Source organism: Pinus tabuliformis, chromosome 9, assembly GCF_031772625.1.
Source record: "Pinus tabuliformis cultivar Carrire ecotype Pingquan chromosome 9, CPIR1, whole genome shotgun sequence".
Taxonomy (NCBI): domain Eukaryota; kingdom Viridiplantae; phylum Streptophyta; class Pinopsida; order Pinales; family Pinaceae; genus Pinus; species Pinus tabuliformis.
In genome coordinates this window covers 932,312,609-932,456,787 of record NC_142307.1, presented here as the reverse complement: position 1 = coordinate 932,456,787, position 144,179 = coordinate 932,312,609, and the positions used below count along the sequence as shown (strand labels likewise).

Here is a 144,179-nt window from a genome sequence, read left to right as displayed (position 1 = left end):
GAGCACACCTTGGCTCAAGAGTCCCCTCTCTAAATCCTCTACCTCACCAAACTCACTATAGCTTCGTAATCACTGCTCTGACAACATCTCATCCATCCAACAATAGGGTTCCCAAAAAAAGCCCTTTCTTCCATGGCTTGCCCCTTCTTTTATAGGAGTCCTCATAGGTGACACTTGTCATGTCATGCATAATTAATTATTTTTTTATAATTCAATAGCTTGATTATTCACCCACCCATGTGTCATTCTCACATCAAGGGTCTCCCAAAATTATTTACTTAAATTTCTACTTAAAACTAATATTTTCCTCACCTCAACAAGATTTCTATTTCTTCTCCTAGTTGTCTCTTTATTCCCCCCTTTTATTCCTTAATTTGTGTTCATTACTTGAAATCAATTAATGAGTCAAGATTTTATCCCCAATCTACTCCCTAATTTAACTCAGGTTATCTCCTAGATGGATATTCTTATGTTGGTTTTTGACACATGGAGCTTCTCTACATTTCTCTAAATTTAATTTATTATTCTCATTTTAATTCACCTTCCCCTTTTCTTAATTAGGTTTAAATTAGTTTAGGATTAATCTTTATCCTTACCATTATGTTTGTCTTTCCCCTTTTTCCTAATTAAACCACATAATCTTCCTAGTATTTTCCAAAATAGGAAGGGTAGAGTTTTTAAGGTACTCTATTTTAATTCTTCCTATGATCCTCCTTATTCCAAGTTTTATTTTTGATTTAATTACATTGGTTTCTAATCATCATTTACCCTTGATGTAAATTTACCTAGTTTTCATTCCTTGCTTATATTTATTTATTATTATTTATTTTTAATGATTCCAAGGATGCCAAGCTTTGGTTGTGCCCTTCAAGAACTTCCCTAGAAGTTCCAAGGGTGCCACACCTAATAGCTTATTTGTGATGTCAAGGGTGCCAGTTTGGTTGTGCCCTTCAAGAACTTCCCTAGAAGTTCCAAGGGTGCCACATCTAATAGTTTATTTGTGATGTCAAGGGTGCCAGTTTGGTTGTGCCCTTCAAGAAATTCCCTAGAAGTTCCAAGGGTGCCACACCTAATAGTTTATTTGTGATGCCAAGGGTGCCAAGTTTGTCGTGCCCTTCAAGAAATTCTCCTGAAGTTCCAAGGGTGCCACACCACTTGCCCTTCAAGCATCCAGTGATTACGAGGGGAAAGTATAATGCAACGTCATAGACCACTATCATCTCTTATGTTGCCTGCTATAGTGAGACTAATGGTGTTGGGGATCAAGGAATCTGCCTTGATGCGCGCCCCCCGGTAAAGTCCTCATGAGCGACCCAACTTTGGGACCTGCTCTCATGGCATCATGATCTTCAAGGCGAAGGTGCTTCAACCCTTCTAGCCCAAGTCACGGCGGGAGTGCTAGTGGGTGGGATCAGGGACTCTGTCCCACCCCTCCCATGTAGTTCCATCCACTTGTACAACCCCATCACCCATATGTGAGTCATTCGGTCAAGCAACTAATCTGTGCCTGCAACCATTAATATATCATCAGAATATAGTTAGACATATATGGCAGATTCTAAGATCGACTTAGACTTTCAAAGATAAAATAATATGAATTTTCGTCAAACCAGGTGTCATCAACTCGTCATATGCGAGTGCCTCTGATGGTTCCCTGCCATACTCAATAATCATCAGTAACACGGTTTCTGAATGTTAGTCAATTATCATAATAGCATCATTAACAATTCCTGGTCATTCACATCATTGTCCATTGTAAGTCTGAACTAAAGGAAGTAGGTAACATAGGGGACACATCCCTCATGGCTATCATCAATAATCATCAATGGAGACATACATATTCATTAAGCTATCAACATCATAACATCGTAGAAATATACCTATCCATAAAATTTATCCTCATTATGCTTTTAGTAGAGCGCATACATATTCTTTACTACCCTCGTCATAATTTCAAATAGAGACCAACTTAACTATTTAATATTGCAATCATCAGAATACTGATAGATAAGATACATAACCATTCATGCTACCATAATATCAATGGAAAGCATTCATAACATCACAACCATGAATATCTCAATCGCTAATAATAGTGTCATGGGTCCAGATCCTCAATCTGAGGTCCTCGAAGAATAGAGTGTCTAAGATAATGTCATATTAGGGTCAGGAGACTAGAGTGGGCACTACAATCACAAGCATGTCAGAGAGTTGGTCTCATCTCAACGGACCAAGTGTCAGTGATGTCTTGCATGGCTCACTCAAGCCATGTTGTCTCACATGAGTACATGTGCATTGTAATGTAACTCCATTTCAAGTGTAAGTCAAGTGTCAATAGCTGGATATAACATTCATAGAGTAGATGAAGAGTCATGAGGGTAGTTGAACTGTCACAAAGGGGAATGTCAAGGGTCACCTCACCCTTTGCTATAAATAGAACCTCATAAATCATTGTAAGGGCTTTTGGTCAGCCAAGCTTCTATTAAGACTATCTTTAAGAAGGTTTGGACAATATTGTAATGCGTCGTGGCTTCTCCACTGCACGAAGATAGTACATCTCTTTAGAGGAGTAGGCGGATGTGGCTATAGCGCTTCACTGTTGGGGCTAACAGGTTTACATGGATGTATTGTATGATTGGGACTTACACTTCTTTATATAATAAGAGCCAACACATTTTCATGCATATGTTGTTATTGTAGTTGGAATGCTCCGATTGCTTAGCAATATATGTTGTTTAACTCACTTATTTTTGTATGAACTGCTTCGTATGAGATTATATGAATCTTGTTGCAGATGTGCTGTTGGTTTAACCATCACTTTGGATTGTCGACTGATCTGATTTCCAGCTTGTAATTCATCCTCGCTCATGTATTCCCTTCTCACTTGAGTACTGCTACAGCTTGCTAAGGGGCGTAATCATCTCACCCACTATGTGTTAGAACCTCTCATTCACCTTCTTGACTCATTGCAATGGTCAAATCATTGATTTACGATCCACTTTTGGCGGGCCCAGTACCGTCAACATTTTGGCGCTAGAAGGAGAACCAGATGACAAGCTGAGTCCACACATCTGTTTTGAATCTATACACATCTATCATGAATAACTACCGAGTTGCTCTTCCGGAATGTATGTATTATGGAAACAATTTCATCATCTCGAAAAAGCTCTCGATTAACTTGTCTCAGAAAACATTTGATGGTGGAGGCTATGTAGCCTTGGTTAGGCACGCGGTTAGCGTTGTAGGCTCATGCAAAAGATATTGATTCTTTGAAGAATACATGAGCTACGCTCTATTTGTCTACACGCTTTGAGGGCACCCAATGCACTAGTGTGCCACGCTGCACAAACAATCTATTCATTCTCTTGCTCATCTGGTTGCTGAGATAGACCGTGTTTTCAATCACTTTGATCGTAAAGCACTCAACAAAGAATTATGGAATTACAAAAAACACCCGATGAATCTGTTGAACAGTTTCACGCACGCTTTTGTAATCTTGCATACCGATTCCTTGAAGATGACATTGATTGGGAATTTCTCGATGATAGATTTGAGTATCTTCTTTACATATCAAAAAATCCGCAATTCTTGAAATTAGTCGAAGCCCGCTCATACTCTGGTGATACGACTGTGCAATCACGAGTAGGCATAGTCGTTGTCACAAGTGACTTTTTGTCTTCACCTCATCAAGCAGCTCCACCATCGCAGAGTGATGTGGGAGATCATGCACGCAACACTGTTGAACTGTCACATCCTCCCACCCAACCTGCTCTTGAGATTTGCATAGATTTGGCTTGCAAGCTTGTTGGTTGTCACATGAAATCATTCCATCGATCTCCGTCCTGGCATTCTGTTGATCCTCCATATTGTACTATCTTGTGTTCTTCCATTCCGGACTCCTCACCTACTGTGAACAAGGATCAAGCTATCGACAGAGTTGGTGTTATGTATCCAACCTGCACCATCATTCATGATGAGTGTGTGTGGGAATATAAATAAGAGCCCATGGTGAAGGATGAATCCCTTCCAGCCGCGCCTCATACACTTCATCCTGACATCCCTTGTGATTCTGTCACTGCTGATTTCCCCTGTGAAAACCCATTTCTGAATGTTTCTACTTCCGATCATTCACAGGACACCTCGGATGTCAATTTGTCATTACAATGCTGAGAGGACACATCTTCCTCAGAAAATCCGTTCAATCTGTCATTTATCTTTCTTGAAAACATAGATGGTGAACATCTTTGCTTCTCATCTACCCCTCTACCCGATTCATCAAACCATGAGGATGCCGACGAAAATCTCGAATTTGCTGATCTTGGTTGTCGTGATCTATTTACTTCCTCATCCGATCACACGATGTTGATTTAATTTTTATTAATCTGTCCAAGACATTGGTCTACGATGATCTATCTGTCAACAAAGTCAAAACCCCCCAGACTGTTGAGGCACTTCAGCTCGAGCTGATGGTTATGTTAGGTCCTCGCTGTCCTAAGGTTGGTTTCACTTCTAGTTAGGAAATTGTTGAAACACTCAAGGCTCCTCATCACTCTTTGCTTTGCATTAAAGATCAACCAAGCACCCAAATTTCGCTTCCTCCACTCAAACTACACGATCACATCGCTCGAGCATTGGAGGAATCTTACACAACAAGCACACATGCACAACACAAGTGGTCTACCTTTCTCATGTTTTCCTGCATATCATAATCAATAGAATGCATACACTCAACATCTACACGCAGTGTAGAACAACATCATGGTAGTACCACAGAATGCATGTCATGCACTATCACTCATATTTGTTCTATGGTCACTTGTAAGCTCAGAGTGTGTTTGTTTTCGCTGTTACATCTTTCTTGTTTGCTGGTTCACACAGCTGTCTTGTTCGCGAACCTTGCCTTCACCAATATGGGTCAACCAATGCGCCGGTGGTTGCATTAGAAGTATCACTTCACGTGAGATGACCCATACATTGTTAGCTTAGGAGTAGAAGTAGTGTTTTATTTTGAGTTGTTTGTTTGCATGCTTGTTTGCTTACTTGCTTTGTTTGTTTGTTTGTCTGCTTGCTCGTTTTCTTACTTTCTTTGCTTTCACTTTTGCTTCTGCTATTGCTTTGCTTTGTTGTTTGTTAGTTCGATTGCTTCGTTTCGTAGGATAGTTTCGCATGAAACTATGTATGACTCTTGAAGAAATCTGGGTAAAGTACAAGAGGCCGTGTACTGCTATCACTACTTGGTTATCTGTCACCCTCCCTTTGTATGAAGAACTTGTTACTTTCAGTCCATGATACATCGATGGAAAATATGTACTGTTCGAAGTAAATCTTGGTGAAAACACAATGCTTGCACGCTAACTAGTGTCACCTACTCTAGTTAGTTGTTTTTGGGTTAACCCTTGTCAGCTCAGTCAAGTAGAGTAAGGTGAGGGGGAAAACCTTAACAGGCATGTCAGAGTTAGAATAAACTACTTCTCTGCAGGATCCCTCTTCTACCTCTGAAATGAATAAGTGTTATGCACATTTACGAAGATGAAAATGAAAAAAATGAAAAAGTGAAAAAAGTTTGAAAAAAATGAAAATGAATAAGGTGAAAGAAGAGAAAGGCTTCCTGCATAAAGAGGTGATGCAAGTATGTTAAGTTATGGTATGTTCTATGCTTATAACAATTTACTTCTTTTTCTTATTATATTCCACCGATTAGCAATCACATGTACATAAAGTAAAGTGCAGATAGAACATTAAACGATCGACAGAAAACAAGCCAAGACAAGAGACACAAGATGTGGCGGCTAGCCAGGGAAAAACCCCACAATGTGTGGGGAAACCCTTTGATCAAATCTTCTTTTATCTTCAATAATTCAGCAGAGAGAAATAGTACAATAAGCCTGATTCATATCAGCAGTAGCAAACCCTAGATCAGTAGCATCAGCATTAGCGGCTTCATTATCAAACTAGGGCAGACCATATCTCACAAACCGACAGTTGGATTGACTTCATTCCACCACCAAAAGTTTCGGCTTCTAGAGGAGGTTCAGATGAACCTACAACGCAGTTCAGATGAGGAGATCTTCTAGGCCACGCAAGTCAATCTTTACTTATGCAGTTGCAGCTTCAGTTACAACAGTTTCCGGCTTCAAACTAGGGCAGTCGATATCTTGCAAACTGTTCGTCGGATTGACTTCATTCCACCACCAAAAGTTGCGGCTTCCAGAAGAGGTTCAGATGAAACTACAGTGCAGTTCAGATGAGGAGATATTCTAGGCCACGCAAGTCAATCTTTACTTCTGCAGTTGCAGCTTCAGTTACAGCAGTTTCCGGCTTCAAGCTAGGGCAGTCGATATCTTGCAAACCGTTTGTCGGATTGACTTCATTCCACCACCAAAAGTTGCGGCTTTCAAAGGAGGTTCAGATGAACCTACAGCTCAGTTCCAAAGAGGAGATTTTCTAGGCCACGCAAGTCAATCTTTACTTCTGCAGTTGCAGCTTCAAATTCAACAGCTTCCGGCTTCACATGTGTGAGAGAGAGAGAGACCCATTTCAGCGCAGTAGAGAAGAGACTCATATCTGCACAGTAGAGAGAGAGATGTGATGAGATGAGTGAGCCCAAATGAGGAAAATTCCTCTTATATTTATACACAACATTGGTGGGTGAATAGATGCGACTGTTGGGCTTCTGAGCCTACATGAGTTGTAGGTCGGCTTGATAATAATTCCATAATCAAAATAAATTCATATCTCCATGAATACTTATCGGAATTGGATGATCTTTATATCAATCCTACACCTCTCGACGAGAGGAATCTAATAAAAATATTATTAGCCATGAATAATATGACCCACATGAAGTTTTGCCCTGGTTGCCAATTTTAACACTCCCTCTCAACCATGGAGAACTTCATCTGCAATCTGTCTATCGGTCGTTACTGTTCATCCATCAAATGCACTGCCTTGTACAACCTGACCCTTGCCCTGCTCTGCTCTATTTTGCCTGTTCTGCTTTGTCTTGTTCTGCCCTGCACTGATTTGTACTGTTTTGTTCTGTTCTGCTCTGCTCTTGCATTGTTCTGTTCTACTCTGCTTTTGTCCGAATTATGAAGAAGAAGAAATGATCGAGGATGTATCATACTGACTCAAAGTCAGTCTCAGAGTATGTACCATTGGTCCCAGACTAGTCTCAACCAACCCAAAGTCAGCGTCATAGTGAGTACAACTCCAATGGTCCCAGACCAATATCATCCTCCACTGACTCAAAGTCAGTCTCAGAGTATGTACCACTGATCCCAGACCAGTATCATTGATCCCAGATCAATGGAGGTCATCCTAGCGTAGGGAGTACGGTAGTTACAACGATGCGTCCATCGATACTACTATGGTCCCTAACTTCATTTCCTTGCTCATTGATCAGATGAGAGGTACTTCCCATGAGTCCCAGACTGCATGGGTAGGATGCCTCGACAGAAGAACTAATCAATCTTGTCCTCACAGGAGAACACATCAATCCTGCTACAATCGCCATGGAGAACACATCAATCCAGGCCGCCATGGAGAACACATCAATCCAGGCCTCACAGGAGAACACATCAATCCTTTTACAATCGCCATGGAGAACACATCAATCCAAGCCTCACAGGAGAACTAATCATCCTGCTACACAGGAGAGCGAATCATCCTGTTCCACAAGAGAGCGAATCATCTTGTCCCACAAGAGAGTGAATCATCTTGTTCCAGTGCGCACCACCAGGGGAGGGTGAGTCACCCTGTGGTCGTATGTTGCTCCAGTAAGAACCACAAGCCCTCAGAGCTCCCAGAGCTCAATGTATGCAACATGCAGGACCCTTGTACAAGGGTTTCTTGATGACTCCAAGTCGTTTGGGAAAATCACAAATTAGATCTTTCCTCAGGGCTTTGACAAGGTGTATCAACCTGTACATCATCTTAATGTGATGGAGCCTCCTTGCTCATCAACTTACCATATCCCAGATGATGTCTATCTGCTGGAGCAATCGACGAATACGGGATTCCTCAATAATCGAATCCCACCTCTGGTTGTTATAGAGAATCACAATGGTATCCAATGTAAATCCAAACAGCTCACTGAAGAGCTTTCACAACCAGACTGCCTCACACGAGGTCATGCTAGCAACAGTATATCCTGCTTCAGTGGTGCTCAAAGTCACCGACTTCTGCTTCCTGCTCATCTAGGATATCGAAGCAGATCCCAAGGTGAAACAGCACTCGGAAGTGCTCTTACGGTCCACCACACTGCCTGCCCAATCAACATCAGTATATCCAAGTAGTCTCACATCTTCGACAGTGTATCTTAACCCATTGTGCCACGAAGATATCTCAGAAGATTCTTGGCATCAATCTAGTGAGGCTCAACCAAATATGAGCTCACAATGCTAACTGCAAAACATATGTTCGAATGGAGGTTCACCAAAAACATCAATGCGAATGAGTTTATGAAACTCAGAGGCATTTCCAAAATCTGGTCCGACATCACTACCATATAACTTTTAAAAGTTAAGATCCTCGAGGTAGTCACAGGTTTGCAGTCCATCATACCAAATCTTTCCAATATCTTTACCACATATTTTCCTTGAGATAGGAAAATTTCCCTTGGCTTCTGCCACACTTCAAGTCCTTGATCCTTCATTTCAAATTTAGAAGCCATCTCCCTCTTACATTTGTGAATGAGAGGGTTTGCACCTGTAGAAAGAGGTCATCCACATGCAACACCAGTATGAGAGGCTTGTCATCTTCAACCTTAAAGTAAAGGTTAGGATCAGCTTCACTCCTAGTGAATCCCAGCTTCATCAAGTAGCTATTGATCCTCTCATACCATGCTCGGGGAGCTTGCTTCAGCCCATAGAGAGCTTTCTTCAACCTGCATACATGAGATTTTCGATCATAAATCTCAAATCCCTCGGGTTGCTCCACGTAGACCTCTTCTTTGATCGAGCCATGCAAGAACGCAGTCTTGACATCCATCTGATGTAGGTTCCATCCTTGTGAAGCGGCAAGGGCTATGATCGAGCGGATGGTCGTATATCTGGAAACAGGTGCAAATATCTCATCTATACCTTCCTTTTGGGAGAAACCTCGAGCAACAAAACGAGCCTTATACTTTTCCGTGCTTCCATCTGCTGCATGCTTTATCTTGTAAAGCCATTTGGAAGTAACAACAGTCTTGTCCTGGGGTCTGGGAACTACTTCCCAAACATCATTCTTTATGATAGACTCATATTCTTCGGTCATAGCATCCTTCCATACTTGATGCTTGACGGCATTTGAGAATGACGAAGGCTCATTTTGTATGATCGTGCTCATGATGGTCAGGTATCCTTGATACCTATTAGGTTTCTTACTTTCACGAAAGGTCCCTTGGGGTGCAGCATGTCCTTCAGCATCATCAAGCAACCCCTTAAGCCATGAAGGCCTCTTCCTAGAAGAGGAAGGCTCATATGGAGGAGGATCAATCAGATCCATGGGTTCTTCTACATCAGGCATTGATTCATCATCCTTTTCTTTCGGTTCCCTGGTGTCAGCTTCTTGAGAGCTCCTCAAAGTCGGAAGATTGATCACCTTGCTGAGAGCCATATCTTCGTCAAAGGTGACATCATGACTAATTATGACTTCCCTTTGACCGGCTACATAGATTCTATAGCCTTTAGTATTTTCACCATAGCCCACGAAAATTCCCTTCTTTCCAGATGCTCCCAATTTATTTCTTTTCTCTTTTGGCACATGAAAGTATACAGGGCTTCCAAAAATTTTAAAATGAGAAACATCAGGTTTCTTACTGGTGAATTTTTCTTCAGGAGTCTTGGAACCCAATGCTTGATGAGGGCATCGATTTTGTACATATACGACAGTGTTTGCAGCTTCAGCCCATAGAAACTTAGGAAGACTTTGATCATGTAGCATGGCCCGGACAGCTTCCATAATTGTGCGGTTCTTCCTTTCTGCCACACCATTTTGTTCAGGAGTATATGGTGTAGTAGTCTCCCTCTTAATGCCAACCTCAGGTATGCCTGAGTGAACCAACTGTAATATATCGGAGGTCTTGCTTTGGCTTGAGGGGAATGGTCCCCTTTTGAGCTTTGCTTCGGCACATCCCAGACATACACCTTCTTTCTCTACTTGGAATTCGGGCATCCCTGTTACCATCTGTCTTACATCGGGTAGAGCTTTGTAATGAAGGTGGGAAAACCTCCGATGCCAAAGTTCGGACTGAAGCGTTGTGTCACAAGACATGACACCTAGCGGACTTCCACCGACTTGATATAAAGAATCAACTCGAAACCCAAGAGTGAAAGCATCTTTAACATTATTTTTCCATATGCGTACCTTACCATCGCTGAAGGTTACCTTATAGCCTTTGTCTTCCATTGCCGAGATGGATACCAGGTTCTTTTTTAGATCAGGTACATATAATACATCTTGTAAGTGAATCGTATTACCTTGATTCAGTTTAAGAGAAACATTTCCTACACCTTTCACTGGGTATTTCATGTCATCTCCAAGGACAATTTCCAGGTTAGTTTCTTTCTCTACCAGATTATAGAGTACTTCTTTGTAACTAGTGAAGTGTCTTGAGGCACCACTATCAATGAGCCAAATTCCCATTGAGTCCCAAGGAGCGGAGGTAGATAGAGCAGCTGGTAGATAATATTCAGCCTGCTTATCGTCAACAGTGTTAGATTCATACCTGGAATTTCTAGCCTTCTTGAATGGTTGCCCTCTTCCTTGATTTCCCGCATTCCTTTTTCCTTTGTTGTTGAATTTACCATTCCTTCGATTACCATGAGAGGGATTTTGATCATCGTCACGGTGAGAGTCCTTTCTATCAGGGCATTCCCTTGCATAGTGACCTGCTTTATTGCAAATGAAACATCGTCCTTTTCTTCCACCCTTAAATCCAGCCTTTCTTTTCGATTTAGACCCAGAATTATTTCTTTTCTTAGCATTAGAAGGAAAAGCAGCAGGAGGACCTTTAGGCAAGGGCATTTCCTGCTCTTCTACCCTTGTTTGTTCTTGAATGCATCTAGCCATTAATTCCTCGAAACTAGGAATTACATTATTGTTCAGAAGAGTAGTCCTGAACACATACCATTCAGATGGTAATCCTCCGAGAGTTGTGAGTGCCATTTCTCTGTCAGTAATGGTTTCCCCAATAGATAGGAGATCGTTCTTTATCTCGGTGATTCTTAAGAAGTATGCTTGCATACTTTCATCTTTACCCTTCTTGATTTCCCTCAACTTATTTCTAAGAAACAAAACTTGATTTGCATCATTAACTTTAAATAAACTCACCAGTCTGTCGTAGATTTCCTTGGAGGTGTCTAGATCAAAGATGTAGGCCACCAAGCGCTTGTCGATAGTGTCCTGGATGATCTTCTTTGTTTTGACTTCTCCATTTTTCCATTTGTTCCAGGCAGCAGCAGATGCATTTGATGAAGGCTCAACAATATTGCCTCTTACATGGTCCATCACTCCTTGATCTTCAAGGGTTAGATCGATAGACATCTTCCATCCGTGATAGTCAGCTTTCTCACGGAGCTTGTCTTCGGCAGGAAAGAGCGTTGAGGACCCCATAGTTCTTTTAGGATAGCCTTGCCAATCTTCTTTTCAATGATTGCTCTTGCTCTTGCTCGGGCTTTGTCTTCACCTCAGCTCTGATACCATGTTAAGTTATGGTATGTTCTATGCTTATAACAATTTACTTATTTTTCTTATTATATTCCACCGATTAGCAATCACATGTACATAAAGTAAAGTGCAGATAGAACATTAAACGATCGACAGAAAACAAGCCAAGACAAGAGACACAAGATGTGGCGGCTAGCCAGGGAAAAACCCCACAATGTGTGGGGAAACCCTTTGATCAAATATTCTTTTATCTTCAATAATTCAGCAGAGAGAAATAGTACAATAAATCTGATTCATATCAGCAGTAGCAAACCCTAGATCAGTAGCATCAGCGTTAGCAGCTTCATTATCAAACTAGGGCAGACCATATCTCACAAACCGACAGTCGGATTGACTTCATTCCACCACCAAAAGTTTCGGCTTCCAGAGGAGGTTCGGATGAACCTACAGCGCAGTTCAGATGAGGAGATCTTCTAGGTCACGCAAGTCTATCTTTACTTCTGCAGTTGCAGCTTCAGTTACAGCAGTTTCCGGCTTCAAACTAGGGCAGTCGATATCTTGCAAACCGTTCGTTGGATTGACTTCATTCCACCACCAAAAGTTGCGGCTTTCAAAGGAGGTTCAGATGAAACTACAACGCAGTTCCAAAGAGGAGATCTTCTAGGCCACGCAAGTCAATCTTTACTTCTGCAGTTGCAGCTTCAAATTCAACAGCTTTCGGCTTCACATGTGTGAGAGAGAGAGACCCATTTCAGCGCAATAGAGAAGAGACTCATATCTGCGCAGTAGAGAGAGAGAGATGTGATGAGATGAGTGAGTCCAAATGAGGAAAAGTCCTCTTATATTTATCCATAGCTCTACGGGTACGGTAACGGTGATAGACTTCAGGTCTTGCTTACTTACTTGAATTAGCTTCAGTCTTACGAGTAAGGTCCATGCACTTTAGACTTACTTAAGGTGCTCCATCATGGGGGGTTTCGGAACAGCGAGTGAACTAGGTTTTGGCATCCCATCCTCGAGCTTCCATTTCTTCCGTTAAGGGAGATTCGGGAAAGGATGGAATAGGAAGACGTGTTTCCAAAACGAGCAAGATACAGGCCCCGTTCAAGAAGCTTTAAGGTAAGGGCTCCATTAAGGTAATAGCTAGAAGGTCTGGATGGAACTCCCTGAAGGAGGATCTCGGGCTGTTGTACCGTGATTTTAAAAAGAAAGAGAATCAGATACACAACATTGGTGGGTGAATAGATGCGACTGTTGGGCTTCTGAGCCTACATGAGTTGTAGGTCGGCTTGATAATAATTCCATAATCAAAATAAATTTATATCTCCATGAATACTTATCGGAATTGGATGATCTTTATATCAATCCTACACCTCTCGATGAGAGGAATCTAATAAAAATATTATTAGCCATGAATAAGATGACCCACATGAAGTTTTGCCCTGGTTGCCAATTTTAACAAAGTAACTCCACTAGGGTATTGACCAGGCTCACTGGCAGCGGAGCCATACTTGTGTTCCTATGTGACTCCGCCAGTGTACCATCCAGGCCTGATGGCAGCGGAGCAACACTAGAGATGAAACCAAGACTTTGACGACTGTAAGTCCCAATCGAAACAACTATGTTGACTTGGCTTGAAATGTGTGTCAATCGACCAAGAGTTTGGTAGATGATAAATCTTACAATCAATCTAGTGTGAAACCAAGAGGAGTTGAGAACTGAGCAATACTTCCAGAGGTGCTAGACTTTCTTTTTACGAACAAGGTCCATTCAGAGAGCTGGAGTTCTACCAGTGTGTTGCCAAGTGTTGTAGCAGATACAACCACCCTCCAAAATTTTGCCTTAGCTTCATTTTGGAGCCTCCCTTCCAACCTTCACAGCATCATGTCTTGCTTCATCAGGGTCACAAGCTTTAGCGTTTTTCTTGCACAAAGGTAGCCTGTTGATCACAACCCGATGCACTGCCCTCACAGGCTGATCACCCAGACTTGGTCCAGTTACAGGTTGAGCAACTCCCCCAATAAATTGGGGAATCTAGAGGGAAACCATCCTCCCCTCTAGAAATTCCGCAATCCCGTCTGGCAACCTGCTGGGCTCCAAGATTGCGCAATTCTGCCAGTCAACACTCCTAGCAGGAATTGCGCAATTTTCCCAAGTAGGCTTGCTCAACCTAGAATTTGTGAAAACCTAGGTAGTAGTCAGCTTCTCTGCCCAGAAATTGCGTAAATTTCCTAAGAAGTCAGCTCAACTCCCAGCCAGAAATGCACATTTCCTTCAAGCAGTCGAACAACCTTTTGCATGTGCAATTGAGTTGACCGGTTCCCTCCAGAACTGAGCAAAACTGACTTGCATGCATGGGATTCTTATCCTAAGGCAACATGCAAAGGCATCCATTATTTCAGGGATCTATGTTTAGCAGTTGGAGGTTACATGCAAGGATCATTTCAGAAACCTCTCACCAAGTATCACTTTGCCTAGATTTGTGGCATGCACATCACAACCTCGATGTTATTAAAACTCATCAACTGGGTGCTGCAGAGCTCATTCCCCACATCAACCTTGCAGCTCCGACATCCCACATCACATCTAGGAGTAGTCGACACATTCAGTGCAATTATTTTGGGGTAAGCCTGCTTTCCATGCCTTGTGTTGCATTTCTGCCACTTTTTGTGTTTTCGCTCATGTGTGTACTGCTTTCTTGATTTCTTTGAACACTTGCTATTATTTACATGTATACTAGCTTATACTAGCACTGTTTTAGTTTTCGTTGCTATCTGACTGGTGTCACATGCATGAAACTGCTTTTCACAAACAATCGCCGATTCAACGACTCGCCTCACCCATATGCATGTCGTTACATTTTCTGAATTTGTTATTCATCATTTGCATGTATGATCATTCACTTATGCTTACATTTAGTATTAGCATGCATTCACACTCACATTAACTTTCAGTTGCCCGTCGGCAAGTCTGGGCATCCTTGCACTGGACTCTGCCTCAGCAAGAGCCTCACCAAGCCAACATTGCGCTATCCTGAGAGGGAAGGCTCTATGTTCCTCTGAGGAAATGTGCATTTCTTCCCAGCAGCTATTCCCAGGAATGCTTTGCGCAATCCTGCGGGACAGTGACTGCTGGCCAAGAAAATTGCCTAATGCAATGACTAAGCCTGCAACCATTGCCCACTGAGATTGCGCATTGCACAATTCTAGCAATCAGAAGCCAGAATGGACGGTGCATTGCATAGTTCCAACAGTTAGTCAGTCTCCCAGCAGCCTAGACTGTGCCTTGCACAGTGTTGGAAGTCAGTCTCCCGGCCTCCTGACCGAAATTGCACAACCTTCATGATCTATCACACAAGTATGTTGCAAGTTAGTTCTCAAGTTCATTTTGGTTTTCGACTGATAGATTTCTTTCCATGAGTGTTGCCATGTCTCTAGGTATTGAAAGTGTTCATCTGCCTCTCAGCAGTGCAGGTACAATGGTTTTCAGGAGGGCAAAGTCGAAGAAACCGTTTAGAGCACACTTGGAGATGCAGTCGATCGAATGTCTATGAGCTTGCCTACTCACGAAGACATCAAGTTGTTCGTAAAAAGAACATCAAGATATCACATCGAGGAGCATCATGACAACAACTAAAGGAAATGCAACGAATGCAGCGAACACATCGAATTCAATGAATGAAAGAGGAAGGTTGTTGACAACACAGAGGTGGAACAAATTTGCAAGATGAAGCAGATCCACTAATTATGAAAGAAACTTTGGAGACTAAGGCTATGAGATGACGATGTGACATGAAGATCACGTGGAGTTGCATTTGATGAAGCAGAAACTCAAGGAAGAACATGACGCTGCACAGATAAATGAATGAGTTGCAGTAGGAACGAGAACAACAGTGGCCGCAACATGCACTCATGGATGAAACTGCGCCCGTACAAGTTAAAGATCCATCCTAGTAGCTAGCACAGAGCATACATGTTGATCAGTGTTGTTGATCGCATGCAAGGGATTCAACAACATGCATGTCATTGTGTGCATGCATGTGATCCAACCCACTCAAAACACTCACTAAGGCGAAGACAAGAAGCAAGTCTAACTGGAGCTGAACATGTACTTCGACAAGTTGATGCACATGACCACCAGCACACACTTGAAGATAAGCATGGACACTATGTATCAGTGTGTTTCCAGTTTAGCCGCACCCAAGAATACCATGTGCATGTTCGCAGACGAGTTGGATGAAGGAGCCGAACCAATGCACCGGTTGCAACGAAGGCAAGAGTTCTCTTCAACAAGATGTCACCATGAGGTGCATGTACACCATCATGGACGACCAATCTTGGCATCAACTCACCACCTTCACCATAACAAGCATGTCAAAGAGTTGGTCTCACCTCAATAGACCAAGTGTCAGTGATGACTTGCATGGCTCACTCAAGCCATGTTGTCTCATGAGTAAATGTGCATTGTAATGTAACGCCATGTCAAGTGTAAGTCAAGTGTCAATAGTTGGATGTAGCAGTCATAGAGTAGATGAAGAGTCATGAGGGTAGTTGAACTGTCACAAAGGGGAATGTCAAAGGTCACCCCACCCTTTGCTATAAATAGAACCTCATAACTCATTGTAAGGGTTTTTGGTCAGCCAAGCTTCCGTTAAGACTATCTTGAAGAAATCTTGGATAGTATTGTAACGCACCTTGGCTTCTCCACAGAGCTAGTACATCTCTTTAGAGGAGTAGGTGGATGTGGCTATAACACTTCACTGTTGGGGAGAGCACATTTACATGGATGTATTATATGATTGGGACTTAAACTTATATGTTGTTTAACTTACGCATTTGTGTATGAACTACTTCGTATGCGATTGTATGAATCTTGTTGCAGATGTGCTGTTGGTTTAACCATCAATTTGGATTGTCGACTGATTTTCTTTCCATCTTGTGATGCATATTCGCTCGTGTGTTCCCTTCTCAGCTGAATACTGCTACAGGTTGCTAAGGGGCACACTCATCTCACCCCCTATGTGTTAGAACCTCTCATTCACCTTCCTTGACTCACTGCAGCATTCACACCCTTACTACTGACAGAGTTATCCTACTTGCCTCTGTGTGACATCGCGGTCAAGGCATTGCTTTACGACCCACTGTTGGGACTCCTACACCAAACAGTCTGAGGTGTAATTGGGACTTATTACCTGGGAGATCCCCTTATATGTTGAAGGGTCCATCACCATCAACATGATGGTTTTTTTCCTTTTGATTTTTCTTTTTGGGGAAAAAGCTTTCATGCATGGATGAAGAGATTGCATAGTTCTGGGGAGAATCGGGAAACTCACTGGCCCATGCATTGGGAAACTTCTGATTGAATGCTTCTGCGCAATTCCTGGGCTGAGTGGAGCTTGCTACCTCTCATGATCTATGCAGGTTTCCAGCTGAAGGAAAGTTGTCAGCTCGCTCTTCGCAATTTGGAGTTGAAGCTCACTGTTGGCTTGAACTATGCATTTCCCAAGAGAAAGACTGGTTTCCCTCAAGGATTGCGCAGCTCACTAAGGCAAGTCTAGAACCGGATTAAAACCAAGTCAATATGTCAATTTGTGGTTAGCCAACAAAGCAAGTAAGAAAACACAAGATATAAAGCAAAATATAAATATCAATGAAAGCACAATTACCTCGGTCAGTGCGAGATAAGATATAGGGATTTTAGGAGGGAGGCTCCAAAATGAAGCATAGGCAAAATTTTGGAGGGTTGTTGTGGTCGCTACAACAAAACCATAGTTTCGTTCATAGTTCTAGCAATTGTAATTGAACTACTACATTTCACATATTTAGTCATAAATGAAATCATATATGCACTAGTCGACACTAGTTGTACTTGGAAGTGTTGTAAATTTGATATAGAAAACCGAGACTTAACAACTTGAAATCAAATGTCTTTCTATCCTTCTTTCTCTCTCTCTCTCTATATATATAAAATAATGTCTACTGTGCATATTCCACTCGTCGAAGAAAGCAATTTCTTAGGTTTTCGACTTTCTTTTCTGTTTTCAATGAACATATGAACGTGGATTTTGAAGCTTGGAAAACTCTTTCTTGTTTTCTAACTATATTTTTTAGCAAGATGAGTGGAAAACATTTTATTTCAATTGCCTTTGAATTGAAATATATGCTGAAAGAATTTTGTCGTGTACTTCAACCTATCACATATGCAATATTTGTAAAACAATAGATGTAAACCATATAAGAGATGAACAATAACTTTGTAGCATTGAGATATTCAAATAAATTAAAGCTTACTGTTGCCCTATCCTATTCTGCATTCCCATCTTTTATTTATAGTACACATTGTATTCATGTCTATGCTGTTGAAATTCCAATGGCACCGATTATGCTAACTAGAAACATATCTTGACTGCGAGACATATTTGCAATCACCATATTTTAAAAAGAATCAGTACTCTACGAAAATAGGACAAATTTTTTATACAATGCTAAATCTATTTAGACAAATAGTTTTCTCACAGTCACCATTATCGTATTTGTGCTTTGGAATTATTTTAAAATTTCTAATAGAAACACCAACATTTGCAATAAGTTTTGCCTTATTTTATTTGATAAACTATGTTGGCACAAGCACTGTTATTGTCATTTCAACCTTCTTATCTGTCAAATCTGCACGAAGTATTGCTTTTGTCTTATTTTCTTTGTCCAAAAAAGTTCAATATGTAACTAAGACAACACCATGTAAAATGATTCCTATTATGTTGTTACTGATATATTCGATCAATAATGGCATAGAATCAATTTGTTTTTGCCTATTCATGAGCATTGAATTGAAATTGATTCAAGAAAACAAAAAATAAATATGATATACAATTAACTAAACCTAAACAAAACTACCTTTTTTGCTTTTGTTTCTTGCCTGTTTTCTGTTCCTTTTTCTTGTCTCCTGCAATATCTGCTTCTGTAATAGTGCTCATCCCCATCTCTACTTCTTTGTCCATGTCTACTGTGACATCATTTAAATCCAATATTTTTTGTCTGTTCACAAATAATGGATTCAAACTGTTGTGTAAAAGGATATTATAATTGACACTAAGTAAGAACTGGCTCATAAAGATAGAAATAGACAATGTAAATTCATTGCTAATATATATTCTAATATCAGGTTCATAGTTACTAGATAGAATTTGATTTCTATGCATATAGGTGAAATACTAAATAAATTTTAGTTTCGACAACTTTTATCTTATAGTTCTTTGTTACATATATTAAACTGCAAAATTAACATATATGCAAATGCACAAATGTTTTGTAGAAATATTCAAAGTACCTTTTTCCTTGTAATTGTTATCCTAGTCACATATCTCTAAGTGTTATATGTTTCTTGAAAATTAAAAAAGCCTTGTTTTTAGTTAGAGTACATAAAAATTATAGCAAAAAAAACACATAGCTGCATAATGTAATAATAATCAAATGGCAATAAATAGAACAATAACACATCTCTTTGCAAAGTTATCATTGTCTTTCACTGTATATGTTCTACTTGTGTTCAATTTCCCTACTCCGATGGTATGAATTAAATTAAACATATAGAAATAAGAGGAAAAATAGGTTCTAATTTCATATCACGAAACCAATTTAGACGTAACAACTACACGACAATAACCTATATTGTATAAACATTTTTAGTACTCTCATATTATCCACTTTTTGAACTCCACACCTCATTACTATAGGATTGTAACATATATTGTATAAAATCTCTAAGTACTCACATATAGAAGAAAGCATGCATTATTTACCTGACAAAAATGCTACATGTTTTGCACTTTCATTTGAAATGAGCTTGCAAAAAAATTCCTGCACGCTATGCAACTACTAGAACGACCATTGTACAACCTAAACAAGAAATATATTTGTAACTATCACCCCTAAAAAGTAATTGAACATGCATTCACAACATGTATGCTAAAAAATTGCATGATAAACACCTGGCGAATGCTCCTACAAACAACATAACTAGAATTAGTGGTTATAATTGTCACATTACCTTTTAAATTTTCAACATACATATTAGATAGTAAGTAAAGACAAGCCTCGCTCAACCAATGGAACATTAGAAATATGATTTATATAAATTAGAAAATAATTTTTGAATTTATACGAAAATATGGATATTTAACATTTTCTCAAAACTATGGTTAAAATTGCAAAAAAATTGGAAAAATAATAGATAGTCAATTGACTTTGACTAATGCACTTGCTTATAGAAAAATTGTAATAATAAAAAACTCGGAATAAATAAGGGAGAGTCAACACACTTCGACCATGGAGCGAGTTATGTAGTCCCCGGTGAGGCAACAATTGATAATAATAATAATAATAATAATAATAATAATAATAAATAAAAGAATTAGTAATTAGAATTGTCATATTAGGTTTCAAAATTTCACGATATGTTTTAGATACCAAGTATTAATAATAATAATACTTAATAGCCAATGAACTTTGACCACGAGGCAAATGTTATAGTCCCTAGCGAGCCACAAACTAATAATGAGAATTTCACATTGCAATTTGTGGAGTGCAGGGGTGCAGAGAAAAAATAATGGCACTTTGGTCGTTGACATAAACTTGTAATTTAATTTAAATATCACACTTTAATTGTCATTTTACTTAATGTAAGCAATGATTTCCATAGTTTGAATGCACACAATAATTTATTTTGAAATTAAAAAAAATGTAGTATATACCATACACAAAACGTAAGGTTTCCATTTCAACATGAACACATCCTATTTGATATTGGGATGAAAAATCATTTTTGTCAGGTAAACAATGCATGCTTTCTTCTATATGCAAATAGTTAGAGCATTTATACAATATATGTTACAACCCTATAGGAATGAGATGCAAAGTTCAAAAAGTGGCTAATATGAGAGTGTTAAAAATGTTTATACAATATAAGTTACTATCATGTTATTGTTACGCCTGAATTATTTTCGTGATATGAAATTAGAACCTTTTTTAACTCTTATTTCTATGTATTTGATCTAACCCATATCATCTAAGTAGGGAGAATGAACACAAGAAGAACAAATACATTAAAGACAATGATAAATTTTCTAAGAGGTGTGTTTTTGTTCGATTTATTGTCATTTTATTATTATTACATTATATAGCTTTGTGTTTTTCTTTTCTATATTTTTTATGTACTCTGTGGTATGTAATGTTGTATAGAGGAAGGTATACAAAAACATATGCACACGTATGAAACATTGTGAAACAATGCTTCTGTTCCCTACTTCGCACTGTCAGTGTCAATCAGTTCAGCCTGTCACCAATGATCAAATATGCTCTTACAAGGTGTTGTTAGGGTGTTAGGTCAAATTTTTGTCATTTCAGTGAGTCTTCAAATAAAAATGTGGTCATTGGTTGTTGTGTCTAGGTCACTGCTTCTCCCTTCACTTACTCATGGTCTTCATCAATCATCATGGTCATTGTCTTCTTCGAGGTACCATATCTTCTTTTAAGTGTCTTGGGTCATGAAATGGTTAAATTCCTCATTTTAGGTCATGGTCTAGGGTTTCACTCCATGTGTCGTCATGATACCATATGTCAAAACAAAACATGTCTATCATGTAATTCAGTGGGTAAAGGGAGTTAGCAGCCTAGGGAAAAAAAAAACAAAGGTAAAGATAATGTTTTATTTCAAATTAGACAATGCTGCAATACACTACCTCGTTTCGTCATTCCTCATAGGGACATTTTTTCTTAAAAATATATTTCTGACCCAATGGAGAAGAATTTTACAAAAGTAAAAGAGGTTTTTCTCAATAATAGGCCAAGGAACAAAAACCTCTTTAATTTTATCCACAGGTATTACGATTTGAAATAAATTCCCAAACTACACTTGTTACAGGAGAGTTGCTGCACTTATGAATAGTTTGACTTCAAGACAATTTTTCAATGGTTTGGATCAGGTGTTGGTAGTGCATAAGGACTCTATTGTGTAGAAGACATCCTAATATTTCCAACGGTACCTTCAGATAATGATTTGGATTAGTGGAAGACATCCAAAAATTCTCTACAAGTTGGCACTACGCTTTTCTCAGAGACAACCTGGCTTTTTGGAATGACCTTGGGAAAATTGACTTTTCTCCTTGATGGAGTGTCCGAATTACATGCTTGAGGAGTCCATGTTATAGCAGAATTGAAGATATTTCCAACGAGATATCAAGTGCTCTCTTTGGAGCAGCTTAATACCTCCAAAAGTGGTTTGGAAGATGGCACTACGCTCAGAAACACTACACTGCGCTTAGGAACACTATGCTGCGCTTGGGCCAGAGTAGCTCAAATTTGCCCAAAACTCACCCAAATTGGATTTTTAAGCTTGCTTATCCTTTTTCTTGCAATCCTAAGCTCATATAAAAGTAATTACATCACCTTACTCACCTTTTTATTTTGCAAGATGAATTCAAGCCAAAGATTTCTAAGATGTAGGCACTCTGCTAGGGCAAAACCCCTATCTAGAGGAAAACTCAGGCAAAATTTCTTCCTTAAATAGTTTTCGTTGAGACTCTTAAATCTAGACAAAAACCTCTTCCACGCCAAGCCAACCTCTCCTTCTTCGATCCAACCTTCAACCTAGCAGCAGCAACACTTCGACCCCAACAAATCGACTTGGCAGCTTTTGGCATCAACAACAACTTCGACCTTGAATAGGAGACTTCGATCTCCTAAACTAGCCCACACGAGAGAGAGATAGAGGCACCAAAACTTCGATTTTGTTCTTCCCTTCTTGCTTGACCAAACTCGCACTCCTTTTAGCCTCTTCCTTCAACTTCACACTTTTCCCAGCTTCCAGCTTCTAGCTTCAGATATCGAAATATGTGTGAGAGATTGAGATACTCCAAATGAAGTCGAATCACCTTGTATATATAGCCTTCCAATGAATTTGAATTGCCTTCCTTGATCATCTTGAGGCTGACTTGGTGTGGAGGTTACATAATTCATTTTTCACTAAAAAATAATTCTTTTTACATCGTTCGAAAGCCCAAGAAGGGTCTCATAAAATATACAATGACTCTAATGACTCTTTATTAATCCTAGGAGTCCACAATTGGGACTTTGACTAATAAAATCATGACCTAAGCATGAAACTCATGCTTTAATAAGTCATTGTAACGATAATAAAAATTCTTTTGACAAAAACATTTTATGAAGACCAAACCTAAGTACATTTTTTAACATTCCCTCTTAACTAGGGAGGTATTTATACATAAGATCTCAAACTATATGAACTATGAAGAGTTTAGGCATCGTAATTCCATGGACTATATTCCTGACCAGGGAAATCTATCTAAGGTCTCTCAACAGTTTAGGCACTACAATGCCATGGACTAGATTCCTAACCAGGGAAATCTATCCATGTGGGACTAAGATGTGTTGAAGAATCTAGGGCAAAGTAGTGTAGTGTGATTCTTCATTACTTGATAACAATTTTGTGGAGTATTTTTACTTTTCCTTTTAGCTTAATCTTCTTCTTCTTATTATTAATGCATGTGTGTGTACTTCATCAAACTGCTAGCAAAACATAAGAACAAGAACACAAGATGTTGGTTCTCTGCCAGGGCCAAAACCTCTCCTCTTAAGAGGAAAACCCTTTAGTGAATTTCTATTATTGAAGCTTCTATTGATCAATCCCAAACCCTAGACCCCTGATAAGAGTATCCTCCAAGCACAAGTCAAGTCCGTCCTTCTTTCTAAACCTTATTTCCGGCACATCATTCTCTTACTATGATTTTTGTCTACAAATAGACCTTCCTTGAGTGAGTCTTCTAGATGAGGCGTTCCTCTTCTATGCCTTGCTCAAGTATACTTCAAATTTGACCAACCAAGATCCTTCTTGAGTATATGACTGATTTTCTATTATGTTTCCCTAGTTTTCCACGTGTGGAGAGAACCCTTACAGAATTAGGGTCTTTCTCCCTTCGCTAGAGAGAGGGACTTCTTTGCTTGACTTAGGAGGCCTTGTAGGCCTAGTAACTAGCCCAAATACCAACGAATCTTCCACCAAAATCTTGCTGCTATTAAAACTGCAGTCTGTCTTCCTTATCCTCGCACGTGTGACTGTTTCTAGCCCTAGAAACAGTCCTTTACATTCATTGTCCTTCCTTCTCACTTCACTGCACCTTGAAGACCCTTATATACTTGCTAACCTTTACTCTCTCTCGGCTACTTCCTTGACATATTTCAAAGATCATTGATTGTGTTATAGAGGAATGGACAACGTCTATATATAGAGGTTTGTCCCTCCATTTAGGCTAACTAGTCACCTTGTTTGTAGGTCAACTTGATGACTGCTAGGAGGTTGATTTGTTGAGCAGATTTTAGATAATTTCCATGGTGGTGTAACATGCTTGAAGGAGTTTCTTGAAGGTGCCATTGCATAGGAGTTGACTTGACTTTGCTTGGAGGTTTTCCCATTGACTTTAATATATATTTATACATGGTGTACCATGCCCTTAAGTCCTTCAACATTTCCTTTTGATTATTTGACTCACTTATAACACTTTATGTTAATTTTAGGTATGTTTTATGCTTACAACAATTTATTTCAATTTTCACAGTTAGTTCAATATCTTTTCCAGATTAGCAATCACATCAGCATTAAAGTAAACTACAGATAGAACATAAACATAAATTGCAGAAGACAAGCCAAGACAAGGGGACACAAGATGTGACGCTAGCCAGGGACAAACCCCAATGTGGGGAAACCCTTGATCAATTCTTCTTATATGTTCTTCAATACTTCAACATAGGGAGAGAGAGAGATAGTATGTTTACAACAGAAGTCAGCAATTTGACTTATCTAGATAAGAGCATAGATCATCTCTAAGAAAATGATACATGAGATCAATTGAAGACATGCTGCTTCAACTGATTCTCCAAGGTGACTCCTTCACCTATCGTTGTGCTGCATTTTGTCATCATGCTGCACCTCACCGCGCTGCACCATGCTGCACCCATCATCATTATGCTGCATCTCATCACGCTTCATTAATAATAACTGTCCCCATCACTGTACTACATTATGTGCCATTGCTACACCATGTTGTCATACTGACCTATGCTCTAGTTGCACCTTGCTTGCTTGTTGTCCCTAGCATGCTTGTTGTCCTTCGCATGCTTGTTGTCCTTCGCATGCTTGTTGTTGCATGCTAGTTGTAACATTGCATGTTTGGTGTATTCACTGCTAAGTACCATACAACTATCCCAATGTTAGTTAGTTGTCCCTTACACGCTGCTCTACTTCGGAGATAGATGCTCTGATAGTTCCCGACAGTTCCAACAGTTCGGCTGTTCCCGGTAGGGCAGTTCTGACTGTTCCAGCTATTCACGGTTGTTCCCGACAATTTTGGGCAATTCGGGCAGTTCCCAACAGTTCCCAGTAGTTCCAGCAGTTCCGGCAATTCTTGGCAGTTCAGTTCCGGCAGTTCTGGCTATTCGGCAGTTCCAGGCAGTCTCGACAGTTCTCGGCAGTTTCCGCCAACTCCCACAGTTCCCGGCAGTTCGGGCTGTTCCTGACAGTTCGGGCTGTTCCCGACAGTTCCGACAATTCCCGACAGTTCCAACAGTTCCTGGCAGTTCCAACTTCTGCCCTTTAGATTAGAGGCAACGTTATCCCTTAGGATTTCTCCTCCTACTAAAACCGAAAGACAAGTAGAGAGGAAGAGATCCCAAGTGTGTTGAAAATGACTTGAAGGCCACCTCTATTTATACTAAAACGTTGAGCACAAGTGGGGTTTATTTGGTTGCTGGCCAACCTTAACGAATTGTCCCATAACACAAATGAATTCATATCTCTATGAATACTTATTGAAATCGGATGATCTTTAGATCAATCCTACACCTCTTAATGAGAGGGATCCAAGAAAAATATCAGCTTCCATTAATAAGATGACCCACATGGAGTTTGGCCCTAGTTGCCAATTTTAACACTCCCTCTCAACTAGGGAGAACTCCATCCATTAATCCATAGGTCTGGTTGTACTATCTCTGCCATCAGTGCCCTGCACTACTCTGCTCTGATGAGCTTTGCTAAGCTCTGCTTTGCTCTACTCTGCTCTGTTGAACCATGAAGAAGAAGAATTGATCGAGAATGTCTCATACCATTCTCTACTGACCCGAAGTCAGTTTCATCTGAAGAGAGTGTGTCACATCACTCTTACTGACCCGAAGTCAGTTTTATTGATCCCAGATCAATATCACAAGAGGGTGTCTCAAATCGCTCATACTGATCCCATATCAGTTTCATTGATCCTAGATCAATGGAGGCCATCCTAGCATAGGGAGTACAGTACAACGATGCATCCATCGATAGTACTACTATGGTCCCTAACCCCATTTCCCTGCTCATTGATCAGATGAGACGTACTTCCCATGATTTCGAGACTGCATGGGTAAGATGCCTCGACAAGAGAACTAATCATCTTGTTCATAGGAGAACGAATCATCCTGCCCCATAGCCGCAACAGGAGAACTAATCATCCCGGCCCACAAGGGAACTAATCATCCTGTTTCACAGTTGCCATAGGAGAATTAATCATCCCGGCCCACAGCAGAACTAATCATCTTGTTTCACAGTTTCCATGGGAAAACTAATCATCCCAACCCATAAGAGAACTAATCATCCTGTTCCACAATTTCCATGGGAGAACTAATCATCCCGGCCCACAGGAGAACTAATCATCCTATTCCACAGTCACCACGGGGTATCACAGGGGAAGGTTGAACCTATCATCCTGTACATATCGCACCACTAGGGGAGGGTGAGTCGCCCTGTGGTCATATGTTGCTCCAGTGAGTACCCCAAGCCCCCCAGAGCTCCTAGAGCTCAATGCATGCAACATGCAGGACCCTTATAAGAAGGTCTCTCAACGACTCCAAGTTGTTTGGGAAAGTCACAGATTTGACCTTTCACGAGGCTTTGACAAAATCTCTATGACCTGTACATCAGTCTCAATGCGATGGAGCCTCCTCGCTCATCGACTTACCATATCCCAGATAAGGCAGTATCTGATGTCTATCTAGTGGAGCAATCATCGAATAATGGATTCCTAAATAATCGAATCCTCCCTCTGGTTATCATAGAGAATCACAGCGGTATTCATCATGTGTACAAACAGCGCACTGAAGAGCTTCCACAACTAGGCAGCTTCATACAAGATCATACTCATAGCTATGTATTCGGTCTCGACGGTGCTTATAGCTACCGACTTCTACTTCCTGCTCATCCATGATATTGAAGCAGAACCCAAAGAGAACTAGCGCTGAGAAGTGCTATAGTGATCCTCCACACTGCCTGCCCAATCAGCATTCGAATAATCATGCAGCTTCATATTTCTGGCAGTGTATCTCAATCCCTGAGAGATTGTGCCTCGAAGATATCTCAGAAGATTTTTGGCACCAATCCAATGAGGCTCAATCAAATATGAGCTCACCATGCTAACTGCAGAACATATGTCCGGACGGAAGTTCACCAAGAACATCAATGCAAATGAGTTTATGAAACTCAGCGACGTTTCCCAAATCTGGTTCGGCATCATCACCATATAACTTCTGAAAGTTAAGATCCTTGAGGTAGTCACGAGCTTGCAGTTTACCATTCCACATTCGGAATCCAACTCCCTCTTACTTCTGCAAGTGAGAGGGTCTGAACCTGTTCGAAACAAGTCATCCTCAGAAGGTGCTGGTATGAGAGGTCTATCATCCACAACCTTCAAACAATGGTTTGGATCGGCTTCACTCTTAGTGAATTTCAACTTCATTTGACAGCTATCAATCCTCTCATACTATGCCCAGGGAATTTTGCTTCAAGCCATAGAGGGATTTCTTTCACCTGCATACGTGAGATTCCTGATCATGAATCTCAAACCCCTTGGGTTGTTCCAAACCTGTGGACCTGCTACATGAGCGGAATGCTCCCCTTGTAAGATTTTCCTTCGGTACATCTCAAGCATGTACTTTCATGCTCTTTTTGAATTCAGGCATCCCTGTCACCATCTGACTCACAGACCTTCGGTGCTATGTGTCAATGGACATGGTCCCCAGTGAACTTCCTGCAACTTGATACAACCCTGAACTCAAAAACATCTTTGAAAATTCTATTTTCAAACACATACCTTTCCATCGATGAGTGCCACCCTGTAACCTTTGACTTCCATTACCGAAATGGACACCAAGTTCTTCTTGCGATCAGGTACATAAAAGAGATTCGGTAAATGAATCGAGTTACCCTCATTCAATTGAGGGGTAAAATTCCCTACACCCTTTCCGGGATAGGTGGCATCAGCTCCAAGTATAATTCCACGATTGTTTCCATCTCTACCAAATTAGAGAGTGCACCCTACTATTTGATGAAGTTCCTTGAAGCACTACAATCAATAAGACAGATTCCCAAAGAATTTGAAGGAGAGGGGCAATAAAAGATAACGCTTCTTTATCTTATCAAAAACAACATTTGATTCTTCATACCTGGGGTTCCTTGCTTTCTTTGAAGAGTCGGCCATTTCCTTGATGACCTGCATTACCTGTCATTCCTTTGATCATTGAACATGTCCCTGGAATGATTGTTATCTTCATCAAGAGATGTGTCTCTGCCATTCGAACACTCCTTCGCATAATGGCCGAACTTATTGCAACCAAGGCATCTGCCTTTCCTTCCACCCTTAGATCTGGACTTCCCAATGAAGTGATCTTTAGGTAGGCCATCAGAAACTTCCGCTGCGCCATTCTGATAATATTCTCTGCTTCAACTTCACCCTCGGTGAATTTAAAGAGGGATGAGGAATCCACTGATCCTTTTGTCCTTTCCCAACTGTCTTCGGTGATTGCTCTTTCACTCTTGCTTGGGCATTGTCTTCACCTCAGCTCTGATACCATGTTAATTTTAGGTATGTTCTATGCTTAGAGCAATTTATTTCAATTTTCACAGTTAGCTCAATATCTTTTCCAGATTAGCAATCACATCAGCATTAAAGTAAACTCTAGATAGAGCATAAACATAAATCGAAGAAGACAAGCCAAGACAAGAGGACACAAGATGTGGCGCTATCTGGGGCAAACCCCAATGTGGGGAAACCCTTGATCAATTCTTCTTATATGTTCTTCAATAGTTCAGCAAAGAGAGAGTGTTAGATTTTAGGTATGTTCTATGCTTAGAGCAATTTATTTCAATTTTCACAGTTAGTTCAATATCTTTTCTAGATTAGCAATCACATCAGCATTAAAGTAAACTGCAGATAGAACATAAACATAAATCACAGAAGACAAGCCAAGACAAGAGGACACAAGATGTGGCACTAGCTAGGGACAAACCCCAATGTGAGGAAACCCTTGATCAGTTCTTCTTATATGTTCTTCAATAGTTCAGCAGAGAGAGAGAGAGAGAGAGAGAGAGATAGTACATTTACAACAAAAGTCAACATTTTCACTTATCTAGATAAGAGCATAGATCATCTCTAAGAAGATGATACATGAGATCAGTTGAAGACATGATGCTTCAACTAATTCTCCAAGGTGAGTCCTTCACCTATCGTTGTGTTGCATTTTATCATCATGCTGCACCTCAACGTGTTGCACCATGTTGCACCCATCATCACTATGTTGCATCTCATCATGCTTCATTAATCATGACTGTACCCATCACTGTACAACATTATGTGCCATTGTTGCACCATGTTAACATACTGACCTATGTGCTGGCTGCATCTTGCTTGCTTGTTGTCCCTAGCATGCTTGTTCTCCTACGAATGCTTGTTGTTGCATGCTAGCTGTAACATTACATGCTTGGTGTATTTGTCGCTAAGTACCATACCACTGTCCCAAGGTTAGTTAGTTGTCCCTTGCATGCTGCTCTCCTTTGGAGACAAATGCTCTGGTTGTTCATGCAGTTCCCGACAGTTCCGGTAGTGCCGACAATTCCCACTGTTCCCGACAGTTTCGGCTTCTGCCCTCTGCGTCAACTTTCCCACTTGTTCCGGCAGTTCCGACAGTTTTGGCAATTCCAACTATTTCCGACAGTTTCGGCAATTCCAGCTATTCCGGCTATTCTGGCAGTTCCGACAGTTCCGACTTCTGCCCTCTGCATCAACTTTCCCAACTGTTCTGGCTGTTCCCGACAGTTCTAGGTATTCCCGGCAGTTCCGACAGTTCCGGCAATTCCAAAGATTTATGAGATATTTTTCGGTGTAAATCACAAGATCTATCATTTGTTGACGCATTTCAAACCAACTAGTGTGGTTTCCTGACGATGAACCACACTAGTTGGTTTGAAACGCGTCGACAAATGATAGATCTTATGATTTACGCCAAAAAATCTCTCATAAACTAGATATGGATCACAGAAGCCTCAACTCAATTTCAGAGATTCCTAGCAGTTCCGGCAGTTCTTGACAGTTTTGACTATTCCCGGCAGTTCCAGCATTCCCGGCAGTTCTGACAGTTCCGACTTTTCCCAACAGTTCCAGCTATTCCCGATAGTTCCAGTGGTTCCAGCAGTTCTGGCAGTTCCGGCAATTCCGGCTTTTCTCAGCAGTTCCTGCTTTTCCCAGCAATTCCAGCTTTCCTGGCAGTTCCAACTATTCCCGACAGTTCCAGCAGTTCCCGGCAGTTCCAGCAGTTCCAGCTTTTCCCGGTAGTTCCGGATTTTGCCCTCTAGATTAGGGCAACATTATCCCTTAGGATCTCTCTTCCTACTAAAACCCAAAGACAAGTAGAGAGGAAGAGATCCTAAGTGTGTTGAAATGACTTGAAGGCCACCTCTATTTATACTAAAATGTTGAGCACAAGTGGGGTTTATTTGGTTGCTGTCTGACCTTGACGAATTGTTCCATAACACAAATAAATTCATATCTCCATGAATACTTATCGGAATCAGATGATCTTTAGATCAATCCTACACCTCTTGATGAGAGGGATCCAAGAAAAATATCAACTTCCATTAATAAGATGACCCACATGGAGTTTGCCCCTAGTTCCCAATTTTAACACTCCCTCTCAACTAGGGAGAACTCCATCCGCTGATCCATATGTCCGATTGTACTATCTTTGCCATCAGTGCCCTGCACTGCTCTGCTTTGCTGGGCTCTTCTTTGCTCTACTCTGCTGGGCTCTGCTTTGCTCCGCTAAACCATGAAGAAGAAGAATTGATCAAGAATGTCTGATACCATTCTCTACTGACCCGAATTCAATTTCATCTAAAGAGAGTGTGTCACATCACTCTTATTAACCCGAATTCAGTTTTATTGATCCCATATCAATATCACAAGAGAGTGTCTCAAACCACTCATACTGATCCCAGATGAGTGTCATTGATCCTAGATCAATGGAGGTCATCCTAGCATAGGGAGTACGGTAGATACAACGATGCGTCCATCGATAGTACTATTATGGTCCCTAACCCCATTTCCCTGCTCATTGATCAGATGAGAGGTACTTCCCATGAGTCCCAGACTGCATGGGCAGGATGCCTCGATAAGAGAACTAATCATCCTGTCCACAGGGGAACGAATCATCCTACCCCACAGTCGCCACGAGAGAACTAATCATCATGTTTCACAATTGCCACGGGAGAACTAATCATCCTATTCCACAGTTGCCATAGGAGAACTAATCATCCCGGCCCATAGGAGAACTAATCATCCTGTTCCATAGTTGCCACGGGAGAACTAATCATCCCAGACCACAGGAGAACTAATCATCCTGTTCCACAGTCACCATGGGGTATCACAGGGGAAGGTTGAACATGTCATCTTGTACATAGCACACCACCAGGAAAGGGTGAGTCGCCCTGTGGTCGTATGTTGCTCCAGTAAGTACCCCAAGCCCCCCAGAGCTCCCAGAGCTCAATGCATGCAACATGCAAGACCCTTATAAGAAGGTCTCTTAACGACTCCAAGTCGTTCGGGAAAGTCACAGATTTGACCTTCCCCCAGGGCTTTGACAAAATGTCTATGACCTATACATCAGTCTCAATGCGATGGAGCCTCATTGCTCATCGACTTACCATATCCCAGATAGGGCAGTATCTGATGTCTATCTGCTGGAGAAATCATCAAATACGGGATTCCTCAATAATCGAATCCCCCCTCTGGTTGTCACAAAGAATCACAATGGTATTCATCATGTGTACAAACAACTCACTTAAGAGCTTCCGCAACCATGCAGCTTCACACGAGATTATACTCATAGTTATGTATTTGGTCTTTGTGGTGCTTATAGCAACCGACTTCTGCTTCCTGCTCATCCATGATATCGAAGCAGAATCCAAAGAAAACCAACACTAAAAAGTGCTCTACTGATCCTCCACATTGCCTGGCCAGTCAACATTTGAATAATCATGCAGTTTCATATTCCCGACAGTGTATCTCAATCCATGATAGATTGTGCCCCAAAGATATCTCAGGAGATTCTTGGCACCAATCCAGTGAGGCTCAACCAAATATGAGCTCCCCATGCTAACTGCAAAACATATATCCAGATGAAAGTTCACCAAGAACATCAACGTGAATGAGTTTATGAAACTCAGAGGCATTTCCCAAATCTGGTCCGACATCACTACCATATAACTTCTGAAAGTTAAGATCCTCGAGGTAGTCATAGGCTTGCAATTTATCATTCCACATCCGAAATCCAACTCCCTCTTACTTCTGCAAATGAGTGGGTCTGCACCTGTCAGAAATAGGTCGTCCTCATAAAGTGTTGGTATGAGAGGTCTATCATCCATAACCTTCAAACAATGGTTTGGATCGACTTCACTCTTAGTGAATCTCAACTTCATCTGACAATTATCAATCCTCTCATACTACGCCCGGGGAGTTTTTCTTCAAGCCATAGAGGGCTTTCTTCCACCTACATACGTGAGATTCCTGATCATCAATCTTAAACTCCTCGGGTTGTTCCAACCTGTGGACCTGCTACATGAGGGGAATGGTCCCCTTGTAAGATTTTCCTTCAGTACATCTTAGACATGTACTTTCATGCTCTTTTTGAATTCAGACATCCCTGTCACCATCTGACTCATAGACCTGTGGTGCTATGTGTCAATGGACATGGTCTCCAGTGGACTTCCTGCAACTTGATACAACCCTAAACTCAAAAACATATTTGAAAATTCTATTTTCAAACAAGTACCTTTCCATCGATGAGTGCCACCCTGTAACCTTTGACTTCCATTGCTGAAATGGACACCAGGTTCTTCTTGCGATTAGGTACATAAAAGAGATTTTGTAAATGAATCGAGTTACCCTTATTCAATTGAGGGGTAACATTCCCTACACCCTTTCCAGGATAGGTGGCATTGGCTCCAAGTATAATCCCACGATTATTTCCATCTCTACCAAATTAGAGAGTGCACCCTTCTATCCGATGAAGTGCCTTGAAGCATTATAATCAATAAGCCATATTCCGAAAGAATTTGAAGGAGAGGGCCAATACAAGATAACGCTTCTTTATCTTATCAAAAAGGAAATTTGATTCTTCATTCCTGGGGTTTCTTGCTTTCTTTGAAGAGTCGGTCATTTCCTTGATGACCTGCATTACCTGTCATTCCTTTGATCATTGAAGATGTCCCTGGAATGATTGTTATCTTCATCAAGAGATGTGTCTTTGCCATTTGGACACTCCTTCGCATAATGGCCGAACTTATTGCAACCAAGGCATCTGCCTTTCCTTCCACCCTTAGATCCAAATTTCCCAATGAAGTGATCTTTAGGTAGGCCATCAAAAACTTCTGCTGCGCTATTCTGATAATATTCTCTGCTTCGACTTCACCCTCGGTGAATTTGAAGAGGGATGAGGAATCCACTGATTCTTTTGTCCTTTCCCAACTATCTTTGGTGATTGCTCTTTCACTCTTGCTTGGGCATTGTCTTCACCTCCGCTCCGATACCATTTTAAATTTTAGGTATGTTCTATGCTTAGAGCAATTTATTTCAATTTTCACAGTTAGCTCAATATCTTTTCCAGATTAGCAATCACATCAGCATTAAAGTAAACTGCGGATAGAACATAAACATAAATCGCAGAAGACAAGCCAAGACAAGAGGACACAAGATGTGGCACTAGCGAGGGACAAACCCCATTGTGGGGAAACCCTTGACCATTTCTTCTTATATGTTCTTCAATAGTTCAGCAGAGAGATAGAGAGATAGTACGTTTACAACAGAAGTCAACACTTTGACTTATTTAGATAAGAGCATAGATCATCTCTAAGAAGATGATACATGAGATCAGTTGAAGACATGTTGCTTCAACTGATTCTTCAAAGTGAGTCCTTCACCTATCGTTGTGTTGCATTTCATCATCATGCTGCACCTCATCGTGCTGCACCATGCTGCACCCATCATCACTATGTTGCATCTCATCATGCTTCATTAATCATGACTATACCCATCACTCTATAGCATTATGTGCCATTGTTGCACCATGTTGCCATACTAGCCTATGTGCTGGCTGGATCTTGCTTGCTTGTTGTCCCTAACATGCTTGTTTTCCTTTGCATGTTTGTTGTTGGATGCTAGCTGTCCCTTGCATGCTAGTTGTAACATTGCATGCTTGGTGTATTTGTTGCTAAGTACCATACAACTTTCCCAATGTTAGTTAGTTGTCCCTTGCATGCTGCTCTCCTTCTGAGACATATGCTTTGGTTGTTCCTATAGTTCCCGGTGGTTCCGGTAATTTCGGCAATTCCGACTGTTCCCAGCAATTCTGGCTTCTGCCCTCTACATCAACTTTCTCGCTTGTTCGGGCAGTTGCCGGCAGTTTTCTGCAATTTCGACTGTTCCCGGCAATTCTGGCTATTCCGGCAGTTTTGGCAGTTCCGGCTTCTGTCCTCTGCGTCAACTTTCCCCGCTGTTCTCGCAGTTCCGACTATTCTCGACATTTCCTACAGTTTCGAAAATTCTAGCTATTCCCGGGAGTTTTGGCTTTTCCCGGAAGTTCCAACTATTCCCGATAGTTCCAGCAGTTCTAGGAAGTTCCCGCAGTTCAGGCTATTCCGGCAATTCCAGCTTTTCCCAACAGTTCCAGATTTTCTCGGAAGTTCCAGCTATTCATAGCTGTTCCAGCAGTTCCCGGCAGTTTTGGCAATTCCAGCGATTCCCAGCAGTTCCGGCTTTTCTCGGCAATTCCGGCTTTTTCCCTCTGGATTAGGGCAGCGTTATCCCTTAGGATCTATCCTCCTACTAAACCCAAAGACAAGTAGAGAGGAAGAGATCCCAAGTGTGTTGAAATGACTTGAAGGCCACCTCTATTTACACTAAAACGTTGAGCACAAGTGGGGTTTATTTGGTTGTTGGCCGACCTTGACGAATTGTCCTATAACACAAATAAATTCATATCTCCATGAATACTTATCGGAATCGGATGATCTTTAAATCAATCCTACACCTCTAGATGAGAGGGATCCAAGAAAAATATCAGATTCCGTTAATAAGATGACCCACATGGAGTTTGGCCCTAGTTGCCAATTTTAACAGAGAGAGATAGTACGTTTACAAGAAAAGTCAACACTTTGACTTATCTAGAGAAGAGCATAGATCATCTCTAAGAAGATGATACATGAGATCAGTTGAAGACATGTTGCCTCAACTGATTCTCCAAGGTGACTCCTTCACCTATCATTGTGTTGCATTTCATCATCATGCTGCACTTCAGCGCGCTGCACCATGTTGCACCCATCATCATTATGTTGCATCTCATCACGCTTCATTAATCATGACTGTCCCCATCATTGTACTGCGTTATGTGCCATTGCTACACCATGTTGTCGTACTGGCCTATGCTCTGGTTGCACCTTGCTTGCTTGTTGTCCCTAGCATGCTTGTTGTCCTTAGCATGCTTGTTGTTGCATGTTAGTTGTCCCTTGCATGCTAGCTGTAACATTGCATGTTTGGTGTATTTGCTGCTAAGTACCATACAACTGTCCCAATGTTAGTTAGCTATCCCTTGCATGCTACTCTTCTTCGGAGATAGATGCTCCAATAGTTCTCGACAGTTCAAACAGTTCCCAACTGTTTCGGCAATTCTTGGCTGTTCTCGGCAGTTTCCGGCTCTTCCTGGCAATTTTTGGCTCTTCTCGGCAATTCTCGGCAATTCCAGGCAGTTCCGGCAGTTCCAATAGTTCTGAAAGTTCCCGACAGTTCTGACAGTTCTCGGCACTTCCAGATGTTTTGGCTGTTCCAGCAGTTCCCAGCAGTCCAGACAGTTCCAGCAGTTCCAGCTGTTCCTAGTTGTTCTGGTTATTCCAGGCAATTCCGGTAGTTCCCAGCAGTTCCGACAGTTCCAACAGTGCCTGACAGTTCCCGGCAATTCCTGGTAGTTCCGGCAGTTCCTACAGTTCCCGGTAGTTCCCAACAGTGCCTGGCAGTTCCCGACGGTTTCGGCTTCTGCCCTCTAGATTAGGGCAATGTTATCCCTTAGGATCTCTCCTCCTACTAAAAACCAAAGACAAGTAGAGAGGAAGAGATCCTAAGTGTGTTGAAAATGACTTGAAGGCCACCTCTATTTATACTAAAACGTTGAGCACAAGTGGGGTTTATTTGGTTGTTGGCCGACCTTGACGAATTGTCCCATAAACAAATAAATTCATATCTCCATGAATACTTATCGAAATCGGATGATCTTTAGATCAATCCTACACCTCTTGATGAGAGGGATCCAAGAAAAATATTAGCTTCCATTAATAAGATGACCCACATCGAGTTTGACCCTAGTTGCCAATTTTAACACTTTGACATGTGCAAGACCTACTTCAATGAGCAAGAAACTCATTGACATATATTATAAAAATAATATTTCTTTTCTTGATCAAGTACAAATATCAAACGTACATTTATGAAGACCAAACCTAGTTACATTTCCTTCAACAAGATGGACTAAAGCTTTTATCCTCTCTAGGTACCATCATGCTTACTTGTTAATCATCAACCCAGGGATCTAGGTGCATATATGAAGTCAGAGCTCCATGACCAACACAACCTTCTCTACTTTCGGAACTAGACATCAACACATAGTGTCCGCTAGATGTCTTCCTAGGCAATGTGTCTCACACACAAGACCTCAACAAATTTCTTCCAAACTTTTATCATCAACAATATCAACTAAACCAAGCATGCTTCTAAGATATTCAAACTTATTATTAGGAAGAGACTTTGTTAGTATATCATTTACTTGATCATTTACTGGGTCATATTATAGCTTCACGATCCCATCCTACACCAAGTTCCTAATATAGTGGAACTTATTGTTGATATGCTTCGTCCTAGCATGAAACATGGGATCTCCAGACATCTTGATACAAATTTGATTATCATAATTAATCACATTAGGATCCAAAGGCTTCGCGAACAAATCTGTTAGAAGCTTCCTCAACCATACAACCTCCTTTCCCACTTCACATGCAACTATGTACTCTACTTCAATGATACTCAAAGCAACGAGATCTTTCTTTCTACTCATCCATGAGATCATGGCAGATCCCAAACTAAAGCATCCACCAGTAGTGCTTCTTCCATCGGTGTCACTGCCACCCCAATCAGAATATGTGAAGCCAATCAATTTGACTTCCTTGATATTGTACTTTAAGAAGTGATACGAAGATATCTCAATATATGCTTGGCAACTATCTAGTGATCATGACAAGCGTCGAACTGACATTGACTGAGGATGTTCATAGAAACGCATATATCGGGCCTAGTGTTTACCAAATACATCAGAGAACCTACCAACTGACGATAAGAGGTAGGATCCACGAGACTTGAGTCGGAGCTCCTCAACTTCTTGAGATTGGTGATCATTGGAGTAGTCACGGGCTTGGAATCCATCATCCAAAATTTCTGCAACAACTTGATGATGTACTTTCCTTGCCCCAAATATATCTCCCCAAGGCTTTTCCATACTTCCAGACCTAAGTAATAGTGCACCAGTCTTAGATCCTGTTGGAAAATGTAACAATGTTCGGTCTTCATTAATGTATTTGAGTCATCATGTAATGTACTTGTCAAAAGAATAAAGAAAAGAATTTTTATTATTATTATTGTGACTTCTTAAAGCATGGGTTTCATGCTCGGGTCACCATGTTTTAAGTCAAAGTCCCCATTGAGGACTTCTAGGATTTATTCTGAGTCAATAGAGACATTGTACTTTTAAAGAGGCCCTTCTTAGGCTTTTGAATCATGTAAAAAGGTTTATTATTGAGTCAAATATGATTAATGTATCCTCCACATCAAGTCGGCCTAAAGACCCTAATTCAACCCACAAGAAGCCTATAAATACAAGCTAGCCGAAGTCATGGAGTATCACGTCTCAAGCGAGTAGCTGGAGAAGTGTGAAGTTTGTTGCCGAGAAGTTGAAGGAAGTGCGAGTTTCGGGAAGTCTAAGGAGAGGACGAAAATCGAACTTTTGGTGCCTCTCTCTCTTTGTTTCGTGCTCTGCATTTGGAGATCTAGTCTTCCAAGTTTCGTTGTTGCCGGAAGATGTTGCCTAGTCAAAGTTGTTGGAAGGGGTCGAACATTTGGGACGCTAACTTGGTGTGGAGGAGAGTTTTTCCCTGGAATAGTGCCTTTATCTTGTGTCTCTTGTTTTGTGATCTTCATACACATAATATGGTAATTTCTTGATGAAAGATAAGGTAATAAGGAAGTAAAAGAAGCCAACACACTCACAAGTAATTATCAAGAAAAGAGAATCAAACGCTAATATGACTACTTTGATTTTCCAACATGGAATCACAACTATGGTCAGGTAGAGTTGAAGATCACTTTGTTGGCATGGATTCTCCCTCTATGACGAACTACATAAGAATGGGTTTCAACACTAATGGAAGCTAGATCAAGGTCATCTACTACTTGTTCAACAAGGTCAAAAGTCAAGGATTCTTGGTTGCTCTTACATGTTCTCTTACTGATAATAATGCATGGATCATTGATAGTGAAGCATCGAGACACATGACAGGTGAAAGTAAACAACCTCACACTATCAAAGGATCCATCTTCTCATGTAGTGGAATTGGGTGCCAAAATATATGATCTTAGAGGCCTAGGATCAAGCTCGTTGACGCTGGATAATGGATTGAAGTTGCATCTCAACAACATTCTATATGTTCCAGGTTTGAAAAAGAATTTGCTTTCTATTAGAAAATAAAGGGGAAAGAATTGCTTTTGTTGATGGGGAAAACACTCTAACATTGATAAAGCTAGGGTTATTGGAGTTCGTGAAGGAAGTCTTTATAGGGTCATTACACCGCCTCCTTAATCTTTGGTTCATATGGAAATAAGTGTTGTTGAGATAAGGCTTGGAGGTATGGTCATCTACATTATAAGGTCATCCCTACTCTTAGTCAACTGGTTCATGGTATTGCTAATATGAAGTTGGATCATGAAGGTGTGTGCAAAGGATGCTCTTTGGGAAAACATACAAGAAAGCCATTTCACAATAGTGAAACTAGGTCTACAAAGATTTTAGACCTCATCCATTCTGATGTGTGTGGGCCTATGTCTGACAAATCACTTGGAGGTCATCTCTACTATGTGACATTTATTGATGACCATTCTAGAAAGACATGGCTCTACCTTCTCAAAAGAAAAGATGAAGTATTTGATAAGTTTAAAGAGTTTAGGACTAAAGTGGAAACCCTAACCAAAAGAAAGATAAAAACTCTGAGGTTTGACAACGGTGGGGAATACACTTCTAAGGAATTGATTGCATATTGTAAGGAAGCAGGTATTAAGAGGGAAATAAACATTCCCTATTATCCCAAACAAAATGGATTGGCCAAAAGGAAGAATAGGTCAATTGATGAAGGCATTCACACTATGCTCCTTGATCAAGATCTACCAAATTTCTTATGGGGAGAAGCAACGATGACAACCGTATACATTCAAAATAGAAGTCCTCATAAGAGTCTTGATAATACAACACCTGAAGAAGTATTCACAGGAAAGAAGTCGAGTATGGATTGCCTCTGAATCTTTGGAAGTCCAACATATATTCATGTTTGAAAGACATCTACTATATTCTCAAGGAGCATGAAAGAGGACCTCTCAAGACAAGGTTTGTCACAGAACAAAGGTATGCTTTAAAACATTGATTTTTTTTGTTTATTCATTTGACAATCTATTACTAACATTGTTGTTTCTAGCTATATTGAATCATAGTGATCTTGTTTTGGGTGATTCATTACTTGATAAATCTACCCACCCCCACTCATATTCTTAACTGATTTTGTAGAACCCTAGATAAGTTTTGGAAAACCCTAATCTAAGGGTATGCTAATGTGAATGATTGAAACCCTAAACTGCTTTGGGTTATTGAGAAATGTTATTTGAAGTTTTCGTTGATAATGTCATGTTTGGGCTTTTGGTAGGAAAACCTAACTTGTTAGGATTTAATGATAAAGTCTAAAATCCTGAACCTTTGAAATATTGGTAATGTTGGGTTTGTTATGTTTGTACTTTGAAACCTTAATTCATTAGGGTTTGGTGGAATGTGCACGCAAGACCCTTCTAATGTCTTAGAAATGGTTTCCTTGATATAAGTGTGTTTGTCTAATTAAACCCTAGTCTAATCCAGTGTGTTGTGAAGTTGGGTTTGACTAACACATGATATGAAATGCTAGTGCATGATGATGAAGTCCTAGATGTATGAGTTGACCTGTTTGTCAGTGATCATGAATCCTAGGGTTTGGAAACAAGCCCTAGTCAAAGTTTGTCTTTCTAGGATGATAATATTTGTGAAATTCTAAGTTTTTGGAGTTAAAGCTTAGTAGAAGTGAAAATCTCTGATGAATGATGACAATATGATAATTTGAGATTTGTGTAAGATTATTGAAATCTGAGTTTTAGTTGGGATTAATGTTTGGTTGAAAATCTAGGGTTTGCAACTAACCCCAGTGGAAGCTGGTCATGTTAATGACTAAGTTGTGATTTGTTTTGATTGATTCTTTTGTATGAAATCTAGGATTTGTATAAAACCATAGTAAGAAGTCTAACATATGAATTTTGAAAAATTGTTAGATGCTTTGTAGATCTATATTTGAATTGTTTCTAGCGTTTTCTATATGTTGTAGTAAGGTATGTCATACCTTTGGAAGAAACATTGAAACCCTAGATGCAATGAAAGTTGTTAGGATGTAGTCTAAGGTTTATTACAAAGTCACTAGCAAGACATTGAAGAGTATATGTCTCTTGTTTGTAATTAACTCTGGGTATCTAATATGTATAAAGTTGAAATGCTTTTGTGATTCTGATATAGCTAAATGCTTCTATAGATTTGGTTGTACTTGCTATCTAAGTTGTGCAGGTATACAATCTTTAGTTTAGTGAATATGCTCATTGATAAGCATGATGAGGATGATAATAACTTTGATGAAATGGTTGGAAGCCACGAAAGATTATCCAATGACGAAAAGAAGAAGTAGAACTCCCTCAGTTAATATGGAGTTTGGATGGAATCTCCCTAAGATAAGAGGATGGTTGAGAATATTCCTTGTATAGGAATGATTAGATCCTCTCTGTTTAAGAGGGAGTAACAAATATGGTTCTCTGCCTCATGTGTCATGCACTAGACCAAGACTAACAGTTGTAAGTTTTAGTGAAGGCCATGAATAGGAGAATGCATTTTGAGGTGTTGTTGAAAGAAGGAAAGTAGGATCCGATTGAAGAACATGTTGATGCATATGAAGTAGGAATGAAAAATGTATGATTGAGGAATCTTCTCTCAAAGATTCAGTTGATAGCCCTACTATGGAAAGTTGAGAAGCAACGTCAAGTTTAATGAAAGACCCCAGAGGTTTGTATTTGATTATGTACAAGTGAAATTATATTATTGATTGGGGTTGTGTTTGTACATGTGAATCTCTCGAAGGTTTTGATAGCATGTTGGTTACCAATAAGTTTGATTGGGAGAGACTGATTATCCTTGATCTGTTGGATCAAGGAGTGTTGAGGCTTTCTGACTGAAGCATTGCCTGGGAGGACATATGGCTGACACTTTGTGTTGATGTCTTGAAGTTGGAAAGGTGTTGTTGGTTATTGAACTTTGTTTTTGGATACACACCTGGATCCTTAGGTTTGTGGTTAGAAAGTAAGCCTGATGGTACCTAGAGGGGATGAAAGCTTCATTCCACCTTATTCTCTCTTGGATAGATTGCCTTGGTCAGGAATCTTGTTCATGGCATTACGGTGCCTAAATTGTTGAGAGACCAATGGATAGATTGCCCTGGTTAGGAATCTAGTCCATGGCATTGCAGTGCCTAAAGTTCTTCATGGTTCATATTGTTTGAGATCTTCCATTGTATTTGTACATTATGAATACCTCCCTAGTTAAGAGGGAGTGTTGGAAAATGTAACTATGTTCGGTCTTCATTAATGTACTTTAGTCATCATGTAATGTACTTGTCAAAATAATAAAGAAAAAAAAAATTATTATTATTACTGTGACTTATTAAAGCATGGATTTCATGCCTAGGTCACCATGTTTTAGGTCAAAGTTCCTATTGAGGACTTCTAGGATTTATTTTGAATCAATAGAGTCATTGTACTTTTAAAGAAACCCTTTTTGGAATTTTGAATCATGTTAAAAAGGTTTAGTATTAAGTCAAATATGATTTATTATCCTCCACATCAAGTCAGCCTAAAGACCCTAATTCGACTGACAATAAGCCTATAAATACAAGCTAGTCGAAGTCATTTGGAGTATCACATCTCAAGCTAGTTCGATACCTCAAGAGTAGTTGGAGAAGTGCGAAGTCTATTGTCGGCAAGCCAAAGGAAGTGCGAGTTTGGGGAAGTTTAAGGAGAGGAAGAAAATCGAACTTTTTGTGCCTCTCTCTCTGTTTCGTGCTTTGGATTGGGAGATCGTAGTCTTCCAAGTTTCGTTGTTGCATGGTCAAAGTTGCTAGAAGGGGTCGAAGATTTGGGAGGCTGACTTGGTGTGAAGAGAAGGTTCGGCCTTGTCTAGGGTGAAGAGTCTCAAAGAATATTATTGAAAGGAATAATTATCTTGATTGTGTTTTCCCCTCGAGGGGGGTTTTGCCTTGGCATAATGCCTATATCTTCTGTCTCTTGTTTTGTGATCTTCAAACACACATAATATGGTAATTGTTTTATGAAAGATAAGATAATGAGGAAGTAAAAGAAGCCAACACACTCACAGGTAATTATTAAGAAAGGAGAATCAAACGCTAATATAACTACTTTGATTTTCCAACAGATCCTGTAGGAATTTACAGGGTAAGTTCCTTAGATAGAACACCAAAGGATACCGCTCACAAACAAATCACAAATCGCTACACCAGTATTCTTGACGTGGTTAAAACCCTCAAAGAGGGAAACAGTCCATGGCCTTAGCCAACACGGCCACTTCAAGCAATTTATTAATGTAAAAGAAATTTACACAAGCTTCTCTCATGAACGGTCACCTAACAAATGACCCTCCATGCTCTTTAGTTAGAGATCATGGACCAATCGGGTGTTAAGCCATAGATCAAGTGTTGGTAATACCGAGGAGAGAATGAACCGTTGGATCACTTCATGTCTAGAACATATCGTGATCGTCCGATTGTAAGTTACAAAAAGTACATACTAAAGAAACACAATTTACCTAACTAGACCAAGTTGTACTTAATTATTTCCTATGTGTCAGAATATCCTAACATCCCCCCTTAAGAAAAACTTGGGATAGGATTGAAGGATGTACAAAAAAGACACAATAGGAGAAGGAAGGAGGCATTAGAGCCTATCCCCCCCCTAGTGACAACTTCCTGAACTCCAACCATAAATCGAAGTTTAGTAAACTTTGCCTCTGTGAGAGCTTTTGTAAAGATGTATGCAACTTGATCATCGGTTGAACAATATTCCACTTCAAAAACATGGTCATGAATGAGCTTTCCGATGAAGTGCATGTGTAGTTCAATGTGTTTGTTGGGTTGATGTTGGACTGGATCTTTGCATAGTTGAATGGCACTTTGATTATCACACCAAAGTGTAGTCAAATGTTGCTGCTGAAAACCAAACTCTGACAGGATCTGACGAACCCACATGGCTTCCTTACTAGCTTCAACAGTGCCACGATCCTCTACTTCTGCTGAAGAAAGAGAAATGGCACTTTGTTTCTTGCAAGCCCATGTAATAGGTCCAGAACCAAGAGTGAAGACATAACCTGCAATAGACTTTCGATTATCAGGGTCACCAACCCAATCAGAATCAGTGAAACCAACCAATAGAGGAGATGCTTCTACACTGTAATGAATCCAAAATTGAATTGTACCTCGAACATAACGAAGTATTCTTTTAGCTTCTTTCCAATGACTTTCATGTGGGTTTTGCATAAACCGAGCAATAAGGCCAACAACAAAGGAAAGGTCAGGACGAGTATGGGTCAGATACAAAAGTTTTCCAACAAGTTGATGGTACAAGGTAGCATCAACTTCAAGGGAAGTACAAGTGACTAAAAGTTTGGCTCTAGAATGAAAGGGAGAAGGGCTTGGCTTACAGTCTTCCATGTGAGTGGCGTAGAAGATCACAGGCATACTTGGACTGGGAAAGGGAAATACCTTCTTTGGATTGCAAGACTTGAAGACCAAAAAAATAATGCAAGTGTCCTAAGTCTGTCATTTTTAACTGCTTTTTAAGGTTGGACTTCACATGGTTTATAAGGTTGGGATCACTACCAGTAAGGATAAGATCATCAACATAAAGAACAAGAATGATAAGAGACTTACCCACTTTCTTGGTGTAGGCAGTATTGTCAGAATCACACCTAGAAAAGCCAGTATATAAAAGAAAGCTATCCATTTTGGCATACCAAGCCCAAGGTGTTTGCTTGAGACCATAAAGGGATTTCTTAAGCTGACATACAAGGCTGGAATCTAATTATATAAATCCAGGAGGTTGTTCCATATAGATTTCTTCATGCAAGAAGGCAGATTTAACATCCATCTGATGGACTTCCCATTTGAAAGAGGCAGCAAGGGAAAGAACAACGCAGATAGAGTTCATTCCGGCAACAGGGGAGAAGGTTTCAGTAGAGTCAATGCCTTCAACTTGTGAAAAACCCTTAGCAACAAGACGAACTTTATGTTTATCAACTTTTCCATCTGGTCCAAACTTGGTTTTGTAAACCCATTTGCATCTAACAAGTTTTTGTCCCTTTGGAAGAGGAACAAGATCCCATGTATCATTTGCCAAAAATGAACGATATTCTTCATTCATAGTTGCGTCCCAATCTGGATGGCCTGAAGCTTTTGCAAAAGTGTTAGGATCATAATTCGTTGAAGCTCGAGAAAGTAAAGAAGAGGCTCTATCAAACTGAGAACGTGTACAACGTTGATCTGTAGCATCACCTGCAAGAGCACCTACTGCATCCCGAGTAGCGCGGACCCATTTTGGAAGTTGAGGAGCTAAAGGAGGATCCCGAGAAGGTGGGGGAGGATTGTCATCCTCGCTGTCATCATTTGAAGAAGGAATATTTTCAGAAGTAGAAGGGATAGAGAGAGGTGGCACATCTATTGAACTAGACTCGTAGGCTAATATATTTTCAACAAACTTTACATCTCTTCTAATGATAACATTTTTGGATTTAGGTTGAAGAAGTTTATATCCTTTCACATTTTCAGAATATCCAACAAAAATACATTTTTCACTCTTAGGTTCTAAGGCTTTATATTTCTCATCTGGAATATGGGCCCATGCTTCACTTCTAAAAACACGGAAGTGACTTACATCTGGTTTATTTGAGCCTCATGCTTCTTCTAGAGTGATATGCTTTAAAACCTTAGTAGGAGGGCCATTTACTATGTAATTTGCACAGTTAATTGCTTCTGCCCAAAAATGAAGATTAAGTCCTTTAGATTGAAGCATAAAATTAGCCATTTCCTTTAAGATGTGATTCTTCCTTTCAGCAACACCATTTTGTTGTGGAGTATATGGAAAAATATGTTGCAATTGAATTCCATGCTCAGTGCAAAATTTGATGAATTTGTTGTTAACATATTCTCCGCCATTATCAGATCTTAGCTTAAGAATTTGATGTCCAGATTGTTTCTCAACAAAGGCTTTAAAGGTCAAGAACATGTTAAAGACTTCACTCTTGAGTTTTAAGAAGTATACCCAAGTGCGTCTAGAGAAATCATCAATGAAAGTTAAGAAATACTTGTAGCCAGAGAATAAACAATTGGAAGTGGACCACATAAATCACTATGCACAAGATGTAAAGGTGTTGAGGCATGCCGAGAGGCATGTTTTTCAAAACTATCCTGATGATGTTTTCTGAGTACACATCTTGAGCAAACCCCATCTCTACAAGATACCATAGGAAAACCTGTCACCATATTTTATTTACATAGATTTTGAAGGGAGCGATAGTTCAGTGACCAAATCGTTCATGCCAAAGTTTGCTCACTTCATCATTATGAGCAACAAATACAGAGGGAAGAGTTGATGACCCAAAGTTGGTAAATTTATATAACCTTGTAGAATCATCAGCAATGTCAGCAACTAAAATCTATCTAGGATCTCTTAGGTCCTTAATTACAACATCATGGGGTGAAAATTCAACGGTTTTACTTTCTCCTGAATGAGTTATCTAATATACAGATAGAAGGTTGCAGGATAAGGTAGGAACACATAATACATCATTAAATTGACCATTGTCTAAATGAATAGTTCTAATCCTTACAACACTAAGAGATCTATCATCACCAACATATATATTTTTGGTGTTACAATTATTTAAAGAAGAAAACATGGCTTTGTTTTTCGGCCATGTGATAAGAAGCTCCAGAATCAATGAGCCACTCATGATAATGAGAAGAAGAAGATACATTTAATGCATAACCAAATCGAGATGTTTGACAACCACATGCAGAAAGTGTTATTCCTAAAGATGAAGTTGAAGTTGAAGAGTGCTCCAAATGGATGTTATGCTTCCTCATTGCTGCTTCCAAGGCTTCCATCTTTTTAAAGCATTTGGATTCTAAGTGGACATCACGATTACAAAAGTTGCAATGTCTTCAGTCTTATTCCCTTTGTTTTTAGTTGCCTTATCATTTTGTTGAGTTGATTTTTCATTTTGAGACTGAAATTGCTTAGGAACCTTGTTTAGTTTAGGACCATTCTCTTTAGGATGCTACTTCTTGGGATTTTTTGAATTTGGTTGTTATTGGGCTGTTAAGGCTTTTTTAGAAGAGTTTACAGTATTAAGAAGACCAAGATGTAAGAATTTTTCTTGTTCTCTTATTAAAGAATCACAAAAGGCATCAAAAGAGGGGGACTTGTAAGCTTGTCCTTGAGAAATAAAGGCTTCTCTAATAGAATGGAAGGCGGAAACAAACACAGAGTAGGTTGGTCCTAACATAGTAAGAATGGAATAGATAATGCTACCATCTTCTTTCTTAACCTTAACACCTTCCAAGAGAAGTCTAAGGGTCTTGAACTTGGACAAAAAATCTTCAATGGAAGAAAAATTATTGGGGTCCAACGTAAGAAACTCATTTTCGAGTTGATGGGCTCTAATTTCATTTTTAATTTCAAAAAATTTATTGAGTTGTTTCATTGCTTCATCGGGGATATCAATTTCTACGATATGGAATCTAAAGACTAGAGAAATAGACATCCCTACCAACCCACGTGCTTGATCTTGCTTATTTTCCCATTTGGCTTGCTTATCTTCAACTTTAGGTTTAGACTCTTGGCTTCAGGTAATAAAGACCTTTACTTCTAAGTAAATCCACAATGTAGGATAGCCATTTGAAGTAATTGGTGTTGTCAAGAATAACTAGGCATGGAATTTCCATTTTAAAATAAATTAAAGTTGTAGATGCTGAAACTAAGTGTTCCAATGGAAAGATCCTGAAAAATTAAGCCGATTAAAAAAACAGCTCTGAAAACGGCTTCCAGATGAAGAAGTTATCGCTTTTTGAAGAAAAGCTGTTGAAGATGCCGATGAATCAAGTGAATGTTGAGAAGTGAATGATAATGTTATATTTAAAAAAAAATTGCCCCCCTTCCAAACTTAATCTAATTAGCTCACTTAAAAAAAATATTACATTATGTGACTCACTTTTATAAATAAGTGAAAGTCACTTTTACAATGGTACTTTATGAACAATCCACTAAATTGTAACTTAAATAAGAAATAAAGTGACTTTAGAATTATAAGTGACTCAATTTTTATAATGGGTGAGAACATTTTTACATAAAGTAACTTTAAAACATAAGTTACATGTGCTTTTTGAAAAAGTAACTCAACAGAAAGAAAGATTTGAACCCAAGACCTCTATTCTAATAAAGTAACTTTGGACCAAGTAAACTAGTTTAAAAGGTTAGTAATTTTTGGAAAAGACGAAGGGGTTTTTTCTTTGTTTTTTGCTCATTGAAGCTTTAGAGTGTGTGCTTACTTGAAAAACCTATTTTTGCCTACAAAAAAAACACACACACACACACAAACCAAAAACGAACATGCAAAAGAAAAAAACCAAACCTTATGGCTTACAGTTAGATTTGGCCGAAAACTATATATTTTCTTCAATGTTTCTAGTTTTCCGAGATCACACTAAGGCGTGGCGGAAAAGAGCATACGCATGAGAAAATCCCTTCTTTTTATTTCCGGTTTGCCCATATCGCATAGTCGCTGGGCAAAGGGCATACGCAGAAATGAAAGGTATAGATCCGGTAATAAAAACAAAGAGATAAATAAACCAAAATAAGCAGAAAGATAAATAACTAAAACAACAGATAAAGATTGTATACCTCCAGATCTTAAAAATGACGTAGCTAGGGCTACCGAAAACCTTTTCGCGTGAAACGAAAGGGGTTCCTCACTGGAACAGATGCTCTTAACACAATAGACCAGTCCTCTTGACCCGAAAGTGGTCAGAAATAGTATATCTTGGAAACGATAGTCGAATGCAGTTGTACCAGCTTTGGATTTGGATCACCAATGGAAGTTGCCCTTGAATATCTCTAATACCATGTAGGAATTTATAGGGTAAGTTCCTTAGATAGAACACCAAAGGACACCGCTCACAAACAGATCACAGATCGATACACCAGTATTCTTAACGTGGTTAAAACCCTCAAAGAGGGAAACAATCCACGACCTAAGCCAACGCAACGACTTCAGACAATTTATTAATGTAAAAGAAAGAAAATTTCCATAAGCTTCTCTCGTGTATGATCACCTAACAAATGACCCTACATGCTCTTTAAATAGAGATCATGGACCAATCGAGTGTTAAGCCACAGGTCAAGTGTCGGTAATATCGAGGAGAGAATGAACCGTCAGATCACTTCATGTCTAGAACATATCATGACCGTCAGATTGTAAGTTACAAAAAATGCATACTAAAGAAACACAGTTTACTTAACTATACATTAGACCAAGTTGTACTTAATTATTTCCTATGTGTCGGAATATCCTAACAGATCCTTCATCTCAAATTCAGCTGCCAACATCTTCTTACATTCTTGTATTCTTCTCTCCACACCTGTGATGAATAGATCATCCACATACAATAGAATAATGATTGGCTCATTATTCACAACCTTGATGTAGATATTTGGATCAGCGGAACTCTTCATGAACACAATTCTTAAAAGGTATGCATCCATTCTTGCATACCATGCCCTAGGAGCTTGCTTCAAACCATACAGGGCCTTCTTGAGTCTACAGACATGAGTATCCCTGCCATTTACCTCAAAGCCTTCGGGTTGCTCAATGTATACTTCCTCATCGATGGTCCCATTCAGAAATGATGTCTTCACATCCATTTGATGGATGTTCCATCCCATTGTAGAAGCTAATGAAACCAATTATCTAATGGTGGTATACCTTGCAATGGGTGCAAAGGTTTCTTCATAATCTATGCCTTCCTTTTGAGAGAAACCCCTTGCAACAAATCTGGCCTTATATTTATCTATGCCTCCATCAACAATGTGTTTGATCTTGTAAATCCATTTTGAGGTGACAACCGATTTGTCACTAGGTATAGGAACGATTTCCTTAACCCCATTCTTCATGATGGATTGATATTCTTCCTGCATAGATTTCTTCCATACTTCTTGATGAGCAACTTCTTCAAATGTAGATGGTTCTAATTCAATTAGTCTTGTCATATATGCAGCATATCCAGAATATCTCTTTGGCCTTTCTCTTTCCCTAAAGGTTCCTTTCGCAGCTCCATGCCCTTTAGCATCTTCAAGAGTAGCTTTTAACCAATTTGGCCTCTTCCTTGTGCTTGGTATGACCACGGGTTGATTAGGCTCACTTGGTCCTTCTTCTTCTTGAATTGTAGAAGGGTTATCGAGTTGTACTTATTCTTCAAATATGAGTAGATCTTCATCATCAGAATGAATAGGATAGGAATATCCTTTGATCTTCTATAGGCTTGATTCTCATCAAATATAACGCCCATGCTTACCTCAATGTGTCTCCCTTCCTTGATGTAGATTCTATGTGCCTTTGAAGAGAGACTATAGCCAATGAAGATCCCTTTGATGTTTGCAGAACCTAGCTTCTTTCGTTTGTCCTTCAAAACATGGATATAGATGGGACTCCCAAAGATTCAAAGATGGTCCACACTTGGCTTCTTCCCTGTGAATGTTTCCTCGGGTATCATATTATCAAGGATTCTATGAGGATTTCTATTTTAAATATATACGTCTATCATTGTTGCTTCTCCCCATAGAAACTTTATTAAGTCTTGATCAAGTAGCATTGTTCGTACACCTTCTTCAATTGTCCTATTCTTTCTTTCGACCACTCCATTTTGTTCAGGATAGTAGGGGAAAATAAGCTCCCTCTTAATTCCTACTTCTATACAATATGTAATCAATTCTTTAGAAGTGTATTCCCTACCATTGTCGGATCTCAAAGTTTTTATCTTTCTTTCGGTTAGGGTTTCCACTTCGCATCTAAACTCCTTGAATTTCTTAAATACTTCATCCTTTTTCTTGAGAAGGTAGAGCCATGTCTTTCTAGAGTGATCATCAATAAATGTTACATAGTAAAGATGACCTCCAAGTGATTTGTCAGACATGGGCCCACACACATCAGAATGTATGAGGTCTAATATTTCTTTAGACATTGTTTCACTATTTAAAAATGGTTTTCTTGTATGTTTTCCCAAAGAGCATCCCTTGCAAACTCCTTCACGGTTTTCTTTGATATCGGGGATGCCATGAACTAGATGTTTAAGAGTGGGAATGACCTGGTAGTGAAGATGACCATATCTTCTATGCCATAGCTCAATAGAAGATATTTCCATATGAACTAGGGCTTGAGGAGGTGGTGTAATGACTATACAAACTTCCTTCACGAACTCCAATAACTTTGTCAATACTTGAATCTTTTCCCCAAACCAAGACTTTACCATCGAAAAAAGAAACTCTGTCCCCTTTATCTTCTAAGCAAGAAATTGAAAGCAAATTCTTTTGCAAACCTGGAACATATAGTATGTTGTTGACAAGTAGTTTTACTCCATTCTCCAGCTTCAAAGATGTTGATCTCAAGCCTCTAACAACATAGCTTTTGTTGTCTCCCAATTCTACTGCATGGGAATATGGTTCCTTTGATAGAGTTTGCAGTTGTTTACTTTCCCCTATAATATGCCTTGATGCTCCACTGCCAATGATCCATTCATTATCATCATTAAGTGATCCTGTAAGTGTAGCTAAGAACCCTTGACTTTTGACCTTGTTGAAAAAGTAGTAGACAATATTCTTGATCCATATTCCTATAGAATTGAATCCCATTGTTATCATAAAGGGAGTAATTATATCCTTCAAGCCAACGAAGCGATCCTCAATCTTCTTCAACCTTAGCTCTAAAACCACGTTGAGAAATAGGCTAGGGTTAAATTTCTCTTTCTTGATAATTACTTGTAAATTATGTTGGCTTCTTTTACTTATTTGTTATATTATCTTTCATGAAGCAATTACCAAATTATGTGTGCATGAAGATCACAAAAACATAAGACACAAGAAGTAGGCACTCTGCTAGGGAAACCCCTATCTAGGGGAAAACCCAGTCAAAATCTCTTCCTTCAATAGTTTTCCCTAAGACTCTTCAATCTAGACAAATACCTCCTCCACACAAAGCCAACCTCTCCTTCTTCGATCCAACCTTCGACCTAACAGCGGCAGCACTTCGACCCCAACAACTTCGACTTGGCAGCTTCTGGCATTCGCGGCAACTTCGACCTTGACTAGGAGACTTTGATCTCCTAAACTAGCCCACACGAGAGAGAGAGAGAGAGAGAGAGAGAGAGAGAGAGAGAGAGACCAAAACTTCGATTTTGTTCTTCCCTTCCTCCTTGACCAAACTCACACTCCTTTTAGCCTCTTCCTTCAACTTCGCACTTTTCCCAGCTTCCAACTTTAGATATCGAACTATGTGTGAGAGAGTGAGATACTCCAAATGAAGTCGAACTGCCTTGTATATATAGCCTTCCAATGAGGTCGAATTGCCTTCCTTGAGGCCGACTTGATCTTCTTGAGGCCAACTTGGTGTGGAGGTTACATAATTCATTTTTAACTCAAAAATAATTATTTTTACATCGTTCGAAAGCTCAACAAGGGTCTCATAAAATATACAATGACTCTAATGACTCTTTATTAATCCCAGGAGTCCACAATGGGGACTTTCACTAATAAAATGATGACCCAAGCATGAAACCCATGCTTTAATAAGTCATTGTAACAATAATACAATTTTTTTTGACAAATACATTTTATGAAGACTGAACCTAGTTACATTTTTCAACATTTTGCAGTTATATCCATTCCCCAACATTAACACTATTACATCATTTCCATTAACAAAGTTTCCAAATATCAATTATATTGGACATAAATTTAATACCTTCCAATCTAGACAATGAAAATAATAAAATATCCTTTGGAACTTTGAACATCAAAATATTGCCTTTTACGTCATTAGTGCATGTAATATACCCTCCAGTAGGTTCTAGAGATCGATTCCTGACGGGGCTACTTGTATTATGTCTCTTTGGCTTTTTGTATGGCAATATGCACTTTGTGTTCTGGTAATGTATTTGATTTTTTAACCGCTACTTTGTAATCTTGTCTTTCCGTTAATAATTTTGTTCACAGGAAAGTGCATACAAATATCCTAGCATCCTAAAACACTTTTTTAATTTAGTTCAAAATATTTAAATGGGGGCATGATTTGCTATTGGCAAATTGTCTTTCACATAGCCTGCTTATTAGGGCCAAGATATACTTTTACGAAATCAATGTCCTGCAATGTCAAACATAAAATTCAAATCTGTACCATAGCAGCTTGGGCCCATGACCAACTGCGCCAGAGAGATCACAATCATGTTCCATTTCCTCTCGCTTTTTATTCCTGCCCACTTTACTAGCAAAACAAGTACAACCCATCAATAATATGATCTGATAGGGAAATGCTGTAACAGGGCCTACTAATGCCCCAGCGAAATGAATGGTTTGTAAACTTTAACAACTTAGTTTATGCTTCCTTGGTTCACATTTTGCCCAAACTAACTGTGGTGCAAATGGTAGGCTACACTTTCAGAATAATCAATTTGAGAATCTAGTAGCTCAAAATAATTTAATAGTTGTGTTTTCATTAACTTATGAAATGTTCCAAGAACGCTATCTAAGGTGACCTATATTGTTAGCATCATCAACAACATTAGATAATGGTGAATGACCTTTTATCGATGGCCAAGTGTATTTTCCAATGGAAGGAGGTCACAATCTATATATTGACTCATCTGCAACCAATTCTGCAACCAATTGGAAATGATCTTCGAAATCAGATTCCTTATTATAGTACTTTTTGCAGCTTATATAAAATATTGATATGAAGAAAAGATATCAACAATATCATACCTTCTATCAAACTTCTACAACACCATATATCTATTTAGTCACATCAAAGCATGCTGCAAACAAGTTAATGTCCTTTTCATTTGTAGCCTTGGAGCGTCTAAGAATAGAAACCTGCAACATGCATGATAAGGACGATGTCTTTCAATTACTCAAGAAAATGAATAACGACATAAACCAGTGATTCACTACACGTCCTCAAGTGACAAAAAATACAATTGAGTTTAAATATATAAAAAAATATACATATATATCACTGTCGATAAAAATCATAACATGAATACTATTTAGAGGGGGGGTTTTAAATGTCATCAAACTAGGTTACTACCATGTAGAAGTTAGATACGAGCTTTCATTGCTTTAGTTTAATAGAGGAGAGGCAACAGCCAGGCGATCTGGCATCAAATATATGAATCCTATTTAGAGGGATTTTAAATGTCATCAAACTAGGTAACTACCATGTAGAAGTTAGATAGGAGCTTTCATTGCTTTGGTTTAATAGAAAAGAGAGGCAACAGCCAGGTCATCGGGCATCGGATCTCATAAGAAACAGGCCTGAAATTTTGTCAAAAGAGAAGTGGACTCTGGAGTGGTTTCCCTCTCTTAACAATCTCTCCATTCATGAAGGGCATAATTTAGCTAATTCCCTCTTTTAAAATTTCTTCCAAAATGTAAACATCTTCATTATACATTTCTTCCTATAATCAGCATAAATCTATCTTAACCTTGCATTTATAAATGACAAGTGGGATAAAAAAACCTTGAAGTGTGCTTAACAGATCTAAGGTTAAGATGGATCTATGATAGTTTTCTCATTTCATTGAGCCATTGTTTACATCGACAAACACAATGCACACACATTGTTACATAAAGACACAAAGCACTAAGGATATTGTTGAAGTTTGTAGCTCGGGAAGCTACTTATGCACATGATTTGTGTTTAGGCATGCATAAATCACCCACATTCTCCTTAGAACATTTGCTCTAGTGTGAGCAAGTTGCTAATGTAACTTAACCTAAGTTTAACTTACGAAAAACACATATTAATCCGTTGGTTTATTAAGCTAATAAAACTTAGGAAATGTAAAGTAATTTATTTTAATAAGTTTTAATCTTAGCCATTGATCTCAAGTGAAGCAAGATGTAATCTCGACCGTTAATAAGTTTTAATCTTAGCCGTTGATCTCAAGTGAAGTGAGTTCTAATCTTGGCCTCCAATCACTTTGAGATTAGGATTAGGATTTTAGCTCAATGCAAAGTTATAAAAGCAAGGCTAGTGAGAGGGAAAAGACACAAAACAACAACACAAGATTGAGAGCAGTATTTCAGTGAGTGTGTGCTGTGTCCAAGGGAGTGCAGAGAGGCCGCAGATCTACTAGATCAGGGCTGAAATGCTGTAATCTGTATTCTCTCAGTTGGGTCATTATCGTAGGATGGAAGCCCAAGTAGGTTCTGAGTTTTATTAATGAAAAACTGATTTGTTGGGCAAAAATCTGTGTATATCCATGTGATTCAGATCGTTATTTGCTCCCACTCAAATGTTTTTGTTAGGAACCTAGCCATGTATTTATTTAGTAATTTTTTGCTGTGAATTAAATGTTGGGTGATGGATTTTGGAAAAGCTAACATATATCCCCCACCTGAGATTTAGAGCACCTTGCTTCTCTCGTGTTGTTGTATTTGTTTAATGATGTTCATGTGAAGCTTCAATATACCTAAATAGCCATTTCTATTTCATTCACTTTCCTATGAAATGAACTTAGAATCTCTAGTTGACAATAATATGTACATCCACAAACATACATGACAAATGGACAATAATCCAATGAACAAAAAAAATGTTATGTTTTGAAAAGGATGGTAGAAAATTTACAAGTTTTTAACAGGCTTCATCAACTATTTTGTACCCTAGGTTATCCTTGGTCTCTCACGAGGGGGCCAAGGAGGAGGGAGCGGTTGGCATAGTGTGCAACATGCACCTTCCTTGACCATTTTAGGCCTTCGAGATAGTTCTTAGGCTAGAGTGGGAGCACCCTTAGTATTTTCTATGGAAAGAGTCCTTGTCTGTCACTCAAGGGTAAAATATTTCACAAATGAAGCTTAGACTGGGTTTATAACAAAGAAAATGGTGCATCAAGTCCATCTCTAGTATGGATTTTGAACAAGAATAAAGTGTTGGTTTTTAATTTGGCAGAAATTCAAAAGGAGGCCAGCCACCAACCAATGCAGGGGTTTTGTTAGGATTTTAGTGATAGGAATGATCTTCTGAATGATGAACACTAAAATCTAGTTAACATGGGAAAATAACTCAGAGAAAAACAAATATGGGTGCAGAAGAAGGCAAAACTACTTTCCTAGCACATATTTATCAAATAGAAAACCAATGGGCAAGGAAAGCATAGATCCATTAGCTTACTCAACATTATATAAGACAAGAAATGAAGAGAAACACAACATTACTTGCTTGAATTTAATATTAACTAGTCGAAACAACCTTGGTCTTGATTTCACTATGACTCCAACAGTCTGCTCATCAAACAATAGTTTTAGTGTTGAGGACTATAGAAGTCTCAGATTTGAAACAACAATTATAATAGTAAAAAAATGCAGCAAAGAGGAAAAAGGATGGCAGCAAAGAGAAGATTGCAGATTCTTCAGAATTTACAATTCCGAGCAGCAATGTTTTCAGCTCTTTGGTAAACCCAATCATTGAAGATATTGTGAAGGAGGTGGTTGAAATCAAAAATTTCAGATCAGATTTCAGCCCCTTGTGTAAAGGTGAAATCAGTATTTTCAGCACTGTGGAAGATGAACAAAGGGCTGCCCAACAAACAAATAATGCAGAACAGATTTGTGATTGTGCCGATTAGAGGCAACATTCAGATCTAAGAAGCAGCTTTATCAGTCCAATGCAGAGTATATTGACATATCTTTCAGTGGTCCTTCTCTGTTTGCAGGTCCGTTGGAAGACATGGCTGTTGTGCAAGTGTTTGGGTACATTTTCAGCATGCTGGTGATAGAGATTCATGCATGCAATCAACAAATTTTTAATGTATCTCTGTTCTATATGGTGGTCAAGCTCAGAGGGAGAAGTGCATGCACTGATGCATTATTGAGGTGGTTAAACTTGATCTTTCATTTTACTGAAGAATGCTATCTCAAGTAAAGTCGAGTAGAGTAGAAAGTGAATAAGTCCGCTTGGGCAATAGTTTCAGCATTTTGTTTGTTACTGGTTGATGCTCATGTAAAATGAGATTCTGGGATTCTCACATCCTCCCGAGTGAAGCATGTGTCCCACAGTTGGAGCCAACTGTTACCCCTTCTTCTAAGGGGGGTACCTATATCAAATTCAAGGTTGAATACCAAAGGAAGCACATAGAATAAAATACTACAACCATTTACAGAAGAGCTTTAACAGGTGGATTTAAGAATAGTTGGAAGATAGTTGCAACAATGATGATTTGTCTCACACCGTAGGTCATGTTGGCAGTAATCAAGGACCCGAAGACCAATCTTTTCCTAAAACACTAAGAAGGTAGCTTCATATGTGCAAGTGCAACAAATAAAAGCTACAGAAAAACACAATTCAGATCGCAGTGAAAAGGCTGTGGGTATCAGCCCTGACGTATTTCAAAATCTGCGGTAAAATGCTCACACTAAACACATCTCTGAATGATGGCTATGACTTTGCATACTACATTTTAATAGAACCCATATAGCCGGTTACTCTATTGGAGAATAACGTTGGTAAAGTTATAACAGGAGCCGAGTACCTAGAATGTATCTTGCCAATGGTGATTTGCTGACGTCAATTGGCTATGGTCAGCCATTCATAGGATGCCTTGCATGAGTATCTAAAAGCATACAATGGTTTTCTTTTAACTATGCAACAAACTCCCTCGTGGTACTAGCTGACGGTTTGGCACTATATTCAGCCATTTTCGGGGCCCCGATTGTGGGTTTTCGGCTATCATGGTTACGAAGGCAGCGTTCCCAAGCAGGATGTTATCCTATTAATCGGGGCCTAGCAACATTCCACAGAGGTACTTCCAAAGAAGCTGTTAGTTTTGACCTACCCAGCAAGTCATTGCATTATTTAATCATTATTTGATCAAGGAGTGAGATGTAGAAAAATTATGCTGTACTGTAGCCCAACCCAGTTTTCAAGTTTTGCATGGTTCAATGCCCAAACCCATCATAAGACACATGACTGATATATCTATATATCTATATATATATATATATATATCTATATATATATATATATATATCAGATTTGCACTTGAAAACAAAGAACTACTCTACTATTTAGTCTTCCAGCTGATATAAGAAATAAATGAGCAAGCAAACATCATAAATTTCTACATGTGAACACAAATATTTTTGGTCAACTGACCCTGGAAAAACCCCACAATGGGGAAAACTAGTCTTCTAAGGACGGTTTTATTTGCTTCTTAAAGAAATTTGTACAGCTAGAAATACACGAGATTTAACTTATCTTTTCCCTTGAAGAATCATTTTTGAGGTCTTCTTTAATTGAGTTTTTGGACTGATATTTTGCTCCCACAGTCTACTCCCCTTCAATTAGATTTTCAGCCTCTTTCACAACTCCTTCATGTTAGATTTTGTAGCATCGGACAAGTGTTCTAATCTTGACTTTGGTTAGAGAGGCTAAGAAACAAAAGATCTCCAAAACTCATAAAAAGTTTTAGGAGAAAACACCTAGAGATGACTCAATTAAGTTAATTAATCAATAATTAAATATTTCCTAAGTCTAACTTAGGAAAAGTGATTAATTAACAGGAATTAGTTGAAAAAGGTTAGAATTCTCTATAAACTCACATGGATCAACTCAAAGATGATCTTAACTGTTGATGGGGATCTGTTAAAATTGGAAACTAGGGCCAAATTCCACCTTGGAACAACTCATCTGATGGAGATGATTATTGCATTGGATTCCTCTTTTCGAGAGGTCCAATTTTGATATAAAGATCATCTCATTCGGCCAAGCAGAAGTGGAAATTTGAATTTATTCTCTCTCATGCACAAATTGTCAAGGTCGGCCTCAGTGAAATGTAGGCTCAACAAGCCCAATGGATGTGTCTCATCACCCTCAACGAATTGTATAAATAGGAGTGACCTCTCTCCTCATTTGGACATCATTCACTCACACATCCTTCTCTCTCCTCACACCAGATTGGTTCATACAACTTGGGTTCTTCTTTCTCTTTCTCTCTCTCTCGCACATGTGGCAAGAGGCCGAAATTCCAGATTGCAGACCAACGTTGACCAGAGCTTGTTTGACCAGATTTGATTGCATTTTCTTGGGCAGAATTCTGATCTCTTGAGGCCACATTCGTTGGCACAGAAACTGAGGCATTTGGGGCAGTTTGACCTGTGTTGACTGCAGGACCGTTTGACCGCAGCATTCACTGAAATTTGATTGAGTTTGACTGAGGCTGAGTGGACTGTTTTGAGTTGACTTTGACCCTTCTTGAAGGTCGAATGGAACTGTTGTTGACCAAGCTGCTTGGAGGATGTTTTGTTGCTGATTTGACTAGCGTTCACTTTCTAGTTAGGGCTACAGTTGATTGCTTTTGACTTCTGATTTTGACAGGGCAGTTTTGAATGTGTATTGGGCAAGTAAATTTGATCTTTATACCCTCTCTCTCTCTGCTGACCTATTGAATAATAAGAAGAAGATTTGATCAAAGGGTTTTTCCCTAGCATCCACCAAATCTTGTGTCCTCTTTTCTTGGCTTGTGTTCTACACATGTTTTTATGTTCTATCTGCATTTACTATCAACGTGATTGCTACTAGAAATAATCGGAAATTGTCATTGGGCTGATAAGGAACATTGAAGTAAATTGTGCTAAGCATAGAATATACCATTGTTATCCAAAATTAACAAGATCATAATGGTCATTCGCTTAACAATGACAAAGTATAAGAGCAAGTCGATTGGGTAGATGGAGAACACATTGGGAGAGCGAGTTTCCTTGGTAAATTAAGCTACCCAGTTGCAGTGATTTAGCAGGGAGAGAAGTTTGAGCCAGAAGGGACACAGAGGTTGAGAGGGAGCAGTATAAATGGTTCTAGAGGAAGTTTCCAGATCTGGAGAGGCAGCAGCAAGGGGCAAAGTTATTCCACAAAGAGGCTGCATAGGGACTGTGCAGACAACCTCAGTGAGCAGTATGATTTAGCTAAGGAGGAGGTCAATTCAGATTTCAGAGGCCGTGATAATTTTCTAAAGGGCAGAAGAGTCACTTCTAGCAGCAGTAGCAAGCAGGACAGCTTGATCAGAGGCAGTTTTGAGTGTTGAGAAATTAAGGGCAAACTGAATTATTCAATTTCTCTTAATTATGATAGCTGCTTGAGATATTACTTCTTTAGATTTTTCTTCTTTCTATTATTATCTTCAAACAGTTACCAAAACAAGAAGATCAAAATATACAAGTACACAAGTTATTGGCACCAAGCCAGGGCAAAAACCTCTCCAAAATCTGAGAGGAAAAACCCTTGAACTCTTTCTTATAGAATATGTATGGACAAATTCCAAGAGCTTTACAAAAGACACTAGAAAGACTTCAACATCAAGATGACAAACCTTCCAAAATGTACCCAAGAACAGAATATCTTTCTGCAACTTTGCACTGTATGGTATGGTTGCACCAACATGAAGACAGTCACCAAATGATGTCTATATCAGCTTCATTTAGACTCCTTCCACCTTCACTTTTTATGCCAACTAAACAAGCATGGAACAGCTCCTTGAGGCTTGAATTGAGCTCAATTCACTTCAATATATGTCGAAATGTATATTGTCTAGGAGCAGTGAAAATATTATAGTCACCTTTGGATTGTGGAGGCACGTGCGAGGGGAAGAGAGGCTCTTCTAGCCCTTCCTATACTTCAATCTTCAAGAGACTAGATTTACCGTATAGATTAAGGCTAGATCTATCATGAAACCCAGCCAATACACCTTCGCAATGATGCCCTAGCTCAAAAACCAGACATCCGCACGTGGGAAGACAATCTCGAGTGTGGAACAGACTTCATTTGTCTTGGCTTCCCTTGATCTAGATGCAAGAATGAGAGATTGCGTTGTTCTTCAAGGTGAGAACATAGTGGCCTATTTATAGGCTTGTATCCCCTTCTCCAAGCCGACGCGATCCCTTCTCTTAGGCCAACATTCCAAGTAGATACCATTTCTTTTGATTTCGGTGGGTACATTTCGGTGGTTTTCATTTGATGATCTGGAAGGACTCATTGACAATTACTGACTTTACAAGTGTAACAACTCATGGTTGTCTTTTAAACTTCAAAATAAACATTTGAGCATGAAACCCATGTTCAAATAATAATAATAATAAAATACAAAAATTACATTGTTACATCATTTGACATAATGAAGACCGAACCTAGTTACACTATTTTCAACATTGGGCCACACGTGTGAGGGTCTGCACAAGCACCGCGCAAAGGGTCTGCTCAAGGGTTTGGACAACCAATTTTTCTGAGGCAGGTTGTGTCGGGATTGCTCAGGTAGGGGGAAAACTCCCTCAATAATTTTTGCCAGACTATATCTTGTAGAGGATTGCTAGTTTTGGGCATCTAGATTGTACTCAGAAATTTCAATGCTCCATAATAATAATAATAAAACCCTCATCTTCTACACTGGTTTTCCCGCATTGGCATTTTCCAGGGACGATTGTCCAAAAACAATTGTGTCAATTTTATTGTGTGTGCGCTCTATATTTCTCATTTCCAACATTTCATTTTCCACAGTGTTTTTATTTGTGAAGAATTGCAGTGTGATTTATTTGTTGTTTGTCGTAGCAAATAAACTGCATAATTAATCAGTTAGGAGAATAAATTTCTAGTTGCTGCAATTTAAGGAAATTTCACACTTCCACACTGAAAATGACCACTGTACAATGAACACTTCAGCTTTGAAAAAACAAGTCTACTCAAATGGGAATACTTAACTTATCTCTTCTCTTGAAGAAGCATTTCTGAGACCTTTTATAACTGAGTTTTTGGACTGACATTTTGCTCCCACAATCTGTTCCCCTTCAGTTAGATTTTCAGCCTTTTTGACAGCTCCTTCAATGCTGGAAAAGGTCACTAAACTGTCCACAGTCGACTCTGCAAACATGGGTATATACTATACTCAGCTGAAGGTATACCCTCAAAATCTGATGCTTCATCCCTTAATGGAGGCAGATCTAACACAGAAAAACAAGCCCGAGAATTATGCTGAGTATGCACAGGAAACACTAGTCCAAAATTTTTGTTGTATTGGCCCTATAATCTCAAGATTCGAGTGGCTGACTGAAGGAAAGTTTCTCTACTACCTATACGTTGTTCTGACTTGTTTCAGACCTGAAGCATGCACAAAACTTATTGCAAATGGTTACTCTGTCATGCACCTTGAGATTCGAGCCCCTCCCTAGCTTAAACTCAACCTTCTCTCAGCTATAGAATTTTTGAGGCTCTTTCCTCCTCTAGCAGCCTCTAACTTCCTTGACTTGGTTGGCTCGAGCTTCCCTTGTTGCCTCCTACGCTCTCCTCACTTAATGTTTTCCTTTTTGTCATTCATTTGTGAGATACCTAACCCTAGAGATCAAGGGCTAAGATTAAATCTCAGCCCATTAGATCAATGAATGGGATCAAGCCCCCACTTGACCCCTTCCTTCATGTGGTTGCCCTCACTTAAAACACTCCTAGGCACCTTTTTAATTGTTTTGTACCATGTGCAGTTTTTCTCTCCTAAATTGACTTTTAAAACATAAAAATCACTTTAATAATGTTGATTTGGGGTAGCATCGGATGTGCTCTAGCCACGAAAATTGGTGGAGAGGCTAGAGCACATGAGATCTCCAATACCCAGAAATGGTTTGGGCAGATTCTAAACAGTTTGGGAGATATTAAAATAATTAGTATTTTTAATGGAGTCCCTAAGTCTAAACTTAAGAAAAATAAAATATTAATGTGAATTAATATAAAACTGTGTTAAAGGGTTCAAAAGTCATGGATCAAGCCAGAGTTAATCTTAGCCGTTGATTAGGGACTTAATCTTGGCCATTGAATTGTCAACGAGAAAAGTATAAGAGGAGGCTCGAGGGTCACTTGGAGAACACACCAGAGTGATCAATCATTCTATTCTCTAGAGCGGGGTTTGTTAAGAGAGATAGAATCAGTGATCAGCAACGAGGGGCAGTGAATACAGAAGCACAAAGGCAGAGAGGGTACTAGGAGAATCAACACAGAAGATGAGAGAGAGGGACGTAGAGCCAGCTAGAGGCTGCGCAGAGGCAGTTAGGGCCCATGCAGAGGCAGCCAGGAGCTACGAAGTGCCTCAGAGAGCCAGCTTGGATGAGGCAAAGGCTCTAGAGGCTGACATAATTCCTCCAGAGGTTGACGCAGGGGTTATTAGGTTGACGTTGGGCAGACGATGGGCCAGAAAGGGCTAACACAGTCCCTATAGGCTAACGCTGGGGTTTTCGTGGGGCAGATTGAAGTTGGGAACTGTCGGAGTGTTTATCTAGGATTTCAGTCGAAATACTTGCTTCCGAGTAGAGAGGTATTACTGCTGAGATTATTCTTTGTTGGGTGAGCTGGTTTTGGCTCCCAGATTGTATTCAAAAACTACATATTAATAAAACCCTCAGATAGCTGCATCGGTTTTCCCGCATTGGTTTTTTTAGGGATATTGGTCCAAAAACAACGGTGTCACTTGTGTGCTTGTTTTGTTTCCTTCAGTTGATGATCTGTAATGTGTTGAGCATGTACTTGTATTTATTTTCAGTATTTACATGGTAAATAACTTGTTAATTAATCAGAACAAGTAGGCAGAAATAAATCAGAAAAGTAGATGAAGGGTTTCAAATAGTTAGACTTAGAAATTCCAACATGGTATCAAAGTGTGGTTGTTGGATCACAGGAGAACTTGGGACATCAGTCGAGCAAAGCAGCAGCAATAGAAAACAATTGTCCCCAGTGACAGAAGTTATTCCTAGCAGAGAAGCAGAAAGGAAGGGGTGACGCAGTGCCTACGTCATCAAGTTTGAGTCAGGAAGAGGATCAGCACAGTGGCAGAGGGGAGCAGACTCGACCTACGCAGTGCCCAGTCATCTTTCTCAGTCAGGAAGGATTGACGTTTGTGGCCAGGAGGTGTGAATTTTGCTAGTGTCAGGATTGCGCAGAGCCTAGAAGCTCTAACCTTCAGTTTGTTGGGGCTTGGGAGCAGTGTTTTTAAAACTGGAACCGGTGACCGGACCGGTCCACCTAATGAACCGGTTTACCGACCGGAACCGGTCTAACCGGGACTGGTTTGGTCTAAACGAACCGGTTTTAGAAAAATACATTAAATAATTATTTTTTAATGAAAAAAACTATTTTTAAGATTTAAAACCATGATTCCAAGCCAATAGAGACAAAATATGGAAAGATTGCTCATTGATATACCATGTAAAGCCTTAAAGGTGAATATATCAAAATGGCACCGAGTGCAATACATATCATCGACAAAATACATAAGCAATGAGGCTCTAAATGGCCACTAGAGTGCAAAAATAAAGCCTACAAACTATGGGGCCAGTGGCCTACTACAAGACTTCAGTCTAGACTCTACATATATGATAATATCATAATAGTAATACTATAATAGTGATCAACATTATCACTTGAAGTTGAAACTTCTCATGAGTCTCAGTCATCATGATCAAACTCAGTTGGTTGAGTCTCGACTCCCAAACTGTGTATCCACAAACTTCTCTATTGGTTCAGTGACTTGAGTCTCAAACTTCTAAAGGTATTCTGCCCTAATATGCTCTATTATTTCATTTGGTGCTCCACATGGCTTTACATGGCCTCCTATCCCAGCCAAGTGTTGCTTGAACCTGTTAATACCCCCTCCTTGAATGGATTTTTGGCAATATTTGCAGATCATTTTGCCATCAATCATATCACAATGAGCCCATGCAGTATCTTCGGCTTTTGGAGGCATGATGACTCCCTGGATGGTAGATCATAGAAGTGAGAAGTTTATAACACAAAAAAAAAAATCATGGACAGCAGACTCAAATGAGGAATTATCAAGTGCAAATCCTTACCTGGAAATGCAAACTAGCTCCCTTAGCCTCCTCTTGAAGATGGCAACTCCACTGACAGCTACACACTATCTCCAAAATAGCTCCAACTCCAACTCCAAGATGACTACTTCAGCAAAAACTCCACACTCTCCAAGCTCACAAACAAACTCACAAACACTCCAAATCAGTTGTGTGAGACAAATGAGAGTGAGAGGGGTCTCTTATAGCAAGTGTGAGGGTGTTTTTGGAGGGCAAATACCTTTCCCTCACCCCCAAAACCCCTAAACCACAAAACCGCTGCGCTTTTTGTCATAATTCGGTGGGCTGTCCATAAATCGGCCGGTTTAGGACGGAACCGGCCGGTTTTGACCGGTTAGGGCCAGTTTTCGGGCACATGAGGTTTCTAACCGGGTTTTTTAGGCCGGTTTGGACCGGCCAGGCCTCTAACCGGCCGGTTAGACCGGTTACCGGTTTTTGTGGCCGGTTTTTAAAACTATGCTTGGGAGGCTATGGGTAAGTTGGAGAGTGAAGTTGGTGGGGTATTGTAGTCAGAACAGTATCTAATAGGGTAAGACCAAGGAGGAGGGAGGTGCTGTTGAGGATTTCTAGCCAAGAAATCCGGATTGGTAGTGCAGTTGCACTATGGATCGAAGTAGGAGCATCTCGACATTGGCAGAGGGGTTTCCAGGAGGGAAATCGAGGCTCAGAGGGAGTGACATCGAGAAATTTCAGAAGGGAACTAGAGGAGTAGCGAGATGGCAGTGAACGGGGTAAGAGACCAGGACAGACTGGACAGAGCCTCAAACTTCGTAGTCTAGAAGGCCAGAATCTTATCAGTTCTAGACAAGAACTGTCTCAAGCAATTCGCCTTGAGGACAATAGCGGTCCCAGTTGACCCGGCTGATAACGATAAGTACGAGGATGCAATGGCAAGGTCCAAGAGCAACATCTTTGACAGGGTCAAGGACCATGTAGTACCACACATTACCGAGAAGAATATGGCAAATGAGATGTGGAAGGCCCTAAAGAAGTTGTATCAGCATACTTCCGTGCAGAGGAAGATGCTACTAGAAAATCAGCTATAGTCATACCAGATGCAGAAGGGAGAATAGATCGACCCCTTCCTCGGTCGATTGAAGGAGATCCAGGATCAACTGACTTCCATAGGAGCCACGCCGGATCAAGAATTGATGGTGAGAACAACCCTGAACGCAGTCTCAAAAGACTGGGAGGTGTTTGTCCAGAGCATACTGGGCAGGGCAACCCTTCCAGATTGGGAGGAAATGTGGGCGGCTCTTCGCCAAAAAGAGATCAGAAGGCTAAGTAGGGTGGGAAGCAGCGGCCAAGGGATCAGAATCAAGGAGGAAGAGGAGGATGTTGCCCTAGCATCTGAGGGAACGCAGGAGAAACGAAGGAAGAAGGACCTCCCAACGCTGTTCCAGCAAGGGCAGAGAAGGAATTGGAGACAGATGATGACTGTGCCATGAGTGCTCACATGCCACTTGAGCGGAAGTGGGGAGACATCGAGTTGTAGTTAGACAAACTACAGGCGATGAGGGGCAAGATCCTTGAGGTACCCAACCTCTTGGATTATACCTTGCTATAGGAGCCCCAAAGAGGAGTAGCAGGACTGGCGGATGTCGGTAGAGGCAGATGCAGATGGAGCGACAGAGAGAGCTACAGTGCAGGATACCCAAGACAGCGCGAGGCTAGCAGGCTGCAACAGTGCGAGAGGCACGAGAGTGTTACACCAGTGCAGGATGGCACAAAAAGGTGTGCAACGATGCGAGATGCACAAAGTTGTTACAGTAGCGCAGAGGTCAAAGAGGGAGCACTTGTCAGTGACAGAGGGAGCTTTAGCATCGGGAGTGTTTCTAGCTTGATGGAGATGTCAGAGTTGGGAGATCAGTTACTTACCTCTTAGTAACTGAGTTGCAGTGCAGCAGTTAGCAGTGGCAGTGCTATGGGCAGCACGATGTCGCTTGATGAGAGGGCTTGCAGTGCAAATGCAGCAGTGGCAGTACCAGGGCCATAGGCAGCAGCACGGATGCAGAGGGAACTGCCATACAGATGCAGCAGTGGCAATGGTAGGGCCATGGGTAGCAGTGCATGATGCTGCAGTGCAGAGGATGTTGGGCAGTAGGCCTACCATCAGCATAGGAACCGATGCCGGATGATCAGGGTGATGCTCAGTGAGGTGTATTACTAGAGCACAATCCTCGCTAAGAGGGAGTGTTGATTTGGGGTAGCATCGGATGTGCTCTAGCCATGAAAATTGGTGGAGAGGCTAAAGCACATGAGATCTTCAATACCCAAAAATGGTTTGGGCAGATTCTAAACAGTTTGGGAGATATTAAAATAATTAATATTTTTAATGGAGTCCCTAAGTCTAAACTTAGGGAAAATAAAATATTAATGTGAATTAATATAAAACTAATGTTAGAAGGGTCCAAAAGTCATGGATCAAGCCAGAGTTAATAAGTCGTTGATTAGGGACTTAATCTTGGCCGTTGAATTGTCAAGGAGAAAAGTATAAGAGGAGGCTTGAGGATCACTTGGAGAACACACCAGAGTGATCTATCATTCTATTCTCTAGAGCGGGGTTTGCTAAGAGAGATAGAATCAATGATCAGCAGCGAGGAGCAGTGAATACAGAAGCAGAGAGGCAGAGAGGGTACCAGGAAAATCAGCATAGAATCTGGGAGAGAGGGACGCAAAGCCAGCTAGAGGCCACGCAGAGCCAGCTAGGCCCATGCAGAGGCAGCCAGGAGCTGCGCAGTGCCTCAGAGAGACAGCGTGGGTGACGCAGAGGCTGACGCATTCCCTAGAATCTGACGCTAGGGTTTTCGTGGTGCAGATTGGAGTTGGGAACTGTTGGAGTGTTTATCCGGGGTTTCAGCCGAAATATCTGCTTCCGAGTAGAGAGGTACTACTGTCGAGATTATTCTCTGTTGGGTGAGCCAATTTTGGCACCCAGATTGTATTCAGAAACTACATATTAATAAAACCCTTAGATAGCTGCACTGGTTTTCCCGCATTGGGTTTTTCCGGGGACATTGGTCCAAAAACAATGGTGTCACTTGTGTGCTTGTTTTTTTCCTTCAGTTGATGATCCGTAATGTGTTGAGCATGTACTTGTATTTATTTTCAGTATTTACATGGTAAATAACTTGTTAATTAATCAGAACAAGTAGGCAGAAATAAATCAGAAAAGTACATGAAGGGCTTCTAATAGTTAGACTTAGAAATTCCAACAAATAACATAAAGTGCACTTTAGTACTTCTCACATAAAGTCACTTTATAACTCATGTGACTTTAATAAATAAAAATACATGGTGCATATCTTATAAAAAGGTGATTTTGCTCCAAGACATTAATAAACTCATAATGCCCCTAGAAAAGACGAGTATTAAAGTGTCTCCCTAGGCCAAAAGGATAAATGCCTAGGAAATACTTCTTCGGTACCAATTTTCTCAACAACCCCTTCAACATAATGTTGGCATCATGGGGGGTTAAAGATATCATTGCCAAGACCAATCCATTTGTGGGAAATCCATTATTTTTATCATTGTGTAAGTGGTTTAGTCCACTTTAACCTTTTTATTATTTTATTTGAGTTTCTAGAATTAGCTAGACTTGGTCTTTTAGACTAAGTCCTCATAAAAATAATAGTATTTTATTGTAAAGGAGTTAAAGCCTCCTCCTATAAAGAGAGGCATTTCATCATTTGTAAATCATGATAAGAGAGTGGGAGTATTCCTCTTCTTAGGGACTGTTGTGCCCTACAACAACCCCCCATTTCATAACATTTTCATTCACAAACAATTAACATATGAAATGGGTCCCTTTTAAAAATTTAATTGGCATTAATGAATTTGTTCAAAAAAGTTATGATAATCAAACGAATTTGTGAATGAGAGCCTTTTTGAATAAATATCAAGCAATTTTTGGTTAGTACGAAAAAGCAATCGCAAGATCGCATGACGCAATAACAAGAGAAACACATTTAAATATCACCTTGGTCCTTGCCGATGCGATATCGCTATCGGCGATCGGCGGTATTCAATGCACACACAAAACGAGCACATATCTTACACCCCGATGCGATGTGATATCGACAATCGGTTATCGGCGCTGCCTCTTGTGGAAAAACGCCTTAAGTTTTAAGCCCCGACCCGATGCGATATCGCTATCGGTAGTCGGCGGAATCCCAAACACTTTCACAGGACGCGCAGGTCTTTTCCCCGATGCGATGTGATATCGCAATCGGAAGTCGGCAAATCATTTGACATACATCTGGTAATGTGCTCATGCGCTAATTCGATGCGATGTCGCAATCGGCATTCGCCAAAACAGCTCCCAAATGATAGTATCACTTACACCCCAATGCGATGCGATGACGTGTAATGATGATTAGAGTTCTTAAAAGGTGATTGCTTCAAGCTTTTAAGTTATATTTAAATCCGGTTGATAAAGCACAGATTTCAAAATGCCGTTAAATGCAGGGATAAGGTAATGCATGCGTATTTAAAACTTTGCCCCTTCGATTTAACGAACACTTACGATTAGACCTTTAAAAAATCTGTTGCACGCTTTAAGGGGTCATTCAGCCTAATAACGATGTAATGGTCATTTATGGAGCTGCAGGCCGTAAAATCACCATCATTGCATCTGCGGTGTCTTCTTAAATAATTAGATCCGCAGCCCCTTTTAGAATTGATCTTGCCACGCTTCAAGTGATATATCTTTCCCGTTATGGATTGTCATTGTTATTTCCTCGTTACGATTTCTCTTGCATTTGTGTAGAGTTCAGCTGTCGACAGAAGCCTGAACATGATGGGGAAGAAGTTCAAGAAGGCTGCGGGTTCTACTGCAGCACCCGTCGCAGGTCAAGCTGCCACAGTTTCGAAGAAAGGCCTAATCTCAGATACTACATGCACCGGTCTTCCTAGCACTACATGGCAGGGTACATATAATCTGTTAGAAGCCGAGCAACCGGCGAAGACAGTGACAGAGGCTAGCGTGGACGAACAAAGGAAGTCTGATGCAACTCTCAAAGACTTGGCCGACTCCTTTTTGCACAGAATAGCAGCAAGAGAGCAGGTCCTACCTTTCACTGATGTGGTACGCTGGGCGATCGAGGAAATTCCTCTCACTGATAGAACTTTTCATACAAGGGATGGAAGGATTTTCGGGTCGTTCAAGCCTGATGACCTGAGGCGAATGTATCATTTGCCTGAATCGGAGCTAGTCTATAACAGAGCCTTCGTGGAGAAGTTCGCGAACGAGAATGAATCACCATCCGAACCCCTCCGAGATTGGAGGCAGAACCCAGCCAAACACAAGCATGAAAGTTCGGGTAAGTACTCCAATGCTTCTTTGGCTTCTCCCTATTGCTATGCGGGGATTATGATGTGTAGATTGTGGGGATTACATGACTCTGCTAATATCCATATTGACATGGTTCCCCTAATGGAAGCGGCTGTCAATAGTACAATTATGGATTGGGCCACTATTCTGTCTGATAAGTTGGTCATAGCTGTTCGTGAATTTAGAGCCAAAACCATAGTCAGCGAAAGGAAAATCCCACCGTTTTATTACTCTGCTTACATTATGGATACCCTGTGTTTTAATTCTGAGTTTCCTGTCCTCGGATGGAGATGGACCACCCATGATCCAACACCCATCCATTTGTACCATCGGAAATTGTGGAAGTCCTCTTACAAGGACCATTTATATCAAATTTGCAATGGTTTCATGGTGCCCATTCACTATTCTATTTTCGACAGACCTATCCCAAGAATTTCTCATGAAGCTTCTTTTGACTTACCAGCCTTAGCAAATTGGTTCGGGGAAGAGCATTTCACCTATATTAGAGTTTTTGGAAGCAAAGCTAGGCCACACGTTCTCCCTTTATACATCCCAGACAAACTGTTAGCCCGGGAAATCTGCTACCAGATTATGTCCGAGAGTGTCACACAAACTCTCAAAGAGGAGAAGAAAAGAGGTTGGCCCTCTTTTCCTTTAAGAATTGGAGTTTATACTTTACTTAACTACAAGCATGCAGAAAAAGAAGCAACAAAACTCCAAATGATATCCCTGGCCACTATCCCAAACAGACTCTATGATCCAAACAAGACTGCTTTCATTGCCCTGGAACAGGCCAAACTGTCAAAGATTGTCCATCAAGAAGACGTGTTTGATGACCTGTTCGTAGGTGCCGGTTCAATAAGCCAAACCAAACAGCTTGCTGCAGTAAGATACAATGATGTGGCGTTAACTGAGTTTAATAAACTTAGAGAGCAGAGGTTGCAAACTCTGCCTCTAGATTTATTATCCACAACCCCAGCATCTTCTTCAAGCGAGCCTGGTCGGCAGCAGATACGTTCACCTCCTGTTACAACTAAAGAACAGGATAAACATCAGGAGGAAAGGCAAAACAAGCTGCAGGCAGAAAGGCAGAAAAAGGAGCAGTTAGAAAGGCAGCAAAAGGCACAGAAGGATCAAGAGCAAAGAAAGCAGAAAGAGATAGAGGAACAGAGGAAGAAGAAAGAAGAAGAGAAAGCAAAGAAAGAACGGGAAGATAGGCAGAAAAAGGAATTGGAGGAGCAGCAGCGGAAAGCGCAGGAGGAGCAGCAGAGGGCAGAACAAGAAAAAGAACGGAGCAAGGCCCACACAGAGCAACATGAGCAAACCTCCACTGATCCTGAATTGATTAAAGAATGGAACCAATTCGATTCCATTATCAGTGGTAAGGAAGCCTCCAAAGACTCAGACACCTCTAAAACAAGCAATGCTCCCGATACTACTTCTTCTCAGGTTCTAGAAAGAACCAGCGGCCCACCCATTTCACAGGATGTCGAGGTAATCACTCAAGACCCGTCCGATCAAGTTGATCTCCAGGTGGAAGAAATTCCTCCCCTGGATATTTTCTACAGCCCAAAGCATAGAGCCATTGTTAGGCGCTCTAGGAAGAGACGAAGGCTTGATCAACCTTCTATTTCTCCTGAGCAAACAGTCACGGGCAATGTGGTCTGGAAAGGGGAATTGGACCCCTCCGATGATCTAACTAAGCTATCGCAATTCGCGGGAGCTTATTCGGCAGCAACTATCGACAAAGCATCAGAGGTAAGTCTTATGTTAAAGACTAAGGACCATGAAATTTATGCATTACAGGCAGAAGTAATTGAGGCGAAAAACAAGGCAGCACAGGTAGAAGAGCAGTTGCTGGCTCAACAGCAAGAAAACAATTTGTTAACCCAGCAGCTGCAAATCGAAAAACAGAGAATAGACCAGAGCGCAGTCCAGAGGCAGAATGAATTGTCAGAGACATTGGCACAGTTGAGAACGGTGAATGAACTGATAATGAAATCGAAAGATGAGCAAATAGATCAGCTATCGGCACAGCTCGAAAGCATCAAGGACGCCCAGAGTGTTAACGATTTCATAGCAGAGGCAACTCGAATAAATGGCGCATTAATATCTCAGATCAGGCTCTTATGCCGACAACTTACTGACGCTGAGTCATTATGCGAAACATCCACAGCAGTATGTCAGCAGATAGAGAAAGCCAGAAATGAGCTAGACCAGGCCGAAGATACCATATCCGAATATCTTGAGTGGCAAGATTCTGAAGAAGGGAAAGTGGCAAACTTGCCCCGAATTTATGAAACGTACAAGGACATACTCTTCATGGAATGGAACACCCAGATAATGAAAGCGGAAAGGGCGGCCTCAAGATGTAAAATGATTGCCAGCAACATGATCAATCTAGTCAACGACACACTCTATCTGGCAAACATGATCTCCCAGTGCACACCTGGAAGCATAACAACAACAAACATGCTTGAGTAGAGAAATTATCCTGATCTGGAGAAACAAGGAAGGTTAATCGCTGGAGTAAATACTTTAACCTCCGACGCATACTGGCTCTTTCTGATTAAACCACACTCTCAAAGGTCGGCTCTCAACTGTTTAACAGATGCCCTCCGATACCTGATTTCCGACATTCAGGATGCCACATATGATGCCCAGCTAACTTCGCGTCTCAACACTCCACCAGAAGTGGAGCCAATGCTGGCGATATGTCAGCAAAGGAGTAAAGGCAAAGAGACCACCGAATGAAGCATCGCCGCCGACTGCCAGATCGCCAGAAAAGATGATGATATTTGTTAATGCCAATTTAGTAGCTTTTCAGTTTTTTTAGATATTTAGATTAGCATAGTATTTATAGACCCTTTCATTGTTTTGGAAAGGGTCGTAAAATTTTGTAACAGACTTAAAAGCTGAAGTTTGCACTACTGTGCTTCAGCCTATATTCTTTTGTGAAATTCGACCAATAGTTCTTAATTTAACGAGAAGGCTGTTATATTCAATTGTGCACTATTGTCCCTTGTTTGGAATGCTTTCTGGTTTGAAGGAAGAACTGCGACATAGCGATTGATATACTGGATTGTTGAGCAGCTTACATGGTACTTTTATCTGCATCTGCATTCTTTCTTTTTATATGAATTGCTGTGTTATTATCTTTGCTATTGTTGAATACATGTATGCGATATAACAGCAAATCTTCATTTCATTTCACTATTGAATGTTTTGTGATTTTTTATCTCTTTTAATCATGCGTGTGCCAATGATATAAATGAATAAGTGTAGTAATTCGCTATTATCGCTCTGCATAACTAATTATGCAGAGCAATCTTAAATGATTTAAACCTCTATGCTTTAGTGTTAGAGTCATCTATATGCCTGCCTTAAAGCATAGATTATCAAACGCTACGCTTTGAAAGATTGATAAGACCCTGGGATAGATTTTAGTTGTTATATTCTTGCTAATAGTTTAAGTCCATCGCTTACCGCTAGCTTAATTCAGAAGTCACTCATCCATCCCATTTATCTATATTTCTGGGAAACTGGTCCCATTATCCCCAGTCGGAGCCACTATTCCAAACGGAAAAGGAGCTGCACTAAGGTCCGGACCGGGTGGTTTCCCCAATGTTGTTGCAACGATTTTCGGGGCATCAACAGGGACTAATAAAAGAAAATTATTTGGTTCATGGGTGTCGTTTTAAGTTAATTTTTCTATGCTTCTTCTTCTTAGTTCTTGCCTATAATTTGTGTTGTAATTAGGTTAATTCTGCAGGTATAAGTCGGTGATCACAAAATTTCTTTACCGACCAAGTGATTGACACAGTCACCAGGAAGGGAGGTCTAGGCTTCTAGGCTCTTCATCTTACCCTTACCTCTCATCAAAATAAACAAATTCAAATGTTGGACAATCCCTTTTAGCAGGAATCTTCAACAAAATTTGTGGGATATTGGTGAGAGTTGTAAGTATAGTGGTTGGGGAATCTTGAATGAGAAGGCTCTCCTAGTGAAGTTGAGTTCCCTGTGGGTTAGCCTAGATTGGCTTGAGTGGGATAGTTTCACTCCCAACTCCTCACCCATCCGATCCTAAAGGAAGAGTTGACAAAGAGGGGGTTGTGATCACGACCCTGCCTATTGCCCTTGAATATTGGCACTAGTCTTCATATCCTTCCATCACTCTTATTCCCTTTCCTTTCTCAAAAAGCCATTTCAATCCCCAGGGTTACTCATGATATCATGTTGCTTCATATTGTCTAAACCCTGGTGATCCATAGGGGAGCCCCTTTCGAAGATGGAGGAGAATCAACCTAATCAGGCAATGTAGGTTGCTAAGGTGATAGTGAGTGACTTGCCCAAGTGCCATTCAGATTGTTGGGCATACTTTGGGGCTTTTATCATTCTAAAGCACAACTCGCAGAGGTAACATTTTTGGCATCGTTGCCAGGGATAAAGCTTAATCAACTTCATATTCAATGACATTTGTGAGTGTGCTTTTGTGACTCCACTGAGGAATGAAGCCCTTGTTCCTTACAATTTTTGAAGACTTTGTTGGGTGTAGAGGTGAGCACATCCAACACTTGTGAAGGCTTAAGAAGCAAGATCATCTTGGTGACTCTGACAGAACATTTTTTGAGATATGATTAATATTTATTACACATTTTTCTTTTAGCCTAACTGTAAAATTTTATGTGTGGAAAGGATGGAGCTTCAAACATGGTTAGTAGAACTCTATGCTCCAATTGGTTTCTCAACATGTTCAAGTTTTCGCCATGTACATCCTTTCATATATTTAGAGGCAATTCCAAGATTCAATGGATATGGTGATGTGGTCTAGCATTACTATGCATTTGATGAGTTCATCAACAACAATTCCCTGTTCAACCAAGACACCAAGATGAAATTTTTTGCCCTTGGTTTGGAGGGACATGCAAGGGATTGGTTTGACAGCCTCGGCAAAGGGGCATTCACATATTTTGTAGAATTTTTTATGGCATTTTTTATACACTGGAGTTATGATGATGATGAGGATTGGTTTCCCATTGTCAAACATATGAGAAGTTTATGTTTATTTGAGAAGCTCACTTTTGAAGCTTGTGCGAGACTAGATGAAACCAGGTAGAATACAAAACTTGCAAATGATGAAGCCAGCACAAAGGATCAGATCAACGAAAAATCTACATTGCAGAATTTTGAAGGTGATCTAGGCCAAACAATGGCCAAATATCGGAGATCTGAAAATGGATGGCAACGAAGAGGAGATTGCAGATTTTTCAGAATTTTTAGACCTAGGTAGCATTTTTTCAGCTCTCTGGTAATCCCAATCATTGAAAATCTTTTGGAGTTGATTGAAAGCAAAAATTTCAGATCAGATTTCAGCCGCTTGTGTAAAGGAGAAATCAATATTTTCAGCCCTGGGGTGTTGGAAAATGGATAATGGCAGCTATTAATATTATTTTCCTTAACCTTGATACTTGCTTGTGAATCCTATTTATCTTCTTTAGTTCTTTAATTAAATATTTTGATCTAACAATATCAAGAACAACAATAGAAAAAATAAAGGTTACAGATATTAGGGTCTCAGCCAGGGCAAAACCCCTCCAAGGGGAATACCCGGAAATTCTTCTCTTCTTAGGATTTGCTTCAAATGAGATGCAAAGAACCAAACCCTAGACCAAGTCCTCCTAGTACCAAGTCAGCCCTTCCTTAAGTCCTTTCTTGATTTTGCACCAAACTGCTATATATTGCAACTTCAATCTGCCAACTACAATACTGCTACTCAACTTGCAACTTCAACCCTACAATTTCGGTCTTGCAGCTTCCAAGGAAACTCTAGATCAACCTTCTCTTGAGACCTTCCTGGAGCAAGAGATCTCCTTCTAAGGTCAATGAGATCTAGATCAAGTATCCTTTCTTCTAGCTACAAGATGTTGCATTTCGTCCTCTTGCAACTTTGCCTCTTCTTGCAGCCCAAAAACCCTAATATTTCGCATGTGTGAGAGATAGAGCCTAGAAACAATAGATTTCATCCTTCCAACTTCTTGACTTTCACTCTTCTTCTTCTTGTTTCCCAACTACAAATCGAACTCTTTCTTGATAGATCGAACTTGTAAGCGAGTCTGTCTCAAACGAAGTCGAATTTCTCCTTTATATAGCCTTCTCAAGGGGTCGAATTCCCTCCTTTAGGTCGACTTGATGATCCCACTTGTACTCTTGGAGATTCTAGGACTTTCTAGACTCAAAAATAATTCTTTTTACAAATACATTTTTTCCTGAAAGGGTCTTATAAACATGATGTTGACTCCTTTGACTCAAGACAATAAATCCTAAGACCTAACAAACCCTAGAAGCACGAAGAACATGCTTTTACCTAAAAGACCATCAATAATGAGCATGAAACCCATGCTTTAATAATAATAGCTTTTCTTTTCTTTTCTTTTTTGTTACATAGGATACATATTGAAATGAGTACAACAATTATGAAGACTGAAACTAGTTACATTTTCAACACTCCCTCTTAATTAGGGTGGTATTCATAATTGTACAACCAGTACAACATTATATCTCAAATTGAAAAGTTATCACAAGAAGAGTTGGATTGATAAGCCATATTGTAAGCATCATCATCATGACAAACACTGTCCCCGAGGCCTAATTGGACAAGCTCTTCTTTAATCAAGAGCATTATGTTGGGAGGCTTTACGTGTGATACCGCACTACCTCTACAAGGTAGAAACGCCATCTAGATGTCTACAAGGTATGTCCTTTTAGGACTATTCTTATCTTGGATTTGCAATCCTAAGTCCTCAAAGATTATTAGTCCTCTTCGACCACTCTTCTCTTGGATATCTATCACATCCTCAAAGAGTGTTGGTCCCTTTCCTTTTTTGGATGCTATATCCTCAGGGAAACCACAAATGCTTATTCAATCCTCCGCCATTCTCTCTTCATCGCTTGAAGAGGAGAATACACATGTGATGTCTAACATCACGCCTCAATCAGAGAGGACATCCCCATTCTCCTTTAATCATGAGAATAGAACCTTGCTCCTATACAAGGAGACTCCTTTACTCCCTCTCAAAATCAGAGGAGATCTAGAGTTCCTTTCTATTTAGGAAGTCATAAGCCTTACAACTTGTCTTGATAAGAGTATCAACTACAAGTTCCTCATAGCTATCTGGCTCCCTCTTTCCTCCGCATCATATAGTTTTCTTTCTTTCAAGGTATCATGGGGCCACCTTCTCTCTTCGATCTTGTGACAGGTTCCAAGTCAATCTTTTTGCTCATCACTTTCTTCTTTGATATGAAGGCATTACATTGATCCTTCCCAAACTTCAAGCTGATCATAGCTTCTTGAAAGTGATCTTTCTTTGACCTCCAGGTTATCTTCTCACATCGCTACCTTTTAATCCCAAGATGTCCATATCTTGACTTCACAGTTGCCAGGTACCAAATATCAAACTTCCTTCAATATCCTTAATCCATACAGTTGAACTTGCTTCAACTGCCATCATATATTCTTGCAACATTCTTCCAAGTAGCAAAATTAACCAGATAACCAATAATAATAAAAATCATACTTACCTTATTATGATGACCTTCTCATTCTATCGACGTCCTCATGGTCCATCTCCATATGAATCTTCCTTCATGCATCAGAGTGCCCAATGATCGAACTTGATTACTAAGTTACAACTTTTTTTTTCGGAGACTATACTGGATGTTAATCATTATTGTACATATATTCTAGAGAAAGTCTTGCATTTTTTACACATCCTTAAGTAAGTCAATTCCTATTCTTTTCAAGAATCATATATTCATATACCTAAGCATATTTCATGACCAACTTTTTCTCCACAAGATTCTATACACATGAATCTTATCCAAAGTTTTATATCCAACATGCATTCCTCTGCTTTCATCTGATCATCTAGCTATCCATATATCTCACAAAGAGCCTACATCCTGACCCATTGCATCCTTTCATCCCTTTACCAGTATTGATTCCACATTACATGGAATGTCTACTAACCTTTGTCATGGTGTTTTTTCCCAAGAACCTTCCATAATGATGATTCTTCAAGGATCATGATGATCCACCTAAGCAAGATGACTACCTCTGTTGGGTCCCTATAATACTAGTGATTACCCCATTACTATTGTAGTTATACCTCTTATTAATATTGTTGTGCCCCTATTGCCCCCATATTGTTATTACTGTGCCCCATACAATCCCTCTATTGTTATTTTTGTGGCTTTATATTATTATTGTTAGGTCCAGTGTTGCGGGGGAGCGCCCCCCCCCTTCGAATCCGCTCCCGAAGCGCGCTCCGGGCGGGAGCGCCTCGGGAGCGGGTCGGGAGCGCGCTCCCAAAATCGCTCCCGGACGGGAGCGATTTTCGGGAGCGCGCTCCCTTAAAAAAATTTACGCTCCCTGCTCTGATAGGGAAAGTTTCAGGGAGCGATCGCTCCTGAGCTCCCGGAGCGTTTTTTAATGCCCGGGAGCGATCGCTCCCCGATCGCTCCCGGGCATTAAAAAACGCTCCGGGAGCGATTTTAAACTGGCCGGGAGCGGTTCGGCGGAAAAAAATTCCGCCGGACCCGAAAATTTAAAAAAATTTAGCTAATTTTTTTTGTTTTATAAGCCCAATGGGCCAAAAACTTGTCATTACAACTTTGTTGAGCAAGTGATTGAGAGCTTGAGCAAGAGATTGAGAGCTGGAGCAAGAGCTGAGGAGCAAGGAGCCAGAGCTGAGGAGCGAGGAGCAAGTGCCAAGGAGCGAGGAGCAAGCTTACAGAGGTAAGTAACTTAATCATTTAGTTAGTTTAGCTGGTTAGGTAGTTAATTTGGTTAGTTTAATTTACCTGTTTGAGTTTAAAGATCATTAATTTAAATTAAATTAATAAATTAAATGAATTAATCCCAATAAACTAAATTAATTTGCAGATTCAAGACTCAAACCCTACAAACATCAAACACGATGGACCTGGGGATATTTATTGGCATTTTCCTCTTCCTGGTCCCTTTTCTGGTTATTATGGTGGTGGAGAGTAGGAAACGGAGGGGGCCTGAAACTGAAGAGGTGGATGAAGAAGCCGGAGGAAGTCAAATGGGTGAAAACCCCAGTGAGGAGGATGTGGAGGAGGGTGAACATGAGGGTCAAAAAACTAAACAAGACCAAACTCCATTGTGGAAATATGTTCACAGGGCTGAAACAGGGAGAGGGGGTGGAACCACTAAATTTCATTGCCCCCATTGCAACACTGATTACACAGGCTCATACACCCGTGCTAGAAGACACCTCTGCGGGAAAAGGCCATGGGATGGAGAGAAACAAATAGGAATCAAAACTTGTGCAGCGGTGTCAACAGCAGATAGAGCCAAATACATAAAGGAAGAGGAGGACGCCCAATACAGAGCAAAAAGATCAAGGGGTTTCTTTGAACCAAGCTCACAAAGAACTCCTTCAGCATCCTCCCAAGGCAGTGGATATGGACATGGAGGCACAGGGTCATCATCTTTACGCCGTAGAACCATATCAGATTTCCTTGATGAGGGGTGTAGGAATGATGTGGATTCAAAAGTTTACAGGTTCCTCTATGCATGTGGGATACCATTCAATGTTCTACGCTCACCTTATTGGCACGAAATGGTTTCTGCCGTAAATGATGCCCCTAAAGGATACAAGAGCCCTGGGTATGACAAGGCAAGAACTGTTGGCCTTGATCATGAAAAAGCAAAAATATCACATTCTTTGAATAAAATGACAAGTTCTTGGACTGACAATGGGGTGTCCATTGTATCTGATGGATATACAAATGTAAAAGGCAAGCCATTGATAAGTGTTCTTGATGTGTCCCGAAGTGGTCCCATCTTTCTAGCTGCACATGATTACTCAGACAAGTTCAAGACCGCTATCAACATTGCAGAAGCATTGCTTGAAACAATTGAGCGTATTGGCCCATACAATGTCATCCAAGTCATCACTGATAATGCTCCTAATTGTAAGGCAGCGGGAGCATTATTGAGGATAAATACCCGAACATATTTTGGTCTGGATGTTTGGTTCACACATTGAACCTTCTGTTGCATGATATTGTCAAAAACAAAAATGAACAATACCAATGGATTGGTGATTTGTACAAGAAAGGAAAAAAAATGATAAAATTTATTACAAATCATAGCAATACCCATGGCCTTTTCCGCAGTCACTCGAGATTGGAGTTGCTGAAGATTGCGAGGACTAGATTTGGTAGCTATTACCTCACCTTCAGGCGCCTTTTGAAGGTAAGAGAGGCATTAGCTAGCATGGTATCAAGTCCACATTGGCAGGTGTTAAAGGAAAGGGCTACAAATGTAGCTGACATTGCAGGTTTTGAAACGGTGGAGGAGGCCGCTCTTGATGGGCAGTTTTGGACAATTGTGAGACAGGTATTGGATTTCACCAAGCCAATTTATAACATGATTCGGTTTGCAGATACAGACAAACCAGTGATTGGCGAGGTGTATGAGCAAATGGATACCATGTTGGGGGAAATAAAAGACATTGTTCATAACAGAGATCCCGACTTGTACAAACTGATTCACGATTGTGTGTGTGAACGGTGGAATAGGCTTAACCTTCCACTACATTGCTTGGCGTATATCCTTACGCCAATATACTACTCAGATTCTTGGTTGGGCAAACCTGCAGCAGGGGGTGGTGTTAGGACCAAACCCCATTTAGATCGAGAGGTAACTAGAGGATATCTGGAAGCATTAGAAAAGTTGGTGCCTGACAGGGAGGAATGTGCAGCTGTGCGCCTTGAAATAGGCAGATACTTCACTGGCAGTGGTTTGTATGGTAACTTCCATGCAATGGACGACAAAGATAAATTTGATTCTCTCACATCGTGGGAAACATATGGCGGCCACGGACTTTTGCCAAAATTGGCAAAAAAAGTTCTTTCACAGGTTGTAAATTCTTCTTCTGCAGAGAGGTGTTGGAGCACCTACAGTTATATACATAATGTGAAAAGAAACAGGCTCAACGAAAACCGAGCAGAAAGCTTGGTTTATGTGCACTACAATTTGAGGTTGTTGAGCCATTACTGTGATCGGGCTAATGAAGATCCCACATATAAAATTTGGGACAATCACCCTGAGGACGACAATTTGGAGGATGGCATTGTACATATGGAAGAACTAGAAGAGGAGCTTGTACGGGATGAAGCTGAAGCCGCTGCAGCAGCCATGCCACCTCCACCTCCACCATCCAGTAGCAGTTCTCGGGGCCCGAGTCTTGTTCCATTGCTGTCGCCACCTCCATCGACACCCTCGCGTGGAGGCTCTAGTTCTAGTCGTCGGTCTGTGCGGGAGACTCCTAGAAGACCACCACGACCTACTTATACTCCTGGAGACTCTCGTGGCAAGGGCCACTTGTAGATTTACAGTTTACTTGTCTTTTTTAGTTTCTATTAGACTTTAGTTTTCATAACTGTTGAGTTTTGAGTCCTTGACTCTTGACTCTTGACTCTTTCATATCATTATGACATTATGATATTTTTTGTAAACATTATATCACTGTGACAATGAAAATTTGAAGTTTGAAGTTGGGCCTTGGCAATTATAACTCATTGGTAATGATTGTGAATTATGAATATGATGCTTTGTGAAAGACTAAAGTTGTTTCATTTCATCTCATTATTCATGTTTCATTTTATAAATTTTTAACATTTCATATCATGTTAACAGTTAGAAGTTAGGACTTAGAAATATCTTCGATATTACTTCTTGTAATGGTTAAACTTGGCTTACAAGTACAACTTGTTACTTTGGTGATCAATGATGATAAATGTTATTGAATTTTCAATTCTGAAAGCTTGAAAACTGAAGTTGAAACTTTAATATTGAATTTGATGAATCATGATTTATAAGACTCAATATGTTGCAGTTGTAATATGTATTTTAATTTTACCAAGGTTGATGACGATTATAATTTCTAGATGATTGATGTGATATGGTTCAATGATCAATTTATGTTTTTTTATGTTTTCTATGTCTATTTCATCATTCTACATGTTTTTGTTCACATATATGTATCAAAAATTAAAAAATATAAAAAATATATATATTTTTAAAAAATCGCTCCGGGATTCGCTCCCAAACCGGGAGCTTCTGAAAATGGTCGCTCCCGCTCCCGCTTCCGCTCCCGCTCCCAAGTAACATTGGTTAGGTCGGTTGGGTTATATTGTGACTCCTTAGACTCCTATATATAGAAAGGAGGTTTTGTCATTTGAATCATCCAAGAATTGTTCATTTATGTAATGTAAAGGAGGTTGCCCCCTCGAAGAGGCTGAATTCTAAGGCGTTGATATATCTTTTCTATCTTTTTCTTGAGCTGGTTTCATAACATTTGGTATCAGAGCTTTGGATTCTAGGGTTTCGCTGCTCCAAACAGGTCATCGTGGCATTTTCGCTATAACTTTTTTTCTGTGACGTTTCAGAAGATAAAAAAAAAACCCATTTGAGAAGACATCGCACTGAATCTCGGGTCCGAATTTTAGAGCTTTTTGCGCTATATTTGCGGAGATATGATCTGAGGAAGTTGGTCTTTTTGCATACTCCTGAATTACATTCCAAATAGGTGACTTGGGGAAAATCATCATAACTTTTTCCCTGAGCATTGGATTGAAATTTCGTAAGAAGGTGCAGAAAGAGGATGGATTGTAGTTTCTTGTATATATTTTTCAGAGCCAAAGGACGAAACAGTGACTTGTGGCACGTCGTACAAGTTCGCTCTACTGAACTAGTCTATAATCAGGTCACTGTGGGAGATTTCGCATAACTCTTCCTTGGAGAATCCAAATTGGATCAGACTGGTGGCATTGGAAAGAGGACACAGAGGGCTACCACAGGTTGCAATTTCAGAACTAGATGATCTGAAAGTACAGAGATACATCAAAGGCAATATCGAGCTCCTACAAAGTGAAAAAAGGTGTGTAGATTCTTTTAAATTTTTGCTTAAGAGTGGTTTGAAAATTTATTTTGAAGGAATTCAAAGGGCTAGTAGAGCATTATTATCGGTAACTGATGCCCCGAGGAAAGAAAATGAAAACACCTAGTAAGGAACCTGAAAGCTCTAGCATGACTCATGAAGAAGAAGAAGAAATGCTATATGATATATCAAAATTACAAGAACAAGTGCAACAAGTGTCACTTGCACAAAAAGCAACAAAATCTAAGATGGATGGTTTAAAGAAAGGTGTAGAAGCTAAGATAGATGGTTTAAAGAAAGGTGTAGAAGCTAAGATGGATTGTTTAAAGAAAGGTGTAGAAGCTAAGATGGATGGCATGGAAGCTAAGGTGAATGGCATGGACACTAAAATTGATGGCATGGATGATAAGATGGAATAATTGAAGATAAATATGAATAAGTTGCTACAAGAAATGGTCACTAATGGTGAAAGGGTACTAAAGGAAACTCATGATGAGAACAAAAGAAATGTTAATCATGATTCCATAGACTCTAATGTTGGATCGAAGACTCACCATATTCCAAAAATCGATATGAGGAAGTTTGATGGCAAGGATCCCGCCACATGGATATTACAGATGGAGCAATTCTTCGATCTCAATAATGTGCAAAACACACAAAAGGTACGTATGGCAACTTTATATTTGGAACCAAATCAGTTTGTATGGTATCAATGGCTTTGCTCTCGTAAACAATTTATCACTTGGGCAATTTTTACGGAAGAATTGATAGCACATTATGAGGATACAAAAAGCAACACTTTTTTTAGCCAATTGATAAGTCTCAAACAAAAGGGTTCAATAATGGAGCACATTGAGGAGTTCCAAAAATTGAACATAAGGGTAAAAGATATTCCAGAGGAGCATAGGATTGATGTGTTCATAGGGTCTTTAAAGGATAATATCCAACATGATGTTCGCCTTTGGGAACCTGATTCATTAGAGAAGGCATTCAGGTTAGCAAGAAAAATGGAAAGCAAAATTATGGCAACCAGGAAGCATACCACTCACAACTATAAAGACGGAAGTGTTGTTGCCCCTAGTCTTCCACAACCTATAAGGTTGACACCACAACAATTGGAAGAAAAAAGAGCAAAAGGGCTTTGTTACAGTTGTGATAGCAAATACACTAAAGGTCATAAGTGTGCTGAGAAGAAATTATTCTACATAGATTGTGAAGAGGAAGAAGAAAAGGAGCAAGAAAGGTCAAAAGAAAAGGATATACTCCAGGAACAAAGCCTAGATGAAGAAAAAATAAATCCGACCATATCTTGTAATGCATTGGCGGGAATTACCACTCCTCAAACCATCAAGATAGAAGGACAAATCAAGAAGAAAAAGGTAATAGTGTTGATTGATTCAGGAAGCACCCACAATTTTATTCATTGTAAGGTAGCAAAAGAATTGAATTGCTTCCTATATCCAGCACCAGAGTGTCAAGTGATGATTGCAAATGGAGGAACAATAAATTGCTCTGGAAAGTGCCATAATATCAAGCTATCCATGGGAGAATATGTATTGACTAGCCCAATGCTTTCCATTCCAATGGGAGGTGTTGATGTTGTACTAGGAGTCCAATGGCTACAATCCTTGGGTACAATAGCTTTTAATTTTCAAGAACTTTTCATCAAATTTTCTACGGAAGGAAAGGAAGTTGAATTAAGGGGTATTGCAGGGAAACCAGGAAAGATAATCAGCTCTAATGGTATGACAAAGCTTCTAAAAAAGGAACAAAGAGGTGTAATTGCACAATTATGTTCGCTAGATGTTTCCACATCGGAATCATCTATTTCTCCAGATCTCCAAAAAGTCTTGGACAATCATTCCAAGGTATTTGAGACTCCCAAAGGTCTCCCACCTATGCGTGATCATGATCATGCTATTCATCTGATTCCAGGAAGTGTTCCTCCAAACATCAGGCCGTACAGATATCCCTATGTCCAAAAGAGTGAAATTGAACGTATGGTTGCAGAAATGCTAGAGGCTGGTATAATTCAACCGAGTCAAAGTTCTTTCTCTGCTCCAGTAGTATTGGTGCACAAGAAGGATGGATCATGGCGCATGTGTCCGGATTATAGGGAGCTCAACAAGCTCACTATTAAAGATAAGTTCCCCATTCCTGTCATTGATGAATTACTGGATGAATTGCATGGATCAATTTACTTCACCAAGTTGGATCTTCGTTCAGGATATCATCAAATCAGAATGAAGATTGAAGACATTCCGAAAACAACATTTAGAACTCATGAGGGTCATTATGAATTTTTGGTCATGCCTTTTGGCCTTACCAATGCACCTTCAACATTTCAAGGTTTGATGAATTCAATTTTCAAACCATTCCTTAGAAAATTTGTGTTAGTATTTTTTGATGATATACTAATCTACAGCAAGTCTTGGAAGGATCATGTTGAACATGTTGACAGGGTGCTACAACTATTGGAGGAGAAACAATTATATGCAAAAAGATCCAAATGTTTCTTTGGAGTCCAGGAGGTGGAATATTTGGGTCATATTGTATCTCATGAAGGAGTTAAGGTAGACCCTAGCAAAATTAAAGCCATTAAGGAATGGAAAATCCCCACATCCATAAAGCATCTGCGAGGATTTCTCGGGTTGACAGGGTATTATCGCAAGTTTGTTAAGAATTATGGGAGAATAGCAGCACCTCTAACAACATTATTGAAGAAAGATGCATTTTCATGGACTTCGGAAGCAACAAAGGCCTTTGAACATCTTAAAGAGGCAATGTGCCAAGCACCGGTCTTAGCTACACCGGACTTCACAAAAACCTTTATTGTGGAATGTGATGCTTCAGGAAATGGAATTGGTGCTGTTCTAATGCAAGATGAAAGACCCATTGCTTTTGAAAGTCGTCCAATCAAGGGAAAGTTTTTAAGCAAAGCTATTTATGAGAAGGAAATGTTGGCAATACTCCATGCACTTAAGAAATGGCGACCCTACCTAATGGGAAGACACTTCAAGGTAAAAACGGATCATGATAGCCTTAAATACTTTTTAGAACAAAGATTATCCTCTGAAGAGCAACAAAAGTGGGTCACAAAGATGTTGGGTTATGACTTTGAAATCATCTACAAAAAAGGGAAGCAAAATGTGGTGGCAGATGCACTCTCAAGAAAGGATGAGGATGTGGAAGCATTGTTGTGCGCCATTTCTATTATCCAACCAGATTGGATAAACAAGCAAGGGAGGAATGGAAGAATGACGAAGAAGTGTGGGCACTTATTCGAAAGTTACAACAAGATTCCAGTACGTCTGATACATTTAGCTGGCAAAATGATTCGTTATGGTACAAAGATCGCTTATACCTCTGTAAGAATTCCCAGCTAAAACAAAAGATTCTTATGGAATTGCACACTTCTCCCTTAGGAGGGCACTCAGGATTTTTAAAAACTTACCACAGGGTTAAGAAGGAATTTTTTTGGGATGGCCTTAAATCAGATATTCAAAAGTTTGTGGCGGAATGTTTGGTTTGCCAACAAAATAAAGTTGAAACAATTAAGACACCGGGTCTATTACAACCTTTATCCATTCCAAGCCAACGTTGGGAGGAGGTTTCAATGGATTTTATCACAGGTTTACCCAAGTCTGAGGGAAAGAGTGTCATCATGGTGGTAGTTGACAGACTTACCAAGTATGCACACTTTTGTGCATTATCACATCCATTTAAAGCCAGTACAGTTTCTACTGCATTTATGGAAACAATTCAAAAGCTACATGGAAACCCAAAGATTATTGTAAGTGACAGAGATCCCATTTTCACTGGAAATTTTTGGACAGAATTATTTTCTTGTCTTGGTACTCAGTTAGCTCATAGCTCATCTTATCATCCTCAATCTGATGGGCAAACTGAGATAGTAAACAAATGTTTGGAAGGATATCTTCGTTGCTTTGTATCTGATAAACAGACACAATGGGTCAAATGGTTGCCTCTGGCTGAATGGTGGTATAACACTTCCTTCCATACAGCAACAAAAATGACCCCATTTATGGCACTTTATGGGTATCAACCACCATCCATCACATCATATTTAAGAGAAAATTCTAAGGTTCAGGCAGTGGAACATCACATCGAACATCAACAACAAGTCCTCCAACTCTTAAAGGATAACCTCGTGTTGGCACAGAATAGAATGAAACAACAGGCAGATCAACATCGCAGTGAAAGAAGTTTTGATGTAGGTGATTGGGTATTCCTACGGCTACAACCATATAAGCAAATGTCCCTCAAGCAAGCTAAGAAGGATAATAAATTATCACCAAAGTATTATGGTCCGTACAAGGTGTTGCAAAAGATTGGTACTATGGCATACAAATTGGAGCTTCCTGCAGCTTCTCGATTGCACCCAGTTTTCCATGTTTCATGTTTAAAGAAGGTTATAGGCGACAAGCTCCCAGTTCAAACAATATTGCCAGAACTTGATGAGGAAGGAAAAATTATATTGGAAACGGAAGCAGTCACAGAAACAAGAACTCGACAGCTACGAAATCGATCAATTTCAGAGTATCTTATCAAGTGGAAGAACTTATCCGCTGAAGATTCCACATGGGAGGATGAGAATTTTATATAGAAGTATCCAGAACTACTCAAGCGTTGAGGACAACACTTTTTTGAAGGAGAGGGGCATGTTGGGTCCCTATAATACTAGTGATTACCCCATTACTATTGTAGTTATACCCCTTATTAATATTGTTGTGCCCTTATTGCCCCCATATTGTTATTACTGTGCCCCATAGAATCCCTCTATTGTTATTTTTGTGGCTTTATATTATTATTGTTAGGTCGGCTGGTTATATTGTGACTCCTTAGACTCCTATATATAGAAAGGAGGTTTTGTCATTTGAATCATCCAAGAATTGTTCATTTATGTAATGTAAAGGAGGTTGCCCCCTCGAAGAGGCTGAATTCTAAGGCGTTGATCTATCTTTTCTATCTTTTTCTTGAGCTGGTTTCATAACAACCTCTAACACAATGTTAGATAATGTTTGGATGAACAATATACAAAATGGTCTATCTATCTATCTAGATGATTTCTACAAAGAAAATTAATCATATAAATTCTAGACATGCTACTAGCATATGCTTCTTTTTATGATGCTATGCAAAAAAACATACTTTCCTAAATAAAGATTAAACTTCACAGAGAACCTGATATTCAATGAACATTCTTCAGTAGTGAAGATCCTTCACTTCTTCCTCTTCTTAGGTTCTTCCATTGCTTCGGTTGCATGAGCTTCACTCCTTTCCTTTCTCTTATTGTTCTTCTTGTTTGGACAATCCCTCCTAAAGTGTCCAAATTCATTGCATCCAAAACATTGCACTTTGGACATGTCTTTCTTCTTGGACTTGCCAAACTTTCCCTTCTTCAGCTTCTTGACTCGAGCTAGAAAAGCTTGAGATTTCTCATCTGATCCAATATCATCCTTGACCTTGATCCTTGATTCTTCCAATATGCATTGCGGTCACAACTCATCAAAGGGATTTGAATCGTTCTTGGAGTAGATGCTTATTGCAAGGTTGCTCCATTCTAGTGGCAATGCATTTCGCACACAGATGGTTACTTCAGAATCAATGGTTGGTTCTACAAGTATCTAGATCAAGTATCCTTTCTTCCAGCTACAAGATGTTGCACTTCGTCCTCCTGCAACTTCGGCCTCTTCTTGCAGCCCAAAAACCCTAGAATTTTGCACGTGTGAGAGAGATAGAGCCTAGAAACAATAGATTTCGTCCTTCTAGCTTCTCCTTGACTTTAGCTCTTCTTCTTCTTGCTTCCCAACTACAGATCGAACTCTTTATTGATAGATCGAACTTGTGAGTGAGTGTGTTAAAATTGGCAACTAAGGCCAGATTCCACTTTGGCCAACTCATTTGATGGAGATGATCATTACATTGAATTCCTCTTTTCACGGGGACCAAAATCGACCTAAAGATCATCAAATTTGGACAATTAGAAATGTTTTTTCGAATTTATGCCCATGCGTGTATATTGTCAAGGTTGACTACATCATCATGTAGGCTCATGAAGCCCAATGGACGTGTCTCTTGACCCTCAACGATTTGTATAAATATAAGAGACCTACATCCTCATTTGGCACTTCACTCACTCACACATTCTTCTCTCTCATCATCTGATTGGTTCATACAGCTTATTTGGCATCTCTTTTCCTCACACATGTGGTAATAGAAGGAAAAATTGTAGGAAGAATTACAAGGCCGAGATTTCAGAGGTTGTTGTAGGTTTGACCAACATTGACTAGGGGTGGTTTGACCTCCTTTGATTGCGATTTTTGTGCCTGAATTTTGTTTTGGCAAGCTGCATCTATTGGCACAGGAGTTGAGGCATTTTGTTGACTTTGACCGTAGATATATCACAGGTTGACAACAGGCCTGACCGCGGAGTTTGACCAAGTTTGAACATTGTTTTCAGGACTGTTTTGCGTTGACTTTTACCACCTTATTAGGTCGAGTTTAACTGGGTATGATCGAGCTACTTTGAGGACAATTTGTTGCTGCTTTGACTAGCGTTGACTTTCTAGTTAGGGTTGTTGACTGCTCCAGAAAGTTTCAAATTTGACAGGGTTGTTTTAATCACCATTTGGCAAGTCAATTTTGACTTTATTGTATTCTTTCTCTGTGTTGAACATTTCGTATAATAATAAGAAGAATTGATCAAAGGGTTTTCCCCATCTTGGGGATTTTCCCTAACATCTGCCAAATCTAGTGTCCTCTTGTCCTCTGCTTTTATTGTTCATGTTCTATCTACAGTTACTGTCAATGTGATTTATGGCTAATGTGATTGCTATTGGATAAACTAAATTGGAAATTGTCATTGGGAAGCTAAAAGAATATTGAAGTAATTGTGCTAAGCATAGAACATGCCATTGTTAACTAAAATTAACATGGTATTAAAGCCCAAGGGAAAACAAAGCCCAAACAAGAGAGAGAAAATCAATCACTAAGAGAGATCTATTGGATAAATATCAATGGCTTCTACATCTTACTTCAAGATTGAGGACAAGCTCAAAGATAAATTTGACTATCATGCATGAAAGATGACTTTGGACCTGACTTTGGAGGAACATGAAGTATTGGACTATGTGCAGGGAAAAGTGGTGGAGCCTCCTTCAAATGCACCAACTGCTGCTAAGACAAAGTATAGAAAAGATGAGGTCAAAGCAAAGAAAATTTTGGTTGAATCCATTCAAAATCATTTGGTTGCCTATATTTCTGATTTGGGATCTTCTAAGGAGATATATGATAAGTTGGTTGGTAGGTTGTTAATTTTAGGTATGTTCTATGCTTAGAGAAATTTATTTCAATTTTCACAGTTAGCTCAATGTCTTTTCCAAATTAGCAATCACATTAGCATTAAAGTAAACTACAGATAGAACATAAACATAAATCGCAAAAGACAAGCCAAGATAATAAGACACAAGATGTGGCGCTAGCCAGAGACAAACCCCAATGTGGGGAAACCCTTGATCAATTCTTCTTATATGTTCTTAAATAGTTCAGCAAAGAGAGAGAGAGAGACAGAGAGAGAGAGAGAGAAAGATAACACATTTACAACAGAAGTCAACATTTTGACTTATCTAGATAAGAGCATAGATCATCTCTAAGAAGATGATACATGAGATCAGTTGAAGACATGTTGCTTCAACTATTTTTCCAAGGTGACTCCTTCACCTATCATTGTGTTGCATCTCGTCATCATGATGCACCTCGCCGTGCTGCACCATGCTACACCCATCATCACAATGCTAGACATCATGACCACGTTGTACACATCATACTGTTGCACCTTATGTTGCATCGCTGTCCCATTTACCATTGTTGCACCATGCTAGCGACTGTTGTCCTATGTGGCAAACTGTTGTCCCACTATTAGTGACATAGCCATTCCGTGTTAGCTTGTTGTCCCATTGTTTTGTTGATGTCCCATCAATGTCATTGTTATCCTATCATATTATGTTGTTGTCCCATCAATGTCATTGTTGTACCATCATAGTATGTTGTTGTCCCATCAATGTCATTGTTGTCCCATCATAGTATGCTGTTGTCCCATCACTACTGCCTAGATATATAGGTGTAGTTGCTGTCCCTAACATTCATTCTATACCTTGTTGTTGTCTCCTTAGCCTTGCCATACCTGTTGCTGTCCCATGTGTCTTAGCAGCAACATGTAGCCCAGCGGTCCCATTTATTAGCATTGTTGTCCTGGGCATGTTTGAGTCCTCAAACCCTCATGCTTTCCTTGTTTTGAGGGTCATCTACAACCCACCTTTTCAGCCATATTAGGCCTGCATCTAGGGCATCATAGGTCAACGTTAGGACTTCCTTTAGACTGCGTTAGGGTTGCTTTTAGACAGCGTTTAGGGGTTCCCTTTAGACTGTGTTTAGGGCTGCTCTTAGACTGCTTCTAGGGCTGCCTTTTGGACAACGTTTAGGGCTTCTCTTAGACTGCGTCTAGGGCTGCCTTTTAGACAACATTAGGGTCTCTCTTAGACTGCGTCTAGGGCTAGGACAGCTCCCTTAGTCTTCTTTCCTCCAACGTCTAGGGCTTCCACTCCTAGATTTCTCTTCCACTAAAAACCCAAGACAAGTGGAGAAAAATCAAGATAGAAGTATGTGTGAGAAATGACTCCCAAGTCATCTCCTTTTATGCTAAAACGTTGAGCATATGTTGGGTTTATTTGGTTGTTAGCCGACCTTGATGAATTGTCTTATAACATAAATAAATTCATAACTCCATGAATACTTATCGGAATCGGATGATCTTTAGATCAATCCTACACCTCTCGATGAGAGGGATCCAAGAAAAATATTAGTTGCCATAAATAAGATGACCCACATGGAGTTTGGCCCTAGTTTTCAATTTTAACACTCCCTCTCAACTAGGGAGAACTCCATCTGCTGATCCATCTGTCTGACTGTACTATCTCTGCCATCATTGCCCTGCACTGCTCTGCTCTACTCTGCTGAACCATGAAGAAGAAGAATTGATTGAGAATGTCTCATACAATTCTCTACTGACCCGAAATCAGTTCCATATGAAGAGAGTGTGTTATACCACTCTTACTGATCCCAAATAAGTTCCAAGAGAGTGAGTCATATCATTATTACTGACCCGAAGTCAGTTTTATTGATCCCAGATCAATATCACAAAAGAGTGTCTCAAACCACTCATACTAATCCCAGATCAATGGAGGTCATCCTAGCATAGGGAGTACGGTAGATACAACGATGCATCCATCGATAGTACTACTATGGTCCTTAACCCCATTTCCCCGCTCATTGATCAGATGAGAGGTACTTCCCATGAGTCCTAGACTGCATGGGTAGGATGCCTCAACAGGAGAACCATTCATCCTGTCCCTAAGTCACCTCGGGGTAGCACATGGGAAGGCTGAGCCATTCACCCTTTACACAGTGCACCATTAGGGGAGGGTGAGTCGCCCTATGGTCGTGTGTTGCTCCAATAAGTACCCCAAGCCCCCCAGAGCTCCCAGAGCTCAATGCATGCAACATGCAGGACCCTTATAAGAAGGTATCTCAACGACTCCAAGTCGTTCGGGGAAGTCACAAATTTGACCTTTCCCTGAGGCTTTGACAAAATGTTTGCGACCTATACATCAGTCTCAATGTGATGGAGCCTCCTCGCTCATCGACGTATCACATCCCTAATAAGCTAGTAGCTGATGTCTATCTGCTGGAGCAATCATCGAATATGGGATTTCTCAACAATCGAATCCCCCCTGGTTGTCACAGAGGATCACGGTGGTATTCATCATGTGTACAAATAGCTCGCTAAAGAGTTTCCACAACCAGCTAGGTTCACATGAGATCATACTCATAGTTATGTATTCAGTCTCAGCGATGCTTATAGCAACCGACTTCTGCATCCTGCTCATCTAGGATATCAAAGCAGAACCCAAAGAGAACCAACACTGAGAAGTGCTCTAGTGATCCTTCACACTGCCTGCCCAGTCAGCATTCAAATAATCATGCAGCTTCATATTTCCGGCAGTGTATCTCAATCCATGAGAGATTGTGCCTCGAAGATATCTAAGAAGATTCTTGGCACCAATCCAGTGAGGCTCAACCATATATGAGCTCATCATGCTAACTGCAAAACATATGTCCGGACAAAAGTTCACCAAGAACATCAACGCGAATCAGTTTATGAAACTCAAAGGCATTTCCCAAATCTAGTCTGGCATCACTACCATATAACATTTGAAAGTTAAGATCCTCGAGGTAGTCATGGGCTTGCAGTTTACCATTCCACACTCAGAATCAAACTCCCTCTTATTTCTGCAAATGAGAGGGTTTGCACCTGTCAGAAAGAGGTCATCCTCATAAGGTGCCAGTATGAGAGGTCTATCATCCACAACCTTCAAGCAATGGTTTGGATCGAATTTACTCCTAGTGAATCTCAACTTCATCAGACGGCTACAAATCCTCTCATATTACGCCCAGGGTGCTTTTCTTCAAGCCATAGAGGGCTTTCTTCCACCTGCATACATGAGATTCTTGATCATGAATCTCAAACCCCTCGGGTTGTTCTAAATCTGTGGACCTGTTGCATGAGGGGAATGGTCCCCTTGTAAAATTTTCCTTCGGTACATCTCAAACATGTACCTTCATGCTCTTTTTGAATTTAGGCATCCCTGTCACCCTCTGACTCATATCGGGTAGGGCCCCATAAAGTAGATGAGATGTGTCAACTGACATCGTCCCCAATGGACTTCCTACAACTTGATACAAATTGCCAACCCTGAATCCATCAGCAAAAGCATCTTTGAAAATTTCATTTTCAAACACATACCTTTCCATTGATGAATGCCACCCTGTAACCTTTGACTTCTATTGCCGAAATGGACACCAGGTTCTTCTTGCGATCAAGTACATACAGAGATTCTCGTAAATGAATCGAGTTACCCTCATTCAATTGAGGGGTAACATTCCCTACACCCTTTCCGGGACAGGTGGCATCGGCTCCAAGTATAATCCCATGATTGTTTCCATCTCTACTAAATTAGAGAGATCACCCTTCTATCCAATGAAGTGCCTTGAAGCACTGCAATCAATAAGACAGATTCCCATAGAATCTTAAGGAGAAGGCCAATACAAGATAACGCTTCTTTATCTTATCAAAAACAACAATTGATTCTTCATACCTAAGGTTCCTTGCTTTCTTGTAGAGTCGGTCGTTTTCTTGATAACCTGCATTACCTGTCATTTCTCTGATCATTGAAGATGTCCCTGGAATGATTGTTATTATCATCAAGTGATGTGTCAGACACTCCTTTGCATAATGGTTGAACTTATTACAAACAAGGCATTTGCCTTTCCTTCCACCCTTAGATCCGGACTTCCCATTGAAGTCATCTTTAGGTAGGCCATCAGAAGCCTCTGCTGCGCCATTCTGATAATATTCTCTGCTATGATTTCACCCTTGGTGAATTTGAAGAGGGATGAGGAATCCACTGATCCCCTTGTCCTTTCCCAACTGTCTTTGGTGATTGCTCTTTCACTCACTCTTGCTTGGGCTTTGTCTTCACCTCAGCTCTGATACCATGTTAATTTTAGGTATGTTCTATGCTTAGAGCAATTTATTTCAATTTTCACAGTTCGCTCAATATCTTTTCCAGATTAGCAATCACATCAGCATTAAAGTAAACTGCAGATAGAACATAAACATAAATCGCAGAAGACAAGCAAAGACAAAAGGACACAAGATGTGGCGCTAGCTAGAGACAGACCCCAATGTGGGGAAACCCTTGATCAATTCTTCTTATATGTTCTTCAATAGTTTAGCAGAGAGAGAGAGAGAGAGAGAGAGATAGTACATTTACAACAGAAGTCAACATTTTGACTTATCTAGATAAGAGCATAGATCATCTCTAAGAAGATGGTACATGAGATTAGTTGAAGACATGCTGCTTCAACTGATTCTCCAAGGTGACTCCTTCACCTATCATTGTGTTGCATCTCGTCATCATGCTGCACCTCACCGTGTTGCACCATGTTGCACCCATCATCACAATGTTGGACCTCATGACCATGATGTACACATCATACTGTTGCACCTTATGTTGCACTGCTTTCCCATGTGTCATTGTTGCACCATGCTAGCCACTGTTGTCCTATGTGGCATACTATTGTCCCACTATTAGTGACATAGCCATTCCATGTTAGCTTGTTGTCCCATCATAGTATGTTATTGTCCCATCAATGTCATTGTTGTCTCATCAATGTATGTTGTTGTCCCATCATAGTATGCTGTTGTCGCATCACTGCTGCCTAGATATATAGGTGTAGTTGTTGTCCCTAACAATCATGCTATACCTTGTTGTTGTCCCCTTAGCCTTGCCATACCTGTTTCTGTCCCACGTGTCTTAGCAGCACCATGTAGCCCAATTGTCCCATGTATTAGCATTGCAGTCTTGGGCATGTTTGAGTCCCAATGTTACTTGGGAGCGGGAGCGGAAGCGGGAGCGGGAGCGACCATTTTCAGAAGCTCCCAGTTTGGGAGCGAATCCCGGAGCGATTTTTTAAAAATATATATATTTTTTATATTTTTTAATTTTTGATACATATATGTCAACAAAAACATGTAGAATGATGAAATAGACATAAAAAACATAAATTGATCATTGAACCATATCACATCAATCATCTAGAAATTATAATCGTCATCAACCTTAGTAAAATTAAAATACATGTTACAACTGCAACATATTGAGTCTTATAAATCATGATTCATCAAATTCAATATTAAAGTTTCAACTTCAGTCTTCAAGCTTTCAGAATTGAAAATTCAATAACATTTATCATCATTGATCACCAAAGTAACAAGTTGTACTTGTAAGCCAAGTTTAACCATTACAAGAAGTAATATCGAAGATATTTCTAAGTCCTAACTTCTAACTGTTAACATGATATGAAATGTTAAAAATTTATAAAATGAAACATGAATAATGAGATGAAATGAAACAACTTTAGTCTTTCACAAAGCATCATATTCATAATTCACAATCATTACCAATGAGTTATAATTGCCAAGGCCCAACTTCAAACTTCAAATTTTCATTGTCACAGTGATATAATGTTTACAAAAAATATCATAATGTCATAATGATATGAAAGAGTCAAGAGTCAAGAGTCAAGGACTCAAAACTCAACAGTTATGAAAACTAAAGTCTAATAGAAACTAAAAAAGACAAGTAAACTGTAAATCTACAAGTGGCCCTTGCCACGAGAGTCTCCAGGAGTATAAGTAGGTCGTGGTGGTCTTCTAGGAGTCTCCCGCACAGACCGACGACCAGAACTAGAGCCTCCACGCGAGGGTGTCGATGGAGGTGGCGACAGCAATGGAACAAGACTCGGGCCCCGAGAACTGCTACTGGATGGTGGAGGTGGAGGTGGCATGGCTGCTGCAGCTGCTTCAGCTTCATCCCGTACAAGCTCCTCTTCTAGTTCTTCCATATGTACAATGCCATCCTCCAAATTGTCGTCCTCAGGGTGATTGTCCCAAATTTTATATGTGGGATCTTCATTAGCCCGATCACAGTAATGGCTCAACAACCTCAAATTGTAGTGCACATAAACCAAGCTTTCTGCTCGGTTTTCGTTGAGCCTGTTTCTTTTCACATTATGTATATAACTGTAGGTGCTCCAACACCTCTCTGCAGAAGAAGAATTTACAACTTGTGAAAGAACTTTTTTTGCCAATTTTGGCAAAAGTCCGTGGCCGCCATATGTTTCCCACCATGTGAGAGAATCAAATTTATCTTTGTCGTCCATTGCATGGAAGTTACCATACAAACCACTGCCAGTGAAGTATCTGCCTATTTCAAGGCGCACAGCTGCACATTCCTCCCTGTCAGGCACCAACTTTTCTAATGCTTCCAGATATCCTCTAGTTACCTCTCGATCTAAATGGGGTTTGGTCCTAACACCACCCCCTGCTGCAGGTTTGCCCAACCAAGAATCTGAGTAGTATTTTGGCGTAAGGATATACGCCAAGCAATGTAGTGGAAGGTTAAGCCTATTCCACCGTTCACACACACAATCGTGAATCAGTTTGTACAAGTCGGGATCTCTGTTATGAACAATGTCTTTTATTTCCCCCAACATGGTATCCATTTGCTCATACATCTCGCCAATCACTGGTCTGTCTGTATCTGCAAACCGAATCATGTTATAAATTGGCTTGGTGAAATCCAATACCTGTCTCACAGTTGTCCAAAACTGCCCATCAAGAGCGGCCTCCTCCACCGTTTCAAAACCTGCAATGTCAGCTACATTTGTAGCCCTTTCCTTTAACACCTGCCAATGTGGACTTGATACCATGCTAGCTAATGCCTCTCTTACCTTCAAAAGGCGCCTGAAGGTGAGGTAATAGCTACCAAATCTAATCCTCGCAATCTTCAGCAACTCCAATCTCGAGTGACTGTGGAAAAGGCCATGGGTATTGCTATGATTTGTAATAAATTTTATCATTTTTTTTCCTTTCTTGTACAAATCACCAATCCATTGGTATTGTTCATTTTTGTTTTTGACAATATCATGCAACAGAAGGTTCAATGTGTGAACCAAACATTCAGACCAAAATATGTTCGGGTATTTATCCTCAATAATTGCTCCCGCTGCCTTACAATTAGGAGCATTATCAGTGATGACTTGGATGACATTGTATGGGCCAATACGCTCAATTGTTTCAAGCAATGCTTCTGCAATGTTGATAGCGGTCTTGAACTTGTCTGAGTAATCATGTGCAGCTAGAAAGATGGGACCACTTCGGGACACAGCAAGAACACTTATCAATGGCTTGCCTTTTACATTTGTCCATCCATCAGATACAATGGACACCCCATTGTCAGTCCAAGAACTTGTCATTTTATTCAAAGAATGTGATATTTTTGCTTTTTCATGATCAAGGCCAACAGTTCTTGCCTTGTCATAGCCAGGGCTCTTGTATCCTTTAGGGGCATCATTTATGGCAGAGACCATTTCGTGCCAATAAGGTGAGCGTAGAACATTGAATGGTATCCCACATGCATAGAGGAACCTGTAAACTTTTGAATCCACATCATTCCTACACCCCTCATCAAGGAAATCTGATATGGTTCTACGGCGTAAAGATGATGACCCTGTGCCTCCATGTCCATATCCATTGCCTTGGGAGGATGCTGAAGGAGTTCTTTGTGAGCTTGGTTCAAAGAAACCCCTTGATCTTTTTGCTCTGTATTGGGCGTCCTCCTCTTCCTTTATGTATTTGGCTCTATCTGCTGTTGACACCGCTGCACAAGTTTTGATTCCTATTTGTTTCTCTCCATCCCATGGCCGTTTCCCGCAGAGGTGTCTTCTAGCACGGGTGTATGACACTGTGTAATCAGTGTTGCAATGGGGGCAATGAAATTTAGTGGTTCCACCCCCTCCCTGTTTCAGCCCTGTGAACATATTTCCACAATGGAGTTTGGTCTTGTTTAGTTTTTTGACCCTCATGGTCACCCTCCTCCACATCCTCCTCACTGGGGTTTTCACCCATTTGACTTCCTCCAGCTTCTTCATCCACCTCTTCAGTTTCAGGCCCCCTCCGTTTCCTACTCTCCACCACCATAATAACCAGAAAAGGGACCAGGAAGAGGAAAATGCCAATAAATATCCCCAGGTCCATCGTGTTTGATGTTTGTAGGGTTTGAGTCTTGAATCTGCAAATTAATTTAGTTTATTGGGATTAATTCATTTAATTTATTAATTTAATTTAAATTAATGATCTTTAAACTCAAACAGGTAAATTAAACTAACCAAATTAACTACCTAACCAGCTAAACTAACTAAATGATTAAGTTACTTACCTCTGCAAACTTGCTCCTCGCTCCTTGGCACTTGCTCCTCGCTCCTCAGCTCTGGCTCCTTGCTCCTCAGCTCTTGCTCCAGCTCTCAATCTCTTGCTCAAGCTCTCAATCACTTGCTCAACAAAGTTGTAATGACAAGTTTTTGGCCCATTGGGCTTATAAAACAAAAAAAATTAGCTAAATTTTTTTAATTTTTCGGGTCCGGCGGAATTTTTTTCCGCCGAACCGCTCCCGGCCGGTTAAAAATCGCTCTCGGAGCGTTTTTTAATGCCCGGGAGCGATCAGGGAGCGATCGCTCCCCGATCGCTCCCGGGCATTAAAAAACGCTCCGGGAGCTCGGGAGCGATCGCTCCCTGAAACGCTCCCTATCAGAGCAGGGAGCGTAAATTTTTTTAAGGGAGCGCGCTCCCGAAAATCGCTCCCGTCCGGGAGCAATTTTGGGAGCGCGCTCCCGACCCGCTCCCGCCCGGAGAGCGCTTCGGGAGCGGGTTCGAAGGGGGGGGGGCGCTCCCCCGCAACACTGTTGAGTCCTCAAACTCTCATATTGTCCTTGTTTTGAGGGTCACCTACAGCCTACCTTTTCAGCCGTATTAGGCCTGCATCTAGGGCACCATAGGTTAGCATTAGGGCTTCCTTTAGACTGCATTAGGGATGCCTTTAGACAGCGTTTAGGGCTGCCCCTTAGACTGCATTTAGGGCTACTCTTAGACTGCTTCTAGGGCTGCCTTTTGGACAGCATTTAGGGTTGCTCTTAGACTACATCTAGGGTTGCCTTTTGGATAGCGTTAGGGCCTCTCTTAGACTGTGTCTAGGGCTAGGGCAGCTCCCTTAGTCTTCTTTCCTCCAACGTCTAGGGCTTCCACTCCTAGATTCCTCTTCCACTAAAACCCAAGACAAGTGGAGAGAAATCAAGATAGAAGTGTGTGTGAGAAATGACTCTTAAGTCATCTCCTTTTATACTAAAATGTTGAGCACATGTGGGGTTTATTTGGTTGTTGGCCGACCTTGACGAATTGTCTTATAACATAAATAAATTCATAACTCCATGAATACTTATCAGAATGTTAAGATATTCCGACGCATAGGAAATAGTTAAGTATAACTTGGTCTAGTGTAGACTTAGGTAAAGTGTGTTTCTTTACTATGTACTTTTGTAACTTACAATCTGACGGTCACAATATGTAGTGATCCAACGGTTCATTCTCTCCTTGGTATTACCGACACTTGATCTGTGGCTTAACACCCGATTGGTCCATGATCTCTATTTAAAGAGCGTGGAGGGTCATTTGTAGGGCAACCGTTCATGAGAGAAGCTTATGTAAATTTTCATTATTTTATTAATAAATTGCATGAAGTGGCCACGTTGGGTCAGGCCGTGGACTGTTTCCCTCTTTGAAGGTTTTAACCACGTCAACAATACTGGTGTATTGATCTGTGATCTGTTTGTGGTGGTGTCCTTTGGTGTTCTGTCTGAGGAACTTACCCTGTAAATTCTTACATAGTATCAGAGCTATTTGAGGGTCGCATCCGTTGGTGATCCAAATCTGAAGCCGGTAGAACTGCATCCGACTGTCGTTTCCTAGATCTACTATCACTGACTGCTTTCGAGCCGAGAGGACTGCTCTATTGTGTTAGGAGCATCTATTCTAGTGAGGAACCCCTTTCGTTTGACGCGAAAAAGTTTTCGGTAGCCCTAGCTATGTCATTTTTAAGATCTGGAGGTATACAGTGTTTATTTGCAGTTTTTAGTTATTTTTTCTGTGTTTATTTCGGTTCATTTAGTTCTTTGTTTTTTATTACCGGATCTATACCATTCATTTCTGTGTATGCTCTTTGCCCCGCGACTCTGTGCGATCTAGGCAAATCAGAAACAGAAAGGAAGGTTTTTTTCTCATGCGTATGCTCTTTTCCGCCGCGCCTTAGTGTGATCTCGGAAAATTAGAAACATTGAGAAAAATATTTAGTTTCCAGCTAAAGCTAACTTCAAGCCGTAAAGTTTGTTTTTTTTGTATGTCTGTGTTGGGTTTTGTGTTTTGGGTTTTGTAGGCAAAAAGAGTTTTCTCAAGTAAGCACACACCCCAAAGTTTCAGTGACTAAAAATAAATAAATAAATAAACCCCCCTTCCTCTTTTCAAAAAATTACTAACCTTTTAATCTAGCTCACTTGGTCCAAAGCTACTTTATGAAAATAGAGGTCTTGAGTTCAAGTCTTTCTTTTTGTTGAGCTAATTAGATTAAGTTTGGAAAGCGGGTGGATTTTTTTAAATACAACATTATCATTCCTTTCTGCACATTCCCGCACTTCGTCAGCGTCTTCAACAACTTTTCTTCAAAAAGCCATAACTTCTTCATCGGTAAGCCATTTCTAGAGCCGTTTTTTTTAATCAGCCTAATTTTTTGAGATCTTTCCATTGGAACACTTAGTTTTAGCATTTATAGCTTTAGTTTCTGTTAAAATGGAAAGTCCCTGCAAAGTTATTCTTGACAGCACCAACTACTTCCAATGGTGGTCTTGCATTGTGTATTTACTTAGAAGTAAAGGTCTTTACAGAATAGCCTCAAACCAAGAAACCAAACCGAAAGATGAAGATAAGGCAGCCAAATGGGAAAATAGGCAAGATCAAGCACGTGGGTTGACAGGGATGTCTATTTCTCCAGACCTTAGATTCCATATTGCAGAACTTGATATTCCTAATGAAGCAATGAAATAGATCACTAAAGTTTTTGGAATTAAAAATGAACTTAGAGCCCATCAACTCGAAAATGAGTTGCTTACATTGGACCCCAATAATTTTTCTTCCATTGAAGATTTTTTGTCGAAGTTCAATCAAGATACCCGGCTACTCGGCTTGGTTACTCAAGTGGACGCTTTGACCATGGGATGTGGTGCTTCGATTGAGAATTCAATGCTTATAGATGTTGGACTCATCTCAATATCGGTGTCAATAAATCAATTGTTCTTCTCAATTAGCCAATCAAATTCGGCACTAACAGCACAAATCCATGCTGGAGAGAGAAGGTCCACACATCAATCGCTGAGAAGAGAAGAGAAGTTCCCCTATTGAGTCACCATACCTGAGGGAAAGTACTACATACCCGAGCTTATCGCTACGGAACAATAGTTCTACCTCGACTGGATGGAAGGAAGGACAATATTACATACATGAATTCGCAATTTGAAGATCCGACAGAGAAGACCCTTGACTTCTCTTGGAAGATGTTAAAGTTAAGAAAGAAGATGGTGACCTTATCTATTCCATTCTTACTAAGTTGGGACCAACCTACTTTGTGTTTGTTTCCACCTTCCTCTCTACAAGAAAAGCCTTCATTTCTCAAGGACAAGACTACAAGTCCCCTTCCTTTGATGCCTTTTGTGATTCTTTAATAAGAGAACAAGAAAAACTCTTACATCTTGGTCTTCCTAATCTTGGAAACTCTTCTAAGAAAGTCGTAGCCGCCCAGCAGCAACCAAATTCAAAGAATCCTAAAAAGCCGTATTCTAAAAGGAATGGCCCTAAACCAAACAAGGGTCCTAAGCCATTTCAGTCTCAAAATGAAAAATCATTTCAACAAAATGATAAGGCAAATAAAAACAAAGGGAAGAAGACTGATAGACATTGCCACTTTTGTAATCGAGATGACCACTTAAAATCCGAATGCTTTAAGAAGATGGAAGCCTTGGAAGCAGCAATGAAGAAGCATAACATCCATTTGGAGCACTCAACAACTTCAATTTCATCTTCAGGAATAGCACTTTCTGCATGTGGTTGTCAAGCATCTTGGTCTGGATGTGCACTTGTATCTTCTTCCTCTCATTCTCACGAGTGGCTCATTGATTCTGGAGCTTCTTATCACATGGCCAAAAAAAAGCCATGTTTTCTTCTTTAAATAATTGTAACACCAAAAATATATATGTTAGTGATGATAGATCTCTTAGTGTTGTAGGGATTGGAACTGTTCATATAGACAATGGTCAATTCAATGATGTATTATGTTTTCCAACCTTATCCTGCAACCTTCTATCTGTATATCAGATACTCATTCAGGTGAAGGTAAAATCGTTGAATTTTCACCTCACGATGTTGTAATTAAGGACCTAACAGATCCTAGACAGATTTTAGCTACTGGCATTGCTGATGATTCTACAAGGTTGTATAAGTTTAACAACTTTGGGTCATCAAATCTTCCCTCGGTATTTGTTGCTCATAATGATGAAGTGAGCAAACTTTGGCATGAGCGATTTGGTCACTTAAACTATCGCTCCCTTCAGAATCTATGTAAAGAAAATATTGTGACAAGTCTTCCAATGGTATCTTGCAGAGATGGTGTTTGTTCCGGATGTGTACTCATAAAACATCATCAGGATAGTTTTGAAAAACGTGCCTCTTGGCACGCCTCAGCCCCTTTACAGCTTGTGCATAGTGATTTATGTGGTCCACTTACAGTTGTTTCATTCTCTGGCTACAAGTATTTCTTAACTTTCATTGATGATTTCTCCAAACGCACTTGGATATACTTCTTAAAATTCAAGAGTGAAGTATTTAACATGTTCTTGGCCTTTAAGGCCTTTGTTGAAAAACAATATGGACATCAAATTCTTAACCTAAGATCTGATAATGGCGGAGAATATGTTAACAACAAATTCATCAACTTTTGCTCTAAGAATGGAATTCAAATGCAACATACTGTTCCATATACTCCACAACAAAATGGTCTAGCTGAAAGGAAGAATCGTACCTTAAAGGAAATGGCTAATTGTATGCTTCAATCTAAAGGACTTAGTCTTAATTTTTGGGCAAAAGCAATTAACTGTGCAAATTCATAATAAATCGCACTCCTACTAAGGTTTTAAAGAATATCACTCCAGAAGAAACATGGAGCTCAATTAAGCCAAATGTAAGTCACTTTCGTGTTTTTGGAAGTGAAGCATGGGCCCATATTCCAGATGAGAAACATAAAGCTTTAGAACCTAAGAGTGAAAAATGTATTTTTGTTGGATATTCTGAAGATGTCAAAGGATAGAGACTTATTCCACTTAAGTCGAAAAATGTTATCATTAGAAGAGATGTAAAGTTTGTTGAAAATATATTAGCCTACAAGCCTAGTTCGGCGGATGTGCCACCTCTCTCTATCCCTTCTACTTCTGAAAATATTTCTTCTTCAGATGATGACAGCAAGGATGACAATCCTCCCCCACCTTTTTAGGATCCTCCTTCAGCTCCTTAGCTTCCAAAATGGGTCTGTGCTACTCGAGATGCAGCAGGTGCTCTTGCCAGTGATCCTACAGATCAGCGATGTACACGTTCTCAGTTCGATAGAGCCTCTTCTTTACTAGCTCAAGCTTCAACTAATTATGATCTTAACACCTTTGCAGAAGCTTCAGGCCATCCAGATTGGGACGCAGCTATGAATGAAGAATATTGTTCATTATTGGCAAATGATACATAGGATCTTGTTCCCCTTCCAAAGGGACAAAAACTTGTTAGATGCAAATCGGTTTACAGAACCAAGTATGGACCAGATGGAAAAGTTGATAAACATAAAGCTCGTCTTGTTGCTAAGAGTTTTTCACAAGTTGAAGGCATTGACTATACTGAAACCTTCTCCCCTATTGCCAAAATGAACTCTATCCGCCTTGTTCTTCCCCTTGCTGCCTCTTTCAAATGGGAAGTCCATCAAATGGATGTTAAATCTGCCTTCTTGCATGGGGACTTGCATGAAGAAATCTATATGGAACAACCTACTGGCTTTATACAAACAGACTCCAGCCTTGTTTGTCGGCTTAAGAAATCCCTTTATGGTCTAAAGCAAGCCCCTTAGGCTTGGTATGCCAAAATGGATAGCTTTCTTTTAGAAACTGGATTTTCTAGCTGTCATTCTAACAGTACTATCTGTTGTCGCACAGATTATCACGACAACGCTCAGACTGGGGCTGTCACCCTGATCCCTGCTCTCTCCATTTAAGCCGTCTCCCGAGGCTAAGGGGGGTAGACCCTATGGGACAAAGGAAGACCAATTGTGGACCAGTTGGGTTGGGAGACACAGCAAGGCAATACCAGTACTTGATTGATTTTAGGAGTTAATGTACCAATGCCTTATGGAGTTAATGATTAAATGATTATTTGTTAAATGTTGCAGAAATATGAACTTTGTAAAACAATCATTTATCATTGAAAATCCAAGCGATATAAGCTATTCAATAAACTCAACGCTTTAATAATGATCCAACAATTAAATTTCTAAAGATTGAATGCATTAAACCACGAAATTTAAATGCTAACCAGCGCACGAAAAAATTCACCACTTTTCAACAGCTAATCTTTAAATAAACGTTTAAGCGCATTTAACTATAGAGAAGTGGAACATAGATACCACAAAAGACACCAAAAATGAAATTCCAATTTTCAGTTAAGCTTTTCAAAAAAAAATTGATTTTTATATATTTTTATTTTTTTAAATAAAACAAAACTAGACTAAAAACTAAAGTAAATGAAACTTAAAATTATTAACACTAAACTAAACTAAATGAAAAGAAAATAAACTAAAACTAAAACCTAACTTAAAAAAATCAAATATTAAACTAATCTAAATCTAAAATTTAATTCTAAAAATTCTTTATGCCTTTTTTTATTTTTTAATTTTTTCGACCTTTTGATATTGTTTAAAATCAAACTTTAAAAAATTAAATCTAAATAAATCCTAAAAACTAACCCTTTTTAACTTTTTTGTTTTTATGAAATTTTTTATTTTTCATAAATGAAATAAAAAAATAAACCAAACCCAAAATTGCTTTTTATATTTTATGATTTTTTATTGTTAAAATCTAAATTTAAGCAAAATTAAATCTAAATTCAAAGAAATCTAAAACTAAAAAAATAATCTAAACTAAAATCTATCTAAATGAACTAACGCTAAACTAAAACAAAACTTTTTTTAATTTTTATTTTCTTTTATTTTTATCATTTTTGATTTCTAAAACAAAATGAAACTTAAACAAAACCTAAGCTAAAAAGAAATAAAATGGATCAACGGCTAAATGAAAATCAAACTTGTAATTTTTTTTTTATTTTTTTTCTATATACTAACACATACCTAAAAAAATACGCTAAGCTAAAAATCAAAACTAAACTAATGCATAAAAGAATTAAAAAAAAAGGAATGCCACTAACCTAAATACGTAGAAAACACATGCGTGAATTTTTTTTTGGGCGTTACACATGTTTTTCTGACGACAAGATGGATGAGGGCGAATGAAGCTACGCAGGGCGATGAAGAGTGAAGGTAACGAAACTACGTTTCGATGGATACGGGTTCACTTGAAGGAAGATGTGTGGGTTTGATTGCCGGTTGGACAGCGGATGGAGAAGGGGAAAGTAGCACGCAGGAGTGAGCAGCGATGGCTTGGTTCTGGCAGCACGGATTTAGGGAGAGATGCTGTGAATTGGGAAAGAGAGACTGCATGAGAAATGGCAAAATGCAGGTGAAGCAATGGGATGGGGTTTGGCTTGCAGCTTCAAATGGCAGCGTGGAGCTGAAATTTTTTTGACAATTTCGCTTGCAAAGAGATAGTACGTGCAGCTCAATGGTGGATAGGGTTGCGTAGGAGAGATGGATGGCAGCATGGAAAAAACGATTTTGTTTTTGATTGCTCACTTGCAGGTTTGCGTGGTTTGAACAACAAATCGATGGATGGAGCAGCGGATTGCAAGTGAGGATGATGAAGGGAGCATGGAAATATCGCAGGCCTGGCAGTGTGATTTCAATGTTTTTTGCAGGTGTGCATGGATGAGGGCGACGGATGTGTTGGCGACAATGGACGCAAGGATTTGGGGGTGGCTACAGCAGCAAGAAAAAATTTCTAAATCTGTCAGAATGATAAAAACAATCTTGAAACCCTCAGAAGAATATTCGAATTCTAGAAAACAGATTTCACACATGTACTTCGGATTTTTTCAATGAAACCCCAGGCAACAGTGAAAAATGAAAACGCACGTATCAGACCTGTAGTCCAGAAACTTGATTGAAATTTTAAATCCTTCCTGCTCCAGATTGCCTGGTGAAAACCCTAAAAAAATTTCAAAATTTGTACCTGCAACCTGCAATGGCAAAAACAGAACACCTAAAAATAATATATGTAAGGATTAAACCTAAAAGGAAACCCAAAAACCAGCTAATCAATTACAATATTTACAAATTTACAGGCTCTAAATAGCCAGATTTGTCAATAATCCACAGTAATATTTTCAGAATTTAAATTTAATGTGACATACTTCAGAAAACCCTTCATGTATTCATAAAAAATTTTCAAATGATAAACCTGGGATCAAAACTGGCTGGGCTCTTTCACAAAACGCAATTCAGGAGTTGCCTGGTTCAGTCGAGAACTTCCCCGAACGCCCGGTAATCTAAAAAAATGATTTCCTGCACAACTTAAAATCAACCATTAACATAGAGGGAGAAAACAATAGTGAAATCCAGATCAAATGGAGATACCTGCCATTATATTTCAGAATCTAAACTATCATTCAAACCCCAGAGATCAGACAAGATACCTGTGCCTAAATCAATCTTCATCAAGCTATCATTAATGGCTGAAAATAAAATTATGCAGAAAAATAAAACATCTTACAGCGTTTCCAGAAGAGTAACACCAGCAAGATTTCAACCCCAAAGTCTTTCTTTATTGCACAAAAAATGACTACAAGAGAGCTTTCTTTAGCACCAGACTCTTAGATCGAATCTCATCTCAAATGACCCCTAACACCCTATTTAAAGGAAAAATTCCCAACGGCTAGTTCGAGTGATCCATGTTAAAATAATCTCGACCGTCGATGAGGACCAAAATATCTTTTAATCTCATCCGTCGAAAATTTAAATGCATTTTAATATATTAAAAAATTAAAACTTTGCATTTATTTTCTCAAAACTTTGACTTATTATTATTTTATTATGTTATTTTATTTTTTAATTTTTTTAATTTATTTATTATTATTATTTTTTTAATTCTATTTTTTATTTTTTTAGTTTTTTTTTTATTTTTTTAATTTTATTTTTTATTATTTATATATTTTATTTCTTATTTCTTATTTCTGGCTCCTCGAACTTAGCCCTTTGGAAAAATCACCTCGGACCTAGGACTTAGGACTTATGAGGGGATTAAAACATTTTCTAACCCTCAAGACACTTTACATCATGTCTTTTACAATTTTACATCTCAAGGGGGAAAACCCATTTGACATAGACCCTCATAGACCACCCAGTTCTGTGACACAACTATAATCTTGCAGATCGAGCAATTTGTAATAACCTAACCAAATAGTTAGAGTTATTTCCAAATTACTTTTACATAGACTCGAAGCACACTAGGATTCCCCTAAGATTCTAATGACAAAATTCATTCCAGCTTTGGGGTTAGGCTGAAGGAAAACTCTGCCGATCATGGATCGGTAAGACAAAAAACCTTCCGGAACATAGATTATCACTAGAAAATTAGGTTTGCCTAGGCAGTTTACATACATGACTTATATCTGCTAAGATTATTTACAATTTACACATGCAGACTGGGTTTACAACATAACATGATCGGGATGATGATGGCAGTCGAATGGCACGGACACGTCGATCCAGCGTTGTCCCTTTTTGCGAAAAAGGGGGTGTACTGCTATGGGTAGTTGACACGTAGCGGTCAACACTATCTACACCAAGAAAGTGGGCAAGTCTCTTATCATTCTTGTTCTTTATGTTGATGATATTATCCTTACTGGTAGTGATCCCAACCTTATAAACCATGTGAAGTCCAGCCTTAAAAAGAAGTTTGAAATGACAGACTTAGGACACTTGCATTATTTTCTTGGTCTTCAAGTCTTGCAATCCATGGAGGGTATTTCCCTTTCCCAGTCCAAGTATGCATGTGATCTTCTACGCCATTTTCACATGGAAGACTGTAAGCCAACCCCTTCTCCTTTCAGTCTGGAGCCAAACTTTCAGTCACTTGTACTTCCCTGAAGTTGATGCTACCTTATACCGTCAACTTGTAGGAAAACTTTTGTATCTGACCCATACTTGTCCTGACCTTTCCTTTGTTGTTGGCCTTATTGCTCGGTTTATGCAAAACCCACATGAAAGTCAATGGAAAGCAGTTAAAAGAATACTTCGTTATGTTCGAGGTACAGTTCAGTTTGGGATTCATTACAGTGCAAAAGCATCTCCTCTATTGGTTGGTTTCACTGATTCTAATTGGGTTGGTGACCCTGATGATCAGAAGTCTACTGCAGGTTATGTCTTCACTCTTGGTTCAGGACCTATTACATGGGCTTGCAAGAAACAAAGTGCCATTTCTCTTTCTTCAGTAGAAGCAAAGTATCGTGGTGCCGTAGGAGCTAGTAAGGAAGCCCTATGGCTTCGTCAAATCTTGTCACAATTTGGCTTTCAGCAGCAACATCCGACTACACTTTGGTGTGATAATCAAAGTGCCATTCAACTATGCAAAGATCTAGTCCAACATCAGCGCAGCAAACACATTGAACTGCACATGCACTTCATCAGAAAGCTCATTCACAACCATGTTCTTGAAGTGCAATATTGTTCAACAAATGATCAAGTTGTAGACATCTTTACAAAGGTTCTCACAGAGGCGAAGTTTACTAAACTTTGATTTATGGTTGGAGTTCCTTCTCCTATTGTGTCATAGTTGTACATCCCTCAATCCTATCCCAATTGTTCTTAAGGGGGGATGTTAGGATATTCCGACACATAGGAAATAGTTAAGTATAACTTGGTCTAGTGTAGAGTTAGGTAAAATGTGTTTCTTTACTATGTACTTTTGTAACTTACAATCTGACGGTCGCGATATGTAGTGATCTGACGGTTCATTCTCTCCTCGGTATTACTGACACTTGATCCGTGGCTTAACACCTGATTGGTCCATGATCTCTATTTAAAGAGCATGGAGGGTCATTTGTAGGGCAACCATTCATGAGAGAAGCTTATGTAAATTTTCATTCTTTTATTAATAAATTGTCTGAAGTGGTCGTGTTGGCTCAAGCCGTGGACTGTTTCCCTCTTTGAGGGTTTTAACAATGTCAACAATACTGGTGTATTGATCTGTGAACAGTTTGTGAGCGGTGTCCTTTGGTGTTATGTCTGAGGAACTTACGCTATAAATTCTTACACGGAATCGGATGATCTTTAGATCAATCCTACACCTCTCGATGAGAGGGATCCAAGAAAAATATCAGTGACCATAACTAAGACGACCCACATGGAGTTTGGCCCTAGTTGCCAATTTTAACATAGGTTCAAACTTCAAAGTGAACAATGCAAATCAAATCCTCTCTCTCAAAAACAAGTTGAAGGATATAAACATGGATAAAGGGGATTCTATTTAATCCTACTCCATTAGAATAACTCCAATCAAGAATGTCTTGCTATCTATTGGAGAAGTTATTTCTGGCAGGGAGCTCTCTCTCATTCCTCTTGGAGGTCTTATAAAACCATGGGATGTATTTGTCACCACCATTCTCAACAATGACAGGATACCTAGTTTCAATGGATTGTTGGCTAGAAGCACTCAAAAGGAGACAAGGATGATGGAGAGAGAGAAGCCTTCAAATCGAAATGAACCTATTGCTTTCTCCACTCATGCAAAAGGGAAGAATAATGGTGGTTCGAGGAGACAGGGTCAAGGATCCAAGAAAGGAAGAAAAGGAACGTGCTACAATTGCAACAAGTTCGGCCACTATGCTAGAGAGTGTCCCCACAAGAAGAATTCTCCAAGGGATGAAGAAAAAAACAACAACAATAATTTCAAAGGCAATGGCAATCAAAGGAACAATAGGTTCAACAACAAAGGAAAGAGGAGTGCTCCCGCTACTCGAAATGGAAATGGTTGACCTCCCAAAAGGACGAAAAATACTAGGTATGATGAAAGTAATGTTGTAGAAAAACAAGATGAATTCTATCTTATTTCCGCTCTATCTATTGCATCTCCTCTGGATACTTTGGATCATTGGTTGATTGATAGTGGGGCCTCAAGGCACTTCACTAGGTACAAGGAGGCCCTCTCAAATTTGGTTGAAAATAAGACTAATTTGCAATGTTCCACGGGGACTCGCCCCCGCCCCCCCTAGGGGTCTAGTTTCCTAGCTCCCCCGCGCTCCAGGGACTTGGGGATGGGTAGGGGACGTTTCCCCACGCTCCCAAAAATCAGGGTACACAGGGGGACGTGCCAGGGGGTCGTTTCTCTGTCCTGAGCGAACATTTCCGAAAAGGGGGACGAGGGGGGTCATGAGGGGATGAGGGGGTCGTGGGGGGACGAGGGGGGACAAGAGGGGACGAGAGCACTATTTTAACAAAATAAATGGTTTAAACTTTAAATTAAAAATTTTTAAAACCAAACAAAACTTTAATTAATTTAAAACTAAACTTTAATTAATTTAATAGACAGCGTAGGGTTTTAAGTTTTAACTTTTGGCATTTGAGTTTCATTGTTTCAATTTTAAACTTTTATGTTATAACGTGTGAACCCTCACACCTGAGAGTCGAGACCTCACACCGCCACTTAGAACTCAGAATTCCAACTCCTCCCATCCTCCGATCATGTCGAGCAGTCACACAGTGCTGCAGCAGTCCACATCCACGATCGTTGGACCTTTTTCCTCTGTCGAGCAGCAGTTGCCAGTCCACCAGCGAGGCTGCAAGCATTGGTTCGGTCCTCAGAGGTTCCTCAACATTCAGCATTCAACATTGTTCTGCTTTAGGTAATTGCGTTTTTTTTTTCATTTTTTCTAAATTTTTTTTAAAATTTACTGTATAATGTATTTATAATTTGATTTCTAAAATTAAAAAAAATAAATTATAAAAGAAGAAAATAATCTCTGATGCGCTGCATCGGATAACTGTTATGCTTATTTCTAGTTCTGTTCTTTTCATGTTTCAAGATACCTCTTGTCAATAACTGCCAATTTTGGTTGGATGATCAGTCTTTTACCAGAACATAGGTTTATCACAGACCAGTTGCCTCCTAAACCTTGTCTTAAAGTATCATTGTCATTTTCAAGATGATGCACCCGAAGGTGAAGAAAGTACAACTATAAAAGAATAAAATAGCTTCCGATTAGCTCCCTTAGAGCTGCCTCAACTCACTGTTATGCTTATCTCTAGGGCTATTATGTTCATGTTTCAAGATCCGTCCAGCCAATAGCTGCCAATGTTGGTTTGAAATTTGAATGTCCCTTGTTTCACCAGTGGTTATTTAAATTTTTTAGGCTGCATTTTTTTCCTTTTTTTCATTTTTTTTCATGATGTATGATTATAAATTAGAATTTTAAATTTATATGATATTAGATAATGATATTCATATCAATGATTATGCTTTGCAGCTTTTCAATTCAAACCCAATTGTCATAGTGGACTCAATTAATAAATTATATTTTATATTTATAAGTTTTTAAGACCCTACGCTCCCCCACATTTCCTAAAAATTGGTGGGGAGCTTTTGTATAGGCCGCTCCTGCGTATCCTTGCTCCCTCGCCCCCTTGTCCCGGAACCTTGGTGGAACATTGCTAATTTGAAAAGCATACTTGGTGATAATGCCACCTACCTCGTGAAATGGATAGGCATTGTCACACTTCACTTAAATCAATCATCTACAAGAATTATTGTATCTGCTCGATTTGAAGAAGAACCTGGGGTTTATTTCTGCGATAGAAGATAAAGGCTTCAAGGTAGCATTCATTGATGGAAAGGTACATATTTGGCAAAGAAACCCTAAAGATGCACTTACTCTTGGATTTAGGGTTGATGGTGTCTATCAAGTTGGAGGAAGTCCATTGGGAGCTTTGGCAAGCAATACTTCTCTTCAATTTGAGCTATGGCGTTGGAGATTCACCCACTTACATTACGAAGCCTTACCTGGGATAAGCAAGATGGTCACAGGTATTCTCGAGTTAAATATGAACAAGCAACCTATTATCTGAACCTTGTTGATTTTTGGTAGCTTGGGAAGTCCTCTAAGCCCTAGGATTCAAGGTTTTGAGGTTGGAGTGCCACAAAAGGACTTTGTGGGCTTGGAACCCAAGGTGTGGGCTTTGCACCCAAGCTGGTGGGTTGGAACCACGAGGCATTTCGATGATTTGACACATGGAGGTGTCAAAGGACCCTTAGAGGAGAAAGGGGTCGCGAAAATCATCGAAATCCGACCTCTAGAAGTGGACAAACGAATTTTTGAAGTTAATATATGTGGTTGTAGGTTAATTTGGGACAAAAGAGCAAGTCCGCTTGTGTATTTTGAGTGCCCAAACTAGATTTATTGACACCACATGTAGCCCTCATATTTGTGTATAAATTGAGGTGAATTGAGAAGTCATTTTCACCATCTAAGTGCAACAATTCTTTGGTAAAACATCTCTTGTGATAGTTGTAGCTTAAGAAGGAGAGGGTCGAGGAGCATAAGGGATTGTTTTGAGGTCTTTTGTGTGGGTTTGATAGGTCCGAGGAGTAGCGGAGGCAATCCAAGTTGAATTTGGGTTGTTAGGTGCATGATTAAGGTTGTTTTCTCCTTGTTTTTGGAGGGCCGCAGGCTCTGTGAGATAAAAGAATCACCGCAAGCCTATTTTGGGCTTGTTGGAGGGGCCATAAGGCCTATTTCACATTGCAAAAGCAAGGCACAGGTAACGTGGGAAGACAACAAATGGAAGAAGGTATGCCACAGTTAAAGGAAGGACTGTTGAAGGGGTTAGAGAGGGACGACATGAACTGTGCATATGCCTTAACCAGCCCTACAACAGTTGCACCAACTTATCTAAAGGTATGTTTTCATGTTGAATTGTTACTAGAGGATAGGTCCTAGTAGGACAGTTGTATTGGACATCGTGTGGTTGGTGGAGGGTAACAAGTAGGTGTCCAAGGTAGCCCTGGAGCAGTGGACAAGGACTTTGGACAACTACGAGTTAAGTGAAGTATTGGTAGCCTAAGTAGCTCCTTAGAGGACTAAGGAGGCTACTAGAGGAGGCAGATTGGATCTCAAGATTTGGCCAACCAAAGGAGCATATTTTGGAGCCTATGTTCATCATCGGAGAAGCGACATTTGTTGGTGATAGGTGGCAGCCCTTCGTGCCCTTTGTTGATCTTCATTGAAGCAACACAAGAAGACCATAGTGGGCAGTTGTGAGTTGTTCACAAACAGAGTTGTGAACAACTAAACAAGAGTCTCGATGTGTTTATGGACAAATAATCAACGTGAGAGCAGATTGGATAGTCAAGATTCAGTGGTCAGATGGACTTGGAGCATTGATAGAGGCAAGTGCTGCAGATTGGGAGCGAAGGACCTGTTACTGCTCAAACTAGCAGGGGTCATTGGATGGGATCCTAAAGGGCAACTACTAGGTCAAGGTAAACGATGGAGCAATAGCCCACTGTCACCTTAGCTAATGCTCCTTGCTCTTTACGAACTTTCACCAATGGGAGGAGACTGGTAGTAAAGGGAATCACTAGAAGGATGAATCAATGAAGAGAAAATGAGTGATTCCAAAGGCCTATTCGCAAGAGAGACTCAATTGTATGTTTTGCTTGCTTGAGAAGCAAGGTGTAAGGCTCTCTAAGAAAGGTCGAGGGAGTTCCATGGGCTAGGGTTTGCGAATGAGACTAATCAAGGAGGAACCTATTCCTAGAAACCCTTGTGAAAACTTGGTTTCCAAATGGTCTTTGTAAAATTATCTTCCAAAAGTTGTGGAACCATGCGAGACCAAGTGGACCCAAAGTTAGGTCAAGTGGGTGGAGTTGATCAATTAGGGGTGTGCTTGACCTAATTGAGGGGGAGAAGGGGATGAAAGGAGAAAATTTCAGCGATTTTAATGCAATGATCCCTATGATGTCACTAGCTAATGGGAAACCAAGGGCAAGAATCGATCTTCGAGATAGGGCTTGTAATATCTTGAGATCCCACTGTCGGAATTGCTTCAAATTTGGAGGGTTCCTAGGAGACACAATAACGGAGTAGAGGGCAAGAGATCAAATATTTTCAATGGGTGAATTGTGAGAAATTTGATGCCCTAGGTCACCTATAAGGGCTAGGCCTAGAAAGAAAGAGAAGGTGAGAAAGATGTGCTTTAGAGTGATCACCAATGGAGGATCAGTGCCTAATCCTTTGGGAGAAATCCAGTCAAGGAGATTCCAATGCTTGGGATGATTTCATTTAGTCAAGGAGGCCTCTAGAACAATTTCGCATGGCAATTAGGGCATGGTACAATTGCTTCAAGATCTTTACACTTCGATTATGCAATATGATAACTTATCAAGATAAAATTTCGACAATATCTCTAGGAATATTCACTTATTCATACATGCACCATCACATGATGCAACGCTATAAAAAGACAAATTTCCACAATTTCACATAACAAAAGTAGTAAATTTCAGCCTAGTATAGCGAAAATTCCTAGCAACATGCATGTGACAAAAGAAAATGACAAAATAACATTAAAAGAGTACTTACATGTAAGAAAAAGTATATCCAATCATCATTATATTGTTGATTTCTAGTAGCATCGGATGTGCTCTAAGTCTCAAATTTTGCAGGGAGGCTTAGACAAATGTATTCTCCAATACACAAAAATTGTTTTGGAAAATTCCACCCAAAGACAGTTTTATTGAAATAATTATGTATTTTTAATAGGACCCTAAGTCTAAACTTAGGAAATTAAAATAATTAAAAGGTGTTAATAGAAACTCTGGGTGAAACTTCTAGAAGGCAGAGATCAAGTCAATATGATCCTACCCATTGATTAGAATCTAATCTGTGTCATTGATTGATCAACGAGAGGATTATAAGAGAAGGCTTGATGGGCACTTGGCGAACACACACAAGAGAGATCAAAAGTTCGATTTTCTGAAGCAGAGCAGCTGCCGGAGAAATTTTCGATAGTGATCCTTTGCAATGAGGGGCAGAGATAGCATCCAGAAGGGGGAAGTTTTCCTGGGCCGGAGAGTACAAGGCAGAGAGGGTAGAACAACATCTAGAGAGAGGCTGACGCTGGCCCATGCAGAGCTGATGTAGTGGCAGTGTAGAGCCTAGAGGAAGATTGAATTCCTACTGAGGAAATCAAGTTTCAGAAGCCCGGAGCCGGGGTGTGAGACCAGGAGGCTGGAAATCGAAGTTTCTGGGCAACAGAGGATCTGAAGGAAGAGCAGCGTAGTCCCCAATTGAGGTGACATAGAGATTGCATAGGGTTGACGTAGATCTACGCAGAGGATGACGCAGAAGGGATGTAGAGCCTCCTTCAGCAAGATTAGGGTCAGATTCTTCCAGTGATCGAGTGAGATCATCTCACTGTTTGTTTTGTCCAGTTTCTCTCTATATCAGATAGCCAATTGGGCTTCCAACGAATTGTACTCAGATTTAGTACTGGGGAATAATAAATTCTAAAACCCTCAAAGTTGCTGCACCGGTTTTCCCGCATTGGGTTCTTCGGGGACTTTTGTCCAAAAATAACTGTCATTGTGTTGTATCTTTTTCCCATTCAATCTCTTGTTTTGGCATATTATTTTAAATAGTGGATGTTGCAGTTGTATTTACTTCGATATTTACCATAGAACACAGTAAATAACATGTATGGATTAACAAGTAAGAGAAGTCACATCAGGTTGCTGCAGTAGGGATTTTGGGTTTAGGAATTTTCACATGGCATCAGAGTTGCAGGTGAAGCAAGAAGAACAAAGCCGGAAGACCTAGCATTGAAGGAAGAAAGGAATTCAAAATTTCTGCAGAGGTAGAAATTCGAATCCTCGGAGGGTTTGCACAGTCAGGCCAGGAGGGCAAGATTTTCGTGGTAAATCTCTCTCTGAGTGAGTCGACAGAGAGGTAGGATTTCCATATCGATATTTGTCAGCGGCAGAGGAAGCGACGCAGCAGAAGCTTCAGCGAAGACGAGTTTTCTAGTCGGAACGCAGTTTTTTGTAGGCAGTTGTTGGGCAGAAGACGTCTAAGGGAAGAGAGAGACACGGTTGAGGGAATTTCTTCTTCAGAGGACTTCCAGCAAAGGAGTCTGAATTCTCACTAGCTGAGTTGCAACAGAGAGGTGCAGATGTACAAGCTGCAGAAGGGAGTGTGTAGGCCAGTCCAGTGTTGCGCAGAGGACAGAGGAGGTTATTCGACATTTCTATTTGGCAGATATTGCATCCAATAGATTGAGAGATCAAGACAAGTTGGATGGGGCATCCAACTATGTGATATGGAAGGCAAGGATGTCATGCCTTCTAGATGAACATTTTCTCAAAGTCTACGTCAACAGTGTGGTACTTGAGCCCGCGAATCTAGATCCGCTCAAGAAGTACAAGGGAGAAATGGCGAAGACAAAAAGAATGATCCTCGACAGAGTGAAGGATCATATAGTTTGTCACATAGCTCGCAGAAATACTACCAAGGAGATGTGGGATGCATTGTTAACATTGTATCAAGGATCTTCCGAGCAACGAAAGATGTACTTGGAGCAGAAGATGAGATCTACACAAACGCAGAAGGGGGAACGCATTGATCCATTCCTCACGGAGCTTCAGGAGACTCTAGACGAATTGGCAGTTGTGAGGTCAACACCTCAAGGTTCTGAGATGATAACATCGGCCCTCAATTCAGTATCTGAGGAGTGGCAAGTCTTTGTCCAAAGCATCCTAGTCAGGGCGACTTTGCCAAACTGGGATGAAATGTGGGCAGCTCTTAAGCAAGATGAGCTGAGGAGAGGCTTGGTCAAGTGTAAACTTGACGAAACCAGTAGCAATGGGTCGAAGCCCAAGGAGGAGGAAGAGAATGCAGCCCTCGCATCCAAGGGGCAGCAAGAGCAACGAAGGTGGAAGAAGGACGTTTCAAAGATCAAATGCTTCAGGTGTGGTGAACTCGGTCACTACGCAACACAATGTCCTCTCAAGAAGAAGGAAAATGATGAGAAGCATGATCTGAAGGTTGCAGTCACGAAGATCGAGGAGGATGAGTTTTCCATCATAGCCGAGATACCTCCAAGAGGGAGGTAGGCTGATTTATAGTTCGAAAGAACTACAGATGGGCAGGATCCTTGAGGAGCCCACCTCTCAGATTAATTCCTTGCTACAGGAGCCCAGAACAGAGGTAGTAGGATGGACCGGGCCAGTTGATGCAGAGTGCCAGAGTAACAATTGCAGTGGCTAGTAGCGCCAGAGATTGAGTAGCGCAGAGCAGAGTTGGGAGCAGTGCAGATGGCATAGAGAAGAGGTCAGGGGCAGCGCAGAAGCTTCAGAGGATCAGCAGAGAGACTAGCAACAGTCAGACTCCAACAGTGAGATGCATCATACTAAACACCAGTTTAGTAATTTGGGATGCTTTTCCATTGTTGATGCAGTAGCAGCAGTAGTTGGAGAAGGTTGCAGTGCAGATGCAGAGTTTCCAGTGGCAGGGCCAACAGCAGCACAAATGCAAAATTGAGAGGGAGTTGCAGTACGGATGCAGTGTTGACAGTGGCAAGGTCAACAACAGTACAGATGCAACATTTGCACAGTAGTTGGTGGACAAGATGTCAGACATCAACATCGCAGAAGCAGATGTTATAGAACAAAGTGATGCTTCAGTAGGTTGCATTGCTAGAGCACATTCCTCACTAAGAGGGAGTGTTGATTTATGGTAGCATCGAATGTGCTCTAAGTCTCAAATTTTGCAAGGAGGCTTAGACACATGTATTCTCCAATACCCAGAAATCATTTTGGGAAATTCCACCCGGAGATAGTTTTATTAAAATAATTAATTATTTTTAATGGGACCCTAAGTCTAAACTTAGGAAATTAAAATAATTAAAAGGTATTAATATAAAATGTGGGTGAAACTTCTAGAAGAAGGTGGAGATCAAGTCAATATGATCCTAGCCATTGATTAGAATCTAATCTAGGTCGTTGATTGATCAACGAGAGGATTATAAGAGAAGGCTTGATGAGCACTTGGAACACACACAGGAGAGATCAAAAGTTCAATTTTTTGAAGCAGAGCAGCTACCAGAGAGGTTTTCGATAGTGATCTTTTGTAGTGAGGCGCAGAGATACTATCCGGAAGAGGGAAGTTTTCCTGGGCCAGAGAGTACAAGGCAGAGAGGGGAGAACGACATCCAAAGAGATGCTAACGCTAGCCCACGCAGAGTTGATGCAGTGGCAGCGTAGATCCTAGAGGAAGATCGAATTCCTGCTAAGGAAATTGGGTTTCAGAAGTCGGGAGCCAAGGTGTGAGACCGAGAGGCTGGAAATCGAAGTTTCTGGGCAGCAGAGGATCTGGAGGTAGAGTAGCGCAGTCCCCAACTAAGGTGACGCAGAGACTGCATAGGGTTGACACAGAGGTTGACACAGAAGGGATGTAGAGCCTCCTTCCAGCGAGATTAGGGTCAGATTCTACCACTAACAGAGTGAGATCATCTCACTATTTGTTTTGTCCAATTTCTCTCTGTATCGAATACCCAGTTGGGTTTCCAACAAATTGTACTCAGATTTACTACTGCATAATAATAAAACCCTCAGAGTTGCTACACCGGTTTTACCGCAATGGGTTTTTCCAGGGACATTTTCCAAAAATAACTATTTCATTATGTTGTATCTTTTTCCTGTTCAATCTCTTGTTTCGACATATTATTTTAAATAGTGGATGTTGCAGTTGTATTTACTTCAATATTTACTGTAGAACACAGTAAATAACTTGTATGGATTAACAAGTAGGAGAAGTAACATCAGGTTGTTGCAGTAGGAATTCCAGGTTTAGTTTTCACATATATGCCAATAGTGAAGCTACAAGACAAAAATGAAGAGATCCAAATATCAAAATTCATCCATTCATCCAATTTTGTCCTCCCAAAAGAATAGTGAAAATCTCATAAGAGAGAATGATCCAATCCAAGTGATGATGATGAAAATGAATCTTCTCACTTCTATTTATACACTTCCTAATGAATTCGATTTAGCTAATGAGGCCTAATTTAGCCCGTCAAATAAAACAATGTGTCTAATAACAAAACTTTTGGTGACAAGCCCACCAAATAGCTCAATAATGTAAAGATAAGTCTCTCAAGAGGGTCGAATGATCAACAGAGTGAGTCGTTGGGCCTTTGAGGACGCCTGATGTGTGAAAATTTGGAAGACCCAAATTTCTACTGCAACAACTGATTAAGTTCCTTCTATTTGTTAATTACTGAACAAATTATTTACTGCATCCTACAGCAAATATCAAAACTAATACATTGTAGTCTTCATCAAATAATTTAAATGCGGAAATAAGAAACTGAGCAAGAAAGAAATACACAACACATGACATCGTTATTTTTGGACAAATGTCCCCGGAAAAACCTAATGCGGGAAAATTGGTGCAGTAGCTGAGGGTTTGTATTATTAAGCAGTAGTTTTCTGAATACAATCTTTGGATGCCTTGTTGGCTATCCAATATAGAGAATCTGACTGGAAGAAGAGTAGTGACAAATACCTCAAACTATCACTGGCGATCTGACACTGATCCATGCCCTAGATGGTTGGCCACACATTGTCTCTGCACAGCTATTGCGTCAGCCTACGCAGTTCTGTGTCAACCTCTCGGGAGTTCTGCATCACCTCTTCTCAGATCTCCTGCTATCTGGAGCTTCATTCCTTTGTCTCTCTGGTCTCACACCCCGGCTTCTGGTTCAGGAACTCGACTTCCTAGTTGAATTTCGGACTCCCTCTAAAGCTTTGCACTGCCTCTGCGTGAGCATTCATTGCCTAGAGTAGCCTTTGTGCGGCCTCTTTCGGATCCCTCTCTACCTCCTCTACGATGTATTCCCTGATCAAGAAATCTCCCTCCGGAACTATCCCTGCCCCTCACTGCAAGAAATCACTTTTATCTTCTCTCTAGCAATTGCTATGCTGCCCTCTCTGAGAAATTCGAACTCTGGTCTCTCACTTGATGTGTTTTCCAAATGCCCATCGAGGTCCTTCTTATAATCCTCCAATTGAGTAATCAACGGCCCAGATTAGATTCTAATCAATGGCTTATATCATTTAGACTTGATCTTCGTCTTCTTCTAGAAGTTTAACCCTCAGTTTGATTAATACCCTTTAATTATTTTAATTTCCTAAGTTTAGACTTAGGCACCCATTAAAAATAATTAATTAATTTAATAAAACTGTCTTCGGGTGGAATTTCCCAAACGATTTATGGGTATTGTGGAATACATGTGTCCTAGCCTCCCTGCAAATTTTGAGGCTAGGAGCACATCCGATGCTACCAGAAATCATCACTCCCTCTTAGCAAGGAATGTGCTCTAGTAATACAACCTACTGAAGCATCACCCTTCTCTATAACATTTCCCTCTGCACTGTTGATGTTTGACATCGTTGCCGACCAACTACTGCGCAAATGCAGCATTTGTACTGTTGTTGACCATGCCACTGCCAACACTGCATCTGTACTGCAACCCTCATAAATTATACATCTGTGTTGTTGTTGCCACTACCACTGCCAACACTACATCTGCACTGCAACCTTCTCCAACTACTACTGTTACTACATCAGCAACCGAAAAGCATCCAAAAAAACTGAACAGGTGTTCAACATGACGCATTTGTTGTTGGAGTTTTGATTGCTGCTAGTCTTTGCGTTGACCCTCTAAAACCTTTGCGTTGCTGCTGACTCTGCACTGCTACCAACTCTACTCTGCGCTGCTCAGTTTCTGGCGCTCCTAGCTACTACAACTGTCACTCTGGCACTCCTCTGCACCAACTGACACTGTTCCATCCTACTACTTCTTATCTGGGCTCCCGTAGCAAGGTTTTAATCCAAGAGGTGGACTCCTCAAGGATCCTGCCCATCTGTAGTTCTTTCGAACTTACAGTTCTAGATCACCCCACCTCTCCCCTGGAGGTATCTGGGCAACCATGGCAAACTCCTCCTCGATCTTTGTGGATGCAACCTTCGGATCATGCTTCTCGTCCTTGTCCTTCTTCTTGAGAGGACACTGTGTAGCATAGTGACCAAATTCACCACACCGGAAGCACTTGATCTTCGAAACATCTTTCTTCTTCTTTCATTGTTCCTGCTACGCCTTAGATGCAAGGGTTGCATTCTCTTCCTCCTCCTTGGGCTTCGTACCACTATTGTTGTTGCTATCAAGTTTGCACTTGACTAAGTCTGGCCTCATCTTCCTATTGAAGAGCGGCCCACATTCCTTCCCACTAGGATACAAGGGTAACCACAAAATTGGGCAATGGAGACAAGAATACAAACCTAACCGACTCTTTCCGCCAAATCCCCCCAGCAATCCATGCCCAAAATTTCCCATGAAAGCAAACAAAATTACTCAACCAAACCAATGAAAAGTCATACCTTCGGGTTGGGAGGCCCACCTTCAAACATACATCCGTAACAGATGGGCAAGGGACCACATGGTTGGCTCATGTGGTAGAGAAAATGACACATCGAGCTATCCGGGGGCTGCAAGGGGCTACTTGTGTTGAATTTCCACAACCTTGGGTCTAGGTTAGAGTCTTAAAATCATTGACGCTACCAAACCAAGAATCTCAACCATAAACCACTTTGCACAGTGAAATATAAAGCAGTAAATCACACATGCACAGAACATACACAACTTTTTAATTTTTAAACCCAACTTCGTTATATTAACAACATAAAATACAACAGTCTAGGGCTCTCGTACCAGGGATAATAGCCCTTAGTACAAGATACAAAAAAGGAACTTGGTGTCAGTCCATTGACAACCAATCTGCCCTCAACAAGATACTTTGATTATCTAACTGATGTAGAGCTCCTCACAGTTGCCTTGGTCGTACCCTGTACCTTCTTGGTCCTGCAGCTCCTGATCTACAGCTCCTACCTCTATCAATGCTCCAAGTCCATCTGGTCACTGAATCTTGGTTATCCAATTTGCTCTCTAGTTGTGCCTTCGTCCATCAAGGCCACAACACATCGAGACTCCTATCGAGTTGTTCGCGGCTCCGAACAACTCTCGATCTGCCCACTGCTGCTACTCAAGAACTTCAGCCCACTATGATCTTCTTGTGTTGCTCCGATGAAGACCAACATAGGGCACGAAGGGCTACCACCTATCACTGTAAGATGTCCATCTCCCACAATTAACACGGGCTAGGAGGACTGCCCATAATTTGCTGTAGAAGTCCTTCTCCACACACAAGTCTCGGGCTCCATAACTGCTCCTCTGGTTCGTCAACCCTTAATCTCAATAACTCCCTCTCTCGCAACTACCTTTTTCCATCAAGGTGTTGCTCATTAGGCTCCAACTTGGATACTATCATGTTGTCCTCCAACAGCCCATAAGTGCCCAGTCTCGTCCACACTTGGTCTTCTCTCACGCTGCCCTCCAACAGTCCACGAGAGACGAAGTCCACGTTGTAGTATTTGCACCTTGTTAGGGCATCCCCACACTTGGGAGACCCTTACACATGGCTGCCCACAGAGTTCTTCAATCCGCCCTTTGCCCTGCAATAGAGGAGCTATTGCGCAAATCTAGGCACCTCAATGTGTCCTCGCCTAGTACACCATCAATCCATCATACATGGGTCCATCTGCAACATACCTTGTTGTTGTCTTTTTGCCTCCTGATCTAATGCGTTTGTTGTCACCTTAGCTACTTGGTAGGCCTCCCAACAGTCCAGGTGGGCTCCTCCGAACAACTCCTAAGGCCTCCTACAAGTAGCCCACAAACTGACCCAAGTAATGGTCAACAATTTGACCCAATGCACAACAATCTTCTGTTGCAAGTCTGTTGCTCAATCACTGTGGAATATGTCACTAGTGTAGGGTATCTAATCACCAGGCTGCCCTTAACTAATCCAAATCTAATCCTAAACTAGGATCCAACACCCCTCCAAAACACTGTTGAATTGATGTTTGCTTCTGTGTTTGTGATGGCCCTAGTTAGGGCATGTGCTGCAGTCCCAAACCCTTATGACCGTCCACAAACCAACCCTCAACGGGCCGCAGCATTCCTTGGGAAGCCTCCTCCTTGTCCACGCTGCCTTCTTGAGGGGCTAGTCCACCTTGACAACCCTCTATGCAGTTCTTGTTGTGTGCTAAGGGTTGCGGCCTAGCATTGCAATACTAAATCATGAGACAGTTCCTACGCATTCCCAAACACACCTATTTCTTCAGCATTTTGTCCCTCTAGCTCTTCAGCCTTCACTGCCAAGCAACTTGGCCTTGAACAACAACTCGGACTTGTCTTGATAGCCCTCAAACAACCCTAAGATAATCCGCAAATCAACCTTGCAAACAGTCCTCTTCTACACTGCTTCGTAGCCTCCAAACAGACTTGTCTCCATGCTATCTTGACCCTCTCTTGTTGTGGCTAGGGCATCCGAATTTCAGAGCTCTTCCTTGGAGGAATGTCACACCAATGGATGCTCTAAAACACTCCAATACACCTTGTATTTATACACATACAAGGGCTCAACGAATTGATGAAGAGACCCTTCTATTGGACTGTGTTTACACCAAGCCTACATGACTTGGTAACCAATAATTAATTAGCCAACTTCAAAAATTCATTTCTCTCTAATGACAAATCGGATTCGAACGATTCCCATTGCGTTGGAATCGTATCGTCAAGCACTATCATCCTCATCCATCACATGTCGTATCTTTATCATGGTTTTGGTCCAAATAACGATGGGTGCAAAACCCCCAAGCTTGGACCTCAAGCCAACAAACCCATTTGTGGTGCTTTGACCTCCAACCCTCGAACACCAGGACTTGGAGCACCTCCCAAGCTACACAAAAATCAAAAACTGGCTTCCAGCTAAGAACCATCTAGGAGAAAATTTCCTCCTATGCATACTAACCACAGGTGGTGGGTAACAGGACCCACAGGTGTACAAGATATGATAAAGAAGTTGTTATCGTGCACTACATCAGCTAGACCATAAGATTATCTTGTATTTTGTATTCTTGTACTTGTGGATATTTGAGGGCCATTATCCCTGGTACAAGAACCCTAGACTATTGTATTATTCAGTTGGATTAATATAACGAAGATTGGGTTATTGTAAAAAATTGTTGTGTATATTTTGTGCACTAGTAGATTTACTGTTGTTTATTTTCTGTTGTGCAAAGTAGCTTCGTTGTGATTCTTGGTTTGGTAGCATCAGTGATTTAAGATTCTATCCTAGACACCAAAATTGTGGAAAAACAACAAGCCTTTCCTTTGAATGGGCTTTGGAAATCACATTGTGTATCGTTATTGACCTCATCATTCTAGTGATTTCCACTGTGTTGAGACTCCTCCCATCGGTGAAAGTCTGTAAAGAGCAAGGGACATCGACTAAGATGACAATGGGTCCTTGCCCCATTGTTGCCACTTGATCTGGTAGTGGTCCCTTTGGAACCCCCCTCCTAGGACCCCTGCTAAATTGAGCGGTAGCATTGCCCAAATATCTAGAAGTAATATATTTGATCAATATGTTTGTGTTTTGCATCCAACTCCCTCTGAAGATCATATCTCTAATCCATAAGCCCCTTTTGATATCTAATTGCAAGTTCTTCTATGATCATGAAACTCCTTTATGATAAGGGTAACCTTTTTCATCTGAGGTAAGTGAACTTCTTCCTTTAATTGTTAGAAACTTCCTTTTAAGACTTGTTTTCATGTTGCCATTCAGTTGACAGTCTTCAATGTATACTATTAAATTGATTGCTCTTCCTATAGAATAATCTTTGCTATGTCCTTCTAGTTCTTCCATCTATCAAAATCTAGTCTGCTTCCGAACTGCTTTGTACTGGAAGTATTATTTGACTTATTCTATAATGTTTGAGGTCAACTTCGTCTTTACTGAAATAATAATATTGCACATTAATTTTGATTCTTCTATTGTTCTGCTTCTATTGTCAACATGTAGTCCTTGCTTACTAAAAGAGATGATGACTGCTTCTAAATCTTCATGATGAGATATGAACATCTTAAATGCAATTGAATGCTTCTTCTAGAATTTTGTGTAGACTATTTCTTCGAATACTATATGCTCCTTCTTAAACTTAATCTCTATGACTTAGCAATTTGTGAATCCCAATAATCTTCTATCCTCTAAATATAACTGTAACTGCTACTCTAATTGCCATCTTCTAATAAGAGAAGAAAAACAAACTTGCTTGCAAACTTGGTACTTGCTATATTCTTCAATAGTAGAGGTCCTTGTTATCTTCAATCTTGGGTTTCTTTTTGACTTCTTCATCTTCCGTTATATGTGCTTCATTTCTTTCCTTCCTTTTGTTGTTTTTATTATTCTTGGAGTTCATGGGACAATCTTTCTCCATGCGTCCATGTTCATGGCAACCAAAACATTGAACTTTGGACATATCGATATTTCCATGAGGCTTGTTGTTGTTGTTGTATTTGTGATGAGATCCAAATTTTCCAAATTTTCCAAACTTCTTCTTTGATTTAGCAGCAAATGCTTGAGAGTTTTCATTATTGGGTTCGGTATCATCTTTAGCTTTCAACCTTGTTTCTTCTAGAACACATAGAGCCCAAAGTTCTTCAAAAGTTGGAGTATCTTTTCTTGCATAGATTCCACTTGCAAAACCATTCCAAGCTGGAGGTAGAGCATTGATTACAGAAGTGATTAATTCAGAATCAGATATGGTTTCTCCAAGTCCTTGAAGTTGATCCTTTATTTTTTATATTTTCATAAAGTATGAAGCCACATCTTCATCTTTTGTCATTCTTGTTCCATAGAGTTGATTCCTTGGAGATATCTTATTACCAGTAGTATTGATGAAATATAATTTGATCAATTTCTCATAGACTTCTTTGGATGTGGACAAATCTGAAACAAAGTAGATAAGATGGTCGTTGATAGACTCAAAGAGAATCCTTTGAGCTCTAATTTCTCCCTTATTGTATTTGGCCACTTCTTGAACATTGTTCTTATCTAGTACTGGAACATTGCCTTCAACAAATTGCATGAATTCATTTTCTTTGAGAACCAAATCAGTTCTCTTTTTCCAAGCCTTGAAGTTAGAGGCTCCATCAAGTTTGTTGCCTTCATTACAAATAGATGACATTTGGCGGGGAAGATTAGACATAGAGTGTAATAGAGTACGGACTTGTCAAAGAAGAGGAAGTTGTTCTTCAATAATGTTGATGAGTAAGCAAAACTTGATGATATTTCCAAGAGCCTTCAATAATGTCCTCAAGAGAGAGATGGCTGCTATGAGGATGTCTTCAACAATATGATCTTCAAGCTTACTTTCTTTGCTTTGATAGAAGGAGAGAGAATTGTTGTAATAGAATCTCCAAATATGCCAACCATTTGCAATCTGCAGGCTGCCTTCCTTTCACCTTAGCTCTAATTCCATGTTTAGAAACCAAGTGCTAGAAGATAATGATTGATTTCTCTTAATCTTGATAATTACTTGTGAATGTTGTTGGTTTCTTATTACTTATATTATCTTCTTCATCAAGTGATTATACAAATGTGCAAAACATAAAGATCACAAAGATACAAAGAACACCAGAAATTAGGCTCCAAGCCAAGGCAAAACCCAAGTGGGAAGCCCAACAATCCTTCTCTTATAGAATCAAATCAAAATGAGATAACCAAAACCCAAGACTATGACCAAAACTCCCACAAAGATCCCAAGTCAACCCTTTTCCAAGTCACCTCCAACAATTCAAAGCCAACGAATGTCAACATTGGTCAAACTCTCTGAAATCTGGTCAAAATACAAAAATTTCAGACCTGCAGTGGAGGCCGAATTTCATCCCTGTAATTACCTCAGAGTTGCCACAGAATCTTCACATGTGTGAGTAGAAACAAGGCAGAAAACCTGAATTTGTCTCTCCTCTGACTTCCTTCTATCTCCTTTGACTTCAGCTCTTTTTCTTCTTGATTAGGCACAAAAATCGATGATTGAAGTGTACTGTGAGTGAGTGAACCCAAAAGGTCGAGTTGACTCATATATATAGCTGTCCAGGGGGGTCGAATCACTGCCACATAGGCCAACTTGTCCAAGAAGGGCCGACTTGGTCTTTATTTGACTCTTTGACTCAAAATAAAATTTATTTTTCTTTTCTTACAAAAATCCAAATGGGACTTGACTCAAATACATTTTCTTTTTGACTCATAATAAATTCCTTTTTTTAACTCTTTTGACTTTATAAGCATGGAGAACATGCTTTGACCAAAATTAAAATAATAATAATGAACATAATAAATATGTCAATGATAAAAATTACATTTTATTATATTATGAAGACCAATACTAGTTACATTTTCAACAATATCTATATCTATGCCACTGTGTATATAGATATAGAAAGATGGATAGATAGATCAATAGGTATATAGATACACACGGTAGCATAGATTCATCTGAGATTGTTTAAGCACCAAAAGGTTTGCATCTCAATTTCCTTTTGATCCTCTTGGTTATTTATATACTTGGTATTCCTTTTTAGATTACAGTTCTTTTTATATTTTGATTTGTAAGAACATATATTACTCATCTGATTTATATTTGGTTGCTATTTTTTAATTTTTGAAAATATCATATAAGGCTGACTTATGCCATGTGTCACATCAGCATTAGGCACAAACATTATGCATCTCCCTTATACTGGGCTGTAGAATGCACCTTGCTACTCTCAGTGCAATCTACCTTGTTGAAAAAAAATTAATTGATTGTGGCTAATATCAACATTAAAAAATCTCTATGGGCTTCGCAGTTCACATACAAGTGGTACTAACAGTAGTGTATTGAGACTGTCAAATCCAGACTATAACTGTCTACTGGTGAAAAAGACAGATGTTCATAAGCATAGAATATGAAGCCAAACATCTATAAAAGATACATGCCTTAGGTTTATCCATTGAGTTCCCAAAGTATCCCACGCCAAAAGATAAAGATGAATATGCAGCCACGAGCTCCACTGCTCTGAGTTCTTGAGGATTCCTTGCATCCTGTTACAGAGAATTTCAGAAAAGTCCCTTACTAATAGTCAAAATAATTTACAAGAATGTATGCCACTTTCTATGCGACAATGAAATGACTAGCAACCTTTGCAGTATCAGTTTGCAACAGCAGCACGCCTGCATCATTAGGCATACATAAGTGCCTATTCTGATCAATGATTGACTCTAAAACCTCTGTGCATGCGCAGGCAGGTCCAGACTGTGATCTGCACCACCCACATCCACTGCTTTTCAGTCAAAATGCAAATGATGGCATCCTGTCATATTCTCCAAATACAAAATACATTTGTTGGTTTGGACCAGGACTGCATTAACTGACTATATTTGCAAGATGAGAAAAATTCAGCACTTCACAAACAATTTATCTAAAACAACTTTTACTTCCTCATGCGGGAGAATGTGGCATCATTAAGTTATTAACTACAACACAAAATAACATCCAAGAAGACATCTTTTCTAGACAAGATTAAATATGTTGAAGGTGGCCTTTTGGCGGAACATTGCACCTTAATCATTCTTAATCAACCTTATTGCTTAATAGAGGTTGTTTGTCTTCTAACTAAGCAAGGAAAAAATTGTCACATTAACATCCAAATTAAAGATACAGGCCTCAACTAAGTGGTGCACAGCTAATATCTGCACAAACGTTGCACTATTTACACTCTCACTGGAAGAAGCATCTTTACTTGTTTCTATAATAAAACAAATTAGTGAAGAAGGTTCAATGCAATTGAAATGATTGATTATTTATCATTCCTATTATTGTATTTAGCAGTTCTTGCAAAAAGCGAGGTAGCTTTTTTAAAATGCAAAGTCAGGAGTGACTCTGCCTATGAATTCCTTTTCAATATCATCCTAAAAACAAAGTTAAGTGGGAAGCATAGTAGGAGACAGCAGCGAATGTTACGATAGATATAGTATTATCTGCTGAGAGATCACGATAGATATAGTATTATCTGCTGAGAGATCGAGAAAAGCATTTATAAGATTATAAATGAGCAGCAGCATTGAAGAGCAAGAAAAGCCAGAGTAACTTTATAGATGAGCAGCAGCATAGAATGTTGATCTTTTATCCTCTAGTCCAATGGTCCAATAGCCAAATAATCAGCCTCGAAAGTTGCATTGGGCATGGAAGATTCATGTTCAGAAACCCCGGGATATTATGTTCAGAAATATAGCTTGGGCAGGGACTTTTGCACAAGTTCAATGTGAATGAAAGAGAAGTACTTTAAGATATTTTCTATTTCAGAAAAGTATATCTACTCTATAATTCACTTTAGTAAAAAATGAGAAGCCTTATATTTACTTGTTGTGTCTAAAAAGTGTATTTCATGCTGCATGACTTAAATTAGGATTTATCAGTAATCACAAAAAATAGATTAGGGTTTTGGTTTTAGCTAAATATAAAAACAGGTTAAGATATAGGGTTTACACCTAAGTTGCATGAAATGGGAAAAGGGTACGAGTTTCCGAAACGGGCACGGGTACGAAACGCTTCCCCCCCAAATTTTGGAAATGGGGAAACGCGAATATATATATATATATATATATATATTAGAATTTAAGACATTTAAGAAATGTTATGTGCAATCATAAAGCATACATGATACATTATAATTTATTACATTTAAACATTATGATTAAATTTAGAAGCCACTTTAGTCGCCCAATAAAAAAATAGAAAACAAAATAATAATAAATAAACATAAGAAAAAGTCAATTTGCATGAGGAAACTCCGCCGTACGGCCCGGAAACTCGTTTCCGGCCGTACTGGCCACGTTTCCTCCTCGAGAAACGGGCCAGTACGGCCGGAAACGAGTTTCCGGGCCGTACGGTACAGGTTTCCCTGTTTCCGTTTCGTTTCCATACGGAAACGGACCCTAGACCCACGTTTCCTGCAACTTAGGTTTACATAGTTGAACAGTCGAGAAAGTTGAGCAATCCAGTGTGAGAGAAAGCAGGGATTCAGGAGAGAGGCAAGTCTGGGTAGTAGGCAGAGGCCATACAATGCAAGTAAACATGGCTCTGTGTAACAAACAAGGTTTGTACACACGTGAGTATTCAAAATATCTGAAATATGAGAATATTTGTTAAACACACAGAAGTAATGGACAACAAATAAGATAGAACATGAGATGCCTTTACTATTCAGATGATATACATTTATAATACATTCTTGTGACCCTTGGTCTTCTTGAAAAGTGTAACTAGGTTCGGTCTTCATAATGACATGTAATTATCATTTTAAGTAATGAGATGAAAAGAAGAAAAATAAAATTATTGTATTGCTTGCTTCATGGGTTTCATGAGCAAGAGATTTTTATTTTTGAGTCAAGACTCCCATTGCGAGTCTTTAGGAAGTATTTGTCATCTAGTCATAAAATGATAGAGTCGTTGTCATGTAATGAAGTCATGTTACACTTTGTAAAAGGTCAAACTTGTCTATGTAATGTTGATTTGGAGTAGCATCGGATGTGCTCTAGCCACGAAATTTGGTGGAGAGATTAGGGCACGTGAGATCTCCAATACCCAGAAAGGGTTTGGGCAGATTCTAAACAGTTAGGGAAATATTAAAATAATTAATATTTTTAATGGAGTCCCTAAGTCTAAACTTAGGGAAATTAAAATATTAATGAGAATTAATATAAAACTGTGTTAGAATGGTCCAAAAGACATGGATCAAACCAGATCTAATCTTAGCCATCGATTAGGGACTTAATCTCAGTCGTTGATTTGTCAACGAGAAATTTATAAGAAGAGGCTTGAGGGTCACTTGGAGAATACACCAGAGTGATCAGGCATTCTATTCTCTAGAGCGGGGTTTGCTAAGAGAGATAGAATCAGTGGTCAGTTGTAGCGAGGGGCAGTGAGTACGAGGCAAAGAGGCAAGGATAGTGCCGAGAGACCAGCGCAGAAGTAGAGAGAGGCAAACGCAGAGCTAGAGGGAGCCACGCAGAGGCAGCAGAGACTATGCAGAGCCAAAAGGGCCTGCGTCATCCACGCAGAGGCTGCAAGAGTGATGCAGAGAGATAGAATCAGTGGTCAGTTGCAGCGAGGGGTAGTGAGTATGAGGCAAAGAGGCAAAGATAGTGTCGAGAGACCAGCGCAGAAGCAGAGAGAGGCAGACGCAGAGCCAGAGGGAGCCACGCAGAGGCAGCAGAGACTGTGCAGAGCCAGAAGGGCTTGCGTCATCCACGCAGAGGTTGCAAGAGTGACGCAAAGAGCTAGAGAGACTGTGCAAAGCCTTAGTAGGCAGACACAAAAGGTTTCAGGCTAACGCAAAGGCCAGCAAGGCTGACACTGAGCTTCAGATTGTGCTGGAGAGGGATTTCGTGGAGCAGGCTTTCTGAATACCTATTTTCGAAGAGAGGTATTGTTGGCAGATTTTTTATCTCTATCGGGTTAGCCAATTTGGCACCCAGTGTACTCAAAAAAGAGCTGCTTAATAATAAAACCCTTAAATAGTTGCACTGGTTTTCCCGCATTGGGTTTTTCCGAGGACATTAGTCCAAAAATAACGGTGTCATTTGTGTGCTTGTTTCTGTTTCCTTAAGTTGATGATCTGTAATGTGTTGAGCATGCACTTGTATTTATTTTCAGTATTTACATGATAAATAACTTGTTAATTAACAGAACAAGTAGGTACAAATAAATTAGTAAAGTGCATGGAGGGTTTCTAACCGTTAGACTTAGAAACTTCAACATGTAAAGTATCCTCCAAGACCTTGTCACTTATCGTTTTCAAGTCAGCCTACAATGATGGAAGAACTTGCTAGAAGAAGTTGGCCTACCTACTTGAGATCATGTCGGCCTAAGGGACATCAGATGATGTGTATAAGTAGCCACACTCGGCCTCACTTAGAGGCAAGACACTCGACAAGCATTCGATTAAGAAGTGTTGTGAAGAAGAACCCAGCAGCACAAGTTCGAAGAAGGGATAGCGAAGGAAGGAGTGTTTTGGGTATAGCAAAGGAAGGTTTCTTCTAGGGATAACGAAGAAAGGATTCTTCCGGGATCAGCAAAGGAAGGATTCTTCTAGGGTTTGTCTGGGTTACATACTCTCCCACGAGCGAATGAAGAAGGAACGAAGGCATCACAAGAAGATCGAAGGAAGAACCTATTGCTACATTAAAAGGTCTCTCTTAAGGAGACTAGGGTTTCTAATCTAGGGTAAACCTAAGAGACTGAGATTCTCTGGGTGACCGAGATAATAGAGACCGAGATTCTCTAGAAGAGACCAGTGAAAGCCTAGAGACCAAGATTCTCTAGAGGAAGCCGAGAAGAAGCAGTGTGAAGGATAGAGACCGAGTTTCTCTAAAAGCCGAGAAGAGCTATTCGAGATCTAGAAGGAAGTCAAGGTAGAGAAGAGGCAGAACATCAAAGATAGTGACAAGGTTCTTGAGAGGATACTAGAGTCAAGGGTCTTTGTCATGGTCTTGGTATTCGTCAATTAAAGATCTATAAGAAGAATTTTGATCGGGATTTCCTCTCAAGAAGTGAGAGGTTTTCACCCTGGCTGACTAGCCTAAACACTATGTCATTTGTCTTCTATTGTGCATATTGGTAATTGTCTTGATGAAAAACACACAATAATATTATAATGAAGAGAAGAATATAAACTAAGAAGTAAAAAGTATATCACAAGCAATTATCAAGCAGAGAAATCTTTTAACTCCTTATGCCCTAGATTTCTCAACATGGTATCAGAGCTTAGGTGTTGAAGTCAAGAAGGGGCATTCAATCAAGAAGACATCAAGCCTCAAAGAAGGATCATAGCAAATTCAAGGGCTACCAAGGTCAAGATCTTCAAAACCCTAGATCGAAGAAATCTACACCAGCAAGAGTCTTGAAACCATCTTCAAGAAAGAAGGAAGACTAAAACATTCAAGAAGGATCGTGAATCAAGCTCTCTCTCATCAATCTCTCAAGAAGCAAATCCTCTATCAACATCAAGATTAAGGAGGAAGCAAGCATCAATTTCTCAAGTAAGTCTATGACTATATCTGATAATAACAAAATGTCTTTTTGCAAGGAAAGCAATAAATTGGTTGGGGCTGCAAATTACCTTGCATGGAAGAAAAGGACAGACCTAAATCTTATTGAGAATGAGGTCATGGATCACATCAAGGGGTTGATAACCCAACCTCCAAAAGAAGATACTCAAGCACATGCTAGATTCATGAAGGGAGAAGTGAGAGCCCAGAGGATTCTTATAGAATCTATAAAAGACTCTCTAATCCCATATGTATCAAAGTTGGAGACTGCAAAAGCTATATATGACAAATTGGTAGAGTTGTTTTCTGTAAGTATTGCAAGAGAAGTAATCTCATTAAGGCAAGAACTCTACAAATTAAAGATGTCCAAGGAAGATGGAACAACCCCATACTTCATGAGGATATAAGAAATTCGAGATCAACTACAAGAGCTAGGAGAAGTCATGTCTAATAGAGAGATGACCACAGTGGTACTGAATGCACTACCGGAAGAATGGGTTAACTTCACTTCAAGTTTATGTGGGAAGAAAGAGACTACTCCATTTCAAGATCTATGGTCACTTTGTAAGATCGAAGAAACCACACTGAAGGCAAGGGTTGATGTAGGACCAAATGAGAAGAATCAAGCATATGTTGCTATGACAAGAAGAAAAGGTAAATTTGGAAAGTCTTGTCCTCAAAAGAAAAGGTAGAACATGGATAAGGTAAGATGCTATGGATGTCAGGAACTTGGGCACTATATATGTCATGTCCCCATTTTTTTTCTTCTTCATAGTACAACCAGGGTGGATTTTCAGGCAGGGGATGGCCAGGTCAGTGGAGCAAGTTAAGTCATCAGGGGTCTCGAGGAAGTTTTGAGGAGTTTCTATGAGGTCTGATGGCATTCGCTTGGTATATTCCATCATCCGCACAGTTTTCCTTTCGTTCCGATGAATTCCGACAACTTTTAGAAAATTGAGTTATCAGTGGGCTTGACTCAATTAATTATGCTTAAGGTACCATTTCAGGAGGAATACATGGCATAACACCTTAGTGTAATAGCTCGTTGGAACTGGAACGAGAAGATCTACATAATGGGATGGTTAGATGAGAGTTTTAGTGCCCTAGGGAGACAGGATGGCTAATTTACCATTTTCCCGCATTAAAAAGAATATTTAATCAAAATAAAAGAGCGAAAAGTGCTCCATGATCAAAATAATAATAAGAGGGGATGTTTTAGAGGGATCCATCAAATCTATAAAAGAGGAGGAGAAGGTTATTTGGGAACATCTTGGATTTGGTATTGTTTCTTGTAAGAGAGGTTAAGAACCCGGTTCTCTACTCCAGCAGTAGCCCCAGGACGAAAACCCTCGAGTGATTTAGTGAGAGTGAGCAAGCACCCATCTCTTTCCTTGGTAAATCCATTCAGGGTTCCCAAGTTGCAGCTATTTGGTTTTTAGATTGTTTTGGGAGGTCCATTGTGGTATTATTGTAGATCTGTTAAGGCCAACTATTTCAGTGATTCCAGCATGTAAAACCCTAATTCATATATTATAATAAAGCTGAGATTGTTTCTGTTTATCGTGTTATAGAATTGCATACATTTTATATGTTATATTTTACATGGCAATCTTCTGTTAAATGAATAGTAATTTTAGTTGAAGTGCCTTTTCCAAATTTTCTTAATTTGGGACATTACAATGGTATTAGAGCCTTGGTCTTGGCTCAGCCATGGGTTATCTTGAAAGGCCAAATCGAGGGTTTATTTTTGAATATACAAAATTCTACTGCTGGAGCCAAATTTTTTTATTGCAAGAAAGACCGAGTTTGGAGAACTTGTGTTGTCAAGGCATTTTTTTTGCTGAAGACCAAATTATTAAATTCACAATTTTGTGAAGGGCTTAAATTTTACTATTCGTCCAAATTATTATTGAAAGAGACATGAATTAAAATTCATAAGGACTGAATATTATGAAGGTTGTAACCAAATATTTCAGTGGGCGGGCGAAACAAAATTGTTTCATTGTCGTAAAGGCCAAACATTTCATTCGAATTGAAATATGCTAACAACATAGTTGATGGTTGAATATGCTGCAAACAGAGGTGGGCCGATATCAAGACACCACAGCGCTGTCTTTTTGGGTAGCCGAAGTCTTTTCCAGATCTTGTCCATTCTGGAAACGACATCATCATACGAAGACGAAGTCAACTAGTCGTCGGGGTTGATTGAATCATGTGTGAATCTTTTTGCAAATTTGTGACGGTTTTCATTGAAGTCAAGTTGTCCACTGCAGAGGTAAAAATCCAACGGATTGCTAGGACAAATTTGCATCAACATAGAGAGCCAACTGATAAATTCATTGGGCAAGTTGTTGTGTGTGCCATTTTAGCAGTGGAATTCTAAGATTCTTATTTGCCCAACACCAGAATTTAATTCGATAGATTGATAGTAGTTTGAATCATCTCAGAGAGGTTGTGTATTGTGTCTGAGCGTAAGATAGCAGTGGATGGTGCGACGACTACAAACATCTCTAGCGACAGTGGTTGATAGCGGAAAGGTTCAACATCTGAACATCGCATTCGTAGAATCGTAGTCGCAGAGTGAAGGGGTTGCATTAAAATTAAACGACAAATTTGGGTTGTTTGGCCTGCATTTCGTACTAGCTGAGACCACGCGGAATCCAGACAGCTAACTTGACAAATCTTATTGTTGACCGATTGTCAATGATTACATGTTCACGCTTGAAACCACATTTTGGGACGAATTTGAATTTTGTTGGACGAAGCCTTTCAGAAAGCGTGCCAGTCATAATCATGCAGGTGGGAAATTCTCATATTGCGAGAACCAAACTGCTGTGTGTGCCTAGCAATGGGAAATTTTGCATGTTATTGACCAATGCAGACGTATGGAATGTGTTAAGCATGATGAATGTATTTTCAGGCGCATGGGCTACAATGGTGCCTTGGATAGCGCAGTCGTATATTCGGAGCGAAAGAAATAGATCGTTGAGACAATTCGTAGGGGCCATTTGATCGTTGACTAGGTCAAGTAGAACACCTCGGTGGGCAGCGAGGAACCATTTGCATAAACTCATCAAACTGCAAGAATAATATTAGACAACCGAGTTAAATCATCTCGTCATCTCAAAAAGGAAATTAAGCCAAGACTGTGGGGTTTCTTTTCTCCCATCACGTCAAACCGAAGCCGAGCGAAACATGATTTGGTCCTCAACTGTGTTGTGATTGGTCCATTGAACAAGTGTGTCGGTCTATGAGTTAATTATTGTTCGCCGAGGCCCGAGACAGAATACCTGTGCAGAAGAATTCCCTGTGCATGAGTAAAGTTGGGTGTTTCCCCGGAAGTCTGGCAAACATAACTTGTTGGGGAATGAGTGAAGTTTTGTGCATACAACTTGAAATAGGAGTCTTGTAGTTGCGAAGTGCAATATACCAATGCGATGAAGAAAAGGTTAGTGGCTGCCTGTAGTTGTGCATAAGAGTACAGTAGCGTGTGTGGATCAGTTGGAACATTGGTTTATATATTATAGGCCTAAAGTAGAAAAACCAGTGTCTCTAGCAGACGATCTTTAATGAGCCAAAGAGGAAGTTCCAAAACTGTTAAAAAATTTGAAGTGCCTGCTACCATGTCAGAAGTTGCAGATTTCATTCGTTTGTGGCTGTATTGGGAGCATTGTCACATATCATCAATGAAGAGGATTATACTGTAGACTTCAAACCAAGTTCCTTGTTTTTATACTGTAAATCATTATTTCAAAGATTGTCTTAGCTTGAATTGATTGCTATACAACCTTGTTTTAGCGCATCATGCATTTTTGAATTCATCAGTCAAGGTTATTTTGGAGCAATATTGGTGACTGTTTATGTGCATTTAAACCCTAAATCCAAATTTGCACCTACAACAGTTAACTAGAGAAATGTTCGAAGAAAAGTCTCACTGTAAACTCACTCAAAATTAGAGAATTTTGAAGATAAACTGGAAATATTCTAGAGGGGAAGGGAGAGTGTCAGTGAAAACAGCTTGATGTACTTGACTTCCTTTAACTAAAACATGGATGAAACCTTAACGAAAGCCCTTAATAACTTAACAGCAGCCAATAACAGACCCTTTTCAAGGGGAATGCATATTATTCTGCAGCAAGAGAAGCTAAAGAAATTGTAGGAAAAACATGAGATAGGGCACAAAATCCTAGCCATTGGGACAAATTTGAAGCACATGAGGGTCAAATGGAAAATTCTTTTCAAACTTGATGAACTAGATACACTTCTTTCTAAAGTGAGCCAGCTAGAAGGGAAGAAACTAATTTGGGCTCTAAAACAAGCGACGCTTGCTCTCATACAACACAAGTCCTTTAAGGAACCCTGTCCAGTTGCTTCTTGTCTTAGTAGCATCATGATGTTGACCACCCCTATAGCTCCTTACAATGATGACGTTATGAGGAGAGTCTTCGAGCTAATAGTAGAAACTTTGCGAGATTTGGATAGCAGTGAGGGTCCTACATTTGGGAAGAAGCTTCAAGCTCTGAAAATTATGGCCATGACTAAGACTTATGAAGTCATGTTCGATCTCAAGTGTGATAATCTTATCTTGCATATGCTCCAATGCTTCTTTAGCATTAGGAAGCATCATCCTGAAAAGTCATAGCACACATGCAGTCCATCTTATCATCATGTATGAGAGGTCGTGATGCCATTTGCCCGGAGTTGCAGTCTTGATTGATGTCCGTTTGGAGGAGAGAACGGTTGGTCTCACTTGCTACTTATGAACTAGCTGAGAGTTTGGTTGAGCAGAACATTGGGATGTTCAGGAGACAGTTGACTAGGGAGGAGTTGCTCAGGTTTGGGGGATCATGCAACAAGAATAAGATGAGGAGGAAGGGACTTTGCTTTTTCTACAAGGGACCTTGGGGACCTGACCACTCATGCTTGAGTGATGCTGAGGAGATGACAGAGGTAGAGTAGGAGGAGATTCCTTCTGACTTTCAGGGTGAGGACTCTTCTTTGGACGAGTCCATGGGTTCATACGATGATACCTGCGAGGATCACGAGCAATCATGTGGATTTGATGTCAATAGCCCAAAGGTGCGTCCATGTGTGGTAGAGTATGACAAGCAGCTAATTGTTCCCATGAGGGAAGGAGATCTGGGAGCAAATGAGCAACTGATGATTCAACATAGGGAGCACATAGAGGAGCATGAGACAGATGAGACACACAGTGTGCAGGATGGGCCAATGTTGGAGAGTCAGCTAGTAGCTTATGTTGAGCCCATGATGGAGGATGAGCAGACACCCTTGGGGCCAACCATTGTAGTGGAGCAGATAGATGTGCAGGCAACCTCCAGGGAGGCAGTATTTATAGACACTTGTCGTCAGGAGATGTTGGAGATTGACAGGGTAGACTTGCAAGAGGCTAGTAGACGAAAAGAGTTGTTGGAGACGGTGGTGCATCCATCTTTGGGCCGACCCACTAATGAGGTGTGGATAGATGCAACGGCAGTTGGCAGAGCTGCAGGACTTTCAGGGAGCAATCCTCTCTAGGAGTATATAGATAGGGCTTGCAACACAGTGTGCCCACTTCTTCCCACTAGAGGGAGGAAGGCAAAATTTCTCAGGCATGTTTTAACTTTTGATCGACTGGGTAGAGCCTCAAGAGTTGAGTATGGATCAGTTTCATCATAGCAGATGTATCCCTTGCACAGGTGTCCATACATTAGATTGGCGGGAGAGCGTGATTTGGTATCCTTTTGATGGAGTATCAACCTTAGTTTGGGGCACAGTCCAGCAGGGGCACCTAGACGAGGACATTACTATATGTGTCAGTGAGCAGTAGGAGGTGGACCGACAGTTTACCAGTGTCTCCATAGCATTAGCATTGCATCAGCAGAGTGGGGATGACCTTGGCTTATGCTCGAGGTTGGATTGGAGAGGGGCGATGAGCTAGTACGCAGTTCGTGGGGCAGCATTCACAGGTGGAGCTATAGCACAGCAGGAGCCATGGAGCATTGTTGCTCCTTCTTGGTGGCATCGGAATCCAGGTGGATCTACTAGTAGCAGGTTGAGATAGAGATGGGCATGGGATCCAGGTATTGGAGGATCCAGTCATGTTTCGATAGCTTGCAGGCATGACGTGGACTAGTGGTTTGTATGGCATTCAGGCATTGGGTTTCAGTTACGTTGGGCCACCAGATTGGTCCACAGATATGGATTGCTTGAGGGCAAGCAATCTTGGGTCGAGAGGACTATCATGTCCCCATTTTATTCTTCTTCATAATACAACCAGGGTGGATTTCCAAAGCAGGGGATGACTAGGTCAGTGGAGCAAGTTATGTCATCAGGAATCCCGAGGAAGTTTTGAGGAGTTTCTATGAGGTATGATGGCATTCGCTTGGTATAGTCCATCATCCGCACAGTTTTCCTTTCGTTCCAGTGCATTCCGACAACTTTTAGAAAATTGAGTTATTAGTGGGTTGACTCAATTAATTATGCTTAAGGTGGCATTTCGAGAGGAATATGTAGCAGAACACCTTAGTGTAATAACTCGTTGGAACCGGAACGAGAAGATCTACATGGCGGGATGGTTAGATGAGAGTTTCAGTGACCTGGGGAGACAAGATGGCCAATTTACCATTTCCCCGCATTAAAAAGAATATTTAATCAAAATAAAAGAGGGAAAAGTGCTCCATGATTAAAATAATAATAAAATGGGAGATTCTAGAGGGATCCATCAAATCTATAAAAGAGGAGGAGAATGTCATTTGGGAACATCTTGGATATGGTATTGTTTCTTATATGAGAGGTTGAGAACCTAGTTCTCTACTATACTAGTAGCCCCAGGACAAAAACCCTCGAGTGATTAAGTGAGAGTGGGTGAGCACCCATCTCTTTCCTTGGTAAATCCATTCAGGGTTCACAGGTTGCAGCTATTTGGTTTTTAGTTTGTTTTGGGAGGTCCATTGTGGTATTATTGTAGATCTATTGAGGCCAACTATCTTAAATATTTTGCTATTCCAGCATGTAAAACCCTAGTTCATATATTATAATAAAGTTGAGATTGTTTCTGCTTATCGTGTTATAGAATTGCATACATTTTATATGTTATATTTTACATGGCAATCTTTTGTTAAATGAATAGTAATTTTATTTGAGGTGCCTGTTCCAAATTTTCTTAATTTGGGACATTACAATAGAAGAGATTATCCTAAATGTAATAAGGACGAGAGAGATAGGGAAGAAGCCCATATTACTGAGCAAATGAAAGAACCTGAGACAAAGAAGCCTAAAAAGGAAGAAGTAAAAGATCTCTACTATGACAGAGATGATATTCTTCACTAGAAGGTACTTTTCACTTGTAATTTATAGATAGGAAGCAATGTAAATAAAATAGGAGGCACCAGATTAGAAAATAGCATCGTGATAGAAGCATCAAAAGTAAGAGCCCTTGACATGAGACGCGGAGAGAATGTCTAGCATAAAATACTATTGATTAAAAGGAATAAGAGCTCTTGAAAACCTCATTGAAATCTCAAGTGATACTTATACAAAAAAGTAGAGGTCATCATCGACTGGGATCATCATACAATAATCAATAAGGAAAACCTCTGTTGGGTAAGGATATGAAAGATCCTCAAGTTTCTTTGATGGAATCCTTATCAGAGGATTCACTGATCTAGAAAGGAAGCAAATGTTTCATCAAGAATTCCAACTTGTGGGATTCAGGGGATGATGGTATGATGACATAACAATGAAGCAGGTCTAAAGGATAAGGCTCCTTCGTTCAAATGAAGCTGCTACAGGAAGTTTGGATGACCCAAAAAAAAGATGAGGTATGTATGCTTACATAGGTTATTATGAAAGCCATGTCATATGGTTGCAAACAATATGCACCACTATTTCCATCTTGGGAAACATGATCAAAGAAAAGGGGATCTCCTCCAAAAATTGCAGAAAGGCATAGGTTACACTAGATGAAATCAACATAATATGTTCTCATATGAAGCATAAGGAAGCTGACTACAATTAAGGAACTCTTATTGGAAGTTCCTGGGAATGAAGAGTGTGAGTAAAAAGGGGGAAGAGATCATGAGATATGTAACAATGGTAGAAGGCATTCAACATCCGAAACCAAGAAGATTTGAATAGGAACTCTCCCAGAAGGATATGAAGACTCTAATGGAAGTCGGAAAAAGATAGAGACCCTTGACAATGTATATCTTTGGGAGATGTGTCAACATGTATGCAAGATGCTGATACTTACAGGAAGATGTCATGATGAAAGACCATCGTAAAGGTAATTTTTGGTTTAAGTGTTCATTTCTTATTTTTGAACTAACATCTGAATGGGCTTATGTAGGTATACCAAACAGAAGATCTGTGGATGACTTCCAAGAAGACCATATAGAAGGATGTAAGATCCTTCCGGAAAATATGGCATGAAGAAAGCAGCGTGACATGAAGCAAAGCCAGATGGAAACCTGATGGATCACTTTTTTATGAAAGGGAATGAGGACATGATTGACTCATGAATGAAAGTGATGAATGGTCTATGCCCTATGAAGAAGTCCCAAAAGATGAACATTCCATGAAAAAAGAAATTCATGATATCGAAGGAAAAGGGGTTCTTCAAGCAGCTGGTTGTCCCATTATATCCACCTAAAAAGCTGTTGTAGGTCCCAAGCTAAGAGGGAGCCTAAAAAGAATTTTCTTACTTGGAGGGAGCCTGGAAAGAAGTTTCTTACTTGGAAGAAACTTGGAAATTCCTAAGCCAAGAGGGAGCTTAGGTACATTCCTTTTGTAGGAATGAGTACATTCCTTTATTGGAATATGTCCCCCATATTTGAGAGGGCCATATAGACACATCATTCAGGTCTTCACCTGGGAATACAAAATGGAAGATTAGGAAATCATTTGGCATCTGATACTCTTTGAGGATGAGATAGGGCACCCAAGAGAAGAGTGATCATAGAGGATTGATATTCGTTGAGGACTGAGAATCCAAGATAAGAATAGTCCTAATGGAACACACCCTGAGTACCCGGGTAAGGTATGTTCTTTTAGAGACATGATGAGTATGTCTATAAATCATTGATCTTGCCAGCGTCGAGCTCAGATCTTGTGGAGAGATTAAGTTGTTAGTCAAAGCCTTGCTATGTGACAATGTTGGTTGATATGATGCTATATAAATGAGTTACCAATCCGAATTCTTCTTATGATAAATTCTTCATATTGAAAATGACCAAGTACCATTATGAATACCTCCCTAGTTAAGAGGGAGTGTTGAAAAGTATAACTAGGTTCGGCCTTCATAACGACATGTAATTATGATTTTATGTAATGAGATGCAAAGAAGAAAAATAAAATTATTGTATTGCTTGCTTCATGGGTTTAATGAGTAAGAGATTTTTATTTTTGAGTCAAGACTCCCATTGAAAGTCTTTAGGAAGTATTTGTCATCTAGTCATAAAATGATAGAGTCAGTGTCACGTAATGAACACTTTGTAAAAGATCAAACTTGTCTATGTAAAGTATCCTCCAAGACCTTGTCACTTATCCTCTTCAAGTCGGCCTACAATGATGGAAGAACTTGCTAGAAGAAGTCGACCTACCTACTTGAGATCATGTCGACCTAAAGGACATGAGATGATATGTATAAGTAGCCACACTCGGCCTCACTTAGAGGCATGAAACTCGATAAGCTTTCGATTAAGAAGAAGTGCGAAGAAGAGCCGAGTAACAGAAGTGGCTCAGGCTTGCTTGATGTGGCTTTGAAGCTTGTATATGACCATCAATTCCCCCCTATCAGATACAAGGTGAGAAGATGAAGAGATCTCAACTACAAGACTCTTCAATATTCGAGAACAAATCTTGTGGTATGATTTCAATATCTTCTTGGTTGTTGAAGCCTATTGCAAAGAAGCGATCCATCCAAGGTGAATCTTTGTTCTTGTAGGAGGCTTATTTTTGAAGCATCTGTCTGAAGAATGAATGTGCTGACCATTATTGTAATTACCCACTTATAGCTATAAATAAAATACAAGTATTAGCATACATACGAGGCCTCCATACAATAGCTACGTATGTATGGACCCGTATGTAACGCACTATATATATAATAAACCCTCAAACGAACAGAAATGTTAGTTTTAATGTTTAAAACTTTAATTTGTAAATTAAAATTTATGAAATTAAATAAAATTAATTAAATTAAAATTATAAATTAAATTAAACCATTAAAATAATAAATAAACTTTATTAAATCAAATTTAGATATTTGAAT

General features: G+C 40.0%; 1 protein-coding gene across 3 annotated transcripts; it reads right to left on the bottom strand.

Moving 5' to 3' along the window:
- Positions 1-52,593: 52,593 nt before the first annotated feature.
- Positions 52,594-129,120, bottom strand: LOC149151818 (putative threonine aspartase). Of its 3 annotated transcripts, none has more exons than XR_016262650.1 (5): positions 129,000-129,120; positions 128,798-128,902; positions 53,588-53,698; positions 53,407-53,481; positions 52,594-53,090 (listed from the first exon to the last, which is right to left on the bottom strand). XR_016262650.1 is itself a non-coding variant. In XM_089439987.1 (4 exons), the coding sequence occupies exons 1-3, from the start codon at positions 129,045-129,047 to the stop codon at positions 53,618-53,620; spliced, it is 234 nt and encodes a 77-aa protein (XP_089296113.1). In that variant the 5' UTR covers positions 129,048-129,120; the 3' UTR covers positions 52,933-53,481; positions 53,588-53,617. The 3 variants fall into 3 exon arrangements, 1 of the variants encoding a protein (XP_089296113.1); XR_016262649.1 differs by having other exon boundaries at positions 52,594-53,085; XM_089439987.1 differs by having other exon boundaries at positions 52,933-53,481.
- Between the last annotated feature and the right edge of the window lie 15,059 nt (positions 129,121-144,179).

Bases quoted from the DNA above. Each gene is read 5' to 3' on its own strand.
- LOC149151818 (XM_089439987.1), bottom strand. From the start codon at position 129,047: ATGCCTAATGATGCAGGCGTGCTGCTGTTGCAAACTGATACTGCAAAG. The intron at 128,903-128,999 runs GTTGCTAGTCAT...TCTCTGTAACAG, and splicing joins TGCAAACTGATACTGCAAAG to GATGCAAGGAATCCTCAAGA. The intron at 53,699-128,797 runs GCATGTATCTTT...TGCATGTTGCAG, and splicing joins ACTCAATGGATAAACCTAAG to GTTTCTATTCTTAGACGCTC.